This window comes from Rattus rattus, chromosome 1 (assembly GCF_011064425.1).
Source record: "Rattus rattus isolate New Zealand chromosome 1, Rrattus_CSIRO_v1, whole genome shotgun sequence".
NCBI classification, from domain to species: domain Eukaryota; kingdom Metazoa; phylum Chordata; class Mammalia; order Rodentia; family Muridae; genus Rattus; species Rattus rattus.
Window position 1 is genome coordinate 23818027 of NC_046154.1, and position 138215 is coordinate 23956241.

General features: G+C 49.9%; 4 protein-coding genes and 1 long non-coding RNA gene across 6 annotated transcripts; 1 reads left to right on the plus strand and 4 right to left on the minus strand.

Moving 5' to 3' along the window:
- Nucleotides 1-8669: 8669 nt before the first annotated feature.
- Nucleotides 8670-32874, minus strand: Pafah2 (platelet activating factor acetylhydrolase 2). The gene is made up of 10 exons (XM_032896428.1): nt 32471-32874; nt 31023-31173; nt 29791-29887; nt 25823-25891; nt 25226-25364; nt 24075-24188; nt 19238-19329; nt 17387-17557; nt 14587-14741; nt 8670-10832 (listed from the first exon to the last, which is right to left on the minus strand). The coding sequence occupies exons 1-10, from the start codon at nt 32558-32560 to the stop codon at nt 10738-10740; spliced, it is 1173 nt and encodes a 390-aa protein (XP_032752319.1). The 5' UTR covers nt 32561-32874; the 3' UTR covers nt 8670-10737.
- Nucleotides 32875-45497: 12623 nt separating this feature from the next.
- LOC116894791 lies at nt 45498-50247 on the minus strand. Its single transcript, XR_004387040.1, has 3 exons — nt 50111-50247; nt 46321-46472; nt 45498-45731 (listed from the first exon to the last, which is right to left on the minus strand). It is a non-coding gene; the product is annotated as an uncharacterized LOC116894791 (long non-coding RNA).
- A 6018-nt stretch (nt 50248-56265) lies between these two features.
- Nucleotides 56266-72544, plus strand: Extl1 (exostosin like glycosyltransferase 1). The gene is made up of 11 exons (XM_032896437.1): nt 56266-57992; nt 64017-64107; nt 64296-64403; nt 65673-65792; nt 66430-66562; nt 66743-66849; nt 68300-68389; nt 69059-69145; nt 69670-69830; nt 70751-70919; nt 71076-72544. Exons 1-11 carry the CDS (start codon nt 57229-57231, stop codon nt 71256-71258), a joined length of 2013 nt encoding a protein of 670 aa, XP_032752328.1. The 5' UTR covers nt 56266-57228; the 3' UTR covers nt 71259-72544.
- Nucleotides 72545-74338: 1794 nt separating this feature from the next.
- Nucleotides 74339-86586, minus strand: Slc30a2 (solute carrier family 30 member 2). Of its 2 annotated transcripts, XM_032888225.1 has the most exons (8): nt 86470-86586; nt 85592-85800; nt 83450-83596; nt 81560-81713; nt 80303-80474; nt 79488-79593; nt 76697-76831; nt 74339-76410 (listed from the first exon to the last, which is right to left on the minus strand). In XM_032888225.1, the coding sequence occupies exons 1-8, from the start codon at nt 86517-86519 to the stop codon at nt 76265-76267; spliced, it is 1119 nt and encodes a 372-aa protein (XP_032744116.1). In that variant the 5' UTR covers nt 86520-86586; the 3' UTR covers nt 74339-76264. The 2 variants fall into 2 exon arrangements, with proteins under 2 accessions (XP_032744116.1, XP_032744119.1); XM_032888228.1 differs by lacking the exons at nt 83450-83596; nt 86470-86586 and having other exon boundaries at nt 76265-76410; nt 85592-85625.
- A 12337-nt stretch (nt 86587-98923) lies between these two features.
- Trim63 (tripartite motif containing 63) lies at nt 98924-112975 on the minus strand. The gene is made up of 9 exons (XM_032888229.1): nt 112727-112975; nt 111533-111705; nt 107881-108049; nt 106851-106946; nt 105274-105507; nt 103398-103420; nt 102964-103088; nt 100632-100700; nt 98924-99642 (listed from the first exon to the last, which is right to left on the minus strand). Exons 1-9 carry the CDS (start codon nt 112883-112885, stop codon nt 99632-99634), a joined length of 1059 nt encoding a protein of 352 aa, XP_032744120.1. The 5' UTR covers nt 112886-112975; the 3' UTR covers nt 98924-99631.
- Nucleotides 112976-138215: the final 25240 nt, after the last annotated feature.

Genomic DNA, 138215 nt, shown 5'->3' on the forward strand with positions numbered 1-138215 from the left:
AGTTGTGGCAGCAGACTTTTAATCCCAGGGTTAAGGAGGTGGAGGCAGGCAGATCTGGGACTCACTGCCATCCAGCCTAGCCTACTCGGCCACTTCTAGGCCATTGGAGACCCCAGCTAAAACCAGAACTCAACATTGTCCTCTGGCCACGACACACACACACACACACACACACACACACCACATCTTTAAAATCCTTAAAAATATATGTATCTACATACACACAAAAACTTTTGTAAATAATACTAGAGAAATACCCAGGCATGGCGGTGCCCTGCTTAGCCACAGCACTGGGCTCAGAGCCTGTTGCACGTACCCTGTGGATGCGTGAGTCCTGAAGGAGCCAGGGCCCCACAGTAACCCCACGCTCCTTAGATACACTTCTGTTGTTGCTGTTACAAAGCACCATGGCCAGCTTAAGGAAAAAGCAGTTTGTGTTGGCGTAAGGTCCAGAGGGAGGAGTCCATCTTGGCCAGCAGCAGGTGCAGCAGCAGGGGCAAGAGGCTAAGAGGTCGCACCTCATAATCCTAGCTCTGGGGGTAGAGACCAGCAGATCCCTGGGCTCACTGGCCAGTCAGACTAGCCTACTTGTCAAGTCCCAGGCTGGCGAGGAACCGTGTTTCAAAGAGGAAGAGAAACAGAGGGGGAAGAAGGGAGAGAGTTAAGGAGGGACGGAGGCAGGGAGGAAGTAGGGGAGGGAAGGAAGAAGAAGGAAGGAGGGAGAGAAGGAAGGAAAGAGAGAGGGAGGGAGGAAGGAAGGAGGAAGGGTGGGTGTTTGGAAGGTACTTGTGGAAAGACATTTGATGCACTTTGTCTCCCTCTGACTCTCTATCTCTCTCTATGTCTGTGTGACTCTCTGGCTCTCTGTCCCTTTGTCTCTCTGTCTCGGTCTCTTTTTCTCTTTCTCCTCCTCCTCCTCTTTTTTTTCTCCTCCTCCTCTTTCTCCTCCTCCTCCTCCTTCTTCTTCCTCCTCTCTCTCTCTCTCTCTCTCTCTCTCTCTCTCTCTCTCTCTCTCTCTCTCTCTCTCTCTCTCTCTCTCTCCCCCACCTGGTGTCCAGATCCAGGTTCTGATTTGCAGTGAAGACACTGTCCTGTGGGTGAAGGCCATGGCTGCAGCAGCAGACTGACTCTGGCTCCTTAAGAACCCTCCTGCACGATTTACATCTGTTTTCTCCACACCAGCTATAAACGTCCTGAAGAGGTCACGCCTTTCTGAGAGACATTCGTGTACCTTTACATGTTATTTCTTCTGCCTCCTCTGCCAGAACACCCTGTTCATCCTCAATACTATGGCGGCCAGCCCCCAAGACGCTCCCACCAGAGCCTGCTCCTGTGGCCACGATCTTCTCCACCAGAACCATGTAGGGCCCATCTCTGCAAAGGAGAATGGAATGCCTCTAGGGGTGACAGTGGACGCCTCCTTGGTGCGCAATGAGTAAAGGCGTTTGCCACTGAGACTAGCGTCCTGAGTTTCCTCCCTGAAACCTGCATACTGAAGAGAGAACTGACTCTCGAGGAACTTGTCCTCTGACTTCCACCAGCCACCATCCCATGCAATAAATTATAAAAAATAAAGATGTCAAAGCAAGCTGGAGAGATGTCCCAAAAATTAGAGCACGTACTGTTATTCCAGAGGACGCCTGTCCCATTTCCCGGTACCCATGCTGGGTGACTCATTACCTCTTGAACCTCTAGTCCCAGAGAATCGGATGTCCGTTTCTGGTCTCTGTGGGCGTGTGCACACACACGTGGCATTCATACAAATTCGAATGGACACACAGACACATGCAGGACAGTAATAAAAAAGAATAACATTTGAACAAGAGTGTGGCTTGCATTTTACTCTCCTGGATCCCCGCTGTCTTATCACTTTCTCTTTTCCATCACTTGCTTTGGGAGAAGCCGGCAGCTAATGGACTCTCCCCATTGTAAGAACTGCAGGCCTTGAAACTATACTGACAGGGAAAACCATGAAGGCCCCTTGGCTCAGCCTCATGGGAGACGATCTGTCAGAACAATCCAGCTACCGTACGCCAGGGGCCCTGAGCCATTGAAAGGGTAAAAGAACACTCCTAAATTTTGGGATAATTGGTTATGTATTGATAGATAATAAACAAACCGAGTATACGCAAGTAGTTTGTTTTGGGGGACAGGGTTCCAGGTAGCACAGGCTGGTCTGGAACTTACTCCATAGCTCCCATAGTTTCTTTTCCTATTTCTGTGCTACAATAGAGAGAGCAACTTAAGGGAGGAGTTTGTTTTGGCCCAAGTACAGTCCATGGTGATGGACAGTTGGGGCCACAGGAGCTGGAAGCAGATGGTCACTTTGCATCCAGGGTTAGGAAGCAGGGAGGGACGGATGATACAATTTTGGTCAGCTTCCTTTCTAGACTCAGAGGATCCAGGATTCCAGCCAGGGAATGACGCTGCCCTCAGTGGGAGAGTCTTCCTATGCCAATCAGTGTGATCGTAATAACCCCCTCATAATAGCACCCAGAGGCTAACCTAACCTAGACAACTTCTCACAGGGGTGCAGAGAGGCTTGGCTCCCATGATTCTAGACCTGGTTAAGTGGACAGTGGACACTAACCATGACGTTGCCAAGAGTCATCTTGAACTGATCCTCCTGCCTCCGCCTTTGGCGTGCTGGGATTGCAGGTGTCTGTTACCAGGCTTGGCTCTCACGCTCAGATACCTGATGCTCTTTAAGCTCTCGTTCTTCTCCGCTAAGCTGAACCTGGTCCCCTGGGCCACTTCTGAGCAGTGTAGGTCCCCGATGAAAGCGCTCACCCCAGCAGACCTACCTGTTAACCTGCCCTCCTAAGCCTTTAGATTCAGTTCTGTGAGCACAAACCCAACCACAGTGCAGGGGTCAGTGTTAACTGTCCAGACTTCTAGGCCAGGCTTCTTCCTTACACAAAGGCTCCAAGGTACAATTATTGGAAATTATGGGTGTCACAGTGAATGAGGCGTGTGTGTGTGTGTGTGTGTGTGTGTGTGTGTGTGTGTGTGTTTGCCTGTCTGTCTGAGAACTAAACCCGGGCAGTTATGAATGTCTCTAAAGTACTTGTGTAGTCTGTAAGCTGGAAGATCTAGGGCCTGTTTGTTTTCACAGACCCTGAGGGAATGCTAGCCAAAGCACCCTACCAACCGGACCACATGCTCAACCCAAGATTTGAACCTGAGATTTTAACCCAAGTTTATATCTATGAACTCTGGTTTCTTCATGGACTAAATCAGCCAGTTCCCCTTCCAATTCCAAAATGTCATCGTTCCGAGTTCTAGGACTTCCTCTTATTCCCTAAAATGAGGTCAGCTTCTCGAAGTCACTGCAAGGGGTCTTGACCTCAGCTGAGTGTCTGCATACCCCGTTCATCCGGGCCCACCTCGGATCCTCCAGAACCCCAGGTGAATCCTGAGTATCTCTGCCCACATTTCCCAAGTGATGTGAATCTAGGGCAAACTAATCATAATCATGAGATCACTCATTTCCAAGCAAGTCTGAGTAGTGTTTCCCTCAGCTAATGGCTCCGTGGATTATGGAGACATTCCTATTATGTCAGGTGGATGGATGGGTGGGTGGGTGGGTGGGTGGATGGGTGGGTGGGTGGGTGGATGGGTGGGTGGAGATGGGTGGGTATGAATGGGTGGATGGATGGGGGGTGGATGGGTGGATGGGTGGATGGATGGGTGGATGAATGGGTGGAGGGATGGGTGGGTGGATGGATGGGTGGATGGGTGGATGGATGGGTGGATGGATGGGTGGATGGATGGATGGGTGGGTGGGTGGGTGGATGGGTGGATGGGTGGATGGGTGGATGGATGGGTGGATGGGGTGGATGGGTGGATGGATGGGTGGATGGGTGGGTGCATGGATGGGTGGATGGGTGGATGGGTGGATGGATGGGTGGGTGAGTAGATGAATGGGTGGGTGGGTGGGTCGATGGATGGATGAGAGATGGATGAAACCTGTCCTTTTTTTGTTGTTGTTGTTGTTCTTTTTTTCGGAGCTGGGGACCGAACCCAGGGCCTTGCGCTTCCTAGGCAAGCGCTCTACCACTGAGCTAAATCCCCAACCCCGAAACCTGTCTTTTACTGCTACTCAAAGTGCATGTTTTACTGCTTGGACCTAGTGGTGTTTTTACCAGAAGCAGCTCTTTGTATGAACAGACTGGGAAATGCATTTGACTGGAGGAGAGATTATAGGTAATTTCAGCTGATACAAGAATGTTTATTCTATTTCTTTATCTAACTACGTATTTATGTGTGTGGTGCATGTATGCCTGTGTGTGTAGGTGTACATGCATGTACTTATGTTATGAGCAGGCCAGAGGCTGATGCAGTGTCTTTTCCTCTCTCTATTGAGCTTCCTCTCATTTTTTTCTTTTTCTTTTCTTTTTCTTTTTTTTTTTTTTTTTTTGAGCTGGGAACCCAACCCAGGGCCTTGCGCTTGCTAGGCAAGCACTCTACCACTGAGCTAAATCCCCAACCCCTCCTCTCATTTTTTTTTTTTTTTTTGGTTCTTTTTTTTCGGAGCTGGGGACCGAACCCAGGGCCTTGCGCTTCCTAGGTAAGCGCTCTACCACTGAGCTAAATCCCCAGCCCCCCTCCTCTCATTTTTTAAGACAGCATCTCTCTGTGAACCCGTAAGCTCATACACTGGCTAGGCTGGCTGGCCCGGAAGCCTGGGATTCACCTTCTCTGCCTTGGCAACAGTGTTTCAGACGTGGACATCCCCAAACACACACATGTGGATTTTACATGGGTTCTGGGGATCCAACCTTGGGTCCTCATGCTTGACCCAGTCTGAGAGCCTCTTTCTTTTTGTGGAATGGGAATGGTTAGGAGCTAAAGTACTGGCGTTGGAGCCCACATTCTGGGTTCAAATCCTGGTCCCCTCCCCCTAGATGCTCGTGTCTTGGCTGGTCCAGTAAATCTCCAAGTCCCACCCTCTTGATCCAAACAATGGGAATAAATGTCGTGTCTTATGGGAATGAGGTTAGGCTTTAAATTGCAGTGTGCAAAAAGTACCTAGCATGGTACCTGGCACAGAAGCGAAGTATTTACTAAGTAGTGGCTCACCCCAGCAAATGCAAAATCCAGCGCACCTTACTGTGAACAGCAACATGTGTCTGTCTGTCTAGTGCTTTGCAGATAGCAAAGGCCATTGCATTTTACATTAGCTATCCAGTCCCAACAAAAACACCCCGAGGTGGGCAAGACCCGATCGAGTAACTTCACTTTACTGAAAAAGAAACAAAGGCTCAGGAGGGCCCACTGGCTCCAGATCAAACAGCAAAAGAAAGTGTCTGTGTCTGAAATCAGTCTTGGGCGTGATTCTGTGAAGATGAATAATTACGCATGCGCACCGGGCAAGCTGAATGTCTCGGGGCCATCTGGCTTCACAGCTCGAGGAGGTCCGTGTTTCTAAGCTGCTTTTTTTAGATGAGAGCAAGATGGGAAACAGAAGCTGGCAAACTGCTTTCCCTCGTTTTCGAGGATGGTGTGATTTGTGCTCAGCTCTGCCCTCCTTCTAATTCCCAAATGTTCCTTGTCTGTGGCCTCTCGCACGCCCGGAGTCTTGTGAAGCTTGGGTTGGCTCTGGCTCTGCCCTGGCCCCGCAGCTGGGATCTAGGGAGGATTGGAAGACAAGGAAGAGACGGGGGCAGCTGCTCGAGACATCAGAGAGCCGGGCCAGCACCAGCTGGTTGCACGGCTGGGTAGGGAACAGGAAGCTGATAGGGGGCAAAGGGCAGGATTCCTGCTCCACATGTCAGTCAACAGAAGGATGCTCTTTCCCGTCCAACAGATGGGCCCTGGAATCATGTAATAAAGTGTAACATTCAATACGGTCCAGACCACAGCTCTCCCGGGAGCAGGAGGCTGAGAGATCAAATGTTAACTGAACGCAATCAAGACACTTCATTGAAGAGGTAGACTGGCTGCGAGTGGAAGACCAGACTGACGCGTTAGTGATACTGAGATGCATAGAAACCGGGCTGGGAGGTCAGCAAAGCACCCCGAGGGAGGGCTAGGGAATGGAAAGAGGTTGGGGAGAGCAAACAGTGAAGAAATACAATGTGATTCTGTATACTGTCAGCTTGGAGTCAGAACTGAAGGGCCCGCAGACACCAGTCAACTCAACAAGTGCTTCCCTGCATCCTGGTACACAGAGAAGAAAGCTAGAGTCAACAGAGGAGCGCACACCCCAGGGCGCATAGTGAGAGAGGGTGACAAGGGACTGAACAAGAGAGAACCGAGGGATCTGGGAAGGGGCTGGTGAAACTCTGTGCCTCCACAAAAATTTAGGAGGACGTTTTCCTCAGTGGTGTGGCCACAGATAGCCTGTCCATGCTCTTGGAAATGACTCCTCCTCACCCGTGTCTCTGTAAAGGATCTGAGATGGAACACACACATGCACATGTGCATACAAACACACACAACATGCATGCATGCATGAACATATATACACAATACACATGCATGAACACCCATGCCCAAGCACACACAATGTGTATGCATATTCATACACACATTCACATGCACACATACAGACACATACATGTGTAGCATCAATACAGAAAGAGGGCTAGTTGGGAGGAGCAATGAGATCAAAGGGACGGGGAGAGCAGGGGTCAAAGTATATTTTATGTGTGTATGAAGATGTTATTATGAGGAAACTGGCACAATGGCTTAGCAGTTGAGAGCGTAGACTGCTCTTCTAGAGGACCCAGGTTCAGTTCCCAGCTCCTACGCGGTGGCTCACAGCCATCTGTAACCCCAGTTCTAGAGGATCAGATGCTCTCTTCTGGCCTCTGTGGAATTCTGTATGTATGTGGGATTTCAAAACATGCAAGACACATGCACACTAATAAATAATAATAATAATAATAATAATAATAATAATAATAATAAATCATAGAGAAAACATGTTTCAAAGGAAAAATTAAAAACAACAAAAGAAAATATTGTAACCTATTATTGTGTATAATTAACACATGCTAATAACATCTAAAAAAAAAAACTAACCAAAAACCCAGGGTTTCCAACAGACCGGTTTGTTCTCTCCACTAGAAGACCACCTTGTCAGGCTGGGATTTTGACAAAGACCATGTTTCTGACAGATGTGACAACAGAATGCAGCGGGCCGAGGGGCTACTCCAGGATCCTGTAAGCAAGAACCCTGGTCCTCTGTAAGAACAGAGGATTTTCTTAACCAAAGACCCATCTTCCCCCCCCACCATCTGATGTTTTAGAACCTGGGCCTGTGTTGGACGACTGGGTGTGAAATTAAAACCCAAGTCAGTCCATTAGTGTGGACCACTGGGTGGTCAGAGACCTGCAGTGTTCAGCTGCACTATGAATTTGGATTTCTGATACGAGAACCAAGAAGTCAGAGCAAAGTCAATGGGCGGGTGTCTCTCTTCTCCTAACTTCACTGTGGCAGAGGACACAATGGCTGAGGTAAGGGGAGGCTTCGTGTGAGGAGAGATTAGAGTGAGAAGGGACCTTTGGCTTCTCTTTGCTGTGCTGTGGACAGAACCCAGGGCCTCCTGCACTCTGGAAGGCACTCATTCCACTGGAATGAGAATTTTAACCAATAGCCCTGGTTATTTAGAGAAAGGGAAAATGACACCTAGCCTAGTAGCTATGAAAGGATAAATGGAGCATGGGTGATAGCTACTGTTTTCTGAGTCCTCAGTAGCCGCCAGGAAATAACGTACCATGTGAAGCTAGAATGATCTCAATAACCCTATGAGGAAAAAAATAATTAGAATTCTTGCCAGGCAGTGGTGGCACACGCCTTTAAGGCCTGCGCTTGGGAGGCCAAGGCAGGTGGATCTCTAAAATTTCAGGGCCAGCCTGGTCTACACAGAAAGTTCCAGGACCCAGAGAAACCCTGTCTCAAAAAAACAAACAAAAAAAACCAACCAACCAAACAAACAAACAAAAAAACAACAACCAAGGGGTTGGGGATTTAGCTCAGTGGTAGAGCACTTGCCTAGCAAGCGCAAGGCCCTGGGTTCGGTCCCCAGCTCCGAAAAAAAGAAAAGAAAAAAAAACTGCAAAAAAAACCAACAACCAAAAGAGAGAGAACTCATTTCACAAATGAAAAATAAAAAGCTATATGCTAAATTAACATAAAATGATAATTTTTTTTCCAAGACAAGGGTTTCTCTGTACAGTTCTGGCTGTCCCGAAACTCCCTCTGTAGACCAGGCTAGCCTCAGACTCATAGAGATCCACCTGCCTCTGCCTCCCGAGTGCTGGGATCAGAGGTGTGCACCACCACACCCAGCATGTGTGGGATTTTATGCAGACAACCATTTTAGAGGCAATGGTTTCTATGACTTATTGAATAATTCTGTTGGGGAGTAGATCCCCTGGTCCGGAGCTGCTGGACACACGGACCACTAGCAGAATGAGAGGGGTCCCGTCTCCCTCACAGCTTTGCACCTGTATTATTTTGGGGTCTCGGGTAAAGTTGAGGTCACAGGTGCTTGGGTTTCCAGGACCAGCCCAAGGTTGCATCTTCTTAGGGTATAGCCTGTGGGGACTTGGGGACTCTGGTCCCCATGTGGGGAGCTAGGGGATCCTATTTTAGACCAGTATATGGCCTCTTGGAAAGAAATTCCATGGGATATGAGAGAAGAAAGCCAGCCAGTGACTTCAGAAAAAAATACTTTTTAATCATACAGTGAGTGGGCGAACAATCACGTTTCAACAAATCTTAGAGTGTATCGATCATACAGATCTTTCTGACGGGAAACATTGAACATACAATTGGAAAGCACATGCGTGGGGCGTGGGAAACGCTCATTTAAGAACCCGGGGATTATCCATCTCTTCACTCGATCATTCCGACCATTCGTAATGGAGGTTGGGAAGACAACAGAATTTGCTCCGATCGATGCAGTGGTGAAGCCAGAACTCCACGCCCAGCCGTGCAGCTGCAGAACGGAGCCTGAGGAGCCTCCCGATGTGTGCGCGTCCCTCTGGATCGCTTTGCTGGCCCTGACCTTGGACTACTGTGCAGGGATACGTCTCCATTCTGTACTTGCCTCTCCGGGGTTCTTCCCTCCTTGTACTCAGGTGACTTCTCTTGTGTGGCAGAGGTACAGTCCTAGGTGAGCCTTCTCACTGGACTTGGAACTCTGGGAAGATTTCATTTTCCACGGGGCACACGATTAGCAAACAAAGAGAATCAGGAAAGTCACTTCCAGATGGTTCTCCAACTCGCTCTAATGTCAATTAAACAGATGAAATTACAGCGAGCCATAAGGCCAACATGAGCATCACTATTCAACGAAACAGGATGAAACAGGCTGGATCTGTTCCCTGACTTAAATTGGGGGATGGCCTCAAAAAAAAAAAAAAAAAAAAAAAGAAAGAAAGAAAGAAAAAAAAAAAGGAAAAACAAAAACAAAACAAAACCAGAAACAAAGCAAGACAGACAACTAAAGCACCCCGGTTTGGAATAAGAGGCAAGACCAAGCTGCCCTCAGACTTCTCTAGAACATTCCCGGAGTTGAGCTGGCCAACCCGGTGCCCTCTGAGGCCTGTGCAAATGGCAACTCCGCTCTGTTAATAGTTCAAGCCCATCTCAACTCACTCAGGATGTTTCCTGACAAGAAATACTTGGGAGATCTCTAAGACACTGAGCCTCTGAGGGGCTTCTTGGTGTCTGTGTTTTGAGGACAATACTGTCTGCCCCACATGGGCTTCTAAGCTTGACAGTAAAAAAAAGTGTCCACTACTGTATTTCACACAGTGGGAAGACTGCCCTGGAGAGAGAGAGAGAGAGGGCATGTGGAGAGCACCAGGCAGGGCTGGAAGCCCTAAGGTGTGTCTGTCAGGCCTTTGGCTTCATGAGGCAACAACTGCCCAAGGTGAGAGAGAGGGCTCGCCCAGCCAAGTGGTCATATTCAGGCTCCACGGGGCTCCGCCTGGGGCTCCGCCTGGGGCTCGGGGGGCTCAGCCAGTCTCAGCCTATGACTGAGTCTCTCAGTTCAGCCTAAGAAAGTTAGCTGGCCAAGAGTAGGGGATGTGGTCAGTTAGTACAGTGGTCTGCCCAGCCTTTATAGGCGAACCACTGTAAAGTCAGTCCAAAGTAGGTACCACAGATCCAGTGTGTTTTCCTTGAGATGTGCTCTGGGATGCCAAAAAGACTGGCCGTGGGGTTATGGTGGCACAGAGGGAATGGCACCTAGTGGTATGGGTTCCACATGATAAACTGCATAGCCGGAATATTAGAAATGGCCCAAGCCAAGAGAGAACTCGGCTGAGTAGGTAAACACTGTTCTTACTTAAGGCAAACCCGGGACAGAGGTGGGGACTACCGAGAACAGGGCCTCAGCACCTAAGCACTTCATAGTCTAACTCTAGTCAGGCACAGTGACTCGCATCAGCTCCAGTCCCCAGCACTGAATACAAGCCAGGCCTGGTGGTAACGTCTGTCATTCAGAAAGAAGGCCATCTTCGTTATGCAGTAAGTTCAGAGCCAGTCTGGGTCACGAGTCCTTGACTTTAAAAAAAAAATCAGCTTCCCAATCAGCCAGCGACCATCCACAATCTGTTCTGAGGTGCATTTAAGATCAACAATCCCAAGGGCAAAGTATTCGGTTGCCCAGTCAGCGCTCTGATTATATATATCTTCTCATTCTGGGGAGAAAGGTCCTGCCAATAGGTTGCAAGTATCCCTGGGCAGCTCCTAAGTGAAAACTCAGGTCAAGCAACCTAGAGGCTGGACAGATAGTGTGGGGCCCCTTGGATGAGCGACGGTCCAATGCCTTCGATGAAGCTGTTCCACTGATCATAGTCCTCCTTCAGGTCTAGGTGGGAACAAACAGGAAGGAGGGTTAGGAAAACCATTGTTAAGTCAAGGCCTGAGTAGCTCCCATGGGTCAGTGGGGCATCCCAGAGAGAGAGCATCTGGGAAATGAAAAGGAATGGCTATGGAGGCCTCCCGGGGAGCTGAGGAGGGAGATCCAGGAGTCAGGACAGCTGGGTCTACCCAGACAGGCCTGGAGAGGCCGTGGAAGCGCTGTGGCTTTCATGTGAGCAAAGTGGGAGGCAGAGTCATTCGGGGAGACAGCCGGAGGGACCAGGGACAGGAGGGACAGAGGTGCTGAGGGCGTGGGGGAGGTGTGAGCTCTTCCAGGGGAGCGGGTGAGGGACAGCGAGGTGGGTAGTTGACAGGAAGGAAGCTGCACCGTGCTCTGGAGGCGTTAGGCAGGAGCTGAGAGCTGTTGCTAAGCCACCTCTGGCCCGTTTTAGTTCTTCATGTGACAAGGCACCACGAAGTCGCCTAAAACCTTCCTTTTCCCCTATTTATTTATTTACCTATTTATTTATTTAATTTGCACTGTGTTCTGCCTGCATGTGTCAGATCCCCTGGAACTGGAGTTACAGACAGTTGTTAGACACTGCTGTGTATCACCACACCTCGGCACACCAATGACTGGCCGTGGGCCATGGAGCGAGAGAGCCAGGCTACGTGCTGGCACTGCATAACGCCATAACCAGATAACCTTGAAAAGATTAGCGGTTACAGAGATCTTCTAGGCTTTAGTATTCATCTTTAAAACAAACAGAGCTAATAGAAGAACTACAGGAAAAGGCTGTCTTCAGAATCAGACATGACAGACAGTGTATCCAGGGCCTGACAAGTCCTGGTGACTTCGGTGCTCCTGGGTGTAAGCATCCGAATCATCAGTAAATTCCCTACAGTCTCGACTGCTGCCTTCCACCTGCTCCTCTCTGGCCACTCCCCTTGGCTGTCTCTGCTACCAAAGGGTCATACTGTTTCGGGCTCCCCTGTCACCTCAACTTTTTTTTTCTTTTCTTTTCTTTTGGAGCTGGGGACCGAACCCAGGGCCTTGCCTAGCAAGCGCTCTACCACTGAGCCAAATCCCCAACCCCTCAAATTTTTTTTTTTTTTTTCATTTTGAGACAGTCTTGCTATGTGGCCCTGGCTGGCCTAGAATTCTATGTAGACCAGATTGGCCTCAAATCACCAAGACCCGCCTGTCTCTGCCTCCCAAGTGCTGGGATTAAAGGTGTGTGCCGCCATTCCTAGTATCTCCTAGTCATGGGCTCCCATGTGCCCAGAGGAACCAGGAGGAGTGGGCTGAAGAGCAGGGAGCAGGAACTACTCAAGTCTCCGTGGGCGGGCCCACCCCTTCTGGTCAGGAGAAAAGGCATGTCTCTGTGAGCCCCCTGCAAATCTCTGAACTTGGGTCAGAACAGCTCTTTGCTCAAGATTTGCAAGGTGAAATGAGGAGATATAAACAGGCCAATCCGGCTCAAAGCATCAGTGCACTCTTAATAGGACACGCGTGTCCTAAACATGAGCACAATCCAAACCAAACGGGTTGCACACCTTGTGGGAAACGGGAATGGACCAGGTTATTATCCAGGGGAAAAGCCATGTCCAGAGCACGGAGAGGGCAGTCCTGCTGGACCAGGAGCTTCCCAGACCATGTTCCAGCCAGGGCACCTCTCTTTAAAAGAGGCCCTGACAATTGCGCCCAAAGGAAGGTACTAATAAACTACATGGGGGATTGAAGAGGAGCCGCAGGTCCCTGGGAAGTTAGCTTAATGAACAGAGGACATTAGAGGTGACCACGGATACCTAACGAACTGCTCTCTGGTCAGCTCGAGTGTGTTGTGTGCATGCGTGCATGTGGGTAGTACATGGCGTGTGTGTGTGTGTGTGTGTGTGTGTGTGTGTGTGTGTGTATGCATTGTACTCTTGTGTGTGTAGGTCTGTGTATATGTTTTTATGTACATGGCATGTGTGTGTAGGGATGTGTACTCGTATGTGTTGTTTGTGTATATGTATGTGTGTGTGTACATATCCGTGTGTACTTTCATGTGTATGTGTGTATGTGTTTGTGTATGTGTATGCATTGTACTCGTGTGTGTGTTTTTGTGTTTATGTGTGTGTTGTGTGTGTATATATGCGTGTGTATTCTCACGTGTGTGTTTGTGTGTATGTGTTTACGTGTGTGCTCTCATGTTTGTGTGCTGATGAGGTATCTGATTTTGCTGTCAGGTCAGAGTTCAGACCTCAGCTGTCCAGGCAAGCATGGCTGCCTTGGATGAAAGTGACTTGTGAGAGGTCAGCTTCACGAGGGTCATGGTACTTCCTCCTTCCTGCTGACCTCGTTGAAAGGGACATGTGATCACGACAGTTCCAGGCTGGGGCTGGACAGTGACCAACAATGTGTTTTGGTAGGCAAAGAGAAGCTGGCACAAGCGTCTCTCTTGGGAATCTGGTGTGAAGAGATAATCATGTGGTGGTGGTGGTGCACACCTTTAATCCCAGCACTGGGGAGGCAGAGGCAAGTGGGTCTCTGTGAGTTCGAGGACAGCCAGGGCCACACAGAGAAACTCTGTCTTGAGAAAGAAAGAAGGAAAGAAAGAAAGAAAGAAAGGAGGGAGGGAGGGAGGGAGGGAGGAAGGAAGGAAGGAAGGAAGGAAGGAAGGAAGGAAGGAAATAACCTTAATAAACTTATAATAAACAGTCTGCTGTACTCAAGGCTTACCCCCTCAAATACATCGTGAAGGGAGGGCTCTGGAGAGGAAGACGTGAACCGTCAAGGAAAGAACCAGTCATCGGTGGCAGGAGCAAAGCCAAGTTCTGAGCAGTCAGAGAGTGAACAAACAGACGGTCGGGGGTAGAAAGAAAGAGCACAGAAAGAAAGAAGCCGAGGAAACAGGAAGTCACAGGAGGAAGACACAGAAAAAAAAAACCCATCCTGCACTGACCCCGGCCCCCTTGACAGTGCTGGGTGGGTACTCCTCATAAACACACTTTCACTTTTATTTTTCTTGAAGTAAACTAAAATTCTAGTCTTCGTGGCCAAAAACAGTTTAACTAGCCCATCAACTCCCTTTTGCAGTATTTGCGTGTGGGCACACGTGTGCACATGCCGCAGAGAGTGTGTGTGGGTCTGAGGACAGCTCTGTGGGCCCTGTTCTCTTCTCCGCCTGTATGTGGGTTCCAGGGATTGAACTTGGGTCATCAGGCATGCGCCACAAGCACCGTTTCCCCACGGGGCCATCTCACCAGCCCCTAGACGATCAGTTCTAGCATTCAAAATCCCAGTGGGGGAGCTGATTTTTGTGTCTCTGGGTAGAGGTGACATCAGAGACCTCAAAAGGCTTTGCATTTAGCTGTGACTTACGGTATTGGTCACAATCTTTTCACACTCGGTTTCTTTTAAAAACTCCCACACATTTTGGCCAATTATTTCCACAAACACCCCGCAGTGCACAAAGTGCTAAGTTTGGAGGCCGAGGTGGTAGAGGAAAGAGAGGTGAGTGTATTCCCACAGTGAGAAACCTCGGGCTCCGAAAGGTTGGATGATCAGAGGTCCTTTACCTAGTCAGTCAGGGCCTAGAGGGGCAAGCCTTCAGGAAAGGACTTTTCTGGGCTGTTGTGCTGCCCACTCACTCTTCCGGCCAGCCTTCCATTTGCCATGAGTCTCCTGGGTCCTGGTCATGTCAGGACAGGACAGGGTGCTGCAGGAGACCCAAGGGACCCCGCGTGTGCTCCATAAACCCCATTTGTCTCCTTACCGAGGTGCTTCTGCAGGAAGGCCAACATGGCCCGCACCATGACTTCCTGACCTTCATAAGGGTCCAAAGTCCCACGCGTGCCGCTGGAAAAGAGTTTACCAATCATGTTGCCCGTGACAAAGGCAAAGTCAGTTTGACTCCGATGAACAGCGCCTCTAGAGAGAAAGAGAAACCGCCCATAGGCGGGCGGAGGTTGAGCACGGGTGTCAAGCACCTACGGTGTGCAAAGGGCTTTCCGTGTGTCGGTGTGACTCTGCCAGTGACCTTGTCTGGGAAATATTTGCCCCTGTGGTAGAATCTGAGGAGGATCAAGAGACAGCAGACAGGGCTGGGGATTTAGCTCAGTGGTAGAGCGCTTACCTAGGAAGCGCAAGGCCCTGGGTTCGGTCCCCAGCTCCGGAAAAAAAAAAAAAAAAAAAAAAAAGAGACAGCAGACAGCACTACGGTTTGAACTGAGGTGGGCCTGGCTGTGAAGCTGGCTCAATGCCTAGATCGCCATGCCTGACAATACACAGAAGGAGGGTGAACTTGTTAGAGGGGAGCTGGGAGAGGGAGGTGAGCGTCCTGACACCTTCTGTTCCACTTATGCCACAGTTTTTATCCAGTGACCCCCAAGGCCCATGGAACCTTTAACCTCACTGCCAGAACTGTGCCCTGGAGTCACCAGGGACAGGAAACACTATAATCATAGCAGAGAAGCAATGCAAATGGGTTTTGACAAGTCCTTTGGCTGTAAATGCATCATTCATTCATTCATTCATTCACTCATCCATTCATTTGTGGTAGTGAAGACTGACCCAGGGCTTTGCACATGCTAGGCAGAGATCCTGCCATTACATCACAACCACAGCCCTCTAAATGCATATAATTCACACGTGAAATCCTTGCTGGGTTCCCATTGAGCCAAATCACTCATAACTCAGATGAATGTGGTATGGAAAAAATATAAATGCTAAAACACTTGTCTAGTAGAAAAACAGATGCTTAAAAATTAGATCTGTCCAGCTCCGAAAAAAAAAAAAAAATTAGATCTGTCCATGTACTGTGCCCAGGGACAGAGCTCCATATTCACGGAAGGTGTGTTTACCTGCTGCGTCGTCATTCTTCCCAGCCCCAAACCGATTTTCAAAATGTACTATTTAAGGCACATGAAAAAACGTGTGCACAGTAATAAATACATTGGCTTCTTGAGTATTCAGAACCTGATTTAAAAAATAATATACTGGGGCTAGAGAGATGGCTCAGCGCTTAAGTCCCTGGCTCTTGCGGAGGACGCGGGTTCTGTTAGTGAGTGGCTCACAAGTCTTCAGGTCTAAGGATTCAATACCCGCACTCAGGAGGCAGAGGCAGGCAGATCTCTGAGTTAGAGGCCAGCATGGTCTAGAAAGTGAGTTCCAGGTCAGTCAATACTGTTACACAGATACACGCTGTCTTGAAAATCAAACAAACAAACAAAAAGAATCCTACACCCTCTCCTGGCCTCCATGGACAGCAGATAGATACAGGCAGGAAGAACTCATATGCATAAAATAATAAAATTAATACATCTAAAAAATTTGGGGGGGGCTGGGGATTTAACTCAGTGGTAGAGCGCTTACCTAGGAAGCGCAAGGCCCTGGGTTCGGTCCCCAGCTCCGAAAAAAAGAACAAAAAAAAAAAAAAATTTGGGGGGAGGCTGAGACAGGGTCTCACTATGTAGCTCTGGCTGTCCTGAAACTCACTATGTAGACCAGGCTGGCCTTGAACTCATAGAGATCCAACAGCCTCTGAGTGCTGAGATTAAAGGTGTGTGGCACCATATCTATAGAATATATTACCTGTAGTTAAGTCCCCTTCGTGTGCCCTGTCCCTTCTGTACAGACTACAAGAGACTGAGACTGACTGGTCCAGCACTGCTGTCCTTCCAACACTATGAAGTCAAAATGAAGGAGGAGGGGCTGGGCCAGGGCAGGCAAGAGAGGAAGCCACTGAAGCCACTGCCTGCAGCCAACTGGCACTCAGAGGCCCTGCATGGCATATAGTTCGGCTGCCTAGCTGACTCGAAGGGTGCATGACCAGCAGCCAGTTGTGTCTTCCTGACCTAGGCACTGATGCACATGTGCTGTTTGGCTTGAGTGGGGCAGGCGCAGGTCAGGGAGGTTTCAGGCCTGGATTCAACACGCCTCCCACATGGCCAACAGTTTAAGATTCCAAAGCCTGTTGCTCTGGGAAAAATGGCTCGCAAAGAAAGCCAACCTCGGGGCAGTGACCAGGTAAAGAGAACGGGTCTTACTTGACCAGCACCAAAGAGGTTTCTTGGGTTCGGATCTCATGTTGATGCCCAGGCTGGCCTTGAACTTTCCATCCCCCTGCCTCAGCTGCCAGTGTGCTGGGATTACAAACATATCACCAGCCTCAGCTTGCACGAATGGCTTTCTTGACCTCTGTGAACTCAATAGCTATGGAAATTCTACAAATCCCCTCAAACCGTCAAATCATACAATAGTCATAGTTTTCAAAAACCAGTAAAATTCCCATAGGAGGTTAGAGATGTCTGGATTCCACCCAGAACCAGTGCACCCATTTCCCAAAACTAAGCAAATCATGTGACCACATAAATTGCTGAAGAAACCTCTGTAGGAGGAGCCAGGAGAAACGAGACGTGTGAAATGCTATAGGAATTACGATGTGGGGATTCTGGAATATCCAGGTGTTCTGTGGCTATATAAAGAGTTCTGGATAACCTAGAGGACGTGAAGGGAGTCCCAGCTGACTGAAAACTGGACAGGACACCGGGGAAGCGCCTTGGGGGGATACTCACAGGACAGTCACGATCCTGGATTGCTCATGCTGGGCACATATCTTCTTCATCAAGTTCACGCTCTCCACTGTCTGGAATTTCTCGACGTTTATAAAGAACACAGGGCCCCGGGCTTTGGGGTAGAAGTCGTGTTCCAGAGGGAACATCCAAGCGTCCAGGGCTATAGCACACCTAGGGTCAGACAGACATTGGGGAGCCGTCACTAAGAAACCCAGGCAAGACTAGTTACAGTGGAGCGGGCTGCAATGGGGCTCTCACCAATGCGCTGCTGATTCAGCAAACCAGGAGTTGGGTGCCAGGACCCACACCCTCCTACCATGATATTATATAGGAATCCCTTTTACCCATCCCCAAAGAGCCTTCTAGAATATATACTCCCTCACAGCAAGGGTCAGATTTCCTCCTCTGGATCTACCCTCAGGTGACGAGCTCTAGTTCTGCACAATGTCACCTCATTCATTTAATTACTCAATTCGGTCCCTACTGAGTGACCACTGTGGGCTTAATCCTCCTGATGCAGAGATCAGTGGGAAAGGCCATGCATCCCAGGACAGCAGGGTGAGGCCGAGGTGGAGGGAAACCGAGAGACTTTGAAAGTTATCAGAACCACAGCAGAGCTCTCACGCACAAGATGCTACAAGAGCTCACAGCCTTGGTGGCAGAGAATCCTGCAAACTTCCTTGGTACCAAGGACTCAGAGGCACGCCCACTCCGTCTTCTCCATTTTAACAGCAGGCACCTTCCACTGCAAGGACAGGTGCACCCATAAGGCCTCCACTTTCTGTTTTCCTACTTTTACACATCACTGCGGCCTTACAACTCAAATGCATCCGACTCTGTTCAAGATGCCCATCTTCTACCTCCACCTCGTGCAAATTCATCCTCTTAGCTTTGCTAACACGGCCTGTACCCACCCAGCCCTCAGGTGGACCAGCTATATCGCACAGTGGCGAGGAGGCTTTCTAAAATACAACATTCATTTTTCTCTGCCTAACATTCTTTTTTTTTTTTTCTTTTCTATTTTTCGGAGCTGGGGACCGAACCCAGGGCCTTGCTCTTGCTAGGCAAGCACCCTACCAATGAGCTAAATCCCCAACCCCTTCTGCCTAACATTCTTTAATGGTGTTAGGCATTTTATTTTTAAAATATGGTTACTTTTATTTATATGTGTACACTGTCGCTGTCCTCAGACACACCAGAAGAGGGCATCAGATCCCATTACAGATGGTTGTGAGCCACCATGTGGTTGCTGGGAATTGAACTCAGGACCTCTGGGAGAGCAGTCAGTGCTCTTAACCGCCGAGCCACCTCTCCAGCCCCTTTATTTTATTTTTTAAGATAGGGTCTTGCGTCCAGCAGTGGTGGCCTACACCTTTGGTCCCAGCACTCAGGAGGCAGAGGCAAGGAGATTTCTGAGTTTGAGGCCAGCCTGGTCTACAGAGTAAGTTTTAGGACAGCCAGGACTTGACAGAGAAACCCTGCCTTGGAAAACAAACAACAAACAAAAAACCAAAACAACAACAAAACAGGGGTTTGCTCGGGTTTGCCTTGAACTCTATGATCCTCCTGCCTCAGCCTCCAGAGAGTAGTGATATGGGTGTATACATCACGTCTCTAGGCCTGTTTATTTTCTTCATTGAGTTTAGGTGCTAGGTAAGGATTCTTAGCTCCGTTGCCAGCCGCTTTCCTCCCCCAGGACATAATCGCTCAAAGTCAGATCATTTTCGCTCATCGCCACTGAACTCACAGCCCATCAAACCGTGCCCAGGACTCAACCCTTGTGTGACACTTCCCTGCTGAATGAATGAATGGGGTGTGAAGCTTGACGACAACAGCGTCACTGGCACTCACCGAAACTGGGCCTCCTGGGTCAAAGCAAGAATAGCCGTAGCCCCTCCGAAGGAGTGTCCCATCACAGCCACGCGGCTCATGTCGATGCTGCCCTGAGAGGAGCAGAGAACTTAGCTGCACTGGACACTCACAGAGGAACACCCGTAAAGGAAGGAAGTGAGGAAGGATGCAAACCCACGCTGCCCATCTGAGCCTCTGATTCTGAGGCAGAATGATGGCAAGTTCAAGCCCAACCTGGGCCACACAGTGAGACACTGTCATAGTAAAGAAAAATCTCAGTGGCTGGGGGCATGGCTCAGCGGTTAAGAGCACTGACTGCTCTTCCAGAGGTCCTGAGTTCAAATCAACCCAGCAACCACATGGTGGCTCACAACCATCTGTAATGAGATCTGATGCCCTCTTCTGGTGTGTCTGAAGACAGCTACAGTGTCTTATTTAATAAATAAATAAATCTTATTTAAAAAAATGGGTGCAAATCAGTGGCAGAGAGCATATCTGGCACCAAAAGGCTCTGGATTTGACCCCCAGTATGGCAAATAGAAGGAAAGAAGAAAAGGCCTCTGTCCTAGAGAGCCAATCCTCAGTGTGAACAAACTGTGCTTTTCAACTGGACATGATTGGTTTTGCTTTGTTTGAGACAGCATCTCTCTATGCACTGCTGGCTGGCCTGGAACTCACTCTGTAGACCATGCTGGCCTCAAACTCATGGAAATCCTCCCTCCGCCAGAGTGCTGGGATTCAAAGCCTGTGACACCACCATGGCTTTGTATCTTCCTTGACTTCCTAATTCTCTTGTTACTGATGCTCACGGTATCATCATGGCTGTGAATACCCAGTCAGAAGCTGTCAGGCTTCACCAGCTCATCCGAAAGCTAGCTGAGAAGCAGTTCCTCAGAGCCTCTAGGACAGAGGTTGACAACCTGTGGGTGGTGACCCCTTAGGTAGCCCTCTGCTTCTCAAATTATTTACATTATGATTCCTAACAGTAGCAAAATTACAGTTCTGAAGTAGCAATGAAGTAATTTTATGGCTGGGTGTCAGCACAACATGAAGAACTGGGGGGTTGGGGATTTAGCTCAGTGGTAGAGCGCTTGCCTAGCAAACGCAAGGCCCTGGGTTCAGTCCCCAGCTCCGAAAAAAAGAAAGAAAAAAACAAAAACAAAAACAAAAACAAAAACATGAGGAACTGGATTAAAGGGTCGAAGCGTTAGGAAGTTTGAGAACCGCTGCTCCACAGATCCCGTCTCACAAGCTGGCCCTCAAGGATACCTCAGAGAACACAGACAAGAGAAGCGTGCTAACTGCTGGTTGCCTCCATTTTGCCTGAGAGCAACGGCTGCTTGTGCATAACGCGACTCAGGCTCTACCTCCTCTGTGGATCTGTCCTGATTTTTATCTACAGCTCAGGGGAGAGTGTGTGCGCTCAGTCTGCTCTCGGAGTGTCTATTTCTGGTTGTTCCCAGAAGCCTTCAGGGCATGGTTTTATAAAAAGCCACCACCGATGCCTGCTAAGGGGCTCGGGAGATCTCTCTGCAGACTTTGTGTGACCGCCTCTGTTCAGGAGCCTTGCTCTCCTCTCCTTCTAGCCTGGGGTGTGTACCCACTCTCCCCCCTTGGCTGAGAGAAGCACCCAAGACAGATGGCTCCTTAGCTCTTTAAACGTGAGTGGCTGTATCCGTCTGCCTCTGAAGTCAGCTCTGTGGAGAAGCCTCCCACCATGGTATCCTTTCCACCAGCTGCCTTCTTCCCACCCCTATCCAGCAACAGTGTCCTTCAGAGTTCGAGGCTGTACCTACAAATAAACATGACCGCGCACGCATGCGCACTTATCCCTGTCCTCAAAAGCATGCGCACTTATCCCTGTCCTCGCAGGCGCTCCTCCAGCCAGTGTCTCTGCATTGCAGTATTAGTCCAAAGAAGCTGATCCCTCGTCCTTCCCAACGGCTACACTAGACATCCCTCAGAAATAGAGAGCTGGCTGCTCACCAAATCTGTCCCCGGACACACAGATGGATCGTTTCTCTACGGTTCCAGGTGACTGGGTCCTAGCTAACAGCGTGAGCAAAAGTCTAACTTCCGGAGCTGGAGAGATGGTTGTATGGTTAAGAGCACTTTGCTGCTCCTGCAGAGGACCGGGATTTGACTTCCAGCATCCAAGTCAGGTGCCTCATAACTGCCTGTAACTCTAGCTCCAGGGGATTCCACACCGCTGGCCTCTGCATGCACGCACCTGTACTCATGTGCACATACACACATGCAGATACACACACTAACACATAATTCAAAATTATGTGATATATGTGTGGTATATATACATACATGTATATATGTACTATATTCCAAGTCCAGCGGCTCTCAGGTAGTTCCCTGCCCGTGCTTTTCTGCTGACCTATGGTATGTTGTGCACTTGAGTTCAAGAGTCCAGAGGGTAGAGCCCTCAGATAAAGGGAGCCTCGGGTAGCATGGCTTTCTAGCTTGTTCCAAGGCCTAAGTACCCAATTCCGAAAGGAGTCTGGATCCCCAGACTGTCTCTTACAGCACAGGACTCTGTGGACCATACAAGAGAGACACATTTCTATTGATGAAGTCATTGAGAGGGGTCTGTGTGCCCTAGAATTAGCATTCCCTATGGCTCTGAGAGGAACATGTTGGCTCCTCCCAGCGGTTAGCTTTTAGGAACAATGAAGCTCATGCAGGATACTGGATATAGACTGGAAACTGATGGATAAGAGAGAGAGAGAGAGAGAGAGAGAGAGAGAGAGAGAGAGAGAGAGAGAGAAGGCTGGAGAGATGGCTCAGTGGTTAAGAGCACTGACTGCTCTTCCAGAGGTCCTGAGTTCAATTCCCAGCAACCACATGGTGGCTTACAACCATCTGTAGTGGGATCTGATGCCCTCTTCTCGTGTGTCTGAAGACAGCTACAGTGTACTCACATATAATAAATAAATAAAAGTTTAAAAGAAAAAAGAAAGGAAGTGGCTCTGACACACTGCCTTCCTCAGGGCATCAGGGAAGAGGCTATCTTCTTCACCACAGCGGGATAATGAATGTTTAGATTAATTCAATCTCACTGGTGAGGCTTACTTCGCTAGTAAATTTTGCATTTCCTCTAGGATTCACCTGAAAGGTGGCTGCAGCTCCTCGGTGCCTAACTCGGGTAGGGATCTCAGGCAGTAGGGCCCTAGGGACCTACTTCTCCACTTAGCAAACAGTCACTAATGCCCAACAGAGTCCAGGTTCTATGCCACACCTGGGCATAAGCGTCTTCCTTTAAAACGGCTTTAAAAAAAAAAAAAGGTGTTGAGCCATAAACGTCTTTGGGAACAGAAATTCCAGATTAAAGCCGGCTCCACCGTTTTCCTTTCTTTTTTTAATTTTATGTTACATGCATGAGCACTTTGCCTGTATGCGTGTCTGTATACTACTTGTGTGCCTGACGATGCCCATGGAAACCAGAAGAAGCTACTGGATCCCCTGGAAGTAGAGTGTCAGATGGTTGTGAGCGGTTGTGTGGTTGCTGGGATTTGAACTCAGGACCTTTGGAAGAGCAGTCACTGCTCTTAGCCGCTGAGCCATCTCTCCTGCTCTTCCACCACTTCCTTAACGGACTGCGTTTTGTAGGTATTCAGTCTTTCGCATGCTTCTCTTGTTGGATGTACAGATGTACTGACGCCATGAGTTTATGTGGGGAGCCCTTACCACAGTAGAATTCCTATTTACCCAGTGGAATATTACATGAGTATTAAAAATAGCCCATAAGCAATATACCACTGTGCACACCTGAAATCTCAGTACTTCAGAGGACCGGGAGCTCAAGGCTAGCCTCAGCTACACAGGAAGTCTGAAGCCAGTCTTCTTGTAGAATGTACAAGACCCCATCTCAAAAAGACAAAACAAGAAGAGAAAAACAGGGAAAGCATTACCTAGCTAGGAGTGGTGGCTCACATCTGTAACTTGAGCACTCGGGAGACTGAGGCAGGAAGGCTGTCATGCGTTCAAGGTCAGTCTGGGCTACAGAGTGAGTTTTGAGCTAGCCTGGGCTACGAATCAAGACCCTGTCTCAAACAAATTAACTAGCATGAACCCACCCCCGTGTGTGTGTGTGTGTGTGTGTGTGTGTGTGTGTGTGTGTGTGTGTGTGTGTGTGTGGTGTTTGAACAAGAAAAGGCTACTACATTTTGTTTTAGCATTAGAGGATGAAGAAAAGAAAGATCAGGGGAGAAAAGAAGAAAGATCAGGCATTTGCAGGGTAGACACTGTACCTCCCTGTCTCCGAGTTTCCAGCCAGGACGGTGTCATGACTTCTCTAAGGGGTCTTGGGACTCCTTCAGAAGCCTTCTTGGTCTGGCCTGCAGTGGGTCACTTCTCCTTAACACCCTAATTTTGGGGAACCCATGTGGCACAGTGGGGCCCTCAGTTCTGGTGTTTCAGCTCCTTTGACCGGGAAGGTGGCACAGCCTATGCAGACGGACCCAAATACTCTCTCTCTCTGTCACAGTGAGCGGTCCACGTGGACTGTGTAAGCCACACAAGGAAGGCCGCAGCCTAGAAGCTAAGAGACTCTTCTCTGTTTGATTCTGGGACGGTCCAGGCACAGGCCTGGAGTTCTAGCAACTTTCTTGCCTGGAATCTGATGAGGATGAAGGCCACGTACGCACAAGGAAACTGAGCCCACAGCCAAAAGGTAAGAGGCAGAGCCCACAGGTCCGAGACCTTGGCTCTCACTATGCTGCCCCGAGGTCAGCCTGAGCTCCTGCTGGCTGTGCGAGCCAGGCTGTGCGAGCCAGCGAGGCTGTGAGGGATGTGTAGCTCTGGGTGGTTCCAACCGTTGTTTTACCTTCAAGGTCATCAGATCCAGTCCTCCTGGGAAGACATTGGTGACAGGCTTGCCAGCAGAGGCATCCTGAAGGATCTGTAGCACGCGCACACACTCTTTCGCCCGCTGGTGCACCTGCAACAGAAGCATCCCGCAACCGCACGGTGGTGAGGACTTCACCCACGAGCCCAGGCAGAATGCAATGGGAGAGGAGTCTGCCCGCTGCCATCTCAGCAAACACTGAGGCCTCTCGAAGCTCACACGGGTTCTCGGGACAGCATAGTGAGTGGACCTAAGAGTTCTTATTCTGCTTGCCTGCCCGCCAGGCCCTGAGGATGGGCAGATGAGAGAACTTTCCATCAGAAGGAATGGAGATTGTTCTGTTCTCAGGCTGGTTTGGTTCAGCTCGCCCATTTACAACACGGACTGTTGCCTTTGTCTGCCTCCCCTCCTCCATTGACCTCCACCCCGCCCGCCCTCCCCTAACAATCTGACAATGGATTTCTTGGTGGGAATTTTCGTTTTGCCTCTCTTCTCCAGGCTAGGAATCCTTTACTGGGAGTTTTCAAGGTGAGCTTTGCTCTGGGATGGAGGACTGGGGAACAACACCAGAGCTGGTGAGCAGAACATCTGCAAAGTCACAGCTGGCAGGGTCTGGGAAAGTAAGCCAACCCTCTGAGAGCAGTCCAAGGACTGACTGTGAGGCTGCCCCAGGGTCTCACGCTCCCTCCTCCTCCCCGCATGAGCCAATCAGCTCCCTTGCCACTTAAACTGGCTCAAGCTGGATTTCCCCAGCCACTGCAAGAGTCCTGTAATCCCAGATGTGGTGAGCTGAGACCTACTATGCTCAGTCTTTTGATAGAGAAAGTTAGTCAAAAGTCTTGCTTGTGGTGGACTGAAGGTTCATGTTAATGACCTGGCCTCCATGGGGATGCTGTTGGAAGATGGAGTCTTTAGAGGGTGGGACCCATGGGGGGTCTTTAAGTCATTGACGAGCTGCCCTGAAAAGGGATTGTGGGATGCTAACACCCTCCCCCCATAACCCATCCTCCGGGACTCTTACCAGAGGCCCAGAGCCATAGGTCCTCCTGACCTTGGGTTGTAATCCCGAGAATTAAGAGCTAAAATCTCTGCTCTGCAGTGTGTGATGATGCCACCTCACGCACGCCTACCTGGGGATTCCTAACATGGAATTCCTTCTCCCCTTCCTTGATCCGACGGAAGGGGATCCATTCCTCCTCCAGAGACTCAGCGGGCGAGCTCTCCTGGGAGGTCTGCTTGCAGAAGTAGGTGGCTGCAGCTGACTGGTCCCTGGACCACGCGTGTCATTGGAGAGAAGGAAAGGAGACAGTGGTGAAGTACTTCTCCCTGTACTCAGGCCTCCCTTCCAGCCATGACTTGGCTGGTAAGTAAGAAGGTCAGGGGCACAAAGGAGTGCAGAATAAACGTTAGGGACAGGGTTTGAGCCCAGAGTCAGCTGTGTTACTTTCAGGCAGCTAATGGACATCTTTGAGCCTTGTTGTTCTACCCTCTTAAATGGGAATAATAACCGTTTGCATGGTCATTAGTAATGATACGTTGTCTGGGGATGTATAATATGATATGATATGATACATCTGGGGATGTAGCTTAGTGACAGAGCGCTTGCCTACTGTGTGGGTCTGAAGCCCTGACGAGAGAAAGAAAGAACACATTGATAGGCAGCTAGCCTATACCTAGCTCCCCACAGGTATCCAACAGACCGCAGTTCGTCGGTTCTGCCTCCTCACCTGTGCTCTATGGCAGCAACCACAAAGCCACGGGAGGCCAGCTCCATGCAGAAGGCCGAGTATGACACCCTGGAGAGTCAAGAGGAGAGGAGGTCAAAAACACACGGCCCAGTGTCACCCACACTCCTGCTAGGTAGGTGTCGTGGGTGGCCCTCCCCAAGTACCTTCCCCAGATAGTACAGCAGGGCTCTGGTGTCCTCCACAGGGTGTTTGCAAGATAAGCTTCCAACTGAGGAGCCTCTCCACCCCACTGAGCCAGGCCACTCCAAGTGTGTGTGTGAGTGTGTGTGTGTGTGTGTGTGTGTGTGTGTGAGAGAGAGAGAGAGAGAGAGAGAGAAAGAGAGAGAGAGAGAGAGAGAAAGGAAGAGGAGGCCATGTTGTCAGGTGTCTTTTTCAATCATTTTCTGCTTTCTTCTTTTCATTGTTATTGTTGTCATTGCTTTGTCTTCTGAGAGAGGCTCTCTCTGTGTAGCCCTGGCTGTCCTGGACTCAGTCTGGAGACCAGGCTGGCTTTGAACTCACTTCTCTGCCTTCCAAGCACTGGGATTAAAGGCGTGCGTGACCACCACTACCTGGCCTCTCCTCGTCATTATTTCTGAGACAGAGTTTCTCACGGAACCGGGAACACATCAATTCTGTGAGACTAGCTGGCCAGGGAGATCCGGGGACCATTCTGACTCCTCCACTGCTGATCTGGGATTACAGGTGTGTATGGCCATGGCCAGATTTTACACAGGTTTTGCAGATCAAGCTTAAGTCTGTCTCAGTCGTGTACAGCAAGCCCTTAACACACTGAGCAGGCTCTCAGTGCATAACCCTGCTTGGCCTGGAACGCTGTGATTGTAGTCCAGGCTGGCCTTGAACTCACCATATGCTGAACGGTGCTCAGCGTAACATTTTTTAAAACAACACTGGGGCTGGCAAGATGGCTCATCTGTAAAGACGCTCGTCTCACCAGCCTAGCAACCAGAATTTGATCCCCAGAACACACATCACTGGGGGAGGGGGAGAATTTACTTCGAAAAGTTATTTTTGCCTTCCACAAATGAGTCCACATGTACCACATAATACATTTTAAACACACACATACATACCAATCAAAGTCATTTGAAGTTTTCAAGTTGTCATTTCTTTAAGTTAAAAGGGGACGTCGAGGGGTTGGGGATTTGGCTCAGTGGTAGAGCGCTTACCTAGGAAGCGCAAGGTCCTGGGTTTGGTCCCCCGGAAAAAGAAAAAAAAAGGGGGGGGGGACGTCGAGGTAGCTGGAGAGCTGGCTCAGCAGGTAAGAGCACTAGCTATTCTGGAGGCCCCAGGCTTGACTGCCAGCACCCACACAGTGGCTCACAACCACCTGTAACTGCAGTTACACGGGATCCAGTACCCTGTTCTGGCCTCCACAGGCATTGCATGCATATGATATACAGACATACATGCAAGAAAAACACCTATACACATGTAAAAAATAAACACACACATACACACAGGGGGCTGTGCTTCAGTGGTAGAACACCTACCTACAGCACGCACAAGGTGATGAGTTCGATCCCCACTGGGGCCAAAAACAAAGAAAAGGGTGGGTTTTTTTTTTAGCCAGTTGTGGTAGGGCATAATTATAATCCCAGAGCTTGGAAGCCAGAGGCAGGACTATCAGGAGTTCCAAGTTATTCTTAGTTACGTCGTAAGTATAAAGCTAGCTTGGGATATACAAAAAAGGAAGAAAGGGAGGGAGGGAGGGAGGGAGGGAGGGAGGGAGGGAGGGGAAGGCAGGCCAGGCATGCCAATGCACACATGTTATCCTAGCACTTGGAACATGAAGGTGGGATCAGGAGGTCAGGGCTAGCCTTGTCTGTGCATCAAGATCTTATCTCAAAACAGTAAGAAGCACAGAGCTGAAGAGATCACTGCACTACAAAAGCACTTGCTGCAGGCTAGAGAGATGGCTCAGTGGTTAAGAGCACTGACTGCTCTTCCAGAGGTCCTGAGTTCAATTCCCAGCAACCACATGGTGGCTCATAACCATCTGTAACGGGATCCGATGCCCTCTTCTGGTGCGTCTGAAGACAGCTATAGTGTACTCATATACATAAAATGAATAAAATCTTTTTAAAAGAGAGAGAGAGAGAGAGAGAGAGAGATCTCCTTGGCTATAGCGTGGCAAAAGTTGGAGGGTGGGCAGCTTCTGAGCGGTGTGGCACTCTGGGATATACACTAGACATATCTAATCACGGGTGCACAGAGAGAGCGCTGACAATCTCAAGTGATCATGTGCAGCTACTGTCATAAGCTAAATAACACCCCATGGTGTAGACAGAAAAGGTCCGGGGAGCGATCCTGCCTAGATACTGAATTATGAAGTTGAAACCAGTTGCCCAATGTCTGGTGAAAGAGATTATCGCATTGGTCATCACCATATCCCTCCGAGTAACCAGGAGGGCTGCCGTGGCAGGGCTGTGCATCTAGTAGGCACCGATCCAACTGGAACCTCAAAAACCACACGTGGAAGCCATATCCTCATCTGGCAGTGTTGAAATCTAGGCTCAGAGAGTAGCACAGTGTCCCTAGCCCACTCGGGATGCAAGGGCCCTGGGTAGGTCAGGCCACATGTGCAGGCTAGCACATACATCCCCAGCCAGCCAAAACCAGCTAACTGAAAGTCAAAGGTGAGGTAAAGCCAAAATAGTTCCGACAGTGCTGGCCCAAGCTGCATCTGCAAATGTCTCTGCAGCCTGAGCTCTGCACACACATGTGTACTGTGCACTGTGCACTCTGCATGCCTTTATGCCCTGCTGTGTCAAAGAGGCTACCCAAAACATCTGGACACAGCTGTGGCCTACTGCTCGCCACAAACTGCAGTGTTTTTATTGTACAGACAAAGATCTCCACGCTTACAAAAATACAATGGCCAACTCACAGAGAGCAAGAGGCTTCCCTTGTTTTCCTACCACATATCAAGTTAGTCTATTTTGGGATTGTATTGTGTTAGAATGTTGCATCTTTAAAGACTGGCACCTGAGGTGGCTGGAGAGACCATTCAGCCGTCAAGAGAGCACTGGCTGCTCTTACAGAAGTCTGGAGTTTGATTCCCAGCACCCACTTCAGGTGCCTCATACCTATCTGTAACTTCAGCCAGATCTGACACCTTTGGCCTCTGTGAGCACTTACACTCATGCGCACATGCCCACACGCAGACACTCGATCTACACACGTAATTAAAAAGATAGAATAAAAATAAATCTTAAAAAAAAACCAAAACCAACTGGTGTCTGGGTTGCTAAACTGAGTTTCACACACATATATTCGCACACACACACACACACACACACACACACACACACACACACACACACACACACACAGAGAGAGAGAGAGAGAGAGAGAGAGAGAGAGAGAGAGAGAGAGTTAAATGGATCCTGGCTTGAGCTTAAGACAGAATTTCCAGTTTCTGAAATGGCCCTAAACATGCGCCTGCCATTTTGTGCTACGTGTTTCTGAGAAACAGAATTCTCAGCATTGATGATTATAAGAACCAAAAATTAAAATCTATTGTGAAAAGATACTCTAGGTCTTACGGTATCAAACGTTCAGCTTAGAGTCGATTCTTTATACAAAAATAGCACACCCGGCTGGTTGGCATGCAAATTTCCTTTGGTTTTAATGAGTAGTAAGATAACACGCATTCCAAATCGCTGTCCTAAAATCTAGCTCATTGCCATTTCTTACCAATGAGCATCTGACCGTATTCTTATTTTATACACTTAGACAGTGGCAGTCATGTAAAAGTGTCAGGCAAAAGCGAGTCGCAAAGTGAGAAGCCTTCTGAAGCCCTGGACTCGGGAAGGAGGGCCCAATGCTCCTTCAAGGGGCACTGTGAGGGTAAGATGGCAGGCAGATAAACGTGTTATTTGAGACTATGCCAGGACATGGTCACAATGCAAGAGATATGAAAGGTGCAAGGACAAAGCTCTTACCTGAAGCCCCCTAGGCCATGGGACAAGATGATCAAAGGGTATCCAGATTCCTTTGTCTTAAAGGGGCCATTCCAGCTAACAGGCAAGCGACAGGATCCTGGCAGAGACACAGGCTGTATATAGACTCTCTGATTGCTCATAGAGAATCCCAGGGGCAGCCTGAGCACAGGCGGTGGTGGACATACGTGGTCCTCCCCTCTCCAGAATCACCAGGGGGACAAAAAGACCCAAGGGAGTAACACTGAAGAAATCTGGGGCAGATCTGTGAAAAGCCAAGGCCATGGGGGAACTCCTGGGTAGGGCCTTGAGAGCACGCCCACTACAGGAGAGCAGGAGCTCCTGGTGGGGCAGAGTGTATAGCTAGTGGGATGGGGTTCAGTGGTAAGTGGCAGAGTTCTGACCTGTTTATATGATGCCCTGGGTTTGCTCCCCAGTACTGAAAAGGGGGATCTATAGAGTGAATAAGAATGCATGCTGACGGGGCTGGAGAGATGGCTCAGCGGTTAAGAGCACCCGACTGCTCTTCCAGAGGTACTGAGTTCAATTCCCAGCACCCACATGGTGGCTCACAACCATCTGTAAAGAGATCCGATGCCCTCTTCTGGTGTATCTGAAGACAGCTATAGTGTACTTATATATAATAAATGAATAAATCTTTAAAAAAAAGAATGAAAAATGAACTATTTAAAAAAAAAAAAAAGAATGCATGCTGAGGGCTGGAGAGATGGCTCAGTGGTTAAGAGCACTGACTGCTCTTCCAGAGGTCCTGAGTTCAATTCCCAGCAACCACAAGGTGGCTCACGACCATCTGTAATGAGATCTAATACCCTCTTCTGGTGTGTCTGAAGACAGCTACAGTGTACTCATATAAATAAAAAAATTAATAAAAAAAGAAGAGTGCATGCTGGATTTAGGGACCACAGCCAGCACCATGTCCCATCTGATGTCCCAAACAATGCACGAGAGGTTCTAGGTGTACGTGTACCTGGCACCATAGCACTACAAAAGCTGGCAGGCAAGCGGGGTAAGTGATTTGCCCAAGTCCCACTGCCAGTAAATGACAGAGTCTGGATTAGAACCGATGACCCAGATTCTCACGCATTCCATTCTCTCCCATCTCTCCAAACCAAGGACTCGACTATGCAAGCTAAATAATTACTGTGTCTGCCTCGGTGTCTTCTCGGGACATAACCAGGCAACTGGGGAAGCGGCCAGGGCCAGGCCAGGCTTACCCATGCCCACGTTGAACAGCAGCCCCACCCAGCGCTTGTTATACTGCAGGTAGTCAGCCAGACCCACGCAGTACTCATAGCGGGGAATCCACAGGGGCTGCTCGCACGTCTCTGATGCTTCGCAGGGGTAGAAGAGTCGGAAGAGGCTCCCCTGGGGAAGAAGAAGGGAGCAACTGCTTGGGACCAAGAAGCTCAAGCATTTCGGGTCAGCAGGAGTCTGGGTACCAGCCAGGCTGGACACCAGCACAGAGAAACAGAGGCTTCCTCAGATCCAGAAACAATTTTGTGGCTAGCACATCAGAAGGTTTATGTTCCTCTGACCGTCAAGCTGCATTTCCGACTACATCCTGGAATGGCACCATACTGCGGACCTAGGCTTGTCGAGGGCTGGGGTGGAGTGGGGGATTAGATCTTTGCCCTTATCGCTTCTCGGCCTTTTGGCTAAGATCAAGTATAGATCTTTGCCCTTAGGATGAACTTGGTGGCGATGGCAGTATGCTTGGTCAGGAGAGGAAGCAGGAGGGGGGTTACCAGGAAGTGGGTGTCTCTCACAGAACAGAGGTGAGTCTAAGCACTGGGAACGAAAACTTAAGGAACTTGCTGGGTCATGGTGGCCTGGGAGAATTTGGGGTTATGGTCATTCTTGGCTACATTTCCTGAGCTACACGTGAAACCTCGAAAATGTTTAAAAAAGGAGGAAGAGGAGGAGGAGGAGAAGGAAGAGGAGGAGGAAGAAGAAGAGGAGGAGGAGGAGAAGGAAGAGGAGGAGGAAGAGGAAGAAGAGGAGGAGAAAAAGGAGGAGGAGGAAGAGGAGGAGGAGAAGGAAGAAGAGGAGGAAGAGGAAGAGGAGGAAGAAGAGGAGGAAACAAAGAAAAAGAAAAGCCTAGGGGTTGGGGATTTAGCTCAGTGGTAGAGCACTTGCCTAGCAAGAGCAAGGCCCTAGCAAGGCCCTGGGTTCGGTCCCCAGCTCCAAAAAAAAAAACCAAAAAAAAAAAAAAAAAAAAAAAAAAAAAAAAAGCCTAGATATTAGCAGGAGATCAGAAGCCAATGGGAGGTTGGAGACGAAGACCCCACCTTCCCACCGAAGCTGTAGACTCAAGACAGCAGCCTGTGGCCCACTGTGCTTCCTCCAATCCCCCCACATCAGGATGGCATCGAAAAACCTCTCCAGGATCACAGCCCGGACTCAAGAAAGGAGAAAGGGTCTGTGAGCTGCCTCTGAAGCCAGAGGCGCCTCTCCTCCTTGAGCAAGAACGCAAGTCTCTCTGTCATCTGGGGAGGTTCCAATAGTCTGAGTGAGGAATTTAAAAGAAGTGACAGGAAGACAGGCCTAAGGACCGATGACCAAACCCAGCCCAGCTGTGGCGCCCCAGAACTTACACACTTGGACTGGTGGTGGTGAAGTCCCCACAGTAGGGTGGAGCAGGGGCAGAACTTGGGACACTTACCTCAAGACTGTGACCCTCCATCACATCCGTGCAGCCAATGTGGTGGGGCCCGGAGATGGACGGGAAGCACATAGACTGACCGGCCCCCATCTCATCACCAGCTGAACCAAAGGCGGGTGCTCCGGGACTTGCTGGCTGGAAGGCAGAGCGCAGAACAGCCTCCTGCTGGTCTCTTCCTCGCTGTTGTTTCTCTAGGTCATGTGCCAACCCTGTCTACTTCCTGACATCCTTATCACCCCAACTGACCTTCCTGCCAGCTACTCACTGAAGCGCACGCATTATTTACGTTTGCTACTTTCCGTTTACAGGCTGGTCTTTCTGTTGTCTTTCTGCAGTGGTGGGAAGGAAGCTGGGGACCTTACATATGCTAGTGACCCACTCCATTCCCAGCCCCGAGGGCTGTAGTCTTCGTTTTCTTCTGGTGGGGTGAGGAGACGGTGGTGATGAGCTAATCCTCAGATCCCTCAAAACCTTCAAACCACAAGGGTGTGGTTCAGTTCCAGCATACAAGAAGTCCTGGGCTTGATTCCCAGAATTGCAGAGAACAACTGTGGCAATAAACACCTGCAATCCGGGTTGGGATTTAGCTCAGTGGTAGAGCGCTTGCCTAGGAAGCGCAAGGCCCTGGGTTCGGTCCCCAGCTCCGAAAAAAAAAAAAAAAAAAAAAAAAAAAAAAAAAAAAAAAACAAACACCTGCAATCCCAGCACTGAGGAGGTGGTGTCCGGAGGGTTAGGAGTTCAAGGCAAGCCTGGGATGCATGGGATCCTGTCTCAGGATTAACACATACTGACACTGCACTCACCATGTATCCATCCCATAGAAACTGCTGCAGTGACCACAGCCCAGACTTTGCCCTTTCCTGGCCAATAACGCCCACCGAGGTCTAGCTCATCCTCAGCTAGGACTGTACTAAGTCCCTAATAGACACTGCTTCATCTAACCCTCTCAACAGCTCTCTGAGAAGGGAGGTAGCTGGACCAATTTCCCCTGCTATGGAGGTCTAGCTCATAACCCACCCTGCATAAAGCAACATTTAGATTCCTATTCCTTACAGCCAAAACCACTTGCATGGGTGGGGCCCGGGACCCCGAGGTTTGTTTGGACATTCTGATTCTTCCTCTGGGAGGTGCAAGTCTGAGCACGCCTGGACAAAAAGACTTTGGAAATGGTTACTGCCAACTGCCATCACCCCTCTCCCTGCCTCGGCACAAACGTGTGCACTACTGAAGAAGTCACTGAAAGGCTCCGTGAGCTGCTCAAGATCACAGCTGTTCACACACACACACACACACACACACACACACACGCGCGCGCACACACACACACACACACACACACACACACACACACACACCCTTCTGCCTGCCAATCATCTGATCCACAGGAAAACCCCCAAGAGCCCCAAAGAGTCACTCTACTTCATGTTAGGAAGCAATCATTTTCTTTCTACTATTCTTTTTCCTCTTTTGTTCTTCCAGTGCAAATTTTAAGACATCCACTATAACAAAAAGGAGGAAGGGAGGAAACAGAGGAGGGGAAGAAGGGGAGGAGGGGAGGGAGGGGAGGAGGAGCTAAGTTCTGTTGCAGGCTGCAGACCCGCTCAGCCAGGGTGAAGGGGGAGGAGCCTTTGCCGGTTCCCCCTCGGGGGCCGAGGGCTCGCACTGGGGCGGAGGGCTCGCACTGGAGAACCTAGACTGCAGCTGCGGGACTCAAGTGGATCACAAGACGGCGAAGCAGCTGCAGCTCCCGTCATAAAAGAGAGATAAAATGCCACTGGAGTTCTGAGGAAAGAGAGTCCCCTGAGCGTGGGAGCAGAGAGCAGGGGAGGACAGGAAAGAAAAGAAAGTTAGGAAAGGGTGTGTGAGACACGGGGGCAGTTGGTGTTGACTGCAGAGGGAGAAAGGGGCGCGCGCGTGCAAGCTCCCACGCCTTCCCGTGGGTGGGTGAGCGGAATCACGTGCATGCGGAGGCCAGCCTCTCCTGTTGGTTCTCACGTGCTTCCCACCCTTTTGTTTGAGACAGGGTCTTCCATTAGCGTTAGCGGGGAGCTTGACCACATTGGTTTTCAGGGACTTACCGGTCAGACTCCCCTCGTCTGAGATTATAGCATGCCGTCAAGTCGGGCTCTTTTTAAATTAATTACATTTATTTATTTAATGCATGGAAATGCATGTGTGACAGTGCTTGTGGGTGTCAGAGGGTAACCTGAGGGAGTCTCTTCTCTCCTATCTTTTTTTTTTTTTTTTTTTTTTTTTTTTTTTTTTCCAGAGCTGGGGACCGAACCCAGGGCCTTTTGCTTGTTAGGCAAGCCCTCTACCACTGAGCTAAATCCCCAACCCCTCTTCTCTCCTATCTTGAGAGTCCCAGAGATCAAACTCAGTTATGTTTAGTAGCAAGTGTCTCTATCGGCTGAACCATCTTACTGGCCTGTGGCTTGCTTTTTTTTTTTTTTTTTTTTTTTTTGTACAGGGTCTCTTTAAGTAACCCAGGCAGCTGTCCTGGAACTTGCAATGTACACCAAGCTAACCTTGGACTCAGAGATCTACCTGCCTCTCTCTCCGGAGGTGGTTTAAAAGCCATGGGTGACCACACCCAGCTATCCTTTTTTCTTTTCTTTCTTTCTTCTTTTTTTTTTTTTTTAACGTGAGCCCTAAGGATCTGAACTTCTGGCCACTGTCTATAATAGCAACGAAGCTGTCCCACCATGAAAGAGCCAAGCCTGAGACCCAGGCGCTTTGCTACCCTAGCTTGGGCAAGTTAACCTGATCTCTCTGAGCCTAATTCTGCCTCTGCAAACCGGGATTTGTGTCAGCCTTGTGGTTGCTATGGAGATAAATGAAACCCTGCAATTAAAGCGCCTTGCATAGTACCTGGCTTGAACAAGTATCTAGATGCGTTTGGTGATCTTGAGAAAAGCAGAAACAAAGGGACGGGAAAGAAAGAGGGATAGGCAAGGGTGAGACAGGGCAGGAGATTTTGTGACCAGGATTTTGGGTCAGGCGTCATCGAAATTATTTCAAGAGTCGTGGAGGTGGGATGCACAGGATCCTGGTGGTCCTGGCAGGCTTCTGAGAGGGGCCAGTGGTTAAATTCTGCTTGGGAAAAAACCAAAAACCTGAAGAAGACGACTGGCCAGACTGAGGCTAACTTGAAAACAGCCAGAGTTCCCCAGGCTCGTGCTGACTGATGCCCAAGGAGGATGAACAGGGAGGTAAACGCCAATCTCACTTGCAAACTACAACGGAGAGACACCCAGCCTTGTTTCTCATAAAAGCCATGAGATTTCCCGGGGGAGTTGTTCACCTGTGTTCCATGCTCGCCCTGGCGCCACAGTTCACGGCAGTGCTCGCCCAGAACCTCTCTATCATCCAGGCCCAGTGAGACCTCCTGGTTCACTGGGACAAGTTCCTCAACCCCTACCTTCCCTCCTCTCAGGTCTAAGCATGGCGCCCTCCCTTACCTGGACTCCTGACACAGGCTGCTCAGATGGCTCAAGGTGTAAGACCTGGGCTGGCCGCCTCAGTGACTTGCGTCTCCCAGTGAGACCATGTGAAATCTATGTCAGAGGTTTCTGAACCCACAACCCAATTGTTCTGCAATCTCTAACAGTGTATTGCTTTCATTTGCAGAGAAACCAATGCTTGCTTGCTTTTCTTTCTTTCTTTCTTTCTTTCTTTCTTTCTTTCTTTCTTTCTTTAATTTTCGAGGGGCTTGGGCTAGAACCCAGGGCCTTTCACATGCAGGCAAGTGCCTTACAACTGAGCTCCACTCCCAACTCCAAGTTAATTTTTATCTTATTAAGTCCTAGGTGTTCCTGACCAGCAGGTTTTGAGAATCTCTTAAGAGTTCTTTCGCAGAGGGAGGGCCTTTTCTTTCACTCAAGCATGCACGTACACATGCACCAAACACTGAGTGTACCCTGTGGACTTCTCACTGGGAAAACAGACATGGCCGCCCAGAAACACACGGGTTAATGAAGGCAAGATGGCTCACCAGGCAAGCTTGCCTTCTAAGCCTGATGTTCTGTGTTCAATTCCAGGAAGCTACATTATGAAGAGAGGAAATCTGTCCCTAGGCCCTAAGTGGTCCTCTGACCTCTGAACATTTACCATGGACTGCAGGTACCCGCAGAATAAATACATGTTTTTAAAAAAGGACTTTCTTCAATGAGTGCTATTGAATGTTTCACACATGTGTGCTTTTCCTCTCCATGTGAACTCCAGCGGGTAAAGAGAGTGCCTTAACCAGCAGGACAAACTATCACGTGCTTTCCACAGGCAGCCGGAACTTACTTGTCTTCTTTTGGCTTTGGTTTTAAAAATCACCCAATTCTTCTCCTTGGCTGCTCTAAGATAGGATCTCTCTATGTAGCCCCAAGCAGGCCCCCAATTCAAGATCTCCTCGTCCACCCCAAAAGTGCTAGGTAAGCACCACAGTATCCAGATCAATTACTTTTAAGTGTGCACTAGTGTTCTGTCTGCATGTGTGTCTGTGAGGGCGCCAGAGCCTCTAGACTTTGAGTTGCAGACCGTTGTGAGCCGCCATGTGGGTGCTGGGAACTGAACCTGGGTCCTCTGGAAGAGCAGCCAGTGCTCTTAACTGCTGAGCCATCTCTCTAGGGCCCCAGCTCAATTATTTTTTAATCTGTCATATTTATCAAAAAAATCAGGCTCTACACTATAGAAAGAAAAGAGAAGTTTAGGTGACTTTGTATTCAATCTCTGCCATATATAATATATATTATCAATAATATTTATATATAATTTATATATAAATGGCACCCAGGTGGAGGTCAGAGAACAACTTGCAGGAGTTGGTTCTTTCCTTCCGCCATATGGGTTCCTGGCATGGAACTCAGGTCACCACCGTGACAGCACCTTTACACACCGAACAATCCAGCCAGCCACAGCAGTAAGACCTTCAACAAATGCCTTAATCCCTAAACTGGTCATTTACAGCTACCCATAAGGTTGAAGATTATGTGTGTAAAAGACCTGGCATATTGAAGGCCACTGTGACTCCCGAAGGCAGCTATTAACTAATTCCTTTAAAGAACTATAGGACAGCTCTGAGTCTGACTTTCACATATGTAAATTAGGGACATTCACAAATGAGGTTTAAAGGAGAAAACGGATACGGCCTAAGGCCTGATATATTGCAATTACTCATAAGAACGTCAGTAAACTATTCAGCAATCCTGTTGCTCTTTCAACAACTGAGGCCTCCTATTATTTCTGGCATAGATCCTTTGGCAAAATGAATTCTTCTCTCCCAGGCTCTTCAGGCCTGAGACACACCGACCAAAGTCCACTAAAGAGGCCCAGAAGAGCCCAAAGGGAAAGCGCAGGGCTAGCCTGCTGCATTCCTGCCTCTGGGGAGCAGCTCTGTCCCTCTGCCAGCCCCGTGGACTTCCCATCAGAGTTTAGGAGGGGCACCCCTCTTGGGATTCCTTTCCGACAGAACTCTCTGGAGGTATGGGCTCGGGGCCTATCTGATCTTTGGACTCTGAGGAAGTGAAGAAATAACCTGGTTTTAGATGAAGACATCAAGAACTCCAGGGACAGGATTGAGCAACGAGGCGGTAAAACCAGCAAAGCCGCCTGATAGGAACGGTCTAGGGAAGCAACAAACGGCAGGGAGAACCTCTGTTGCCTGTGGAGGCCTTGCAGTTTACAAAGCACTTTCATACTCTGTAATATAAATGAGGAGGGGGGGAGGAGAGGGAGGAGGAAAAGAGAAAAGGAGGCGAGGAGGATGAGGAAGAAGAGGAAAAGGAGGAGGAGGAAAAGGAGAAAAATGTGGAGGAGAAGGAGGGGAGGAGGAAAAGGAGGAGGAGGTGGTGGTGGTAGTGGTGGTGGTGGAGGAGGAGGAGGAGGAGGGGAGGAGGAGGAGGAAGAGGAGGAGGAGGAGGAAGAGGAGTAAGTTCCAGAGAGCCTATGTATGTGATTCGCCCAGGTCAGGGGAGTGAGGCAGAGCTGTTTGCTGCATTTCAAGTTCATAGAGCACTGTGAGGAAGAACTGTGTCTCTTCTTCCACCAGTATGGAAAACAGGACAGCACATAGTGGAACGCAGCGTCAAGGACACAAAACTGCCCGCTCTCAGGGACGGACGGATGGACGTGAGGCAGAGTCAGGGCAGGAATCTCAAAATGAGGGAGTGACAATCCCCAATGACCCCGGGAGGGCATAGGTGCAGGGTGGATTCTGTCAGGATTTATCTGAATAGGAAACAGAGACGATGAAGAGCAAGGATTAGCGCGCAGATTCTGGGATTGAGAGACAAAGAGGCCCCACGCTGGAATATGAAAGGTCTTTGGAGAGCTCAGTTACGAACTGGAGCTTTGGTCAATCAAACTTACCCAGTCACGCTGATCATTCAAAGGCAACCTCAGAAGGGTCACTCCACAGAAACCCGGCACCGCCCAGGAGCCCGTGGGCCTCTGGGAATACTAGTTCTTTCACTTAACCTGCGAATTTAAACTCGTTCCCTGTCTCTAAATTTACACTACAAGTCCCGGGACACAACGCGGCGCCTTATCATTTCCAGGACTACAATTCCCAGGTTTCCTGACTACACCCTGGGGCGGCGTGAAATCAGCCAAGACCAGGTGAGATTGCGCCCCCTGGTGTCTGAGGGAGCAGTAGCCATGGTGACACGCCTCGAGCGGAGGGTTATAGTACTGGAAAGTAACCCTCCGCCTCACCGGTCCTCAGATAGTTCCCAGGCGTGCCTGGAAACACACCCGGTTTCACTTTGTTCTCAGGGAGATTGGAGATGAGAGGTTGTTTTCCGTTTCTGTAGACATTATTCCCTGTGAAAATATGAGACTGATTGTCAAGGACACATCAAGCCGCTCCCGGTGACACCTTGGAAGGTGTCCATTGTTCTCAGGAAGATTCAGCTGAGAACAGGGAGGAACCTAAGGGATCTTGGGATCCATGCACAACTCAACCCACCTTCTCCTATTCACCTCCATTTAAGTGTCCGGTGCTGGGTTTTTGGAGACACACTGGTGAACAAGATATTGTCTCTAGGGTTAACAGAATTCACAATCTAGCAGAATTCAGAAAAGAGGGGGTGAACAACAGCAAGTGCAGAAGGCTTGAAAAGCACCCGCCCAAACTAAGGAAAGGGAACCAGATCTCAAGATGCTCAAAGGAAAAAAAAAATGCTAACATTAGGTCGGAAGGAAAAGTACAGGGAATGTGGAAATATCAGATAAGAGTGAATTCACTCTTACACAGGAGTTGAGAGCTGGGCTGGAGAGTCCTATAAATGTCAACAAAGACTGGATCCTAAACATTTGAGCTGGATGGTGGTAGCGCATGCCTTTAAACCCTAGCACTTGGGAGTCAGAGGCAGGCAGATCTCTGTGAGTTCGAGGTCAGCCTCGTCTACAGAGTGAGTTCCAGGGCTACACAGAGAAACCCTCTTTGTAAAAAACTAACAGAAGGGGCTGGGGATTTAGCTCAGCGGGAGAGCGCTTACCTAGGAAGCGCAAGGCCCTGGGTTCGGTCCCCAGCTCCGGAAAAAAAAAAAAAGAAAAAAAAAAAAAACAAAAAAACAAAAAACTAACAGAAGAACATGAAAAAAAGGAAGGGGAGAAAGACAGACCGACAGACAGTAAGGTCAATCAATAGGTTGTTATCTTACACACTATGGACTTTGTGATCAGAGCTGCGACAATATAAAATGGCTAAGAATAAAGAAGCCGCTCTCGGCTTCCCGTTACGCTGAGTCCTTTGCTGTCGTTCACCTTGGTGTTCATGATCGATCTTGTCAACACAGGGTCTCATGCCTATATGTCGAGTGGGCTTCCCTTCTGAGCCCGCTGTCCAGTTTCCCTTCCTTGATTTGTAAAAAGATTTATATTATTTTATGTGCATGGCTGTTTTGGTCAGTGCACCACGTACGTGTCTTGTGCCAAAAGAGGCCAGAAGAGGGCGTCAGTTCCCCTGAAACGGCAGTTTCATACCCAGTGATCCAATAGGTAGGTTCTGGGAGCTGAACGTGGAACAGTGAGTGCTCTTAATTGCTGAGCCTTCTTTCCAAAGCACCCACTGTGCCCCTACACCACGGCCTTTAAAGGCTCTATTGTAACTTCTGCCCGCCTCGAAATATAGAACAATCCCCATACCCTGAAAGGTTGCCACAGCAATTTAAAACTAGCCCCCTCCTTGATATGTTCTGTAATGCAGAATGCTGATGCAGTGGGGAGAGGGAGAGAGAGGAGAGAGAGAGGAGAGAGAGAGGAGAGGAGAGGAGAGGAGAGGAGAGAGAGAGGAGAGAGAGAGAGAGAGAGAGAGAGAGAGAGAGAGAGAGAGAGAGAGAGAGAGAGAGAGAGAGAGAGAGAGAGAGATCTAGCCCAGTCCTTTTATTCTCCAGCCTGACTCCTACCTGGCTGTTGCTAGGTAACTGTTGGGCGGAGCCAAGAAGAAACGCTAACATTCCTGGCCCCTAGAGAGGAAACCTCTGCTCCTTCTCTTGTTAGTGGGGCAAGCAATAGTTTGTCAATTTTCACAATGGTGTTTTATGCTCCTTGAATGATACTCACGTCAGTGCCATTCTAGTCCAAGGCCAGAGAAGCGCAGTTGCCAGTGAACAAGCTACATTTCCCCTTGTTGCAGGGAAGGTCAGGGGAGTTCAGTAAGAAGGTGTTGCAAAGGACTCATCGAGAAGTCTAGACTTCTGCTTCCTTATCTGGGGGACAGCTAAAAGAAACATGACTTTGCTTTGAGATGGAGGATTTCAAGAAGTGCCAGGGCCAGTTAGCTGGCTCAGTAGGTAAAGGCAATTGCCCCCAAGCCTGACCACTTGAGTTTAATCCACAGAACCTCACTGATAAGAGAAGATAATCAACACGGGCGCACACACACACACACACACACACACACACACACACACACACACCTCTAAATAAAGAAAAAAAAATAAACTTTAAAAATTTAAAGAAGTCAGGGGCTGGAGAGATGGCTCAGTGGTTAAGATCACTGACTGATCTTCCAGAAGTCCTGAGTTCAAATCCCAACAACCACATGGTGGCTCACAACCATCTATAATGGGATCTGATGCCCTCTTCTGGTGTGTCTGAAGACAGCGGCAGTGCACTCATACACATGAAATTAATAACTCTTTAAAAAATTTTTCAAGAAGTGTTCGGTTTCAGTCCGGCACAAGGACCTGAGGTGTGTATTTTACATATCAAAGCAGACCTGACCTCCAGGTTCTCCTAGCATCCCTCAGTCCCTACCTGGCGTAACCTGCCCTCAACCCTGAATTTTCTCATGGGCTGAGCTGCCCTTCCCCCAGAGGCTCTTCCTTCTATAATCCAGACATTTTGGTCTCCTTAGCCACCCCCCTCCTCCTCCTCTTTCCCCTCCCCTTTCTCTCCCTTTCTATGGCGACTCCTCTGGCCTCAGTCCTCGGGGACTGCTTCCCAATAATCCCGTGTTTAATATAATCTAATCTAGCTTTAATTGGCTCATTTCACCACTGGAGAAATAACTTATCAGTGAGTTGATGAAAAGCTATCCCAATAAGATTTGTCTGGAAGGAGGGAGGGAGGTCTGGGCTCAGCTAAAGCTATCAGAGAAAAGAAACGGGAGTCTTGGCAGCAAGAATGGAGGTGCTTGGTTCTTCTCCTGGTTTGGACAATATTCGTGTCTTTCCCATGCCCAGGTACTTTTATTTGTGTGGTTACTTCACAGCCCCGGAGTGAGCTTGTCTGTTGTTGCTGTTTGTGGAGTTTACGGGTCAACAAGGGCGTTCCCTGAGCTCAGCCAGGGGCCTTTCTCTCTTATCTGATGTGTTGCTGTCTCACCCCGGGTTGTAGCTGGGATGTGTAGAAATGACTGGACTTTGTGTCCCGGGGATCTGTAGAGACAATAGGTGACTGGGGACTTTGGATCATTCTCAGAACTTCGTACATGCAAAGCTTTTGCTCTGCCACAAGCTTCTACCTGCAGGCCTGCAGCCTGCGTTTAAGCAGCCTGAGTTGCAGTGGCACCGCTGTGAGTTGTACGAGATGACCACTCGCTAAGCCTCCTTTCCCGCCTCCATAGGTCGAAGCTTGCATAACACAAACAGGACCCTTGTTTGGAAAAAGGAGCACACTGGGCCCAGATGGCATGGCGACCTACACTTACAATGCGTTCAGGATGGCTGAAGCAGACAGATCAATACAAGTTTGAGGACAGCCTGGGCTACGTAGTTCCAGAGTGAGTTTCAGGCTAGCCTAATCTACACAGCAAGAAAAGCATTATAAAATATCTTCCTTGTTGTAAACTTCATACCATATGATCATGTGAGTACAAGGCGAGGTCCCTCCCCAGGGCCACAGGAAGGTGAAACTTCCCCAGTTCTTCTGTGACTGTTATGAAATATAATACAGTGGTGGCAGGAGTAAGGGTGTATGTGGTGGGCCCATGCCAAGGGAAATCACAGCCATGTGATAGACCCAACTCAAGGGAAGTTTACTGAGGGGGAAGGGAGTGGGGACCTGGAAAAGGGGTAGCAACAGAGAAAAGGGTTGAGGGAGGTGGAGGACAAAAAGAGAAAGAGAAGCCGGCTGGGAACACGTGAGAACAGAGAGATAGATAGATTGAGAAGGGAGAGAGAGAGGAGGGGACAGAGGGGAGAGAAGGAAGGGGGGGCTGGGGTGGAGAGCCAGGCCACGCCCATCTTATGACACGTGACGAAGCTATTGCTTCATGGCACTGGTGGGAGGAGCCTAGAGGAATCGTCCATCTGTAACCCTACAGCAACTCTGACAATGAAAGGGGACAAAAGGACAGGATGACCTCATGCTTTTTAAGTCACAGAGTCAACTTGTTCCCCTAAAACTCAGCAACACCTGCTCAAGCCTCTTGGCCATTTCTCATGCAGAAGTCTGGAAGGACTGGGTCAAGGCGCTCTGAGTGCTGCTGCACCGTGTCCAGCCGAGTCAGACAAACCCTTTTGACATCATTTTATTCTGTGGGTTTCTTTTCTTCCTTCCTTCCTTCCTTCCTTCCTTCCTTCCTTCCTTCCTTCCTTTCTTAAGAAATAAACCCGTCTAGTTATATAAGGTGGGGTTTTGTTTTGTTTTAAGAATTATTTATTTTATCTATATGGGTACACTGTAGCTGTCTTCATGAGCACCAGAAGAGGGCATTGGATCCCATTACAGGTGGTTGTGAGCCACCATGTGGTTGCTGGAATTTGAACTCAGGACCTCTGGAAGAGTAGACAGTGCTCTTAACCACTGAGCCATCTCTCCAGCCCAACATCATATTTTTTTTTTCTTTTCTTTTTTTCGGAGCTGGGGACCAAACCCATTATTATTATTTTTTAAACATTTATTTATTATGTATACATCATACAGCTTTCTACCTGCATGTATGCCTGCAGGCCAGAAGAGGGCACCAGACCTGATTACAGATGGTTATGAGCCACCATGTGGTTGCTGGGAATTGAACTCAGGACCTCTGGAAGAGCAGACAGTGCTCTTAACCTCTGAGCCATCGCTCCAGCCCCAAACCCATTATTTTTAATTTCTCATTTTTTTCTGTGATGCTGAGGATTTAGCCCATGTTAAAAATTTTTTTTTAAATAAATTCAGTTTAGCTAGGGTCAGAAACTAGCTTTCTCTGTGTTTATATACTAATTCTTTTTTTTTTTTTTTTCGGAGCTGGGGACCGAACCCAGGGCCTTGCGCTTACTAGGCAAGCACTCTACCACTGAGCTAAATCCCCAACCCCCTAATTCTTTTTTTTTTATATAAATTTATTTTTTTAAGATTTTTATTTTATTGTATGAGTACACTGTAGCTGCCTTCAGACACACCAGAAGAGGGCATCAGATCTCATTACAGATGGTTGTGAGCCACCATGTGGTTGCTGGGATTTGAACTCAGGACCTCAGGAAGATCAGTCGGTGCTCTTAACCACTGAGCCATCTCTCCAGCCCCCTAATTCTTTTATTTAAAAAATTATGTCCTGAGTTCAATTCCCAGCAACCACATGGTGGCTCACAACCATCTTTAATGAGATCTGGTGCCCTCTTCTATTATGTCTGAAGACAGTGACAGTGTACTTATATATAATAAATAAATAAATCTTTTAAAAAATTATTAACCTTTATTTTTATTTTATGGGTATTTCATCTGCAGGTATGTCTGTATATTGTACACATGCAGTAGCAGCAGAGGGCGAAAGAGAGTGTTAGAACCCCTGGAATTCCAGATGTTGGTGAACCTTCATGTGGGTGCTGCACGCCCAAGTTCTCCGGAAGAGCAGCCATCTCTCCAGCCTCTGCCCAGACTCCTGACCCAGGAATGATCTTCTATAGGGGATGTGATCCTCTCTGGTGGAGCTTGCATCGGGAGGGACACACATGGAGCAGTGACGGAGGAAAGCAGCACCAGCTAGATTAGCCGACTCAAGCTTGGTGGTCAATGGAGGGACAGATGCCCCAGCAGCCTGGCCCTCACGTTAGAGGAGTCAGTGTCTGAACTGAGTCCCGAGTCCAACCACACCGGTGAGTCACCCTGTGACCGGTGAGTCACCCTGTGACCGGTGAGTCACCCTCTGTGGTGGTTTGAATACACTTGGCCCAGGGAGTGGCACCGTTAGGAGGTGTGGCCTTGTTGGAGTAGGTGTGTCACTGTGAGGGTGGGCTTTGAGACCCTCCACCTAGTTACCTGAGGAGTCAGTCTTCTCCTAGCAGCCTTCAGATGAAGATCTCTGCTCCTCTCAGCTCCTCCGGCGCCATGCCTGCCTGGATGCTGCCATGCTCCCGCCTTGATGCTAATGGACTGAACCTCTGAACCTGTGAGCCAGCCCCAATTCAATGTTGTCCTTGTGAGAGTTGCCTTGGTCATGGTGTCTGTTCCCAGCAGTAAACCCTAACTAAGGCACTGTGTGTCACATGTGCTGTCAAGTCATTTAATCCTCCAGTGGAACATACCTTTTTATTTCCAGAACAGAAACAGCTTTCCTATTTTTCAAACAAGGGAACACAGGGGTGAAAAGGTCCCAACAGACGCTGTCAACTGCCCACTATATATGCTTCATTCCCCCACCACCACCCCGCACCCCTGCCTCCCTGAGTCATCTCGTGGGGAGGTTACCCCAGCTCCTGAGAGCTCCTTCACTCAAGATCTGACTTCTGTCCAGTTGCTTCCTTGCCTGCGGTAAGGCCAACCATCATGGTAGCAAGTTCAGAATGGTGCAAAGTGGCTCATCTCATAGTGGAGCGAAGGCAGAGACAGCAGGAAGGGGCTGCGGACAAGACATCTGCTGTAAATTAGATGCTCCCCAACCTGCCTTTCAGCAATTCATTTGCAGCTGCTTAGGTGAAATACATAAAAGACCCTGGCCACCCCACTCTCTCTCCCCATCCCCATCTTCTCCTTCCCCTCCTTCCTGATCCCTTTCACCTCCCCTCCCTCCCTCCCTCTCTCTACTTCCGTCCCTCCCCCTCCCTCCCTCTCTCCCCCTCTCTCCCTCTCTTGCTCTTCATTCCTCTCTCCCATTCTCTCATTCCCTTTGTCTTGTTCATTCTGTCTGTCTGTTCTCTCTCTCTCTCTCTCTCTCTCTCTCTCTCTCTCTCTCTCTCTCTCTGTCCTTCCCTCTCTCCCCCTCTTCCAGACAGCCTTTAAATCTCCCCCTTCCTCCAATAAACCCCTTGCCCTCGATCTGTTTCATGGTGTGACTTTGTGGTGTTCCTTGACTCTAACCAGAACAAGGTTCCTTTTCACTGCTTTATCCTAACCACACCCCCTAGGGCAAACTCCCAGTAACCTACTTGCTCCAACCAACGCATCCGCCCCCACCCCGGCTCCTAATAGTCCATGAGCCCTGTACTCACTGGTAAAGTCAGCACTTTGATGAGCAGAAGTCCCTTCTCGATGGTGCCTTTAGCTGGAGATGTGGCTCAGCTGGTAGAGTGCTTGCCTAGCGTGCACAAAGCCCTGGGTTCCATTCCCAGCATCAGTATAAAGTTGGGTGTGGACGTATTGCCTGTAGTCCCAGGTATAGACAAAGGATCAGACATTCAAAGTCGTTCTTGGCTGCATAATGAATTTGAGGCTGGCCTGGAATATATATGTACACACACACACACACACACACACACACACACACACACACACACACACACATATATATATATATATATATATATATATATATATCCCTGCAACCACATGGTGGCTCACAACCAATCTGTAATGGGATCTGATGCCCTCTTCTGGTGTGTCTGAAGATAGCAACAGTGTACTCACATACATAAAATAAATAATTTTTTTAAAAAAAGCCCTATCTTTTAAAAACCAATGTGCCACCTGCTGGGGACTAAGTCTTTGTTTGACATAAGCCCAGTTTAGGCATATACAGTGGTTTGAATAGGTATGGCCCCCAGAGACTCACATATTTGAATGCTTGGCTCGTAGGGAATGGCACTATTGGGAGGTGTGGCCTTGTTGGGGTGGGTGTGGCCTCTTGAAGGATTCAGTCACTGTGGAGAAGGAGCGTTGAGGTCTCCTATACTCAAGCTATGCTGAGTATGACGTAGTCTCTCTGCTGCTTTCAGATCAAGATGTGGAACTCTCAGCTCCTTATCCAGCACCATGTCTGCCTGGATGCTTCCCGCCATGATGATAATGGACTGAACCTCTGAAACTGTAAGCCAGCCCCAATTAAACTCTTTTATAAGAGTGGCCTTGGTCGTGGTGTCTTTTCACAGCAGTAAAAACCAAACTCGTACAGCATTTCATATCCAAACCACAACATTCGTCCTCATTCCTTCCCTGTCTTCTAACAAATCCCAAATGTCATTCCATCATCAGGAAAGACCCGTGCTTAGACACTCACCCAGTTAGCATGATAGATTTAAAATGTCAGTCATACCATGCCCAGTTCATAGGCAGCAAACAGAAGGAGACAGGGCCGGGATGATTGTCAGGGTCCCCGCAGACCCAGGATCAAAACTACCATTGACCTAGTCTGTTGTGACATCTTGATTCCTGGCTACAGAAAGAACCAGAAGTGGAGTTTCTGGGGTCCCCTTATTTTTCCTCTCTCCTGACTCCAGGCCTGGGTGTGACCTCAGGATCACCAGAGACCAGGGTGGGAGGAGCGGGGACGACCCAGCCCAGAGAAGAGCGGGCAGGGGGAAGATGGGCAGGGCGTCCACATTCTGCTTTCTGGCTCCCTTCAGGCCTTTGAGAGTTTCTTGGCTCCAGGAACATCCTGCTTCCCAGAATCTCTCCTCAGAAATGACTGGTGGAGACAGAGCCAGCTCAGAGATGCCAGAGGCCAAGGCAGGGCCTGATTCCCACTCCTACTCTTCTCTCTCTGGCTCCCAGCCCTGCTGTCACAGACCCCATCAAAAGCCCGGTAGAGGCTTGACCTCCTGCCAAGCGTAAGGCAGCCTGAGGATACGAAGCTCTCAAGAGTTTAGGGATGGGGGTTGGTGCCGGAACAGGTTGGAAGTAGAAAGGTTACTATCAGCCCTTACTTACCATTCTGGGGACAGTCACAAGCTTGACACACGGTAGCAGTCCTTTGTCAAAAGCCCTGAACGCTTCAGACTAGTGTCTTCCTGCAAACCAGATTCCACTCCTCTTCCTCAGGCAGAGTGACTAAGGGTCCCTGCCGCCACACACCTGACCACCTCTCTCCTCTCAAGTCTCCAGATGCTCTCATCACTTCAGTACCTTCTCTCAAGCCCAGGTAGGTGTCTCTCCTGGACATCTCCCCTCCCCCTTCCCATGCTCCTCTTCGGTCCTCTAACAGCCACCCTGCCCCCAACCCTTGTACACACAACATTGAAGTGACCTTCTCCCTACCTGGTGTTTCGTCACTGGGATGAGAAGAATAATTTAAGACAGTCTTGCTAGAAGCCCAGACTTGGATTGAACTCACAGCAATCCTCCTGCCTCAGCAAGCTTCCTGTTGCCCACAGGCATGTGTCATCATACACAGCACATGTGTATCTTATTCTAAGTCTGGGATTGGCTTTAAAACATTGGCTGCCGGGACTGGGGAGATGGCCCCGCTGATAAAGAGATTGCTCCACTCGTACGTAAATACTAGCTGGGTGTGTCAGCCCACCTGTAATTCCAGGAAGAGAGAGGGGAAACCCAGAGCAAGCTGGATGGCTGAACTAGCCTTATAGGTGAGCTCTGCATTTGATTGAGAGGCCTGGCCTCAATGAATAAAGCGGAGAGTGATTGAACGTGACTCCCAATGTCAGCCTCGGGGCCCTGCAGACATGTAGACACAGGAACACCGACACACACGGCCCTATGCTTTACACCACATACACACAAAAGAATATAAGTAAACATTGGCTGTACTATCACTTAAATATGACAAGGGCCACAAATCACAGCATCTTCCATTAGAAGACTTCTCATAGATCTCAAGAGGAGGGTTGACATCATGCCCTGGGAGACATCCAAAGAACTACCTGAACAGCCGGGAGGCAGGATTCTCTAGTGTGGTCTCCTTGGGAATGGGAGGGAGGTGCAACAGGAAGGTTAGGCCTGGCCAATCTATCTGTACCATTTCAGGGGTTTAGGGACTGTCCCTGGGTCTTTGGTACCCGGTCCTGGTGGTCAAAGCATAACAGTGGCCCTGTGAGTGGGCCAGCTGAGGAGGTGACAGGGATGAGCTCTGAGCTCAGTGGAAAGCCTCCGAAAAGTCCAGGTCACTCCAGGGCCCGCTGCTGACTCTCACTTCACAAAGAGAGCCTTGGTAAGGATCCAGGCCAAGCTGGGGTGGGGCCTGCTTAGGAGACAGGGAGAACAGAGGCCAGTGCTGTGATCTTGCTGCCAAGTGGTAGGTAGGGGTGGGAACAAGGTCAGGGAGTAGGGGTGAAGAGATGGGGACTAGGCTTCAGGGCTTGTTTGAAAGTGGCATGGGGGGGGATTTATGGACAACCAGAGAAGGTGCCATGTTCATTCTAAGAGGCCCATCCTGTTCCTAGTCTGGAATTCACGTGTGTGTCCCACCACAGCCCCTGTTGTGTCCTGAACTACCACAATGACCTTGGTGGCTTAATAAAGGGATTTTTAGGCCGTGATACCCCCAGGGTTCAAGATGTACAGGAAGTGAATGCGATGTCTGACCCATAGTGGACTCAGTACACAGCTGCTGCCCCATCCTCGGAGAAAGTAAAGAGTTCGTCAGAGCTGATGTCAGATCTGGGTACCAGCCCTATTCTCCACTAGCTAGGCCACCCTGAAGAGCCATCTTCCCTCCCCTTATCCGGAAGCCAAGGTAGAAGGCCTAGTTCTTCTCGAAGTTAGGAGAATTAAATGGGGCTCTGTCTGTCTGGGCCCAGCTCTTGCACAGGCTCGGTCAGCTACCACAGCAATGACCTCATGTAACACAGCCAGGCTGCAGAGGTAAGCCAAGACTCCGAGAGAAATGGGACTGTGGAACTGAGGCCTCTCTGTCTCCTCCTCAGAGCTCACCTCTGGGCCTGCTCCCTACCCCACCCCAGCCCCCAGCCCTCTGCAGGCTCTCTCCTCAAGACACTCACAGAGAGCTGACATCACTCAAGATGCCGGGCAGACATCCCTGGGGACGGGGAGGGAGAGGAGGAGAAATGAATCCTCTTGCCTCTGCTTGGAAGGCAGCCTCTTAATTACCTGGGGTTGAGGCAGCCGGCTTGCTAGGTAACAGCCTGGCTCTTCTGGTTAATCCCCAGGTGGTCAGGGCTGACAGGAAGGCGTCTGGGTGTGGACAGCTCTGAGAAGGTCCAGGAACTCCCTTGAGGGATCCACGACTTCAGATATCGTCAGAGTCTACTTCAGTGCAACGCAGTGGAGGGGAGAATAAAATTATTTCAGGATCAAGCTTTGAAATTTACTTACTTGGTTTGTCCAATCCTGCATTTCAAAGAACTCTGTCCCTTGGGAATGGCCATGCCTCAGAACTCAGCCTGCAGCCTGAGGTATTGACTGTGTACAGTGGCTGCTCACCTCCATGGCCTCCAGCTTTATTTATTTAGTTTAGTTTCTCGTGTAGCCCTGGATATCCTGGAACTTGCTCTGTAGACCAGACTGGCCTCGAACTCACAAGAGCTCGGCCAGCTTCTGCCTCCTGAGTGCTGGGATTAAAGGCATGGACCACACTGCCCAACTTTAAATTTTTTAATTAATTAATTTAGAGACAGGGTCTAGGAAAGCCAGGCTGGCTTAGAACTGTGTATGTGGGCTGGAGAGATGGCTCAGCAGTTAAGAGCACCAGCTGCTCTTCCCGAGGTCCTGAGTTCAAAACCCAGTATCCACATGGTGGCTCACAACCATCTGTAATGAGATCTGATGTGTCTGAAGACAGCTACAGTATATTCATATAAATAAAAATTAATAAAAAATTAAAAAAAAAAACAGAAAAAGAGCTATGTATATATAGCTCAGGCTAGCTTTGAACTCATAGCAATCTCCCTGTCTCCTCACTCCTGACTGCTGGTATTACATGTAGGCTCTACCACATCCAGCTTTCTCTGAATAACAGAAGTTCATCCTACAGGAAGCAGAGACCCACACAGGGATGAGGAGAAGCTCAGACCTTGGGCAGTGTCCAGGTCTGGCCACTTAGAAGGTAGACTTGAGTGGAATAAAATTATTTTATTTTTATTATTATTATTATTATTATTATTATTATTATTATTATTATTAGTAGTAGTAGTAGTAGTAGTAGTTGTTGTTGTTTTGTTGTTTTGAGACAGGGTCTCATGTAGCCCAGGCTAGCCCAAACCTACCTGTGAATGACCTTGAATTTATGATCCTATTGTGTTTACCTCCTATGGTGTTCACCACCGTGCTACCAGGGAGAGAACCAAGTACTTTATGTACTGTACACAAGTATTCTACCAACTGAGCTACATCCATCCCTAACTCACCTCAAACTGTCAATCCTCCTGCCTCTACCTCAGTGACGTAAGAAGAAATAAGCCCTTTCCTCCCCACGTTGCCTTTTGGTCATGGTCCATCCCAGCAATAGAAAGCAATCTTAGCGACTGGGAGTCGGAGAGTCCAGCTGCCGGTTTGCTCTGCTGGGGGCTGAGGGGTGGGGCGTCTTCGGCGAGGTATCTCTGTGAGCCGATGTCTTAGCTGGTTTTCTGTTGCTGTGGTGAACATTATGATCAAAGGCAGTTTGGGGAAGACAGGGTTGACTTCACCCTCCTGTTGGTAGTCCACCGTTCAGGGAAGTCAGGGCAGGAACTCAAGGGAAGAGCCTGGAGGCACGGACTGAAACAGAGACCAGGGAGGAAGGCTGCGCCCTGGTTTGTTCTTCAAGAGTTGCTCAGCCTGTTTGGTTTTTACGCAGTTCAGGACCACACAATTCACTCGCCAAGGACGAGCACCCACAGACTTGCCTGCAGCCAGTCAGAGATACCTTTTCAAGTGAGGTCCTTTTTATGCCAGAAGACTCTCTCTGTGGTTCTCAAACTGTGGGTCCCGACCCCTCTGGGGACAAAGGACCCTTTCACAGGGGTTGTGTATCAGATATCCTGCGTGCCAGATATGGACAATTCATTACAGTCGCACAGTTACAGCTATGAAGCAGCAACAGAAATAATCTTAGGGTTGGGATCACCACAACATGAGGACGTGTATTAGAGGGTTGCAGTGTTAGGAAGGGTGAGACCCACTAGAGTCTGGAGCTCGTGCTGAGTGTGTGGGGGAGGGTGGTAACAACACGATGTGGGATGACAGGCCGAGGTACATGCCAGCATGGTCTGAGACTGAACCTGTGTCCTTGCACAAAGGACAAAAGTGCTCTATCACTGAGTCAAACCCCAGCCCCTGGGAATCCATCTATTTGAGGCCCACCAGGCACTGTTTGCAGACTATTGAGAAACAGCTATTCTGAGCATCCCCATTATACAGGTGAGAGAACAGAAGCACAGAGAGGGACAGTCACCTGCCCAGGAAGGCACAGCTTATTGGGAACATTTGGCCTGTACTGTTGTCAGCTGCCGTGCCTGTTCACATTTGGGCCCTTCCTCACAGAAGGTTATAGAAGTCTTTCTGAGGGTCGTCAGCTCAGCCTGAGAAAAACTGAAGGAGGGAGGTGACTGGAGTGCTTCAGAGCAAACTCCACAGAGTTGACCTAAGCTCCCGTTCCCTGAGTCCCTGTGCCTCAGGCAGGAAGCAACACTTGTCCCCAGGCTAGGAGGTGAAGCTACCTTAGCTGTGAGGCAAACACCACTGAGCTTAGAGATCCTAGAGCACTGGTTAGTTCTCAAGATCATACACACACACACACACACACACACACACACACACAGAGAGAGAGAGAGAGAGAGAGAGAGAGAGAGAGAGAGAGAGAGAGAAAGGGGCCTCGCCTCCTCCCCACTTGCACTCTGCCTCCCTCTGTCCTCATCTTTCTGCCCTGCCCACTCCCTGCTCCACAGGATGATAGTTTCCATCCCATAAATCAGCAGCCAGCAACAGGGCATGGGCCTCCAAGTGGCTTTGATGACTGTGCCCGGGGAGTCCTTCACACACCCCAGCCAAGTCTGTTTTTAGGATGAGCTGAGGACACCCCTCTTCTCTGCCTCCACCCAAGCCTGCAAGCTCGGGACTGGGTTTAGACAAGCCCAGGCCCAGTAGACCTGAGACTCTCCCCTGCGGGAATGAAGGTGAAGAGGGTGTGTGTGTGTGTGTGCTGGGTGTGTGAATGTATGTGGTATGTGTGTGTGTGTGTGTGTGTGTGAATGTATGTGGTATGTATGTGTGTGTGCGTGCTGGGTATGTGCTGGATGTGTGAATGTATGTGGTGTGTGTGTGTGTGTGTGCTGGGTGTGTGCTGGATGTGTGAGTGTATGTGGTGTGTGTGTGTGCTGTGTGTGTGCTGGGTGTGTGAAAGTATGTGCTATGTTTGTGTGTGTGTATGCTGGGTGTGTGTGTATGTGTGTATGTGCTGGGTATGTGTATATGTGTGTGCTGGAAGGATGTGTGTGTATATGTGTGATGTGTGTATGTGTGTGCTGCTGTGTGTGTGGTGTGTGTGTTCTGGGTGTGTGTATGTGTGTGTGCTGGGAGGACGTGTGTGCTTGTATGTATGTGGTGTGTGTATGAGTGTGCTGCTGTGTGTATGTGTGGTAAGGGGGAGGGTGTGTGTGTGTATGTGTGTATGTGTGTGTGCTGGTGTATATGTGTGTGTATGTTGCAATGCAAAGGAAGCATGCTTCCAGCATGAACCATCCATGAACCCAGGGTTGGGGGTAGGGTGGCAGTCAGATGGGATATCCCTCTGGTGTGAGGAATCTTTTCTTGAAAAGACACTACACATACATCTATGCACCCTAGATAGGGAGCCTGGAGTCTGTTTATTGCTGGGGAACCAGGTCACATATGCACTCTCCTGCCCCTGAACCTGTCCCCTTGTTGTCTCTGTGTGGAGCAGTTTTCTCTGAAGCTCCAAGGAGAGCTTCACAGTGAGGCCTACCGCATGCCCCTTGACGCCGCTGCCTTTCTTACCCTTTCCCGACACTATGAAAGATTTGCATTGTTTCCTTCTGGGAAAGAATCCTCCATGAAGTCAAGATGCTATCAGCTACCTGCTCCCCACAAGGCCAGCCCGACCCACAGGACGATGCTCACTAAATAACTGTGGAATGAAAGGAGGTGACCATTTCTTCCTACTCCCTCACAGTGATGGTGATTTTTCTCAAAAGCGTATTTTGAAGCTGGGAGTAGCTCCGTTGGTAGGGTGTAGCATGTAGGGGGCTCCGGGTTAGGTGTGACACCACATAAACCCAGTCCTGGTGGTGCCAGCCCACAATCACAGCACCCAGGAGGTCAAGGCAAGGGGAGCAGAAGTTCAAGGGCATTCTTGACTACAGAGCTCGTTCAAGGCCAGCCTCCGAAGCAAGCCAAACAGAAATGTAGCCGGGAGTACAGCTTTAGTACTGTAGTAGTTTAGTGGGAGAGCAGCTACTCAGCCGGGAAGTCCCAAGGTTCCATTCCAGTGAGGGCAAAATACAACGCAAAACTGCGCTGCTTCCTTTCCTGTCCTAAGAGCAAGGTCACGCCTCAGAGGCCTTCTCTGCCCCTGGGTTCAGCAGCCCCGTATGCTATCAGGCCCCCCCAGCCACACACTCTAACAACAGGGGTGGAGGAGGGTCCATCTCACCGGGCAGATTGCCTGTTTGGTGGTTAAAGGAATGGATGGTGAGCTGGAAGAACGGCTTAGCGCTTGCTCTCACAGTGGACCCAGCTTTGATTCGCAGAAGCCACATGGCAGCTTGCAATTATCTGCAACTTCAGTTCCAGTGCATTCGACACCTCTTCTGGCCCCCACAGGAACAAGGTGGCATGCATGCTGTACACACACACACACACACACACACACACACACACACAGGCAAACACTCATACACACCAAATAAAAATAAATACTTTTTAAAAAGGGATGGCTGGGTATGGTGGCATATACTTTTAATCCTAACACTTTCGGACACAGAGACAGACAGAGCTTTGCAAGTTCAAGCCTAGCCTGGTTTACATAGTATATTCTCGGACAGCCAGGGTTACATAGAGAAACACTACCTCCGAATAAAAGGGAAGACATATAGATGGCTTATGACCCGGCTAAGCCATGGGAATACAGGCAAAGTTACTCAAGTTCCCTGAGCCTCAACTTTCTCTTCTGTAAAATGGGAATGATAACAGTATCTCCTTTATAGTCGTTTCCAGCATGCTCAGGACATGGTCACCTGCACGGTTTCTCTTAGTCCCCATAGCACTTCCAGTGCCTCCCCGGGAACCGGATCCGAGTTAGGATGCTAAGGATCTCTTAGATGAATGAACGTGGATGAGGGGAGGGCAGGCATGAGAACCTGGAGGAGGGTCCTGCTCTGACTCAGGAGAGTCATGGCAGTTCCCTACAGGAAAGGAACCTTCTGCCAATTCCAAGCCTGGTGGGATGGCAACAGCGCATGCCCACACCTGTCCTCCGAGTGAGAAAGCCTGCGGTTTGCCTGAGCAGCTGTCTATCACGGAGCGACCAACCTCTTAATGTCACATTCCTTCTTGATCCCATTTTGAGAATGCTGCTGGGCACATGTGCCCTGTCCTGGGGCTGCTCACTGAGGAGACAATGTTTACCTCACAAATCAGCAGACCTCCCTGGTCAGCGGAAGGATACTTCCTTGTGGAAGGACAGCCCACCAAGGGCTCTTCTAGGACCTACCTTAGCAACCCTCCAAGGGGGAATGCTGTTAATCCATTTTATAGTTGCAGGACCCGTGCCCAGCTCCATTCAGTGGCCAGGGGACAAGCAGAGGCCCCATCAGGCCAGGCCCTGAGTTCAAATCTTCACCTGGACACATCTAAACTGGGTCGCCTTCGTGAGAGTCAATCCCCTCTCTGAGTCTCACTTTTCTTATTGGTAAAAAGAAAAAAAAAAGCTAGTGATGTAATTCAGCGATAGAACACGTTTCTAATGTGCACAAAGCCCTGGGTTCTACTCCAAGTACCACAAAATCAATTAAAAAAAAATAATAATAATAGGAAAAAAGACAGATAAATGTCTACTTTGAACCATTGATAAAGACCTTGGAGAGAAACAAGCTGTCAATCCATGGGGCACCAGTGAGGTGTGGTGCCCTCCTGACCATTATTAATCTTCCAGAGTCAGGCGAGATGGAACATAGCTGGAAACCGAGCACCCGGAGGTGAAGACAGATTGATCAGAAACACAAGGTTCTTTGGTTGCAAGGTGGGTTTGACACCAATTCCCCACACCCTTACCTCACACAGGTCTCAAAACGAAAACGAAACGAAACGAAACGGTTCCCGCAGCGAGAGAGATTACAAGGGGTTAATTGGAGACCCTGCCTCCTAGCCAGGAGCCAATCAGAACTGGCGGGGGCGGGGCCAGGCTGCCTCTGAGAAAGAGATCTGGACCGACCAGATTGCTACCCTCTGGAGTGGAACCTGGAGCTGCCGGCTGGACTTGTGGGGCAGGAGCCGGAGCGTAGGTCTTGCCCTCTGCCCTGTGACAGCTCCCAGCCGGAGGGTGCAGGACAGCTGCCTGGGTTAGGGGCCATCGCTGAGGGAAAGAAGACCAGCACTCCGAATCTTTCATTCCCCAACCAGCAGGATGGGATGCACTCAGGCTCTAACTTCAGCTGGCTCTGGTGGCCCACATGGACACAAGGTCTATTTATAGTTCTGTCACAGAAGGCCAGCCACCAAGCACAGAGGTAGCCAGGGTTTTTCAAGGGCTATCGGGACAGAGGGAAGAGTGAGAGAGGCCAGTCCTGCCTTCTTCCACATCCTCCTTGGCCACCCCCAGACCCCCATGAACCCAGAGAGTTCTCTATAGTCTGATAGATAGATAGCCTGCCTGTGGGTCAAGGGCAAGGTCAGGGTTGCAGTCCCCAGCGCAGATGGACACGGTCTTGTGGTCTGGACAAGGGTTGCAGTTGCATCAGCCCCAGCAGTGACCCAGGGCAGAGGCCCCGAAGAGAGGGCAAAGGCTGGCTAGGTTTCAGGAAGGCAAAGAAAGCAGTCGGAGAGTGGGAAGGCAAATTTAGGAAGCCAGAGCCTCCCTAGACCTCCCACCAGGGGTCAATCCTACAGGTGGCCAATGGTTGGTCGAACTTAGGCAGGGAGCCTGCCTTCAATGGTGGTGAGAGCTGGACCCAGAAGGCTGATTGCCAGATCTTCCCTCCGGCCTGGGGTCGTCTCCTTCCCTACTTGCTACAGAAATTCCTAACTTCCTTCTAGCCCTAGCTGTGGGTGGCCACATGCTGTGGAGAAGAAAGTCCTTCTGGCTGGCATTGTCAGCCTTCTGGCTCCTCCTCATCCTCCTAGGAGTCTTCCCCCTTCGCCTGGCAGTGTCGCCCCGTCCTCTTCCAGGGCGCTCCCAAGGCTGGCCCCGCTGGCTGGATGCTACCTTCCTACAGAGTTTCTCCCAGCCTGAGACGAACCCCGAAGAAGATGTCCAACAGCTCCCTCGAGTCTCCCGGGGGAGCAGCTGCACCTGGGGAGCCTGCTTTGACACCTCCAAATGTAGGGGGAAAGTCCTCAAGATCTTTGTACACTCCGCGGCTGGTCCGACCACTGAGGCTCAGCGCAGGATCCTGGACTCCTTGGAGGGCTCCCGCTACTATGCACTCAGCCCAGCGGAGGCTTGCCTTCTCCTCTTTCTCCCCAGCCAGGACCGTAGAGGCGCATGCGGGCCCCTGCCTCCGAACTGGAACGGAGGCCGGAACCATCTGGTGCTCAGTCTCTACCCAGCCCCTTGCACCAGGCTGGGACAGGCGATGGTAGCTGAGGCTAGCCCCTCCTTGGACATCTTCCGACCAGGCTTCGATGTAGCGCTCCCGTATCTCCCTGAAGCTCACCCATTGAAAGGCGGGGCCCCTGGCAGCCTGCAGCGGCACGCTCCCCAGCCTGGGGCCACCTTAGTGGCGGTAGCAGAGGAGAGGGGCAGGTGGCGTATTACAACCACCCACGCCTCAGCCTGCCCCTGGGACAGGAACTGTGAACAAGATCCTGGACCCCAACAGTAAGTAAGCCTACCCTTGGGGAGCTGCTGAGTGGGAGGGAACTCCTGAGTGGGAGGCGGCTGCTGGACCGGAGAGGTCCAGCAGATGTAGTAAGGGGTTAAGACTGTCAGATTGTCATCCTGTCGGGACAAACCAGTCTCAGCCTCATAGGAGAGATAGGGTTAAGACGGTAGAACGGACCTCCACCAAGACGGAATGATGACGTCTCCAAGGGTGTGAAAGAAAGATTTTTGGGAATTCTCCCTTGGGGATCTTAGAAACATAAGAAGGCTGCCTCCCACTCCCACCTCCTCCATGCCTGGTGTGCTGGTCCCTCCTACTCTATCTAACATTTATGTAACAGACATTTGTATACCGCTCACTCGGTGTTAGCACCCACCTAAGCAAGGGTGTGGATGGGGGGAGGTAGATCAGCCATAGGTGTTTGTTTACCTTACAAATGTAGAGACAGGAGTTCAGCCCCCCCCCCACGAGACACCCCCACCCCACGAGTCAGTCCAGTGTTGAGGAGGTCGAGACAGGAGGATCCCTAGAGCACTTGGCCAACCAGCTTAGCTGACTGGGTGAGTTTCAGGACCAGTGAGAGACCCTGGAGGCAGAGAGATGGCTGAATGGGCAAAGGACGCCACCAAGCCTGAGGACTGGAGGGTCTATCCCCTGAGCCCACAAGTTAGAAAGAGAAGAGATTGCTAGAAATTGTCCTCTGACATCCATACATGGTCCAAGACACGTAGGTACCCTACTCACAGAACTGAACAAGACACCCACCTTCAATCTCCACACCCCCCCACAATTATGTATAATAAAGTCATTCTAACTGCTGTCGCTAAGGTGTCTGTATTCTAAAGTTACATTAGGTAACTTACCCATGGCCACCCAGCCAGAGTGAACACGGAACTGTCTTCGAAGGCGTCTGAGTTTTAAGCAAGAGTTGGGAGCAGTCCTGTCCCAGGCCTCAGGGGAGCCATGGAGACTGGTAGCTGGTCCCAGCTGGAACCTGCTTCTGTGTCTAATTTTGGAGATTAATCTCTCAAGGAAATAACGGCCTCTGGTCTTAGAGATCTAAAGAACTTCCTACCTCTGAGGATACTTGCGTAGACATAAGGAGACCTTGCGTGGTAGAGTTCCCTCCGCCCATGCTGGGGCACACTTCAGGTGATGAACCTGGTCACTCAGCTGTCTCCTCCCAAGGTTGTGCAGGCTGTGGGTTCCAAGGCTCCCTTTCCAAATCCCCAGAGTTTATGGTCCCCGTGGTGTCTCCTCTTTTTCATCTTCCTGTGGTTTCCGTCCCGGTCCTCCAACGTGGCTATTCTGAGCTCAGCTTCCCTCAGGACTCCCTCCCCTGGCCAAGATCCAGTTCTGCCTCTGCTTGAAGCTCTGGGGAATCTGTAGGGAACAGAATCCTTGCCTTCCTCAAGGCACTTGGGAGACCTGGGAGCCTGCTCTGTCATTCCCATGGCAGCCCTTCTGTGAGACTAGAGAACTCCCAGCTCTTCAGACCCAGAGCCTGACAGGAACTCTCCGGTGACTAGAAACAGTAGTCTTAAAAACTTACTATTGCTGGGGGTGGCCATCTTTTGTGTGTGTGTGTGTGTGTGTGTGTGTGTGTGTGTGTGTCTGTCTGTCTGTCTGTCTGTCTGTCTCTGTGTGTGTGTGTCCCCAGGGCTAGGCAAGTACTGTACCACTGAGCTGTGCACTCACTGACTCTGGAAGTCCCTCTTTGGGCTAACCGTGGTTATTGCTCTGTGCTGATACTTTGTGATTACTTCCTGTAGTTTTCTTTTCTTCTGTTTTTCCCTGGCCCACCTGGAAGGCTCCAGGTAGACAGGGCTGGCCCGAACTTGCAGTAATCCTGCTACCTTTGCCTCCTGAGTACGGGGTGGGGGTGGGGTGGGGGCTCTTTACAGGTGTGTGCCCCTCCCTTCTGCTCTGGGAGCATTTCCCATGATACCTCTCTTTCCAAGATATGCTGCATGGTATTGCCTTTAGTTTCTCAGAGGTATTTGGCAGCTGCCCGAGCCAGACAGCATAGGGACAGGGTGATAGAGAGAGGCCAGCCCCAGAAGTCAGTCTGAATAAACAGGTACTGGCTAGAGAAAGAGGTATTTCAGCCCCAGCCACTGTCCCACATTCTGACTGGCAGGCAGGTGGTGGTGGAGGAGGCTCTCCAGGGGAAGGAGCTGTGCCTACCCTTCCCTCAACTGTTGCTGCTTCTCCCAGCATCCTCCACAGGAGTTCTCAGTCCCCATCCCAGAGCACAGAGCCTTGTGTGTGGAGGAATATCAGAGGCCCTCACTTTTCTGATCCAGGAAGCACTCAGAAGCTGGAGTGGGGTTGGGAGTCTACACTGTACTGTGGCTCCGAGGTGCCGGTGTTTTTCCACATTGGTTGAATTGAATCCACATCCTGTTGCACTTTGGAATCAGCGCCCACCCACTTAAATCACAATTTCTTTATTTTTATGAATAGGCGATTCATTCACAGGATGAAGAATTCCAAATGGTACAAAGGGGTACACAGTCAAAAGTCCCCCTCCCACCTGGCCCGGCCACCCAGGTTTCCTTCCTTCCTTTGAGCACTGGTTGCAGCGTCTTGGGTGTCTTTCTTTTCTGGGCAGCTCTGTATAGCCAGGGTGTATGTACTTCTACTCCCCTCTTCGTTTGTCTGGAATGTTCTAGACAGGGTCTCTTATAGCCCAGGCTGCACGAAAATGGCTTTGAACTCCCGATCTTCCCGCCTCCACTGAGACTTCAGGTATCTGGCCACCACGCCTGGCTCCTTCTCCATTTTTAAATTTCCATACCTGCCTGTGGTGTGCAGACAGACGTGCATGCTAGTTTACATTTATGCAGCCACACGTGTTGGGGGTACATGTGCACATGCATGTACATGTATGTACATGCATGTACGTGCATGGGGAAGCCCAAAGTTGACTGCTGTTTCCTCTCTCACTCTCTATCTGATACATTGAGGCAGGGTCCCTCACCTGAACCCAGAGCTTGCCTGCTCTAACCGGTCAGCTTACCCAAGAGATCCCATCTGCATATACCTCATGTTGAGATGGGTTTAGCCGGGGGCTGGGGAACCCAGAGTCTAGACTCTTAAAAATTATGGTTTTAGAACTGGGCAGTGGTGGCAACACCTTTAATCTGAGTCAGGTGGATCTCGGAGTTTTAAGGTCAGCTCCGTTTACAGAGGGAGTTCCAGGACAGCCAGGTAAGTTATGTAGAGAAACCCTGTCTTAAAGAACAACCCCCAAACCATTTATTGTTTCGTGTGTGTGTGTGTGTGTGTGTGTGTGTGTGTGCGCGCGCGCGTGTGCTTTCATGTGTTTATGTGTATGGTGTGCATGCAAGATGCCTTCAGAGACCAGAAGAGGGCATTGAATCCCCTGGAACTGGAGTTCCAGTGAGCTACTGTGTGAGTGCTGGGAACCAAACCTGGGTCCTTTGCAAGAGCAGGAAGTGTCCTTAACTGCTGGGCCAGCTCTTCAGCCCCGAAACCAAGGTCTCTTGTGCTGCAAACGTTTGAATTGCTGAACCACATTCCCATCTCCCCTTCACGTTAGAAAGTTTAGTTTTGTCTTCGTGTGTGTGGGGGGGGAGACAGAGACAGAGGGGAGAGAGAGAGAGAGAGAGAGAGAGAGAGAGAGAGAGAGAGAGAGAGAGAGAGAGAGAAAAAAATTGTGAAGTTGGTTTTGCCTCTCCATCTTTATATGGGTCCACGAATCAAACTTCTATAGACCAGGCTGGCCTTGAACTCCCAGAGATCCACCTGCCTCTGCCTCCTGAGTGCTGGAATTAGAGGTGTGTGCCACCACTCCTGGTGATCTCTCCCATTTTTAGTGTAAATCCAGTTTCCATATCCCTGCTCGAACCCTTGGATGATCTGTGGAGTCCAGGGACACTTTGAGGCCACAGGAAAGTAGCTTCGAAAGAAAATGTCTGAATGCTTAGATGAAAGAAAACGTTCCAATATATGACAGTATTTGCTTTTATTTCAACACAGTAGTTAAATGTATTTTTTATTTTTTTATTTTATTTATTTTTTTTTCCGGAGCTGGGGACCGAACCCAGGGCCTTGCGCTTGCTAGGCAAGCGCTCTACCACTGAGCTAAATCCCCAACCTAAATGTATTTTTTAAATATAAACTTTTCCCCCAGGGTAGGAGTAACAGCAAAAGTTAAAGTGCCCAGGACCCATGGAAATCACAGTGTGGCTCTGCCAAGGTCAGGCCCTGGTGAATTCCACGACCGTGGGCAAAGCCATTACTTTAACCCTGGGCTTCCAAAACCCTAGGCCTATGGTGTATACCTTAAACAGCAGAACATTGGGGTTGGGGATTTAGCTCAGCGGTAGAGCGCTTGCCTAGGAAGCGCAAGGCCCTGGATTCGGTCCCCAGCTCCGAAAAAAAGAACCAAAAAAAAAAAATTTAGAAAAAATAAAAGATTTTATTTATTTATTCATTATATATAACTACACTGTAGCTGTTTTCAGACACACCAGAAGAGGGCATCAGATCCCATTACAGATGGTTGTGAGCCACCATGTGGTTGCTGGAATTTGAACTCAGGACCTCTGGAAGAGCAGTCAGTGCTCTTAACCGCTGAGCCATCTCTCCAGCCTGGAGTCTGATCTATTTCAAAGCTAAGCATGACTTCAGGCCTCTGTTCCCTCACTGTCAGATAGGATGATACAGCAGTGGTTTCCATCTCAGGGGCTGCTGTGAGAATGACCTTCCTACGAGCAAAGCACTTAGAACTGTGCCAGGAGTGGTGGTTGGCTCGGGTATCAAGGAGGGCTTCCCGGAGAAGGTGACATGAAGCCAAAGGAATTCCCCCAAGTAGATGAGGCAGAGGGTGAGGGGAGAGGACATCCAAAGGAGAGATTAAAGGGGACCTGGAGGCCAAGGGGTACAGTCTGATGAGTCTGTTTCTCTCTGTGGGCTCACTGGAGTCTTCAGCTAGGGCTTTTTAGTTCCTTATAGCTTACTGGGGGGAGCTGGGGCTGCCTGATCAGTACTGTAGCTTTTGATGTGATAAGCGTGGGGGTCAAGTTTGCTTTGTGGTTCCTTCCAGAGGCTCCTGATGCACCCCTGGACATATCCCTCATGATAGCTGAAAAAACCTGGGGTTGGAATTGGCCGGCTTAGTTCTAACCACAGTCAGGGTCCCTCTCCTTGAGGCTCGGGTTCCCCAACTGTCCAGAGGCACCGCCGGATACTCCCAGATCTGTCTGCTGGAGGTCAGAGCAGAGAGCCACTGGGGTGGGTCTTGAGTGGTCCTCTTCATGCACCTTACTGAGGATTGCGCACCCATGGGTCCCTCTGGTCCTTCCTTCCCCAGCAGGATGCTAGCCATCGGTTCCCTGGACTGGCAGTACCAGAGAGGTGGCTCTGAGGGGGGCTGTGGCTCTGGGACCTCCCTCACAGAATCCCTGGCACAACCTGATCACGGTCCTGGGGCTGGGGGAGGAGCGGGGGAACAGAGGAGGCCTGTCCTAGAGCTTCCTGTGCGGTTCCAGGCTGGAGGCCCAGCCCACCTCAGTACAGAGAAGCCTTTCATGGCTGAGCTACCAATGTGGGGAGAGCTGAGGGTGGGGGTCACTCAGGTGAGGAGGAGGGCTGGATGTGGGGGCTACTCAGGTGAGGATGCCTAGGCCAGAGCAGAAGTGAAAGGAAGGACCGGAGATCCAGGCACCCCCATTTTGCAGACGAGAGAACTGAGGTACAAGGAAGAAAAGGGAGATGCCTCAGGCCACCGGGGGCAGACACAGAACTAGCAGGCAGGGTCTCTGAATCCCCATGGAGCAGGGAGCAGAGAGACCAGGTCGCTGCTCTTGGTTATGTCTGTTATAACCAAGTTATATCTCCTGTGTATGGCTGTGTGTCTGAGGACACAGTGGGGTCTACGTCTTGTGACTGAGGGGATGCCATGGTAAGGTGCCAGGGGCCACTGGAGCTGCCAGGGTGAGGGGCGGGTGTCTCAGGCTCCTGTGTCCAGGGACCTTCCTGTACCTTCTCAGGACCTACCCAGGAGAGATACTTCCCAATGCCACCTTCTGCCTCATTCCTGGCCACCGATCTGCTACCTCCTGCTTTCTCCAAGCCCTTCAGGTACACCCCAATCTGAGCACTCCCCAGCCTCTCCTTGAGCTAGCAGGAAATGCTGGGCACCTACACGTAGGAAGGAGGGTCCCTGCCCCCCCCTACTCTCCTCTTTGTCCTTTCCCTCACGGGGGCGGGGCTGCTGGTGACCTGGGGTAGTGGGCTAGGTTCCCCAATGACTGCCCTGCCCCCCCCAGGCTGGCTGCATCCCTGTGCTCCTCAGCCCCCGCTGGGAGCTGCCTTTCTCTGAAGTCATCGACTGGACCAAAGCAGCCATCATTGCTGATGAGAGGCTCCCGCTGCAGGTAGCTCAGGGTTGTTCTCATGGTGGGGGACATGTCAGGGGAGGGACTCCAGGATCCCGGCCCCCTTCTAGCAGTCATATCTATACCTATTGCCCCCCTCCTTCTGGGGCTCTCAGAGATGTAGATGAAGGTGGGGGCCTCTGGATGTGCTGAGAGCAGTTGTGAACCGCTTTCTGCCTCAGTTTCCCCATCTGTACAATGGGGTAGGTTAGATCTCTGGGGGCTCAGCTGATAGGAAATAAATAGGTAAGAAGCCATGGCTCTTCCAGCTGATGAAAGGAAAGTTGCCCAGGCCTGAAGAATCTGTGTGAGCTGCCATGAGAAGTCTGGGGATCTGGGTGGAGGCAGGCAGGCAGGTGAGCAGTGGCTGTCTGTTAGCTGGGGTTCCACACCTACAATCCCAACAAACGGGTCCGTGAGGCAGGAGATCAGGAATTCAAAGTCATTTTCAACTACATAGCAAGTTTGAGGCCAACCTGCAACCTGGGATCCTCTCTCTCTCTCTCTCTCTCTCTCTCTCTCTCTCTCACACACACACACACACACACACACACACACACACACACACACACACACACACCACACCACACACAGTGCTACCATCATTCATTCATTCAGACAGTCGTCTGGGCACTAAATGAACACTTTCTAGTTGAGTCTTTACAACCTCATGCGAGGGAGGGAGATGGTTTAATGCACCCATTCCACAGATGGGGAAACTGGGGCTGGGGACTTTGTATCAGTTACTGTTGCCCCCTCTTCGCCTTGGTATTTTGGATAGGGTCTCATGTAGCCCATGCTGACCTCAAACTCCCTTTACAGCCTAGAGTATCTTGAACTTCTAATCCTCCTGCCTCCAGCTCCTGGATGCTGTGATTGCAGGCTTGTGTCAATGGTGACAGTTTATGTGGTGCTGGGGAGCAAGCCCAGGGCTTGGTCCATGCTGTGCTGTGTTGGCTCTTTCTCTACCGAGCCACGTCCCCAGCCACTCCTTCCTTTCTTTTGTTTGTTTTTAAAACAAGGTCTCTTCCCTATGTAGCCCAGGCTGGTCTTGAACTCAAGATCCCCCTGTCTCAGTCACCAGGGTGCCAGGATTTCCAGGTATGTGTCACCTCACAGTGTCACTTAAAACCTGTGCGACCCTGAACACAGGGTGCACATCGTTAGAAGTGTCCAGATCCCCAAGCTCTAAGATGAGTCTTCTCCTAAGCGGGGTCAGTAAGGAGGCTGGACCCCAAGCCTCCTTTCTCCCTCCCTCTGTGCCTCCAGGTTCTGGCCGCGCTCCGTGAAATCCTCCCTTCGCGGGTTCTCGCCCTGCGCCAGCAGACCCAGTTTCTGTGGACCGCTTACTTCTCCTCAGTGGAAAAAGTCATTCATACCACCCTAGAGGTAAGGGGGGTTCACCCGCAGGGGCCCGGGTTCCCCTTCAGCCCTCCTCCTCTCCATCTTTCTAGATGTCTCCCGTCTCCCTCCTCTGTCGTGCTTCCTCCCTGGATGCAACAGTGAAGGAACAGTCGTGACAGCGTGATCTTGGGCAAACGTCTTTCACCAATCTTGAGCTTTCCTTTGTCTCTGGGGACCACTGTAGCCAATGGATTCCAAGTATATGCTCACTGGCAGAAGCAGTCTGGGGTGCCGATTTCCAAAAGAGTCTGGCTTTTTCTGACTTTTGGGTCCCGAGAGAATGGCATGACCCCACAGTTGTGTCTGTGGGAATGAAGAAAGGAAGAAAAGCCATGAGTCTCTCACTTGATTCCCACTACAGAAGTCGCCTCTTCTGGCCTCTAGCTACTCAGCTAGCTGCTCTGTGCCCAAGCCTCTCCCCTAGAAGAAGCCTGAAGGAAAAGGTCTGAGCTAAAAGCTCCTGGTAGTTATCTTCGCCCACAACCCGCCCGCCTCTCCTCAGGCCCCGCCTCTCGTTAGGCCCCGCCTCTCCTCGGGCCCCGCCTCTCAGGGTCTGCTCTTTCATAGGTCCCACCCACATTCTGCTGTCTGTGCCCCTGCAAGCCACTTTGTCTTTCCACAGATCATTCAGGACCGGATCTGGGGTGCATCAGCTCACCCCTCACTGATGTGGAATAACCCCCCGGGGGCACTCCTGGCTCTGCCCACTTTTTCCACGAGCCTTCAAGACTTCCCCTTTTATCATCTGCAACTGGGTATGTTCTGGGAGTCTGACAACTTGAGGTCCTCTCAGCTTTCCCCAGATTTACTCCAGCTTCATCTGCAGACACTCTCTCAAACTCCATCGCTTCTGGTTCTTTGGGATTCCCCAACAAAGGTCACTCTCCAAGGGGCTCCACTTTCTCCCTCCTAACACCAGTGTCTCCTTTCTCCAGGCTCCAGCCCTGGGAGCAGTTTCAGCGCCGTGATCTGGGTGGGCGTCTCCGAAGAGTCCCCGCCGAAGCTCATCCAGGAAGTGGCAGGTTCCCGGCACTGTGCCCAGGTCTGCCTCCCCCCCCCCCCGGAAAGCTGGGGTTCTAGGATCCAGGGTGAATGCAAACAGAGCAAGGCCCTAGATGACCACACATCTTGGGGGAGGCACAGGGACTATTTCCAAAGATTCTTGCTGACTTCAAGTCAGGTTTCTTGTTCTTTCTCCAAACACCATCAGAATTGGTGAAGCCCTTGGAAAGCTGGTGCTTCTTGGTGAGGCTGGAGAAAAAAGCATTCATTCGTTTGTTCTTTCGTTTGAACGTTCTCTCACTCAACGGTCACTTTGGGACCAGGCCTGGGGCTTCAAGTGCTAAGGATCAAGGGATAGGCAGGAGAGGACTCCTCTCCATGATTCATAACGCCAGCAGCCCCTAGTACCAACACTGTCCAATCTCACTTCCAGAGGACACAGGTTGCTAGGTATGGTCGCACATGTTTAGAATTCCAGCCCTTGAGCTGAGGCAGGAGGAATCCAGAGAGTTGGAGGCAGGATAGCCTCCGGCCACCCAGTGAGATAAGGCTAGCCAAGATTACATACCAAGATCCTGTCTCAAAAGCAATAAAACAAAAGAAAATAAAACAATAAACAAACAAACAAAAACAGAGGTGGAGAAATGGCTCTTTGGTTAAGACTACTTGTTGTCTCAGGGAACCTAGGTTCAGCTCCCAGCACCCACACGATAGCTCGAAACCATCAGTGACTCCAGTTCCAGGGGATCTGGTGCCCCTCCTTACCTCTGTGGGAGCCAGACAGGCATGAGGCTCACAGACATGCAGGCAAACACAGTCACGCACATAAAATAATAAATCAGTCAAAGTAACAACACAAAGCCACAGAGAATCCAGGTTGACTCTCAGAGGAAGTTGCTAGGCTAAGGTGCAGAGGGAGCCTCTGCACATGAGGTGTGGGCTGGGCAGAGCAGGAAATGACAAGGAGAGAATATAGGCCTCAGACGGTAATGGGGACTGAGTCTAAAGTCAGAGCCCAGTGTAGTGACACACGACTTTAATCACTGCACTCTGGAGGCAGAGGACTGTGAATTCAAGGCCAGTCAGAACCACATGATGGCTTCTAAGACAGCCAGAGCTACACAGAGAGATCCTGTCTCAATCAATCACTCACTCACTCACTCACTCACTCACTCAATCAATCAGAACCCAGTCTAGGGCACCCACACTAAAAAGATTTTTTGGAGACAGTTTTACTATTTAATCCTGGTTAGCCCTGAACTCAGAGATCTGCTTCCCTCTGCCTCCCAAATGCTAGAATTACAGGCATGCACTACCATCCCGGTCTTAGCCAGGACTCTTGCCCATCATAAGGCCAATCCCACGGCCCCCACCTGTCATGTGCTCATAAGTAGCTGTTCCCTGTGCTCCATCCACCCTAAGAAAGAGCACCCTGGGGACTCCCATTCTAACCCAATCCCAGACTGCAGACAAGTCCCCTTTCTTCCCAGATCCTAATCCTCTGGAACAGTGAGAAGCCACCCCCTGACAGGTGGCCCAAGACAGCAGTGCCCCTAACAGTCATTGAGGGACACAGGAAGGTAAGCGGGAGGACTCCCACTGGGGACCAGGGAGGACAGCCACAGGACGTTTTGAGCCAAGCTGGAGTTCTATAGGGGTCTGAAGGAATCAGGCCCTGGGTTCTAGCTACAGGTCTGATTGGAATGATCTTACACTAGAGTGAGGCTCAGCGGTACAGATTTGCCTGCTATTGTACAGGGTCCTGGGGTCCCCATTTCCAGCAGCGTAAAACGTCCTTCCCTCCCTGGCCCTGGGGAATACACTTCCACAGCACTGGGGTTCCTGAGATGTAGGAGACAGGAGACTGTGTGGATGTCCCAGAAAGGGTGTGGGGAGGAACGTAGGCTCATGGAGAAATACCAGAGAGGGTAGCATACTGCACTCGGAGGGGGCGGGAGCTGGGAACCTGGGCAATGGCATCACAGGGGCCCCATGCACCACATGCTGGCACCAAGTCTGATTCTTTCAAATAATTGGTCTGAGCTTAATACGAGTGGAATACCAGCAGAGGGAACTTGGCTTTTAGAGCCAAAGTGGGAAACCGTAAACTAGGCTTGCAGGCAGGCTTCCATAATCCTGGCTCCCTCTTCTATACCCTATCTGAAGGGTTCATACTTGGTGGGGGTGGGGAGTGTTGAGGGGTGGTTCTCATGGCTGAGTCGCCCTAAACTCCCTCTGCCCCACCACAGGTCAGCGACCGATTCTTCCCGTACAGCAACATCAGCACCAATGTCATCCTCAGCCTTGATGCTCAGAGCACTCTTTCTACCAGTGAGGTGAGGGGCTGGGCCCAGGAGATGTCCAGTATGGTGTGAATGGAGCCCGAGGGCACTTCAGCCCCCTCAGGTTCCCACAGGCTGAGCTCTCATGCCTCTTGCTGTGGTGGCCTCCAAATAGAAGTCTAACACAGAGCTCCTGGTTGGGAAAGCTCCCTCCAAGTCTCCTCAGAGATACTCACGTTAAACGTCTAGTAAACCTTCAAGTAATTAATAGCCGGGCAATGGCGCATGCCTTTAATCCTAGAACTCGAGAGGCAAAGGCAGGTGGACCTCTGTGAGCTCGAGGCCAGCCTGGTCTACGGATTGATTTCCAGGTCAGCCAGAGCTGCACAAAGAAACCCCATCTCAAAAAACCAAAAACCAAACCAAAAGACCAAAAAAATATGGACTTCACGCAATGCTCTGGTCCCCTGTGCGCTAAGCCCTGCGCCAACCGTAGTCAGCCAGGCTGGTCTCGCCACCTTAGGCTCTAAGGGTTCTGGTCAGGAAACCCCTCCTCACAACTCACCTTCCCTCTGCAGGTGGACTTTGCCTTTGTGGTGTGGCAGAGTTTTCCTGAGCGGATGGTGGGCTTTGTGACGGGGAGCCACTTCTGGGATGAGGCCCGGAGGGGCTGGGGCTACAGTGCTGAGATGGCCAATGAATTCTCCATGGTCCTGACCACCGCGGCTTTCTACCACAGGTGCAAAGCTTGGCCCCAGAGCAGGGAGAAAGGGCTGGACGCCACGGTCCTGACCCGGAGTGGGTGGGATCCTCATCCCCACAGCCCCGATTGGTTTTTGCTCTTTGATCTGGGCTGGGGATATGGCCCAGTTGTTTGTTTGTTTGTTTCGAGTCCCTAGCTCTCGAAAGTCCTGGCTTCTAACCTTAACACTGAATCTGCCAAACCTGGGCATGAGAGCGCACATCTGTAATCCTAGTGCTGGTCCTGTGGAAACTGGGATATGGAGTTCAAGGTCACAGTCAGCTGGGTAGTGAGTTTGAGGTCAGCCCCAGGAACATGGAACCCTGGCTCAGAGACAGGGCCTCCCTATGTAGCCCAAGCTGACCTCAGGTGTGTGATCTTCTGCTACCGTGCTGAGCTTGCAGGTACCGTTCCCCACCAGGCCTGGCTTCTGGGGCCTCTGGAAAGTGATTCTTTAATCTGTTTAGACCTCATGCATGTATCGTGAAACTTTTTGTAGATTTTTCCCCCAGAGGCTCTGCATGGCCTTCTCAGAATAGAGGATAACCTCCATGGGTGCAGAGTGGGTCCAGCTTGTACACAGCCTCCCTGAAGCTGGTCTTTGGGTAGCCATGTTTGGTGGCTTTGGAACCGCCTAGCACTCCCCCTGCCACCAAGTCTGTCAGAGTTCAGACTTGGGAACACAGAAAGAGGTCCCCAAGGAGGGACTGGGGCAAATATAGAATCATTGCCCACCTCCTAAATCACAGGGCACCCGGAAAGTGGGTTATGCCCGGGATGGGAGCGCCCTGTGAGAGGAGCTAGGGGATGGGGTACAGGTCTTGGAACTTGGGATCTGGGGTCAAAGGAAGGGAAATGGATCCTGCCTGCAGCCTCTTCCCGTCCCCCTCCCCCAAGGCTTACTCTGTATCTTACAGATACTACCACACCCTCTTCACTCACTCCCTGCCTAAGGCCCTGAGGGGCATAGCCGATGAGACTCCCACCTGTGTTGACATCCTGATGAACTTCCTGGTAGCAACCGTCACCAAACTGCCCCCTATCAAGGTGCCTTACAGCAGGCAGCACCAGGAGGCTGCACCAATGGTGAGGCGACTCCACGGACTGGTCCCCACTCGGAAAGCGCCCGTTGGGTACCGAAAAGAGGGCGGAGTCTCCTCACACTCTAATTCAAATCTTGTTGCAACAGGGTGAGGGTTCAGAAAACAAACCTCACGGACACGTTTCCCTCTCACCTCTTAGGCTTCTGAGGGTCCAAGACCCGTGCCGGAGCCTCAGGCCCTGGATCAGGACTGCATCAACCGTTTAGCAGCAGGGCTGGGCCACATGCCTCTGGTTTCCTCTCGAGTGCGTCTGGATCCGGTGCTGTTCAAGGACCCGGTATCAGTGCAACGCAAGAAGTATCGCAGTTTAGAGAAACCCTAGGCGAGGCGCTCTAACTGCCTGCTGGACACGAGACGGATCAAAGTCCTGTCCTGGTTGGCCAATCACAATAGGGATTGCTGAGGGCCGGGAACCCGGACCTTCCCTGGCTGCGGTGGGGTTGCGTTTGGCACGTTTGGCACAGGCCGGTGTACAGGATGGTGCACAGGCTCATCTCGTTCCCCGAAATGGCTTTCTCTGCATCTCTGCCTGGTCCACATCTGACCCGCACTCACCTCCTTGGTGGTCTCGAAGTTCTCGCACGATTCCTGCCGAGTGGCCTTGAGCACACCACCCGGCCCCAGGACCCGCCTGGGAGCTCGGGAGAACGGGTCCTGCCCTTTTCTCTGTGGTCTGGCAGGTGCACTGTGCATATTTGAGCAATGGCTGCGAGAGTATTAACTGGTTGCCAGCGTGGGGGAACACGGGCAGAATGTGCACTAGACAAAACGCTGTCCCTTACCCTGGAGTCGACGTAGAATGCAGTCACCAGGATTCCCAGGATCAATCAAGAGTAAACAGAGGCCAGGAGTCCGGGATAACCAGAGGATTGGGTGTAGCGTGCCAGCTTCACGGCAGACGCCGAATCTTGGGTGACCAGAAGCATTGCACTACCAATATTGACCACTAGAGATCAGCTGCTGCACTTCTCTCCCCCCAAAGAAATGGAATTTGGTTTTGCTTTCTTTATAGTTTGTTATTGTTTTTGTTTGTTTGTTTGTTTTTGTTTTTCAAGTAAGGGTTTCTCTGGGTAGTCTTGGCTGTCCTGGAACTCACTCTGTATGCCAGGTTGGCCTCAAATTCACAGAGATCCACCTGCCATTCGCTTCCTGAGTGCTGAGATTAAATTCATGCACTACACTCCCCGACTGCTTCTTGAATTTAGAGGGTCGGGAGGCGGGGAGGAGGCGAGACAAGGTCCGAGTCTGTAACCCACTCTGGCCTGGAACTCACAGCAGTCTTATTGCCTCAGTTTTCCAAGTGTTAGAGTTACAGGGGTGAGCCACAGTGCCAGACTGAAATGGAGTTAAAGACTACGGATAAAATGGGGCACTGGTGTGTGCAGACCCCAGTATGAGAACCTGGGAGGAATATGACAGAACTCCACTTTGACCCAAACACTTGGAGCTCGGGTTGTTGGCAGATGGGCTGGTCCTGAGGAAGAGAGCTGTCCTCAGCGTCCTGTAGGTGAGAGTGGAGTGGGGGAGGGGAGGCTGCTTTTCCTGGGTTCATCCACCTGGAACTGGAATTATCGCTTCCGAAATAAAGCACGTGTCCTTGCCCACTCACGCTCCGGCTATAAATACCCTTCCAGCAGCTTAGCTGTGTGGCGGGCGCTCAGGGTCAACGAGGGGCGTGGTGTGGAACTGGTGTGATTCCAGACAGGGAGAGGGGGGCGGTCTAACCCAGTCCAAGGTATCGGGTGTTTTCCTTCTTTGATGGCTTCAGCCGCTGTGGAAACTCCCGTGACTAGGTTGCTGGCTGGAACAGGCTGTCCCCTGAGGCCTCCCACCCCCTTTCTCCAATTCACTCCTGGCCCCTGTATGACTCAGGTCTTTCCTGGAGTCTGTCACAGCTGGGTGTGGAAAGCCAGTTGTCTAATGGAAGCCGGGAGCTGTCAGATGCTTTGAGGTGCAAGGTGGGGGGAGGGGGCGGACTGGAGATTAAAGTGGGGGAGGTGGCCTGGCCCAGGGTCAAGAACAGTTGAGGGTGAGAGGACACACAGCTGCGATCTAGGCAGCCTGCCAAGGATAGAAAGGGCACCCCGTGCCAGGGCCAGCCGGGGGACAGAAGGCACCTTTGCAGTGGTGGCTCAAACACCCAGGACGATGGACCAACTGCCTTGGGATGGTTATGCCTTTGTGGAAGGCATTGTTGAATTCAGGGCTCGCACTGTGCTAAATGTTCAACTCAGGGCAAGTCTCAACTTCTACTGCCCAGGAATGAGGGACATCTGTCCCACATCAGCTGTAGGACTTAGTCCCTCTGAACCTTCATTTTCTATAAAAATGGAAGTTGGGGGGTGGGGACCTTGAGAGATGGCTCAGTGGTTAAGAACACTTACTCTTGCAAAGGACCCCTTCCTGGGTTCCTAGGTCCCACATTGGATGGATCACAAACACCTATAACTCCTGTTCCCGGGGATCCAACACCCTCTTCTGGCCTCCGAAGGCACCCACACTTGTGGTTCACATACAGATAAGTATGTGTGTGTGCACGCACAATTTAAAAAGAAAGAAAGAAGAGACTCTGGTGGCTGGCGTCTATAGTCTCCACCACTCAGGAGGCAGGGGCAGGGGCAGGAGACCCCTCTGAAAGGGGTCCCGGGTGACCTTCTCTTGAGAGGTATAAGGATGTGACACACTGTGACGCCTGAATCCTCCAGAATCCTAGGGTTAATGGAGGCTGAGGGGTGGGCATTTGATTACTTGAGACTGGAGGAGTCTATCTTCCCCATCCCAGGTCCACACTGATTTCACACAGACCTGACCCTCAATCAGCAGGACAGTGCCGGAAGGCATAGTTTTTCTTCACAGTTGGAGGGAAGTTCAAAGGCATGGGGGCCAGGTACAGGCTGGGATTCAGCTACTCAAGAGGCTGAGGCAGGAGGATGGGAAGGTCAGGCTAGCGCAGGCTATCTAAAACTAAGAATCGAAAAAGCCAGATGTCTGCTGTATACCTCTAATGACAGCTTAGGAGGCAGAGACAAGAGGGCCAGTGAGATGGCTCTGTGGGGGAAAAGGGCAGGCCTGGTGACCTGGATTCCATCCCCAGAGCCCACAGTGTTAGGAGAGAACCAACTCCCTGAGGTTGTCCTCTGACCTTAGCTCACTATAGAACACACATGCCCACGCCCGTACACAGACACACAATAATCAATTTTTTAAAAAATTTAAGATGACCGGGAGTTCAAGGCTATCTCGAGGGCTAGGGTTAGAGACGGCTGGCTTCAGTTCCCACAGCCACAGGGTGGCTCGCGACCATCTTCGAGTTCCAGGGGATCTGATGCCTTCTCGTCTCCAATGGTACCAAGTATGCATGTGGTGCACATAGACACCTGCAAGGCAAAATACTCACACACATAAAACAAATGCTAGCCATTTATTTTTTAAAATTGGGTGGTGTTGGTGGAGGCCAACACCTAGCCTTTCCTCTTATGTGCTAGGGCAGCCAATGCAGGAACGTGGGAGGCCTGTCTGGCCCTTCACAAGAGCCTTTCCAGGACACTGATCAAAGAAACCAATACACAACCACCAGGCTAGGCTGTCTGCACAGTCCTGTGGGGGAGATGTCAGGATGTCCCTGGTCTTCGTGTGAGTCACGGGTACTAAGAAGTGACAACCAGTTGGCCTGCATTAACATGTGCACATTGGCGCAGGACTTCCTACGAAGGCAGGCCTGTCACCTGTATAAGATTGGGGACATCTCTCACCTGTTGTGCCTGTAACCTCAAGCCAGCTCTAAGGATTTTTCACACAGACTCTAAGACCACCCCTCCTGTCAGCCCCTGGACTCGTCCTCACCCCTAATGAGGTCACGGTCGCTTAGGCAACAGAGCAGGATCTCCTATCTCTTGAGACAGGTCAAGGGAAGTGGCCTGGCCCTGGGGCTATGAGAACAAGCGCTAACCGGAATCTGTCCTGCCACCTGTCAAGGCCACTGACATGGCTTCCTGGGCTGGGGTACCAGGAAGGAACCAGCCAGGTTTTTCCCTATGAAGAGGCCTCTCTTCCTCCTTCTCTTCCAGGAAGTCACTTGGGGCCCACAGCCAAAGTGAGCAAGGCAGAGGGAAGCCTCCGGTGCCCCTTGGCCTCATGTCTCAGGGGCAGTTGTATGAATGCTGTCCCCAAGGCCTTGGCAAGCCATGTTATATAGCCAAGACAAAGGCTCTTCTCCCAGGTCAGTAAAGCTAATCAGGGACGGATCCTTAAGATCCGTCTCCCCTCCCCTAGGAGCAAATTCCTCCTGGACAAAAGAATGGGATCTAGGTTCTTTCTACCCCTGGTGAGGATGGAGTTAACCTGTCCCAAAGATTAGAACAGTTACCTCCCATAGCCCTCCCTCGAGGGTGGCTCAGACCTGATTACCTGACACTGATCACAGAAATTCACCTAAAGACGGAGAGGAACAACTCCACCAAGTTACGGCCCGACCTCTACGCAGTCTTTCAGAGTTCGTTCAGTTGGGCCGGTCAGTCACCCGAAGACATGCCAAGGAACAGTTCGTTCTTTGATTAGGTCACTCATGGCTCTCTGGGGTCCCACATACAGGCACTTGCTTATAGACCTTAACCGCTAAGTTAGCTTGCTTTCCCAAACTAACTCAGAAGCCGGTTTCTCCTCCCCCTTTTCCTCTCTTCATTTTTGTCTTTAAATCGTGTGTGCACGCACACCCGCTTGCGGGTGCGTGACGCTCTCACTTTCCTTTAACCCGCTCCCCATTATAACCATCCAGCTGTTTACAGAACTCCACTGCTGACCCTAACTCAGAAGCCCTGGCTCTCTCTTCAACCTCCCTCTCCTTCAGCAGCTGCTGAGATGTCCGGCTTGGCTTGCCTGGACTGTGATTGGCTTTTTGTTTTTTTTTTTTCCTTCTCCCAAATTCTAATAAAACATCCTCAGATCTTCCCCCTGACTCCAGTTCAAAAACTTTTATCAATGTGACCGATTCTTTTAAAGGGAGCTCCAACTATCCAGTCACGTGACACGTGGATCTTGTTCAACTTTTGGTTCAGACAGAGACCCTGGCTCATACAAGGACACCCCAAAATCCCTTTCTGCGCCTCAGTGTTTCTCCAGCTGTGGTGTGAGCATGATACTAGTCCAGGATCCAGCCTAAACACAGTCCTGGAAGAGAAGTGGGGCCTCGTCTGCTGTGTCCCCATCCTAGGAGAGTCCCATAGTGTAGTGGACCAGGCCGTGTCTTGATCCTGGGGTCCCGGCTGCACACGGACTATTCTACCCACAGGTCTTGGCCATGCTTCCAGTGAGACGGTGTCTGGCCAGGAGTTATTCCGAGGGGCCCTGGCACTCCTGGCAGCTCTTCATGTCCTCAGAGTAACTCTCAATTTGGATGGTCATGGTGTGGAAATTGAACTTCCCCTGGAGGCGGTCCCTAGCCACCTTCAGCACAGCCTGGGCATCAACATTCTGGGCTAGGAAGAGAGAAACATGGGGTGTTTGCATTCACGTCTACCCCTGGGGCACAGACTAGGGGACAAGAGACACTAGGGGGTGTCCTGCATCAGGTAAGCCAGAGAGCTTGAGCCTGTCTCTCCCACCCACTCACCCCTCTCGACTCTCCCCTGTACAAGGGAGTTATCTCTCTCGAGAAACACAGTGGCGAGGGTCAAAGGGCAAGCTTAGCATGTGGCCAGACCTTGGCAAACCCTCCTGAAGGGCCCCAGGCCCTTGGACGCTTCTCCCTCGACCTGTACTCACCAATGGCTATGTGGACAGACAGCACGGGCTGGGCCACTGTCAGCGCCCAGATATGTAGGCTGTGTAAGGCTTCCACACCATCCACGGACAGCAGAAGATTTTTCACAGTTGTGAAGTCCACACCTTTGGGAGTCCCTGGGGACATCGAACACAATGCTAACGGTCTCGCCCCTCCCGCCCCATTCCTCCAGGGCTACCTATGCAGAAGGCCTCCATGACCAGCGGCTCCACGAGGCTCCCATCCCTCACAGGGAACATCAACCCCCCCACAACACCCCAATGATTTAACTTATCTGTGTCTGGAAACTCTAAGAACATGAGACGGTTCTGCTCACAGCTATAACGTCAGTGCCCAGAGCAGAACCCTACTTAAATTTTCATTCTAAACTGCTTTTTAGACAGAGTCTTGTTGCTATGCGCCCCCACACCGGTCTGGGAAAATTCTACTTCAGCTTGCTGGGTGCTGGGATTACAGATGTGGGCCCATGAGGAGCGGCAAGGTCAGTCACATAGGATGGATGCCTTAACTGCCTTGCCTTGGAACCCCTGCCAACCCCAGGCCTGAGCTCTACTCTTCCAACTGTCCCTGAACCCCATGAATCGAGGTGGCTCCAGGGAGATCATTTTATAGACCGCTTTGCCGCTGGGGCATGTACAGGATGAGTGCCCTGAGAGCTGTGGGAAAGGGCTGAGCTGAGGTAGATTCACCCAGCATGTATGGCCACAGGTGTCTCTATTTCCAACACTTGGGAGGCTGGGGCGGTCCAGTCTGAGATGGACATGGAGACCCCGTCTCAAAAACAAGGAATTAGAGACTGGAACCACTTGCTGCTCTTCTGGAGGATCAAGGTTCAATTCCCAGCACCCTTTAAAGGTCCTAGAAGTCAGAAAGCTGAGGTAGGTGGATCTCTGTAAATTTGAGGCCCAGTCTGGGCTACATAGTGAATTCTGGAACAGCTAGGGCTATAAATTGAGACTCTGTCTCGAAAATGAAATAGAATCTTCATTTTTAAGAGTTGCTGGGGGCTGGAGAGATGGCTCAGTGGTTTAGAGCACCCGACTGCTCTTCCAGAGGTCCTGAGTTCAATTCCCAGCAACCACATGGTGGCTCACAACCATCTATAATCAGGTCTGGTGCCCTCTTCTGGCCTGCAGGTGCATACATGCAGGCAGAAAGCTGTATGATATATACATAATAAATAAATAAATGAAAAAAAATTAAAAAAAAAAAAAAGAGTTGCTGGGTTTGGAGGTACATGCTTTTAAACCTGGCGCTTGGAAGGCAGAGTTTGTGGCCAACCTGGTGTTGAGTTCCAGGGCCAGGATGATGCTGAAAGATGCTATTTCAAACTCGGCCCCTCATACAAAACCATAGAACCCAGAACACACCCGAATCCCAGTCTTCCTGCTCAAAGGCACCTGACTGTTGGGGGAGGGACACCAGGTGTTACCAAGGCCACTCAGCCACGTGACCAGCCAAGGAAGACACATTCCATGCTGGGGAGGGTGAGCACTGGCTGAGACCCAGCTGGGAACTTGGTCAGCTCAGAGCCCTGAGGACCGGTGTTAGGTCCCAGAGCCCGGCTCCCACTCCAGTGTGGTGGAGTGGTTCTCCAAACATCCACACCATCCTTGAGGCTGTTTAGACACAGGCTGAAAGAGAACCCCAATGGCAGGCTGGGGAGAGAATTCAGCTGGTAACCACAGAGCTAGATGCCTGTTAGATCCCTCAGAACTCGCACTAGACACATGTGCACGCACACACATGCACTCGGTGTGCACATTGTAATCCCAGACAGGCAGATTCCTTGGGACTTATTGGCCAGTCAGCTTAGTCTAATTAGAGAGCCTCAGATGTGGGGAGATGGGTGAGGGAGTAAAGTTAGGATCTGACTGACTTCAGGTGCCCAGCACCCAAAAACAAACAAACAAACAAACAAACAAACAACAAAACAAAACAAAAAATCTCTTCAGGAACCCTAGAGCTGGATGGGAGATGAATAACAAGGACACCATGGCTTGCTGGCCAGCCCAGCTTTGAGAAAGCTCTGGGTTCAGTGAGAGACCCTAATACGTAATTAAAAAAACATGGTGAGGTGAGTATGGCAGCAGCCTTAGTCCTAGCACTCCAGAGGCAAAGGCAGACAACCTGTGCGTTCAAGACCAGCTTGGTCTACGTGAGACCCTGTCTGTGATGGCTTGAATATGCTCAGCCCAGGGAGTGGCACTATTTAGAGATGTGGCCTTGTTGGAGCAGGTGAAGTCACTGTGGGTGTGGGTTCTAAGACCCTCATTGTAGCTGCCCGGAAGTGAGTCTTCCTCTAGCAGCCTTCAGGTGAAGATGTAGAACTCTCAGCTCCTCCTGCACCATGCCTGCCTGGATGCTGCCATGCTCCTGCCTTGATGCTAATGGACTGAACCTCTGAACCTGTGAGCCAGCCCCGACTAAATGTTGTCCTTAGAAGAGCTGCTTTGGTCATGGTGTCTGTTCACAGCAGTGAACCCTAACTAAGACACTGTCTTAAAAGTCTGGGAGAGAGCTCAGCACAGCGACTCAGCTTTAATGCCAGCACTTGGGAGGCAGGGGCAGAGGCAGGTGGATGTCTGTGAGTTTGAGGCCAACCTGGTCTATGTGGTGAGTTGCAGGACAACAACCAGAGCTACACAGTGGGACCCTGGTTCAATGACAACAAAATCCGGCTGAAGAAGACACCCGGGTGGCAAGCTCTGGTTTCCACGCACAACCTAAGGTTGTGTGCCACCCACCCCAGAGTCCTAAGGTCCAAGTTACCTTCCATGAGAACCAAGATCACATCTCTCAGGATGGTTAACGTTGTCCCCAAGACCAGGATGGAGAAGAGGAAGGTGCAGATGGGGTCCACGTACTTGTACTCGGGCTGCAGAAGGAAAACAAACCTGGGCCTCATCAGCATCAGCCTGGGTCTTCCTCCTTCCCTCCAGCAGCACTCTATCAGGGGAGGTCGCTCTTCAGGGTGAGAAGAGGCCTCACTCTGGCCCTTGTCCATCAGTTTTCTATTCTATTCTCCACCAAGAGCTCAGAACGCACCTTCCTAAAAAGCTGAGATCTAGGCGGAGCTAAAAAGAGGTCCCAGCCGTTGATTCACCATTCCCATTTTACAGGTGGAAAAACTGAGGTTGAATGAGACCCAAGCAATTCATTCATCATACAGCTTTGGACACACAAGTGGCTCTTTCTACCTCCCACTGCCTGTGTGTGTGATGTGCAATGCCCGGGCTTCAGCAACACAGTCTTGGGCTTAGATCCAGCTTCACAGCCTATGTGAAACTGGACAAGTTACAGGACTTTCCGGAACCACATACAAAACAACTGCCGGGGTTGGGGATTTAGCTCAGTGGCAGAGCGCTCGCCTAGCAAGCGCAAGGCCCTGGGTTCGGTCCCCAGCTCCGAAAAATAAATAAATAAATAAATAAAAAGGTGCCAAGACTTGCTAAGTATTACATAAATATTCCTTCCCTTTCTCTACCCTCTCATCCCAAACTGGAGGGAACCCAGCCTGGAAAAAGCCCTGTGCAGGGCAGCCCCAAGTACTAGCCCATCCCTCTCCACCTGTGCCCCGTTCTGACCTTGAAGTATATAATATAGGCTGCCACCAGGACGCCCACACTCTGCAGAAGGTCCCCAACCACATGAATGAAGGCAGCTCGGACACTGGGGTTCTGCTGATGCTGGCTGCTGTCCTCATGGCTGTGCCCATGGCTGTGTCCATGTCCAGACTGATGGAGGGCCAGCCCCATTCTGTGAAGACAAACAAAGCCCAGGGGCTGGATGAAGTTTCAAATCAGCCAGGCACAGTCTACCCATTAGGGCTTGCCTCCCCGCCAGTGAAATCCTGAGGCCTCAGTACTCGGTGAGCCTCTCAGGCTTAGCAATCTACAGCCTTGGCTCAGAGCCACAGGGCCAAGAGCTCTGCCCATAATGGGAGGTTGTCTGAGCTCAATCTCCAGAGCTGAATTTCGGAGCAAGCGGGCAATGAAGTCAGCAGGTTCACCCCATCACATTAAAAGTGGGGAGACCGAGATTGTGAGCACAGGAGACAGAAGGCCCACAAACCCATGCTGTGCCCACCGGCCCTTCCTAGTGAGAGCAGTTTTAGCCATGTCAACCTCACTTAGCCTCTGTTCCAGCATGGACCAGATATACCCGATTGCTGTGTTTGGCCTTGGAGGTTATTCTCAGACACAAAATGTGGGGGTGCATGTTCATAACCTCTGGTTGTTAGCTTACAGGCGGTTGCATTAGGCTCCTCTTGGGGACCTAGCAATGGTTCACATCATGATCCGCCAGGTGGTCAGGTGTGGGCTACATATAAAAGGACTGCCTGCCATTCCAGCACTTGTGCAACCCCTCCATCCCTCTCCCCACCTCCCTTCTGTCATTCTCTGTACCCCTCCCCTCTTCTCTGCCCTCTTGGCTCTGTTCCCCTCTGTCTGTCTATAGTCCACTCCTCTGCCTCTGCCCCTTCCCAGGTCCTCACTCCTCTCCCTTCCCCCGCTAAACCTCCTTTATCTAAACCTCCAGATCTGTTGCGCGTTGGAATTACTCAGGGGCACGCCTTGCCATGGGCCTGCCAGGTACCCACTTGCTCCATAACATTCCATAACACCCATGTCCTTGCCCTCGGGTCTAAATGAGACGATGTGAAGCAAGTGCCAGAACTCAAAACCATGGGGGAAACTCTGTCCTACTGGAATGCCTTAAACTCTGAACTCATTTACAGCTCCTGGAAGGGGAGCGCAGACTCCTTCCCTTGGGAGCTGATGGAGGCTTGCAATGGTGGTGGGGATAGTGTGTGTGTGGGGGGGAACTGGGGCCACACTCACATGATGTTCACAGCCACAGCGCAGCCCGAAGTGATCAACATGGTGTCCCCTTTGATCTCATAATCTCCAGAAATCAACCGCTGCACAGCCAGGTACACGAGCACCCCGGTCACCACCCAGATAGACAGTACAGACAGCAAGGCTCCAAGGATCTCTGGAAAGGAGCCCAACCACAACAGCAACCTGAGCCCGGGTTGTGGGTGGAGTAAGAGTGGGAGGGCCTACCCACTCCATGCTAGGCCCTCCTACTGAACCGTCAAGGCCTGGGTCTCCTTGTCAGCTCCCCCATCTCATCCCACCAGCGATGTCTGTGAACATCGGAGCTACAGAGTCATCGAGGCCATCCCTGTTTGTTCTATATGGGAAGAAACTGACACTAATATATATTGTAGCTAGCATGCTGGTGATGCTGTAAGAGGTCTACCATCATTCCAGCACTTGCGCACCCCGTCCCTCTCCCTCGCACAATATGGGCTTAAGGCAGGGTGCCTGCCTGACTTTGAGATCCTCCCTTTCTTGTTTCTTTGGGGCCACATTACGTAGACCAGGCTACCTTTGAACTTAAGAGAGTCACCTGCCTCTGCCTCCCCTGTGCTAAGATTAAGGGTGTATGCCTAGTTTTTTTTTTCCACCCTCAAATAAAGGTAGTATTACTGCCTACTTTAATTAAGGTAGCAGGTCAGAAGGGGGCCCAGATCAAGCTGTCGCCACCACCACCCCTGCCCTCCCCCCTCCCCAGGCTGGAGCCACAGTTGTGAACCAAGAGTAGCAGGTGCTAAGGGCTGGGCCATCCCAAGTTCCTTGTTTTGCTCAATTGATAAATGGAGGCTGAAGACAGCAGGCCATCTCTCCCTCAGGGGAAGTGTCTGTGCCAACCCAGAAGTGAACGAACCACTCAAGGCAGTGCCTTTACTGACTTTTTCTTCTCTCAGAGCTGAGCCCTAGCAATGGGCAATGCTGATGCCATTTGTTTCTGAGCCACTACTCTCTAAGCAAGGTAAACTTTGCTTCTCCATTAACCAGTAGCTCCCAGATGCTCGGGAGTTCCGGGAGGACAGAAGCCAAGGTAGACATTCTCTTGTTCCACAGAAGCTACGTTCTTGGCCTTATACTTAGGGATCCCCCTAAGAGACCTTGTCCTAGCGTGGCATTCCTGGGGTGGTGCATGCCTAATTCCACTTCTTGGCTCTGACATGGAGTTACTGGGAGTTTAAAGCCAGCCTGGGCTATAGAGTGAGTTAGAGGCTAGCCTGGACTACCTCTCAATATCCTGTAAACTGATACTGCACAGCCAGAAACGGGAGCACCCCGATGGACAATACAGACAGCAAGGCTCCAAGAAAACTAGCTGGGTGGGGCACAAGCCTGGAATTTTAGGACTCAGGAGGTGGAGGCACGAGGAAGAGGAAGGGTAGCCTCAGCTACTTAAAAGCTCAAGGCCAGCCTGCACTACAGAGACGCTGACTCAAAACATTTAAAATGGGCTGGAGAGATGGCTCAGCAGTTAAGAGCACTGTCTGTTCTTCCAGAGGTCCTGAGTTCAATTCCCAGCAACCACGTGGTGGCTCACAACCATCTGTAATAGGATCCGGTGCCCTCTTCTGGTGTGTCTGAAGACAGCAACAGTGTGGTCATATAAAATAAATAAATAAATCAATCTTTTTTAAAAAAAAACATTTAAAATTCTAAACAAAGAACCATACCAGGGGGGTTGGGGATTTAGCTCAGTGGTAGAGTGCTTGCCTAGGAAGCGCAAGGCCCTGGGTTCGGTCCCCAGCACCGAAAAAAAAAAAAAAAACAAAAAAAAAAAAAAAAAAAAAAAGAACCATACCAGGCCCCACATGTTTTCTCTTGATCAACCCCCATCTCTGGTCCACTGAGGATCCTTACCAGCTCGCTGCCAGCCGAAGTTCATGGTCTTGGTGGCTGGCCGGGAGGACACCCAGAGGGAGAAGAGGCTAATGAGCATGCTGGCGAAATCAGTGAGCAGGTGGGCCGCGTCAGTCATGATGGCTAAGCTCTGTGCCAGGTAACCACCTGCGGAATTGAGAGCCAGGGCGGTGAGGTTCCCCCAGAGGGCCAGCTCCCCCAGTAGTGCACAGCAGACAGCCCATCAGCCCTGGAAGATGAGGCCCATTGGGTTCAGGGTCTCTGCACCTCTCAGTTGTACAACATGAGCACCTGACCTCTTCTCTTGAGTCACAACTACTCCTGTGGAATTCATTCACGTCCACTCCCAGGCTCAGGCCATGGTGGAGCACACCTTTAATCCCAGCAGAGACAGACAGGTCACTGAGTTGAGGCAAAGCCAAGTTCCAAGCCACCTCAGGGCTACACAGAGGAAGAACCGTGTGTGTGTGTGTGTGTGTGTGTGTGTGTGTGTGTGTGTGTGTGTGTGGTGTGGGGGCAAAAACCGTTAAACCCAGCGCTCAGGAGGCAGAGGTAGGTGGAGCTCTATGAGTTTGAGGCCAGCCTTAAGTCTAAAGAATGACTTCCAGGACAGCCAGGGCTACAGAGAAAAATTCCATCTAAGTTAAAAAAAAAAAAAAAAAAAAAAGAACAAAAAAAAGAAGACCAGCTGGAGAGATGGCTCAGCGGTTAAGAGCACTGACTGCCCTTCCAGAGGTCCTGAGTTCAAATCCCAACAACCAAATAGGGGCTCACAACCAACTGTAATGGGATCCGATGCCCTCTTCTGGTGTGTCTGCAGACAGAGAAAGTATACTACTCACATATAATAAATAAATAAATCTTCTTAAAAAAAAAAAAAAAGAAAGGGGTTGGGGATTTGGCTCAGTGGTAGAGCACTTGCCTAGCAAGCGCAAGGCCCTGGGTTTGGTCCCCAAATCAAAAAAAAAAAAAAAAAAGAAAGGAAGAAAAAAAATTAAAAAAAAAAAAGGAAGAAAAGAAAGTGGTAAGTCATTTCTCCACTGGCAAAGTTAGCTAATTCAAGCAGATTAAAAGTATATATGAAGGCAGGTTTATTGGGAAACCACTCAGGTGAGTTCACTGGTCCCTGTGAGGGTCAGGGAAGTTGTCATGGGGAGGGAGACGGGAGGGGGAAGAAAAAGCAGGTGGCACTCTAGTGTGCAGACACACACACAGAGAGAGAGAGAGAGAGAGAGAGAGAGAGAGAGAGAGAGAGAGAGAACAAACAAGAACGGACAAGGCAGGAAGGCAGGGTACCGAAATGTCTGGATTAAACCAGACCGAGCTTCTGGGGTCAGAAGTTCAACCCCCTGGGCTAGAAAGTTCAGGTTGAAGGCAGAGTTTGCCATGTAGAGACTGAAGGATGCTGGGAGAACCTGGAGGCCACGTTCACTTTAAGTTCAATATGCACCTCAGCAGATGTTAATCCCAACTGACAGAAAATCCAGTTCAGGCCTCAGTAGGGGTGCTTCTTAATTCTTTTATTATTAACTTAGTGTATGTGTTTTGCCTACTTGTATGTATGTATGTATGTATGTATGTATGTATGTATGTATACCACATGCCTGGTGCCCACTGAAGCCACAAGAGGGCATCTGATTCCCTGATTCCCTGGGACTAGAATAACAGATGACCATGAGCCACCAGGTAGATGCTGGGAAGCAGGTCCCCTGGAACAGCAGCCAGTGCTCTTAACTACAGAGCCATGGCTCTAGTCAAGAGATTACCTTAAAAAAAAAAAAAAAAAGTTAGCCCAGTGGTAGTGGCCCATGAAAGGCAGAGACAGGCAGATCTCTGAGTTCGAAGCCAGTCTGGTATAAGAGGGAGTTACAACAGCCAGGGCTACACAGAGAAACCCTGTCTCGAAAAAAACAATAAACAAATAAATACTGGTGGTTGTGGTGTCACACACCATGAATCCCAGCACTCGAGGAGCAGACAGAGACATGAGCTCAAGGCCAGCCAAGGCTACTTAAGAGAGAGAGAGAGAGAGAGAGAGAATTAAGCGATTAAACTGGGGTGGCTATTAGTGCCATTAGCATTGATGTGAGCATTTGGCCTATCCGTGCAGCAACTTCGCTTGATTCCCACACACGGCCTTACCAATAATCTCTCCAATCATGAACACCAGGCAGATGGCAGAGGCCACATAGAGTTTGCGTCGGGCCCTCTGCTTCTCGGAGTTGGGGTGACTTCCAGAATCCTTCTGCGCATGACAGTAATGGTTGCTCTGGACAGCCAGTTCAACAGAGGGCAGGTTCACAGGCGGGATTCGGCTAGCTTCACTCTTCCACAGAGCTCCAAAGAAAGACCTGGAGGCCAGAGTTAGGGCAGAAAAAATTGCTTGGCCGGAGGCAGGGAGGGAGCGCTGAGCCAGTCTCTGGTGTTATGGCTGGTGCGAAGTTTCTAGAACAAGTAAAAACACTCCAAACGCCGCAGTGGCTGGCGGGTAAGCAGAGGTAAGCAGCCAATGTTACGAGGAGGGTGGGGGTGGTACTGGGGAGGTGAGTCTTGGGACCTTGTTCTAGGATGGTCCCCTCCTCCTCCACCCATCCCCAGGCTGAGGAGAGTCTTTGCGAACTAGCCAAAGGGCAGTCCGTCCGGTCGAGCTCAGAGAAAGAACACAGTTCTGGCTCAGACAGCAGCTAAAGACCATAGCTCGGCGTACCCGAGGGCACAGGGCCTCCCCACCTCAGGGCTACCCGGGATCAAAGTGCTGGAGTGAAGGCGGGGTTCCAGGCACCCTAGGTCCTACTCGGGCGCACGGGCTGGCAGCGTTCAGGATCTGTGTGCTTGGCCAGGTGAGACAGGTGATCCCTGAGGCTACGAGGCTCCTGCCAATTTCCTTTTTCTTGCCTCACCCCATCCCTCCGATCGGGTCCCAGTTCAAGCCCCCGCCCAGACCAACCACAGCCAAGATGGTCAAAGAGGAGGTGCGTGTGATGCCGCCCAGATTCCCGCCCCTTGGGGCTTGAACTTACCGGGCTCCGCGCGTGCTCTCCAGCAGGTTCTGCTTGTCCATGGTCTGCATGCCACCTCTCCCAGTGCGCCCTCGAAGTTGCGCGCGGGACGATGGCAGCTCGCAGTCACCTTCTACTTTCCGCTCTGGTCCTGCCTCTGCGCCCCGCGCCCTCTCGCTTTATCCCAGGCCCTCGCCACCTCGTGTGAAGCCGCCCGCAGCGCGTCGTGTGCAAAAGCCCGCGGGGAGGGGGAAGGGCGGCCGGCTGCAAAGGGAATCGCTGCTCTGCCCCCAGGACCCGTCTCCTGCGTCCGGAGCCTGAAGGAGCCGAGAGGCCTGCGACCTAAAGTTTTTGCCCGGAGCAAAGAGGAAAGCACTTGCTAAGAGTTGCCCAGAGTTGCTAAGATAGGACTAGGTGACCAAAGCACCCGCTCTTCCCAGAATCCCATAGGGAAAAAAAAAAAAAAAAAGCCTTGGAATCTGGGTTTCTAGAAAATCAGCCCCGTGTGGTAGCACACACATTTAGTGCCAGCAATGCGGAGGCTGAGTCAGGCAGATTTATGGGTTCGAGGCCAGCCTGGTCTACAGAGTGAGTTACAAGGCTACACAGTGTCTCAAAAAACAAAACCAACCAACCAACCAAACAACAACCGGCAGAACGAAAGGAAAGAAAATTCTTTGATTGCCCTTAGGGCAGGGATGTGACTACTAGCAGCTTTGATGGGGGCTGCCAAGGGGAAGAGAGACTTCCTGGAGTTTGATTCTTGATTCAAGGGAATGACATTCCCACAGTGGGCTGGTGCTCTTGCCCTGTGGCTGTAGCCCCTTGCTGGGGCCGTGCCCAACGGACTGCAGTAGTTGGAGTTACAGATCCACTTTGAAAGTTCCTCCTGCCTTGCACTCTCTGATTGCGATCTGGAGTAGCTGCTTTATCTCTACCTCTACAAAGAACAGTGTCCTGTCTTTTTAATCGATGCTATCTGGGCAGAACAGACTTACTGCAGCAGCCTGTATACCCCAGAAGCCCCGAAAATTCCTGAGAGGGCGTGGTACCTTCAACCGAGAAGACCACGCCCCACACGTCCGTCCGTCCTTTTGTCCTTCTGTCCACCCCCCCACCCCCCACTCTCCTTGAGACAAGGTTTCTGTGTAACCCTGGCTGTCCTGGAACTCTCCTTGCTCTGTAGACCAGGCTGGCCTCGAACTTGCTTCTGCCTCTCCAGTGTTGAAATTAAAGGCATGTGCCCACTGTACTCCGCTTGCCCCATGTTTTCTAAACAGTCTATCTCTTGGGGATTGGGCCCTATGGCTCGCCCTCCCCCACACCCCAGTACTGACTGCTGATGGGTATCTCCTTCCGGTTGATGACTTCCCTGCTCAGTCACTCCTTCTCCTAGAGTCTTCATGACCACAGCTTGTTAAGCATAACGGGGGGTGGGGGGGGATGGGAGGGGGTGGGGTGGGGGGTGGGGGAGTGGGGGGTGTAGTTCATTGGTCGACTGGTAATGCATAAAGCCTTGGAGGCTATCTCCAGGGCCCAGAGTGGGAGAAGGAAGGACGGGTATCACTATGGCCATGTGTAGCCCAGGCTAGAATGAGACCTTGCCTCGAGGGGATGGAGGAAGGACTGGATTAGAGTAGCTCAGCTGGTAGCGTGGAGCCTTGAGTTGCAGCCACAGCACCACATTCACCGGGTGATGGTATAGGCTCGTCGTCCCACCTCTGCAGAGGTGGAGAGGGAAGGGATCGGAAGTTGAAGGTTCTCTTTAGCTATATAGCTACCTTGAGGCCAGCCTGGGGCACTTAAGACTTGAAGGCCCTCTCTCAATAAACAAGAATAATGAAAAGAAGCCCATACCAAACCCTCTCAGTTCAAAGAGTGGGGAGCAGAAGAAACAGAATTTCTGGGTGTAGTGCATAGGCCTGGAAATCAGTGCTTGGGAGCAGGGACAGACACTCCTCCCCTGGTGTGCTTGGCCCAGGGAGTGGCACTCTTGGAGTGGGTGTGGCCTTGTTGGAGTGGGTGTGTCACTGTGGGTGTGGCTTTAAGACCCTCATCTTAGCTGCCTGGGAGCGAGCATTCTGCTAGCAGCCTTCAGATGAAGATGTAGACCTCTCAGCTCCTCCTGCACCATGCCTGCCTGGATGCTGCCATGCTACCGCCTTGATGATGATGGGCTGAACCTCTGACCTGTAAGATAGCTTCAATTAAATGTTGTCCTTATAAGAGTTGCCTTGGGGGGTTGGGGGTTTAGCTCAGTGGTAGAGCGCTTGCCTAGGAAGGGCAAGGCCCTGGGTTCGGTCCCCAGCTCTGAAAAAAAAAAACAAAAAAAAAAAAAAAAAAGAGTTGCCTTGGTCATGGTGTCTGTTCACAGCAGTAAAACCCTAACGAAGACCCCTGGTCTTCCTGTTTTAGGGCTGAGCACCTTGGTGGGCACCTAACATCTGTGAAATCAAATTGAAATAAATAGGAGAACTCGACAAGGTCACACCGGCCTGCGTTCCAGGAATTCAGGATCCTTGGGCAGAAGGCTAGCCTGGGCAACTTTCTGGGACCTGTCCCAAAGTGAAAAAGTCCTGAAGTGTGAGCTTGGTGGCAGAGGACCCCTACTAGGCACAAAGCCCTTAGTTCAGTCCCTGTCCTATAAACATGAATCAGGTGAGAGGCAGAAAGTGCTGTTCAAGTTTCTATAGGATCTCTGCCCTATCTTACCTAAGGTAGAGAGATGGCGACAGTGTGTTAGAGCACCCTTTTCCTCCTTGGTGCCAAACATATACATTCTCAAGGTTTTGGTGTTGGTTTTTTGAGACAAGAGTTTCTCTGTGTAACAGACCTGGCTGTCCTAGAACTTGATTTGTAGACCAGGCTGGCCTTGAACTCACAGAGATCTGCCTGCTTCTGCCTCCCAAGCACTCGAATCAAGGTGCGAACCACCATGCCCAGTTCAGCAGATTTGTTTTAAATCCATATTCCAATATGCACGTTATATGTTTGTTTATGTGAACACACGCAAACACACACACACACACACACACACACACACACACAATTTAGTTTGGCATGGCTTGTTTGACTTGAGACAGTCTCCCTATGTAATCAAGGCTGGCTTGGAATGTAAGATCCCCCTGCCTCAGCATCCTGAGTGGTGGGATTGCAAGGTGGTAACCCAACTAAATTCCTTTTGATTTTACTTTTTGTTTTTCTGAGACTGGATTGAGCCAGCCTAGGCTGACCATGAATTTTCTTGAGCTACTGATCCTCGCGCCTTGCTCTCCCACCTGAACCACAGAAATTCCAATCTTAGGAGCTGGTCATAAAAGAATTCTCTGGCCTGACCAACCGGAGAGGCCCTGCCCAGTATCTGGGGCGAGGAAAGTCAACAGACAGGCTCTGCTTGGTTTTGTCACCTAGCTATTGGCATTGGGTCTCACTTTTCTCATCTTATCAAATGGCTCAGGGTTGCAATTTAATTGTGTTTACACGAGGACATCTCCAGTACACGCATGCCACCCCCTGCATCCCCTCCCCCATCCGCACAGGGACAGAGAGAGTTCCAGAAGCTTCAGAGAGCAAGCACAGGAAGGTTCCTGGAAGCTGGTGTTGTCTAGAGAGGGCATGGAGCGACTCCGCCCCTTCCCGTTCGCCCTGCCCTCCGTCCTTTATCTGGTTCTGTCATGATATCTTTTCTAATGAACTAATACATGTCGAGTTATCATTTCCCAGGGTTCTCAGCAAATTGATGGTACCCTAGGAGGGAAGCCACGAGAAGATAAAACAAACGACCTGGAGTTTGTGCTTGGCGTCAGAAGAGAAGGGGGACTGTCCTGAGGGCCTAGCACTGCAGGCAGAGAGTAGCAGAGCTGAACTCAATTTGTGGACAACCCGCTTTTGTGGAAATCAGTTGCTTGCCTAGTGTGTGCATCTGGTGTCCGAAGCTCGGCCTTGAGAGTTTAGCAGGGGGGAAACTGCATTTGAATCGGCCTTTCCCTGTAACCTCAGAAAGAATTTGAATTGATTTGGAGGAGTTTGTGCTGAGGCTGTAGTTCAGTAATAGGGTGCTTCTTTGGGCCTTGGGTTCAACACACACACACACACACACACACACACACACACACACACACTTAACCTAATCCATGGTTAAAAGCACCCACTGGTCTTCAAGAGGACTTCAAGCCAGGAGGTGGTGCGGTTCATGCTTTTAATCCCAGCGCATGGGAGACAGAAACAGGCAGATCTATAGCTCAAGTTCCAGGACAGCCAGGGCTACACAGAGAAACCCCATCTCAAACAAACAAACAAACAAACAAACAAGGAGGAGGCCTTCATTTCTCAGCATCTACCAGGAGCATAAACCCCTCCTGTCTGTACAGCAGTTCCAGGGTTCTCTTCTGAAGTCACTGGTGCCTGACACACATGCAGTGCACTTACATGTAGGCAGTACAACCCATCTATACACATAAAATAAGACAAGTAAGCCAGCACTTAGAAGACAGAAGCAGGAGGATATTTCTGAGTTAGAGGTCAGCCTGGTCCACATAGACACTCCCTTGAAAATAAATAATAGATAGAAATAAGAGTTCACAAGATGGGCAGCGTCTGGCAAGTAAGGGCAGGAGAATTAGGAGATCAGGATTATCAACTAGATAGTGAAATCAAGGCTAGACCCCGGGTACAAGGAACAAAAGAGAGCTGAGAATGCGCTGTGTAGCGTTTTCCTTCTAGATTAAAGCCTTGTATCTTGGAAGGACGCTAATTCAGATGCATTATGTTAAAAGGGTGATAAAATAACAGGATATTTTAAGAGTGGGGGCTTATGGAGAGGTGAAACAAAAAGTTGTTACTGTGGGGAAAGCTCCTTAAGTCAGGAAGTAAACAACTCAGTATCTTCAGGAAGTCCCTGAAACTGACTAGATTCTCTAGGCCCCTCCTTCTCCAAGCATATATAAGCAGTGACTGAGTTCAGGGAGACACTCTCAGATAAGCTGATCTGCCCAGGCAAGTCATAGTAGAGCTGGGAGTGGTGGTGCATGCTTTTATTCCTGGTACATGGGAGGTAGAAGCAGGCAGGTTTCTGTAGTTGGAGGATATCCTGATCTACAGAACAAGTGACAGGACAGATAAGGCTGCATGGAAAAAAAAAGTCATAGTAGAAGCAGAAGCCAGGAAGAAGCTTTTCCAACTTAACTGCCTGGAAAGGACCCTCTCTAACCTGCTGAGCTGACCACATGTTAGGTTGAGTGTTCCAGGTTTCCAACTTTTGACCTGTGGCCTGTGCTGAAGTAGGGTTTTCCTGATACCGCTATCTGAGTGATTGCTGTACCTGGAGGAAACCTCTGACCCACATTCCTGTATGTAACCCAGATAAAGCCCATTGGTTCATCTGTACTTTGCTGGTTCCCTATCTGGAGCGAGTAAATGCTGCTTCCTGTCTCCTCTTGATGATGGGGGCGGGGTGGGGATGATGCTTGCTGCTCTAGTCAGTAACATGGACAGATGACTTGGAAGCAGGATGTTGCATACCCGTTATGGTGCCATTTCAAGGAAGCCTCAGTCTTCATTTCTAAATTATCCGCTCTTCTTTCCTTTTTTCTTAAAAAAAAAAAAAAGATTTTATTTTATTTACATGAGTACACTGTAGCTGTCTTCAAACAGAAGAGAGCATCAGATCCCATTACTGATGGCTGTGAGCCACCATGTGGTTGCTGGGAATTGAACTCAGGACCTCTGGAAGAGCAGTTAGTGCTCTTTTTTTTTTTTTTTTGGTTCTTTTTTTTTTTGGACTGGGGACCGAACCCAGGGCCTTGCACTTCCTAGGCAAGCGCTCTACCACTGAGCTAAATCCCCAACCCCCAGTTAGTGCTCTTAACCTGAGCCACCTCTCCAGCCCTAAATTATCCACTCTTGAGACATACTCTACCTATATATTTCAGACTAGATTGAACTCTTCTTAATCCTCCTGCCTCAATCTCCAGAGTGCTAGAATCCAAGGTCACCATGCCCCGTTTCTCTTTCTGGCTTCTAAAGCTAGACTTTTAAAAGAAGAAAGACTTTTAAAGTCTTCTGTGGGAAAATACTTGAGAATAAGACTCTGAGAGGGTTCAGCGGACGAAGCTGGTCTCACCAAGCCAGGTGACCTGATACCCGTGTGGTGGGAGGAGAAAACAGACTCCATGTAAGTTTCCGTTCTGACCTCCACAGATGGGCTGTGGTATGGGTCTCCCCTCCCCCACATTAATAAAGGTAAATAAAATATCAAAAAAAAAAAAAAAAAAGACTGTAAAGGAGCTAAGTGCTTTCATCCAGCGGTAATTCTACAAGATGTCTCGTCACAGTGGGAGAGAGGGCGGGCACCCAACAGCTGCTCACTGGGCTCAGGCAACACGGACTAACTCCCTTGGCCACATATGTATGAGTTTACAAAAACAGCCCTATTGCAGACATCAAAGAAACAATTATGGATCAAAGTGAAACACACCATAAGTGTCGCCATGGCGAAGCTGGCACAGTGTGCCGCGTCAGCCAGTGCTACTGGCACTGTAAACAAACAGGTCAAGGGCAAGATTCCGAGAGAGCTAACTTGTATGCTGAGTATGGTCTGAAGCGACTCCCGCAAACGGGAAGGAAAGCAGAAGCCAAAGAAAAAGGTACCTGGGTTCCGCTGAAGCACCAGCCACCATCCCACCCCAGAAGCATGCGCACTGAGAGACCTAGCAGACAGGAGCCTGTTTCCTGTGAATTCACGGCTTGAGACGGGAATTAAATAAAAGACCTCAGTTGTAAAAGTTTGTTTCTTATCTGTGCTCTACCTGCATGTATATCTGTGCACTGGTGGCCTTGGAGTCAGAGGGGGGCTTTGAGTCCCCCGGAACTGGAGTTACAGACAGTTGCAAGCCACGGTGTGGGGGCTTGGAACCAAAGCCAGGTCCCCTGCAATAGCAGAGAATGCTTTTAGTCACAGAGCCATCTTTCCAGCCCCCAAATTGTTTTGTTCTTAGTTAGGTTGAACTGTGGTGTCTTCTCCCTCCCCTCCGCCCCCCAAAAAGAAAGAAAATTAAAAGAAAAAAAAAAAAAGAAGAAAAGCAGGTGTGTGAGAGTAAAAACAGCAGGGTAACAGCCCCTGCAGCCAGGAGCTGGGCTAGCTCGAGCATAGGAAGGTTCCAAGGCTAGCTTGTATTCTTTTTCTTAGCTTGACTTTAGTGAAGGAGTTATATGTTCCAATAATTCACTGAATTTTACAACTGTGTACATATCCCTAACTAAAAAAGAAATTACATAACAAAACCAAAGGCATGGTGGCCCTCATTGGTAATTCTGGCGGTCAAGAGGCAGAGATAGCTGAAGACGAGCCTGGGCACTTTCTTCTTTTTTTCAATGCCTTTAATCCAATACTGACAAGAGGACCTCTGTGAGTTCAAAGCCAACCTGGTCTACATAGAGAGGGCAAGGCCAGTCAAGGCTACATAGTGAGACCCTGTCTCACAAAGCGGGAGGAGGTGGTGAGAGCAAGGGCAGCTCCCCATATCAATCTCTGGTCTCTGCAGGCCCATTGCATACGTACCATACTCACATGTGCACTCTGTGGGCACACGACACACACGCATGAACACAGAAAAGCTTGAAGCACAGTGTGAGGACTAGCAATGAGCCCCAACCTGGCACAGGGAAACACTCTGAAGTGAACATAGGTGGGACAGCTTGACTAACCTGAGTTCCTTGGTAGGTGAAGTCTAAACGGTGTCATGTGTCACCTGAACAGGGAAATTGGAAATTGCAGAGTTGCTGGGTTAAGTGTTTGACCTGTAGAAATATCTATGGCAGCTCTAAGGTTTGTTTTTTGTTTTGTTTTGTTTTTGAGCATCTCACGAATCCCAGGCTTGTCCTCAAATTCAGTATGTTCTGAGTGTGATGGCATACACCCCAGCACTGAGGAGGCAGGAGCAAGCCGATCTCTGAGTTCAAGGCAAGCCTGGTCTACATAGTGAGTTCCAGGATAGCCAGAGATCATAAGACCCTGTCTCAAATAGGGATCTGTTGAAAGTCCTGCCTTACATACATACATACATACACACATACACACATACATACATACATACTACACACATACACATACATACATAATACATACATAATACAGACAGACAGACAGACATAATACATACATACCTCCTCCTAGTTGCCTGAGGAGTCAGTCTTCTCCTAGCAGCCTTCACATGAAGATGTAGAGCTCTCAGCTCCTCCTGCACCATGCCTGCCTGGACACTGCCATGTTCCTGCATTGATGATAATGGACTGAACCTCTGACTGAACCTGTAAGCAGCCCCAATTAAATGTCTTTTTAAGAGTTGCCTTGGGGGAAAAAAAAGAGTTGCCTTGGTCATGGTGTCCTTTCCCAGCAGTAAAACCCTAACTAAGACAGGAGTTGGTACTGGGAGGAGGGTATTGCTGTGATAGGCCTGACCTTTTTTTTTTTTTTTTTTTTTTTTTTTTTTTTTTTTGGTTTGGAAGAATGCGAATTTGGCTGCTTTTTGCCCTTGTCTGAAGAGTCTATCTGAGGCTAAGGTAAAGAGATTTATATTGGTTCCACTGACCAAGTAAGTTTCCAAAAAGTCCAGCAGAAACTTGGCTCTCTGTTTTAGTCGTATGAAGAGTATTTTAGTGAAAGGAACAAGCCGAGAAAGGAAAAATATGAAATGTATGGTTCAAGTAATAAAGGGGCACCAGGAGGTGGAATGGAACTGAATCCTGTGATCAAGGAGATAAATGGATGAAGGGAGCAGTGACTTTGTGGCAAGATCCTACCCAGCTATGTGTAGGCCCAATCATGGTGGCACACCCCTTTAATCCTAGGAGACAGAGGCAAACAGATCTCTGAGTTCAAGGCCAACCTTGTATAGAGTGAGTCCCAAATAGAGAAAAACTTAAATCCAGTCATGGTGTTATATGCCTTTAATCCCAATATTTAGGAGACAGGGCCACGTGAGTTCAAGGCCAATTTACAGAGCAAGATCCAGGACAACCGAGTTTAGGCAGTGAAGGAGTTGGAAAACAGAAAGCTGGTGATAATGTCATAGAACAGGGGGCCATGTTCCAGCCCCAGCAAGCAGCAGAACTCAGAAACTTCAGCCACGTGGCTCTGTCTTTAGAGTCAAAATCAGAAGAGACAACTGGGACAACTGATGCTGGTCGGCTGGAGCTAAGGAGCAGTGACTAAGAAGAGACCAACATTATGGAGGTGAAATTTTCTGGGAGGTGTTTTCTGAGAGTACAGAGAAGCTGTGTTTCAGAGATAGACAAGGTTGTACCTTGTGCTGCAGCATAAGGACTTCAGCTGTTCTTGGCAATGTGTAAGAGTCACCCAGGTGGTACTGGTTTTGAAGGCATGAAGGGGTCATGAAGAGCAGCCAAGGCTGGGCACTGTGAGAGGCCAGGGGAGACCATTGGTGAAGATGCAGCCTCAGCTGCAGTTGATGGCCCAGGACTGAAGGGGTCATGCAAAGTTGTTGAGGCCTGGCACCATGAAGAGAGCCTGTGAGAGGCTATTGGTGAAGCCTAGCTGGAGCAGAAGACCATTGGAGATGTCAGTATCATGGGAACAGCAGCAGAAGTGGAGTAAAGGGGTTGGGGATTTAGCTCAGTGGTAGAGCGCTTGCCTAGCAAACGGAAGGCCCTGGGTTCGGTCCCCAGCTCCGAAAAAAAGAAAAAGAAAAAAAAAAAAAGAGAGAAGTGGAGTAAAGTCAACCTGAGCTTAGAGTGCTACAGAGGGCAGAGCTGAAGAAGTGACTCAGACCCTTTGGAGGAGCCCAGAAGATCTTGTGTGGATCCCAGACATTGGAACAAGAAGCCGTATGTTGAAGTTGCCTTAGAGACCCCAAGATGTTTGAGATGCCAGTGCCATGGGCTTTCTGCCGAGGAAAGCTGCTAACAGGGAGTGGAACCAGCCCAGGAGAAAGAAGTTTGTTGCAGTCAACAAAGATGAAAAGGGAGTTGGAGATCTGAAGACCACTTTGACGTCAGACATGGAGATGCAGAGTTTGGAGTTTGCCCGGCTGGTTTCCTGTCTTGCTTTGGGAATTAACAGTTAAGTGATTGGATGGATCTCAGAAAGGACTTTGAATTTTTAACATTGTTGAGACTGCTATAGACTATGAGAACTTTGGAAGTTGGACTAAATGTAATTTTTATTATGTTATGGCAAGGTGTGATTCTCATAGACTCATGATTTTGAACAAGTGTATGGGGGCCAGGGAGTAGAATGTGATGGTTTGAATATGCCTAGCCCAGGAAGTGGCACTATTAGGAGATTCGGCCTTGTTGGAGGAAGTCTGTCACTGTGGGTGTGGGCTTTTAAGACCCTCATCCTATCTGCTTGGAAATCAGTCTTCTCCTAGCAGCCTTCAGATGAAGATGTAGAACTCTCAGCTCCTTTTGCACCTTGCCTGCCTGGATTCTGCCATGTTTCTGCCTTGATGATAATAGACTGAACCTCTGAACCTGTAAGCCAGCCCCAGTTATATGTTGTCCTTATAGAGTTGCTTTGGTCATGGTGTCTGTTCACAACAATAAAACAGTAAAACCCTAACTAAGACACATACATACATACATACATACATACATACATACATACAATACATACATAGGAAAACAAACTGATTCTGTAGTCCAGACTGGCCTTGAACTCCTGATGCTCCCTGCTCCTAGTCCAAAAGTGTTGGGATAATAAACTTTGTCACCTCACTCAGTTTGCGCAGTGCTGGGATCAAACCTCCGACCTCATGAATCTTACACAGTCACTCCATTAATCGAGCCACATTCCCTAGCCTTGCTATTGTCAAAGCCACATTTTGTCACACAACCCTGTTTGGCCTGCTGCTTACAATGAGCCCTGTGTGGTCTCAGACCCATGGCCATCTTGTTGCAAAGCCTCCTGGGGGCTGAGAGGACAGGTGTGCACCCCATCCAGCTTTGTCAGTTTTTTGTTTTATAAGACAGGTTCTCAGGCTGTCCTCAGACTTGCCGTGTAGCTGAGGGTGGCCTCGAACTTCGGATCTTCCTGCCTCCGTCTTAGAAATGAGCCGGATATGGGTGAGTACCACCAAGCCAGCTTCACCAGCTCTCTGGCTTTTTAGCGTTTTGTTTTGCTTTGTTTTGTTTTGTTTTGTTTTGTTTTGTTTTGAGACAGGGTCTGCCTGCCTAAGTCAGGCTGTCCTTGAACTTGGAATCAAGCTGGCCTTGAATTTACAGACATCATCCTGCCTCTGCCTCCAGATGCGGGGATTCAAGGTATGGGCTACCATGCCAAGCTCTGGCTCACCAGCTCTCTTTTGGTAGGCTGCTTCCGGTATTTGTGTTGCTCCTGTGCTATGCCTGCCTATAGGTGAGCAGACTCTCCCCTGCTCTCTGAGATTAGACAAGGTGTATTGGTTCATTGCCTCCCCCGCCCTGAGCCTCCCCTGCCCTGAGTTTCTTCCTCACCCCCACCCCACCCCCCTGAGCCTCTCCCGCCCCTGAGCCTCTCCTTTTGCCCCTTTGAGAGCTGGGCTTTGTAACATTGTATCATTCCTCAGAGCTGGTGGTTATTCTGGTCTTCCGTGGAAGACGGCTAGGCTCCACTGTGACCTTCATTCAGTCTGTCGCCCATAGACAGCAGCAGTTCCAGACCCAACTCCTCCGGACCATGAAACTCTGGCCCCTCCCATCATTACCAGACTAAACCAGAGCATCGCCAAGTACAACTACAACGGAGAGCCTGCTCGCCGCTCCGAAGACTCCAGGGACCAAGGGATCCCACCTGGAATTGCTCAAGGAGGCAAACTGGAGCTCTGAGAAGTGGGAGATATGGAGAAGCTGGCAGATAAGCTCTCGCTTCTCCCCCATGAACTATTTCAGTCAAGCTGTGCCTTTCCCACTCACTAGAAACATTGCACACCACTGAGCCAGGCTGGAGTGCTGAAGCAGTGGCCAGCTCAGTCACGGAACACCGTACACATTTGCTCCCTCCTCTGCTGCCCGGAGTCCATCCTCCTTTGCTGTCTGCTGTGGGATAGGACCTCCAGATAAAACCCCTTAACAGTCGGCCAGGAGCGGGTCTTTGGGAGAACTAGAACCTGCTTCGTGAGGCTCGTGGTAGAGCCGGTTCTCCACGGAGCTCACGTTGGGAAGTGTGGGGGACTGTAGGGTATGTTAGCCTAGCCTTAGCCGTGCCATCAATCAGGCTTTCTGCTTATTGACACTGGCTGTGTCTGTCTCTACCTACCAAGTGCTGGGGTGAAAGGTTGGCTGATGCTGGGACCCCCTGTAAATCAGGGGGGAACTTTCATCTAGTGCTTTCAGGAACCCCAGTTTCACTGCTAGCAACACACACATACACACACACACACACACACACACACACACACACACTTATACACATACACTCACACTCAAGCTGAATGAAATCACACCTTTTTTTGTAATTACAGGAAAAGAGCGCTGTGAGTTTATTTTTTATTCTTTTTCATTTTTTTATTTTTGAGACAGAGAGTCTCTCTATGTAGCCCTGGCTGGTCTGGAACTCTCCATGTAGACCAGGCTAGCCTCGAACTCATAGAGATCCAACTGCCTCTGCCTCCAGAGTGCTGGGATCAAAGGGCATGCACCCCCAATACCCAGCCCCTTGTGCATTTATTAAAACAACATATAACACAAATTCAGTCCTCTCCCCGTGTTTGGGGATGGGTGCTGAAGTACAGTACATTGCCCCTTTCTAGGCCTTTGAGTGAGACCCAACCCTCCCACCAAGGAAAGGAAGTGGGCAGCTCAATGAACTTGGCTTCCTTCCCCCTTTGTGACAATCGCCGGTCACACAATGACCAGGCATGATCATACAAAAGTTCTTGTACAAAAAGCACCAAATTGGCATACATATACAAGTATATACAAAAATCACATTTTAAAAACATACAAAATATTTCATTTTGCACCAACGTAAAAAAGTGTCCTGGGACATTTTTGGATACATTTCCAATCGTGTTTCAGCAGCTGCTGGACACAGTGGTGGGGCTTCTATGCTAGTCCCTGCTCTCTGAGCAGAGAGAAGACACACTTCCCTATGGTGCCCCCAAGGAGCCCTAACCCCTCCGGAGATGGGCCTGCCCCGCCCCTCCCCCATCTCTGCATCCAGAGGGCGTCTCACTCATCCAGTTCTTCATTGGTGTCCTGAAAGAAAACCAGACGCAGGCTCATGGTGAGACACAGACTCGAGAGGACTCAGGGCCTTTTGAGCTGTGGCGACTAGTCAAATAAAACCAAATCTCCAATCTCCAGCCTGGGTAGAATTAGCAGTCAGAATCCAGTGGGTTACAGGTGCCCTATGGCAGTGGTCCCCAACCTTTCTAGTGCTTCGACATGTGGTGACCCCAACCATAAAATTATTTCCATTACAACTTCGTAACTGTGATTTTGCTACTGTTATGAATTGTGATGTAAATCTCTGTGTTTTCCAATGGCCTTAGGTGACCCCTGTGAAAAGGTCATTCCACCCCCAACCCCACTCAAATGGGTTGCAAGGCACAGGTTGAGAACCTCTGCCTTAGACTCTTCGAAGTTACTTTAGCTGGATTGGAATTTGGCTTTAGTAACTAGGGTTACTAAATTGGCATGCCTTTGATCCCAGCTAAGAGGCCAACCTGGTCCCCATAGTAAGTTCCTGGCAAACCATGGGTATAAGAAAAGAGAAAGAAAAGGGGAGGGGGCAGTAGCAGCAACTGGGCAGCAAAATGGTTTGGTGGGCGGGTCCCTGCATAATAAATTCAAGGGCCAGAATTCAGATCCCCAGCACTCAAAAAAGTGCTAGGTTACTATGGTAGGTCCTGTGATTCCAGAGCTCAGAAGGTAGGAAAAGGGATCCCTAAGCAACCTGGCTAGCTAGACTAGCAAATCCATGAGCTCTGGGTTCTATTAAGAGACCCTGCCTCAGTGAATGCGGTGGAGAGTGATTCAAAAGATGCTTGATGTCAGCCTTGGGCCTCTGCATGGGCACCCCTGAGCATATAAGTGTGCAAACATGCATCTGTGCATGCATAGCCCTCCCCCCTGCAACAAAAGAGGTGAGCCAAGATAATAATAATAATAATAATAGACACTAAGCACACACCCTGGCAAAGTTTAGCCTCGCATTCCAAGGGCAGAGCTCCTACCTTCTTTACCCTCTGTGGACACGCCCTCTTCCTGATCCTCCTCCTCCTCCTCCTCTTCAGTAAACTCCTCCTCCTCATCTGTGAGGAGACCGACTGTGTTAAGATGGGACTGGCTTCTCACAAAGCTGTGAGAAGATTGGCCTACAGAGGACATCTGTCCCTATTGGGATCAAATGGGCGCTTAAAGGCAGCAGGGACCTGGGAGTGGCCTGTAGGACTCAAGCTCACAGAGTCCAGCCCCCACATGCCCTGCCTCCCTCCCCCTTCCAGGTCATAGTCCTTTCTCTCCAAGACACCAGCGTCCTTCACCACTGGCCTGTCTGGGGCCTCAGGGAGGCAGGAGTTACACTAACGGTTCTGTGCTTCTCAGAGGAACAGACACATCACAAAGGGGAGGCAGGGCAGACAGGGCCTACTCTTAGGGATCAGAGTCCTTGGCTTAAAGGAGTTTGCTCAGCCTTTGAAATCTGCTGGCTCAGCGTCTCCTTGTTTGCCTGATTCCTCAGTCCTCGGAGAGGCAGTCTTGGGAGGGGTGGAGGCTGGGGGTAGGGGGATGTTTCTGTTCAGGAGAGTGGGACAGTTTCATGTCCCCATCCCATCCCCCTACCTCCCACCCTCACCCCACCCCCACAGCTTGGATTCTCACTTTCTCATCCTGGGGTGTGACCTTCAAACCTTCCTAACAGGACCCTGCCCCTTCCCCACTCCTTTCCAGAGAATTGCAGAGTCAACGTTTCTCAAGCCCATCTACAAACCAGTGAGCCCACCCTGTGAACCCAGCACTCAGGAAACTGAGGTGGGAGATTAGCCACAAATTTAAGGACAGCCTGGGCTACATAGTAACACCCGCTCTCAAACAAACAAACAAAAAAGCAAGACAACAAAATTGTCAACTAAAACCTCCAGCCAAACACCCAGGACCCACGCATAACCGCGATAATCCAGAAGGCCAGTGGTTGAATCTAAATCGTAATTACTGCTCAAAATAGTTCTCCCCAGAGAATGACTACAGGCAGGTCCCATGGTGTCTTCCCGTTGTCTCCTATGTCCTCAGACGGTCTTGTGAGCCAAGTGGCCCAAGGTGAAGTCTGCACCAGCTACTTACAAGCTGTGCGGCCTTGAACAAGGGATTGCTCTGTCTAAACTCAGTTTCCTACAAACTGAAGCTAACAGAGCCGCATCCTAGATGGGATTTACGTCTTTACGACAGCACCTCAGTGCTCAGAGCATAGATAGTCCAACAAAAAAATGGGCTCGGGGCTGGACATAGTGGCTCATGACTTTAATGCCCGAACTCAGGCAATAAATAGAGGCCATCAGATCTCTGTGAGTTTGAGGCCACCTCGATCTTCACAAATGGGCTCAAGGAACGCTGTTGGTATGCTCTCCCTGCTGGGGGTGGAGGTGGATCGCTCAAACCTTCAACATGTTATGTTAACACAGTACAACCTGTCTTGAATTATCCTTTTGACTATGTAGCCTAGGCTGGCCATACTCCAACTCACTATGCTCCTGCCTAAACTTTTCAGGTAAGACTCCAAGACCTGGGTTCGATCACTAGTAATAGTTCCTCTCAAAAATCCAATGAGGGCTGGAGAGATGGCTTAGTGGTTAAGAGCACTGACTGCTCTTCCAGAGGTCCTGAGTTCAAATCCCAGCAACCACGTGGTGGCTCACAACCATCTATAATGAGATCTGATGCCCTCTTCTGATGTGTCTGAAGACGGCTACAGTGTACTTATATATAATAAATAAATAAATCTTTTAAAAAAATCCAACGATATGGGAGAGCACAAAGGAGGGGGGTGGAGGGGTGCCAAAGGTCACACAGATAACAGGAAAATGGCAGAATAGGGATTTGAAGTCAGATCTGTGTAATGCCAGATGTCATGAACTTTGGATCATAATTTACTTAGTAACAATTATGAACTGAGCACTGTGCTAGGCCCTGGATTCATCACTAAGTTGACTGTGGAGCCAGGCATGGAGGGCACACGCCTTTAATCTCGGCACTCAGAAAGCAGAGACAGGGGGATCTCTGAGAGTTCCAGACCATCTTGGTCCACTTAGAAAATTCTAGGGGTTGGGGATTTGGCTCAATGGTAGAGGGCTTGCCTAGGAAGCGCAAGGTCCTGGGTTCGGTCCCCAGCCCCGGAAAAAAAAGAAAAGAAAAAAAAAAAATTCTAAAACCTCCAGGGCTCCTTAGAGAGGCCCTGTCAACACTGACTGCCTAAATCTGGCTTTTTAAAATATGAATCTGCTTCCGATCAGTGCTCAAGAGGAGCGCTGCCTTTCCAAGGTCAAACATGCACAAAGCAAGTAGCACTATCATGTCCCTTACCTGTCCCAAAGTCGATGGCCCTCAAGGCCTCTGCTATGTGTTCTAAATTCAGAGTAAAGTAGTCCATGTTCTCAAAGCCTTGCTCTGTCTTCCCCAACTGGCAGCCCTTGGAAGCTTCTACAATGCTGTGGGGGGGAGAGGTAGGGTGAGGTCTCGGGCTCCATGCAGGAAGGGAGCTTAGCCTTGGCTCTATGTGGGTCCATCCCAGCCCCACAATCCATCCCTGAAGTGAGGGGATGAAGGGGCAGAGGACATTTCTTCTTTAGGGTCAAGCAGAGTGGATGATCTAACAGAGTATGGCACATGGTCTGGGGTGAGTCCCGATCCCCCCCCCCCCCGATCCTGGCAGAACTAATGCACAGGGATCCATTGGGCAGGTGTCAGAAGCCCTGAGGGGAACTAGGGACACGGGCTGTGGTCCTGGGAACACTGACCTCTTGATGAGCGGCTTGGCACTCTGTGGAGAAAAAACAGAGGTTAACATTGAAATTCCAAAGGATAGACTCGAGGTACCATTGCATGGTACAGGCGTAACTCGATTCCTGCCCTGTTAAATAGAACTCGGACATTTTCTCTCTGTCCCTGGTTCTCACAGATCTTGGCCAGCATGAACCCCAGTCTGTTTCTACTGTGTGGGCAGGAAGCCAGGGTTCTCTGACCAAAGACTTGCAATGTCTGAAGTCTCCTGGACGAGAGTCAACCAAACTTTCTTCCATGGGTTGGACAAAGCTAGACCATAAAAACTTGAAGGCATATATTCTGGGTATTGTAGTTTTTTTTTTTTTTTTTTTTTGGAGCTGGGGACCGAACCCAGGGCCTTGCGCTTCCTAGGCAAGCGCTCTACCACTGAGCTAAATCCCCAACCCCGGTATTGTAGTTTTTTTATATGTTTTTAAATTTTTCTTGGGGGCTGGAGAGACGGCTCAACAGTTAAGAGCACTGACTGCTCTTCCAGAGGTCCTGAGTTCAAATCCCAGCAACCATATGGTGGCTCACAACCATCTGTAATGGGATTCGATGTCCCCTTCTGGTGTGTCTGAAGACAGCTACAGTGTACTCACATTAAAATTGTCTTTGTATCCATGTATGTACTTATGTAATGTATGTATGTGTGTATATGTGTATATATGTGTGTATATATGTGTATGTATGTATGTGTATGTATGTGTATGTAATGTATGTATGTGTATGTATGTGTGTGCATATGTATGCATATATGTATGTATGTAGTATGTAATGTATGTATGTATGTATGTGTATATATGTATATATGTGTATGTATGTGTGTGTGTATGTATGTATGTATGTATCTATGTATGTATCTATGTATGTGTATGTATGTATGTTGCAGCCCCTGGAGGCCAGAAGAGGGTGTCAAGTTCCACTGCTCTTGGGATTATGGGTATTTGTGAGCTGCCAGATGAGAGTTCTGGGAACCTAACTCAAGTCCTTTGAAAGAATAGTAAGCACTCTTGACCCCTGAGCCATCTCTCCAGCCCCTCTGGGTTTTGCTGATATTGTTTAAAAGATCTATTTTTGTTTCAAGTGTATGTATGAGTGCCTGCATGTGTGTATGTGGACCACATATGTGCCTGGTGCCCTTGGAAGTGAGAAATGGGCATTGGGTACCCTGGCACTGGAGCTATGGGTAGTTGTAAGCCACGATGTGGGTGCTGAGAACTGGACCCAGGTCCTTTGTAAGAACAAAACCAAAGTGATATTTTTCTTCGTTTTGTTTTGAGACAAGTTCTCTCTATTATGTAGCTCTGGTTGTCCTGGAATTTACTCTGTAGACCAGGCTGGCCTCAAAGTCACAGAGATCTGCCTGCCTCTGTCTCCCCAGTGCTGGGATTAAAAGTGTTTGACACAAGACATGTTCTTATCCACCGAATCATCTCTCCATCCCCAATATTTCTTATGTTTGTTTGTTTGTTTGTTTATTGACAAGGTCTGACTATGCAGTCTTGGCTGCCTGGAGCTTGCTAATATAGACCAGGTTAGCCTCAAACTCACAGAGATCCTCTTGCCTCTGCCTGTGTCTTCCAAGTACTGGAATAGCAAAGTCGTGTGTCACCAAGCCTAGCCTGGTATGTTTTATTTTGAGATAATATTCCACCAAAGTGTCCTGCTTTCCCCTGAACTTGGAATCCTCCTGTCTCAGCTGCCCAAGAACTGGGATTATTTATGGACAGGAGGCTGTAGTGACCCGAGATGGCTGACATTTCACCAAGATTTAAACGGCCCGGGCCCATTCGAAGGTCAGGAAAGAGTATAGTTCAAATCTACCCAAACCCTTCAGATTCCACTCACCAAGAGGAAGGTGGCCCCTCCGGGCTCATCCAGGGACTGGATGGCGGTTTCCACAAGCTTGGTCGACTTTTCCAACTGCTCTCGGTACTGGAGGATCAGGGCCTCGATGAAGTCCAGCTTCTCCTCCTGCTCCTGTGTGATCCGCTGCAGCAGCTCACTCTTCTTCTCGTCCAGGATGGCGTAGAGGGCGTCAAACTTGTGGCTCAGTTCCTCCTTCACCTGGTGGCTGTTTTCCTGAGGACGGAAATCCTACAGTCACATCCCATGACGTGCCAACCCACTTTCTGAGTCAGAAGGGTCCCAGGGACTCTCTGCAGCAAGGCGAGACTCGATCGCACACGGAGCAAAGCTAGTGGTGAGGAAAATGCCCGCACTCACAGAAGGCTGAACTGGTGCAACCTAGTGAGACCTGGTCTTAAAACGTCGAATGGGGGGTTGGGGATTTAGCTCAATGGTAGAGCGCTTGCCTAGCAAGCGCAAGGCCCTGGGTTCGGTCCCCAGCTCCAGAAAAAAAAGAAAAAAAAAAAAAGTCGAATGGGCTCTACAGTAGCGCCTTTCAGCATGAGATACCTCTCAGGGTTACAATGGTCCTCTCCACTCCACAGAGCAGCCCACTTGTGGTGATGATGGCCCTCCCCCAACCCTCCTCAAGAAGGGACCAGGTTATTTTCCTTTCTTTTTCTTTTTTCTTCCTCCCTCCTCCCTCCCTCTGTTTTTCCTTCCTTCCTTCCTTCCTTCCTTCCTCCCTCCTCCCTCCTCCCTCCCTCCCTCCCTCCCTCCCTCTCCTCTCTCTCTCTCTCTCTCTCTCTCTCTCTCTCTCTCTCTCTCTCTCTCTCTCTCTTTCTTTCTTTCTTTGAGACAGGGTCTAATTCTATAGCCCTGGCTGGCCTGGAGCTCTGAGTTCAAACTACAGAGTGAGTTCCAGAACAACCAGGGCTACACAGAGAAACGCTGTCCAGAAAAACAAACAAACATCAAATCAAAGGCAGAAAGACAGAAAGAAGACTGGAGAGATGGCTTGGTGGTTAAGAGCACTGGCTGCTCTTCCAGAAGACCCTGGTTCAGTTCCTAGCACCTTTGTGTTGGCTCACAACCATCTTGAACTCCATTTCCAGGGGATCTGGCTCCCTCTTCTGGCCTGCTCTGGCACTGCACACACACGAGGCACAGATATGTGCAGGCAAAACACCCGTAAACATGGAAAATAAAATTCAAGCAAGGAAGAAGTGCAGAATGTTGAATTGTTCCAGAGCCCCTGAGATTCCACAGCCCTGAGTCAGGTGTGAGATTTACAGGTCAGGACTCTTGCTCTACCGCTAAATGATTAATGCTGGAACAATTCAGGGAGTTATTGGTGAATCTCTGCAGTCAGGGACCAGTTGGGTCTGTCTTGTCCTTCTACAGCTGCTGTGTTCGCCGAGGGGATGGAGAAATGACTGTGTCCCTTCCTGCCATCTCTGTTGGGTACCCAAGACTCCAAACCCCAATCTGCACCTATAGCTCAGGGCTTCCCCGGAGACCGACTGCACCGGAAGCTTGAACTCCTCACCGCTGACAGGGCAGCTCTACACTCTCACCTTGGTCACTCGGCAGGAGTCCTCCAGCTGCGAGATGATAGTCTGAACTCGGTCGTTCCCTGCCACCAGCATGGAGATGCAATTGCTCAGTTCAGTCTGGACAGCAGGGGCGTGAGAGAGGAGAGACAGAAATAGACTCAAGGCCCGCTGCTTCTCCAGAATTATAGCAACATGGTGTTCATACCCCTGTCTCTGACAGAGTCACCAATAGGGTTGCTATCCCTCCTTCTGAGGTGCAGCTCAGGTCTAAAGCAGAGACTACCACAGATGTATCTTTTATGGACAGATGAGGCCCAGAGAGGGAAACTGAGCAACCCAAAACACACAGCAAAGCACTGACAAAGAAACAAACAAACAAAAAAAAACAAGTTTCCCTCTCTCCCTCCCTTCCTCTCTCCCCCCTTCCTTCCTTCCCTCTTTCCTTTCTTTTGTTCTTTCTTTCTTGCCCCCCCCCCAGTTTTGTTTTGTTTTGTTTTTAAAGACAGGGCCTTACTGTGCTGCCTTGGCTGGCCCAGAACTCAATATAGACCAGGCTGGCCTCAAATTCATAGCGATCCTGCCTCTGCCTCCTGAGTGCTAGGCTTAAAGGCCTGTGCTACCATCCCCAGCCTGCTACTTTCTGAGAGAAGGAATGGATTGGAAAGTTCTAGAAGAGAGAGAAGAGTGAAGTGTGGCAGACAGTAGGGCTACAGCTTACTCCGTGGCAGGATGCTGGGTTGCCAGGGCCCAGGGAAGAGCCCCAAATCTGCCTTATGCTTCATGTGAGGCTCAGGTGGAGAGGTCTGGGACTACAGAGTGGACAGGACAGGGAAGCCATGGCCTCTTCCCCATGGCCACACCCAGGGGCTCTCAAGTGGCTCTAAGTATAACCCATGAGCTCAGTCACCTCCCCCAGGGAGGCAGCGGCTGCTGTCCCTGTGACCTGGGAAGTCCCTCCCGAGAGACTATTCCTGAAAGGCCGGCTCAGCACATCCACAAGGGTCAAATCCACCCCCCAGAATCCTCTGGGCACAGGAGCCGTAGCCAGTACCTTCTGTCCTTGGAAGATGCTTTGTAAGGGGGCAACTTCACAGGCCTGGTGAGCCCCGAACACCTTGCACAAGGAGCAAGTAGGCACCTCACACGTGAGACAGTAGATGTTGATTTTCTCGTCTTCATGTTCCTTGCACATCGGGTGGCTGCCTTTCTGCAGGGGCCGACTGAGGTGGAGAAGAATCACAGGTCAGGGTGTCCCATCTCCCTGTCCTGTCCTAGCTCCAAGCACAGGAAGCCACCCATCCGTATGCGAGCTCCCAGTGGATTGAGCTGCTCCAAGCAGTCTCCTTTTTAACTTCTGGGAGCCCAAGGTCAGGGAAGCTAATGATATCCAACAAACCTGTTCCCAGCCCTAAAACTCAGGACCCCAGCATTGGACCTGGCCTGAGTTGGTGCAGAGGGTATGGGGACGGCCCCAGAATCCCAGCTAGACCAGAAGGTGCTAACCATATGGGAGACACAACAGTCTTGGGAAATAAATGGACTTGCCCAAGGTGGCCCAGCAGCACAGACAGAAGAGACCAGAACTCTCCTGCTCTAATTTTAGCCCCCACAGATTTGGTTGCTGGGGCCTGGGCAATTTATTCTGATGTCAGCTTTCACATCTATATTTAACCCATGAGACTGTACCCTCAAGCTAGGCAGGAAGCCTGCTTGTTTTCCTTGCCTGAGTCTATAACATACAGTACCTTGTGTGGAGACTGTGGAAACGAAATACATCAGTAAACACATCCTGAGGGTGTCCTAGAAGGGGGCAGTCTCTGCACCCTAAGCCATACATGCGCACTTGGTTGGAGGTCAAGGGCAAGGCTACATAGAAGCCCAGAGCAAACCTCCGCTATACAAAGGCTCTCCAAGACCCCGAATCTCTTCTTTTTTAATATTAAAAATGGCATTTATGGGGTTGGGGATTTAGCTCAGTGGTAGAGCGCTTGCCTAGCAAGCGCAAGGCCCTGGGTTCAGCCCCCAGCTCCGAAAAAAAAGAAAAGAAAAAAAATGGCATTTATTTATATGTGTATTTGGAGGGGGAGGCAATTTGTGCCACACCACATTCATGGAGGTCAGAAAACAGCTCGAAGGAGTTGGTTCTTTCCTTTTACCATGTTTGTCCAGGGAGAGAACTCTGGTATCAGGCTTGGCCGCAAGCACCTGTACTCACTGAACCATCTAGTCAGCCCCAGAGCTTCTGCTTTCTGTCTCATCCCTTTTTCCTCAACTAGGGCACCTGGCATGCTCCTCTCCCACATCAGTGATTTCCCAGCCTGGGCTGGGGTTTTAGAGTTGAGGCTTGATAGACCTTACATTCAGTTGGATAAGCTGCCATTTCTACACTCCTCCAGCTCCTTAGACCAATCCATCTTCAACAGTGATTATCCCCCACTTTGGTGTCCCTGTCATACCTCCCCACAGCTCTGCATGACTGGTCACATCCAGGCTTACTGGGCCCCCTCCAGGAGCCACTTTCCAAACACTCACTTTTGATCTTTTTGTTTTTGTTTTCAATCTTTGAGCCCAGGAGCCCCATACTGTGGCCACAGTGGTGAGGATTTCCCTAGTGCCACTGCCACCTGTTGTGATGCCCTGGGAATGTGGTACAGGATGTGTAGCCGGGTGGAGAGGGCCTGCAGGCTGCCTGAGAACACCTCCCTCTCTGTGGCCAGGCCTCAGGGTCAAACACTCACTTGTTTTCTGTGATCTCAGTCTTTCATACCTCAGTGTCTCTCAGAGCTGTGCCAACCATGCCGGGGATGTAGCCTGCGGAGCTCTGAGCAGACCCTGCTTAAGGGCAGCTATTGTCTTTCCTGATTAGGGAAAAACTTCCAAGGCACAGCATAATTTTCAAAACTCGACAGCATTAGGCTGACGCAAGTATACTATAAATTATGTCGTCGTCATCATCATCATCATTACCACCATCATCACCACCACCACCACCACAATCCAAAATAGGCATCTGTGGCTGACAAGATTGCTCAGGGGAGAGGGGTGCTTGCAGCACAAGGCTAACGACCTGAGTTCAATCCCTGGAATTCATGTAAAGGCAGGAGAGAACTGATTCCACAAAGTTGCTCCCTGACCTCCACACATGGTCTGCGGAAGACACTGGGGACCGGACAGAGCCTTGTGTCAGATAGGAGTTCTATCACCAACCTACATCCCAGCCCCTCATTGTCATTAGTACGGTTTGACTAGAATCAGCATCTTTCCGAGTTGTCCAGGCAGGCCCTGCATTTGCAACGCAGCCTGGATGAACCTTGAAACTGAGATCCTCCTGCCTCAGACTCCCTAGTAGCTGGGACCACAGGGCCTACACCACTGTGCCTGGGGCTCAACAATGTCCATTTGGAGTGCTGTGTTCTAGCAACAAGAGACACGATGTAACAAAGAGGTATAGGGTAGTCACTGGGAAAGCAGTTGAGAGCTTACTATTCCTGCAAAGGACCTGGGTTTGGTTCCCAGCACCCACATGGCAACTCGTAGCTGTCTGTAACCCCAGTTCTGGTTCCAGGGCGATTGGGAGAGCTGAATCTTGTCCCCTTGACTACATCTGTAATGAACTAAAGTCCAAATGGCTGGGTTGCTTGTTGGTTTGTTTGTTTGTTGAGACAGGGTTTTTTCTCTTTGTAGCCCTGGCTGTCCTAGAACTCGCTCTGTAGACCAGGCTGGCTTCAAATTCACTGAGATCCACCTGCTTCTGTCTCCTGAGTGCTGGGATTAAAGGCATGCACCACCACTGCTTAGCCAGGGAGTTTTTCCTAATTAAGGAAATCATTTGAAGTGGGAAGCCCCACTTTTAATCTAGATCCACTTCTAATCTGGGCCACACCTTGTCCCGGCAGCCCATGGAGAGGACATGGAGGAAGGGGGCTGTCTATTGGCCTGCCCCTCTCCCTCTCACTAGCAAGTCTGTTCCTTCACTGGCGTTAGAGCCTACTCTCTGGGGACTCTGGCACATAATGAAGACCAGCTGAGACATCCAACCTTGTGGATTGCACAGCCACTGCATTCTTGGACCTTCTGTTGGTAGACAGCCATTATGGACTAGCTGGACCACACACAGCCTGTAAGCCATTCCAATCGATCGTATATATTAATATATTATATGTTATTTTTCTATAGTGAACCCTGACTAATACAGGGAGCCAGTATCCTCTTCTGGTATTCACACACACACACACACACACACACACACACCCTTCTTTGTAAGCAAAATAAAATAAATAAAATTTTAAAGGTGAGATTGAAAAACAATAGGATCTCAAGTTGATACCAGCCTTCACTCTATGTCAAGGCTCCATCTTAAAAATGTGAGCTCTGGGGATGTAGTTCAGTGGAAGAGCCCTAGCCTAATGAGGTCCAATCTCTACCATGAGTGCAAACATACACACACACACACACACACACACACACACACACACACACACACACACACACACACACACACACACACGCCCCTGCACCCTAGTCTCAGGACTCTTTGTCTAGCCCCCAGTATACGCAGAACTCAAGAGCTGAGGTTTGGTCTGAGGAAGAGGCTGTTGGCTCTGCCCGCTGATGAATGTGGCTCGCTGAGGTGGGAGGGGCCTGGGGAGAGGCGTGGTCAGGGGGCGTGGTCAGGAGGCGGGGCTGTTCAGCTGCACACTGACCTGGAGCATTCCTGCTTGTAGATGTCGATGATGTTCTCCACCAGCAGGTTCCTCTGCAGACCGTACACCCCATGCCGGTCCATGATCACTTCATGGCGGCACGAGGGGCAGCGGAAACGACCTCCAGACATGGACACCGAGCCACCGCGGTTGGTCCAGTAGGGATTGGCAGCCTGCAGACAGCCAAGGCAAAGATGAGGCGGGTGTTCCCACCCTCTCCAGTCTCAGTTCTCCTTGCCCCAGTTGCCCCAAACACACTTGCCAAACCAAAGGGCACCCACGGGCTCCTGGCCTTGGCCCAGGACAACCATGTGCTGAAGCATCGTGGTTGAAGCACTCAAACAGGCAAGAGGTTCAGTACCAGCCAACATGAGTTCAAGTCGTGTGACTTCAGACGCGTAACTATAATCTGTCTATGACTCAGTTTACCACGGAGACCACAGGTCTTTCTTAGAATTAGAGCCAGCTCCTAGGATATTACCTTAAAGATACCTGTGGGGAAATTTTTTTTGTTTTGTTTTGTTTTGTTTTTGAGGCAGGATCTTGTTATCTCAAACTAATTAGGTAGCACAGACTGACCCTAAGCTCTTAGCAATCCTCCTGCCTCAGGTTCCTGAACGTGAGATTATTGGAATAGGCAACTAGACCTGAGTTTGGAAGAGCATTTCCTGTCGTCCTTCTGGACGCTCTCCCCAGTGCGTTGCCTCAACTGTGCCCTTTCCCTCCTCAGAAGATGGGACCCCTTCGCCCGCTGTTGGAGGACGGAGCCTCTGAGATGCTGCTGTGGTTATGTTCCTCTTGCCACCCGCCTCCCAAAGTCTGGGCCCCCTGCCACCCTGGAGCTGGCTCCGGCCCCAGGGCCTGGTTTCTCTCTCCTCTCTACCCACCTCCTCCTCTTATCACTTGAGGTATTTGACTCTTGACTGGGGAATCAACAGCAAGCCCTCCCGGCAGAGGAGAGAGCTGTGGGCAGGGTGGGGACTAGGTGAGTACACCGCGGAAGGACTGGAGTAGCTCCCCCTTTCCCCTTAGCCCCTTCTCTACCTCCAGCCCTAGTCCTTCCCAGGGGCCTCTGAATGGCTTCTCAATGCAGCAAGTGTTCTAGGCTGAGAGGGGAGGGGCCTCTGAGAAGCCGCGGGAGGTCTGGGGGGGCGGGGGGGGGGATTCCAGGTCCCGGCCCTGCCTAGCGCTGACCTGGAAGATGTCGTTGGCACATTTCCGGCAGAGGTTGTGCTGGCAGGGCAGGATGACCACAGGCTTGGTAAACATCTCAAGGCAGATGGGGCAGATAAGCTGCTTCTCCAGGTTCTCCATAGCATTTCCGTCCGGAATCAGGCCAGATTTATAATCCATATTGCTTCGAAACTGCGATTGTCTCTTCCACCTGCGTCACACCGAGTGGAAGGGATCCCACTCGGATCCTCTTTGTCTTCCTCCCCGAACACCCGGCTTCTGTCTTGGTCTGAGGCCCTTCTGATATTTATAGCTGCCCCTCAGTCACATGAGCCCCAGGAGGGGACCAGCTGAGCATTCCGAAGCCAAGCGGCTGGCACGGCTTGAGTTTCCTCCAGGCCTCAAAGATTTGGCCCTCTCAGATCACATGCAGGGGTGAGCAATCGCTGTTGCCCTGCAATGGGGGTCGTAAACAAGAACAGATTGTTCGGAGCCAGGTTCAGGGGAGGGCCAGGTACCCTAGTTTCATGAAGAAGTTGGTCTCCACCCTCCTGCCCCTCCAGTGAATTGGGAGTAAGGGAGTGGAACTTGGGGGGGGGGGGTTGGCATACACAAGATTAACAGCCAGCGCCCCTGTACCAACCTAAGTCTGTTCCCCTTCTGGATTCTGAACAGTTCTAAGGCCTTGGGATAGCCCTTCTGTGAGCCCTTTCTCCTGCCCCAGACCCCAGTCAAGCATTTCACTAGAGTCTTTTGAGACTCCCATGTTGGGCAGCCCACCCTGACAGCCCTCAGCCAATCATCACACTACATGCTGACAAGGCTTTCATGAGGGCCAGCTCGATGGCTCAGGGGGTAAAGGTGCTTGCCGCCAAGGCTGACAACTTGCCTTCCCAGGTTCCTGTGTCTTCCCTGAACTGCCATGCTCACAGCCCAGAGACAAACAGGAAGTTCCTGTGCTACCTCAGAACCTGCCCTGACACCTGTGGATGCAGGAGGCTGGGCTGGACTCTCTACATATGTGTTCATTCTCGGGTCCCAGGAAGAACTTCCGGGGCATTGGAATATGGGGTTCTCTGGAGACAAGAGTGAACAGAGCTCTAAGAGCCGGTGATCTGCAGCCTATATTCCCAGCTCCTCAGGAGGCTGAGGCAGGAGGATCCGAAGTTTAAGGCCATGAGCTACATAGTGATATCATGTCTCAGAATAAAAGGTAAAGCAGGGCATGATGGGTAAATGCCAATAACCCCAGTACTTAGAAAGCAGAGGCAGGAGTTTAAAGCAAGCCTGGGCTATATGAGACCCTATCACAAAATAACAAAATAATGTCACTACACACCCCCAGTCACCACCACGACCCCTCACCACAAATCCCAAAAGAACAGGGATTAAAATACGGGGTTTTTTATTTTGTTTTGTTTTTTAGGTTTTAAGAGACAGAGTTGCTCATATGGTCCTGGCTATCATGGAACGTGCTTTGTAAACATCTGCCCCCCCCTCCGCCCCCAAGAGCTAGGATTAAAGGTGTGTGTCACCATCTCCTTGTTTAAAAATGAGTTTTTAAAAGTAAAAAGACAGAGCATAAGACCAGGGTTCGGTTCCTGGCATCCAGGTGGCAGGTCACAAGTTATTCCCTTCCAGGAGGTCTGGCTCCCTCTTCTGGTCAGCATGAGAACTGCATGCTTGTGAGGCACACGCAGGTCAAACACTCACACGTCAAACACTCACACACATAAAAATAAAAAAAATTAAAATTTTAAAATAGTAGGGGCTAGAGAGATAGCTCAGCGGTTAAGAATCCCAGCTACTGGGCTGGAGAGATGGCTCAGCGGTTAAGAGCACCCGACTGGGGTTGGGGATTTAGCTCAGTGGTAGAGCACTTGCCTAGCAAGTACAAGGCCCTGGGTTCAGTCCTCAGCACCAAAAAAAAAAAAAAAAAAAAAACTGCTCTTCCAGAGGTCATGAGTTCAATTCCCAGCAACCACATGGTGGCTCACAACCATCTGAAATGAGATCTGATGCCCTCTTCTGGTGTGTATGAAAAAAGTTAAAGTGAACTCAAAAAAAAAAAAAAAAAAAAAAAAAAAAAAAAAAAAAAAAGACCAGGGTAAAGATTCATTAAAAAAAAAAAAAAAAAAGAATCCCAGCTACCCTTTCGGGGGACCGGGGTTCAAATCCCAGCACCCACGTGTTAGTTCACAATTGTCTGAAACTCTAGTTCCAAGGGATCTGATACCTTTTCTGGCTGAACATGGTGTACGGAGATGCATTTGTGCAAAACATGCACATGAAGAATAAAAATAAATTCTTTTTAAAAAGGGTTTTAAAAAAAGAAAGTTAGCGATATGGCTTAATGATAGAGCACTTGCCTAGCATATGGGATTAGGGCTTAGGTTCAAGTCTTCACCCACCCCCAGGGACAAAAAACCTTAGCGGGAGACCCAAAAGCAGAGGGGCCAGTCTCAGGGAAAGGGAGATGAGGCGGAACCCGTTAAGATTATAGGAGGAGACCTTTGAAACAAAGGGCGTGGTGATTTAGGCAGGAGGACTGCCCTGAGTTCAAGGTCAACCTCGCCTGTAGCAGGAAGGCCTGTCAAACTTTGAGCTTCTGGTAGTTCCTCTCACTCCCAAACCTGTTTGCCAAGCAGTTGCTACCTGCCAGGCACTGTGCTGAGCACTGGCTTGTCTTGTTTTATTTCCCCACCTGAACAGACTACAGTGGGAGAACCCTTGCACCCCCATTCATGGACAGACAGGTTAGGCACAGAGAGGCAAAGCAACCCCCGAAAAGTCACACAGCCAGCAGCGGTGGCTCTGAGACACAGCCCCTAACGAGCTTGTGTCTCTGTGGAGGTGTGTTTGGGAACAGGTCGATACATTCAGACCACCTGAGGGGGAGGGGAAGAGAGAGACGGAAACCAAGGACTACACAGAGAAATCCTGTCCTGAAGAACAGCTCGAGCGGAAGGCCGCAAGAGCAGCCCAGGCAGTGGGAGAGTGGGTTTGGATCAGCGGTGTCTAAAGGGGAGGGGCCTTGCTGCTGTCTGTGTCCTGGACATGCTTGTCATCTGGGAGGAGCAATTCCTGTTGACGTTCTCAGCCACCCTGGGCAGGCCAGGTGCAGAGACCCAGCAAATTGGACAGTGGGACAGCCTCCAGCCTGGACGCTGGTAAGGCCATCGCCTTTGAAAGTCAAGGGGTGAGATGGGGAAATTCCCACGTGGGCCGCACCGGGCAGCCAAACACGTCTGGTCATTCGAGCCTCACACCGGTCCTTCAGGGAGAGCTGTGTTTTCTCTCCCCCAACAGAAAATGAGGTCCAGAGAGATAGCTGACTTGGCCCAGGTCACACAGCCACCAACAGCAGAGCAACTCTCAAACCCATGCTCCTGAATTAGAGCAGTTGCTGAGTTATTATTATTGGCTGGGCATTGTTTCGAGAATTTTCCACACTTCCGGTCATTAGGTCTTCTAAGTGACTCCACGGGGCAGAGAGTAGCACCTGCTTCTAGCTGATGTGCAGAGGTTAGAGAGGTGCAGTCGCTTGGTCAAGCTCCACCAGAAGTAAGTGACAGCCAATGGCATCACCAGGAAGTTATAAACCAAATCACTACCAGTCCTTAGAACAAACTAAAACGCCGTGGGACAGGCAGCAGAAGAGATCAGTACAAACCATCAGTGGGTAGTCAGGCCCAGGACTGTTTTGAGGGGAGACAGAGTCTCACAGTGTAGCCCAGGCTGGCATAGAACTCACTGTGTAGACCAGGCTGGCTGTGAATTCACAGAGATCCACCTGCCTCTGCCTCCCGGGTGCTGGGATTAAAGGTGTGCCTTGCAAGCTTCATTCATTCATTTACTAATTATTTATTTATTATTTTAATACAGGGTCTTGTGTAAAGCCTGGAACTTGGCAAAGACTGGCCTCGAAGGCTTGATGCTTCTGCCTCTGCCTCCCGAGTGCTGGGATTACAAGTACAGGATGCCATGATACCCGGCTTATTTTTACTTTAATTAAGATTTCAAACATATGAAAGTAGGGAGAACAGTCTAACGAGCTCCTATAATCAAGCCCAGCTTGGTTTGGTGTGTGTGTGTGTGTGTGTGTGTCTGTCTGTCTGTCTGTCTGTTTGTGACTGTGTATGTGTGTCTGTCAATGTATGTGTATGCCTATGTGTGTATGTATGTCTGTGTGTGTGTGACTGTGTTTGTTTGTGTATGTCTGTGTGTGTATGTGACTGTGTATGTATATCTGTGTGTGTGTGACTGTGTGTGTGTCTATGTGTGTGTGTCTGTCTGTGTCTCTGTGTGTGTGTATGTGAATGTTTCTGTGTGTGTGTGACTGTGTTTGTTTGTGTGTGTCTATGTGTGTGTGTGTGTCTGTCTCTGTGTGTGTATATGTGTGTCTGTGCGAGTCTATGCCTGTGTGTATGTATGTCTGTGTGTCTTTCTGTGTGTGTCTGTCTTATGTATGTGTCTTTGTCTTTCTGTGTGTGTCTGTATGTTTCTGTCTGTACTGTCTGTGTGTCTGTCCTGTCTGTGTGTCTGTCCTGTCTCTGTGTGTCTATGTGTGCATTTGTGTGTCTGTGTCTGTGTCTGTGTGTATATGTATGTATGTTTCTGTCTGTCCTGTCTGTCTGTGTATGTATATGTGTGTCTCTGTGTGTGTGTGTGTGTGTGTACATGTGTGTATTGTTGGAGAAGGAACCTAAGAACCTAAGATCTCCTGCAAGCTAGTTACCCTCACCTCCCCTTCCCCCACTCAGCCCCTTCCCTCTCCCACCGGAACCCCTTCTCAACAGGTCTCCCTCCTACAAGCATGAGTTGTAAGCAACAATGAATGCTGGGAAGTGTGGCGCCTCTCAGGCCCCTCTTCCACCCACGATGAAATGTTGATGCACTCAATTTTGTGCAGCTCTAGTCAGATAACCACAGCTGCAGTGAGTTTATGAATGGAATGACCACGTCACATCCAGAAGACATCTTACTCTGGTGCATCCAAACCACACAGGCTCTTTCCATCGTCCCTGGTGGCCCACCAAAACTTGCTGATAAGACCCTCTTGCTGAAGATACCCACCCTTCGGTCCCGGGTTATAGAGGTTAAGATGGAGCTGAGCTCCAAGCTGCCTCCGCTCTGACTGCCCCTCAGAATCCCAGAAGGTGCTGTGCAGGCCGCTGGGGGAGAGAAGTTATCAACTGTCTTACTTAGCTGTGACCCCTGCGAGCGACATCAGTGACTGCCGGACAGTGCGTGTGCCCGCTGGTGTAATAGTAGTATAGTATGGGTGTTGTGGAAGTAACCAAGTACTTTCCTGTTCAACTTGAGGCCTGCTCCGCCCACAGTGCTGAACTTATGGCTGGTTCTGTAAACCTGGTCAAAGTGCTTGGTGGGGAGACAGACCACGGACTCCGCTAAAAAACCTACTACCGGGGTTGGGGATTTGGCTCAGTGGTACAGCGCTTGCCTAGGAAGCGCAAGGCCCTGGGTTCGGTCCCCAGCTCCGAAAAAAAGAACCAAAACAAAAAACAAAAAACAAAAAACAAAACAAAAAAAAAAAACCTACTACCTCTTTTTTTTTTCTTCTTCTTCTTTTAAAATGGGGAATCACCGAGATGAGAGGGCTGATCTCAACTCACTGTAGCCTTGCTTGCTTTCGGATTCTCATTCTCCTGACTTAGTCTCCAAGCAGCTGGGCTATAGAAATGCACTAACAGGCTTGGCTGGAATGTTCAACTGTCCGGGTCCTGATCGTTGCCTCCATTTTAGATGGGGAACAGATTGCTATATGGAGTTGCCACGACTGGTACTGGTAGGGCTGGAACTCAGTCCCTAAGTCTGTGCTCTTTGGGATTGTCACTAGAAAAGGGACTTTTCAGAAACCTGAGAGTTTGAGGCCTCTTGGATCGTAGGAGAGAACCCTGGCCAAGGGCTGGAACCTAGGCTGTGACTCCCTCTGAGCAAAACTTGCAATGCGATACCCAGCAGGCCACACCCACCACCAGTGGCTTCATCTGCCAAGAGGAAGAACTGCTGGAGTCGATCCCCAAGGGTCTTTCATGTTTGTTTGTCCCCAGTGGAATGGCCTGTTCTTGGGGGAGTTGGCCCAAGATGATGAAATTGCAGGGGTAGTGATGCCAGGGTGGGAAGGAATCACTCCACCTTCCTCTCACACCCTCCTGTTTCCAGCCCCATTGAAATGCTTCCCGGGTTACTCACCCAGTACACCACGAAGCAGATCTGTCTCAAGTGTCTTCCTGCTCCCACCTGCCCCTTCCCTCCCCCGAACCTCAGGGTGTGGGGTTCATTCTGCCCCTGCTCTGGACTTTCCCTCAGGAACCTGAGGTCTCAGTCATAGGCTTTGATGTCACCCTCGGTGAAGAATCAGCCCAAATCACAGGACCAAACTAACGGTCATTCGATCTGGAGGCAAAAGTTAGAGCAGTTGGCAGAGTTGGGGCCATGGGTTCTGGGGCATGATGCACTGTCCCAGAGGCCAGGACAATATCTGCTGTGCCTGACCCACGTGCCGCAGAGAGGAGCAGAGTGTCCCAGGAACTCAGCACATGAAGCCTGGGCCAGGAGCCCCATGGCCCTTCTTCTATTGTCCCCAGGTCTAGACAACACTTGTTGACAGCTTGAGGGCTCTGGGGAGTGGATGGTCTTCAAAGAAAGGGACTTTAGGCTAAGCTTAGTGGCACGTGCCTTAATCCCAGCACTCAAGAGACAGAGGCAGGAGGATCTCTGTGAGTTGGAGGCCAGCCTGGACTATATAGTTCCAAGACAGTCAGGGATACATAGAGAAACCCTGTCTTGAAAAATCAAAGAAATAAAGGGGATTGCCTCAGGAGACATGGACGCCAAGCATGTGAGGCAGCTGTGCGGATCGATGGGTTTGAAGAAGGGCGTGAAATGGCTTTGTCAGGTGTGAGGTGTGGCGCAGCCACAGCCCGAGTCCCTGAGAGCCGTGAAGAGGCCACCGAGGACCAAGGCAACTGAGGTCAAGTCCTTCAGGACAACAGTTCTGTCACCTCGGGCAGGGTAGCCATCATCTCCGTGTGTCAGGTTGCTGACCTGTGAAATAGCAGTTGTGTAGAGCAGAGATCTCTCTGGGCCAAGAGTCTAGGCTTCATGGTGACTAGCCTTCTACAGCACAGAGAGGGAGCCTGTGTCTGATCCATGGCAGTTCCTCACAAAACGTATCGTCCTGTGGGCAGGGCTGGCTAGCCTCTGCTCCGCGGAGCTCGCTGGTCTGAAAGTACATTTGTGTGTTTGTTTGCTGAGAAAGAGTCTCATCCCAGGCTGGCTTTGAGCTCGGTGAGTGGCTGAACTCCTGATCCTCCTGCCTTCACCCCTGCGTGTTGAGACCACAGGTGTGTACCACCACATCTGGCCTGCTGTGGTCCTGGGGGTGGAGCCCAGGGCTCACCAATTGAGCTACACCCGGTCTCAATATGTGAGCATGACTGGTTAGGAATTTGCAATACCGATCTCCAATTCACGCTGCTTCTTCTGCGCAGCCTCTGGAGATCTGAGTTTCCCTGTGTGAGCTGCCACACCTGCTGGCTATGCCTCCTTTCGGGGTGAGGTCTCCATGTACACCCCAGGCTGGCACTTGTGCTCACCCACCTCAGCCTCAGCTCCTCACCCCAACCTCCATCTATAGATTGTCTTTTGCCGCCTAACAAATTATCCCCAAGTTTAGCTTTCAACTCAATAAAACACCAATTATCATAGTTTCGGTGGATCACGTAGCCTGGAGTCGCTACGTCAGTGTTCCTGGCTCAGGGCCTCTAAGAGTCTGTGGTATAAAGACATTGACTGGATTATAGGCCAGTTTACCGGAGCTAGGGGAGTCACTTTCAAGAAAGGTCCCTCGGTGTTTACAAGGTGCATCCTTAGCTCATGGGCACAGGTCCCCAGTGCATTCCTAAACCGTGTCTCAAAGCGAGTGACTCAGAAAAGCGAGACAACGGTGGTGCCTTTTGTGAGGTGGCCTGGAAGTCACCTCACAATAAACTTTTGAATTTATTTTTTATTTATTTGTTTTGCGTGTATATGTGTGAGTGTGTGAAGGTCAGAGGTCAACCTGCAAGGAATCTGTTCTCTCCCTCCACCATGTGGGGCCCAGGACTAGAACTCAGGTCAGACTTAGTTCTACTGGACTCACTGCCCAATCCTGATGCTCCGTGAAAGGGGCTCATACAAGGGCACCACACAAGGCAGGAAGACGCCTGGGGAGCTGCTGAGGGCTTTCCAGGAAGCTGTCCTAAGCATTTTATAGGTACTGATTTATTAGTTCCTGAGGTCCAGTCCAGATCCATCGCCATTAAACAGATAAGGAAACTGTGTCCTATGCTCACACACTGGGTAGTAGGTCTCAATATTAGATTCCCAGGAAATTGCTGGCAGCCAGAAGCTTGCATGGCCCTCAGATTCACAACCAGAACTGGGAGTGAGGATGCATGGAGGTGAGGCCTCCCTTCCACATGAAATTCAAGGCCCTGCTCAAAAAATTAAATAATAAGAACGGTGGTGGGGACCACAAGAGAAGGCTCCCTTCCTCCCCTCATACTCCCAGCAAGGGACTCCCCAGGCTCCAGAACTGTGAGCAATCCACTTCTAGAGTTGAATTCTGCTAGTCTGTGGAAGTGTTGCTATGGGAGCCCAAGTAGATAATTGCATTTTGAACTAACTCACTCTCTCTCTCTCTCTCTCTCTCTCTCTCTCTGTGTGTGTGTGTGTGTGTGTGTGTGTGTGTGTGTGTGTGACAGAGAAACAGAGACATAGAGAATTGTTCACACAAGCTTGAGTTGAAGGGACACTCACTTCTTCCTTTTCTGCCCTGGGCATCCTGGCTGGCTCCCATGCTTCCAGAGAAGAGGGTGCCCTCCCCAGCAAGCACCCTGAACTCCCCAGAAGAACCCGGAAAGGACTGGAGGAAGTGTGCCAGGCGCACTGCCAGCCAGTGGCTCTCTGCTGCCCCTGCTGCCCCTTTCTTTGCTTGTACCTCAGAGATCCAGTCTTGGGAGGCCAGCTGTTGCTGCTCCCCACCCCCACCAGCTGGAAGCCAGAGTTTGCCACACAAGCTTCCGAGACGACCCAAATCACAAACAACATGAACAACTATATTTAAACCCGCAGTTGCTCCATAAACAAAACTAAAAGGCAAGTAACAGGCTAAGGGGCAAAAACACCGAAGACATGTGTCCAGACCAAGCGTCAGCGATGTGAGGAGGTCAAAGGGTAAGAGGGCAAAGGGCACACAAAGGTGGTTCACAGCGCATGTGCACGGGGGCACTGAGCCCCCGACAGAGACAGAGGCCATATGATTATCTGCGTTTGCTTATGAATTTCACATCAAAGGTACAATAAAGTCAGATTTTCCCCTATAAAACTGGCAAAATAAATATTGGCTCCCCTTGAGACGCTGGGGAATGTAATTTGATAAAATCACAATGTAAACTATTCACACAGGGGGTTGGAGAGGTGGCTCAGTGGTTAAGAGCCCTGGCTGCTTTCGCAGAGGACACAGATTTGATTCCCAGCAGCCAGCTGGGAGCTCACAAATGTCTGCAACGCCGGATGGGGTGTGTGTGGGGGGATTCAACATCATCTCTGGCCTCCTTTGGGCACTGTATGTGCATGGTACACAGACATACATGTAGGAAAAGCACTCATACACATAAGATAACAAAAATGTAAATATATTCATACATGAAACTCAGCAATTGTGCTCTGAGGAACCAGATTTATGAAACCTTCAAGAGACATATAATAGGGGTTGGGGATTTAGCTCAGTGGTAGAGCGCCACCTAGGAAGCGCAAGGCCCTGTTCGGTCCCCAGCTCCAAAAAAAAAAAAAAAAAAAAAAAAAAAAAAAAAAAAAGAGACATATAATAAAGTATGTTTTAACTGTACGCGTATAAAGATTCTTTCTAAAGACAGGTAATTGAATATATAACCGAGTTGTGATGGTTTGTATATGCTTGGCTCTCAGGGAATGACAGTATTAGGAGGTGTGGCCCTGTTGGAGTTGGTGATGTTACTGTGGGCGTGGGCTTTAAGACCCTCATCCTAGTTGCCTGGAAGCCAGTCTTCTCCTAGCAGCCTTCAGTTGAAGATGTAGAACTCTCAACTACTCCTGCACCATGCCTGCCTGGATGCTGCTATGCTCCTGCCTTGATGATAATGGAATGGACTTCTGAGCCTGTAAGCCAGCCCCAATTAAATCTTGTCCTTTCTAAGACTTGCCGTGGTCATAATGTCTGTTCACAGCACTGAAACCCTAACTAAGATACCAGGCTAGCCCCACACTTGAAGCAATCTTCCAGCCTTAGCCTTCCAGAGTGCTAATTACAGACTTGAGCTAAAACACGTGGATTGCAAGATGAGAGAGAGAGATATTGGCTCTTCCAAACCTTGGACCAGATGATCACCACTAGGAGAAATACATAAGCAGTGGTCGAAGGGGAGAGACCACAGGAGATCAGAACAAAGGAACATTGCTGCTTATAGTGTAGATGAATCTGTTCAATGGTGCTGAGCCAAAGGGTGGAGCTCATAGTCCTGTTTCTATAACACTCGGAGCAGGCAGACTAACCTAAGCGGCTCCAAGCCAGGACAGCTGGGTCTTGGGATGGGGCTCCGTTTGTAGAGTGCTGGTCCAGCATGCACCGGGCCCTGGTGTTTGGAGAATCTTCTCACAGAAGGAGTAACTGTAACTAGAGGACATCAGGTAATGCTTGCCCTGTTCCTTCTAAATGTCCCAATGATAAATCAGAGTGCAGTTCCACCAAAGTGTCTCTCTCTCTCTCTCTCTCTCTCTCTCTCTCTCTCTCTCTCTCTCTCTCTCTCACACACACACACACACACACACACACACACACACACACACACACACATACATTGCTCCCCAGGGAAACAATGAGTTTATTGAACTTCTTTGCACAGCATATGTCTTCACGAAGTTGCCACACTGAGACGTCTTCCCCTAGACTAGATGATGGCTTCCTCACAGATGGAGCCCCCTTCCCGAGACCCAGAGGTTACGTGTACTCAGGGCTAAATCAGAGGATGTCCGGGTATTGAGGTGACGGTCCCCGCATGCTCCTTCTAAGAGCAAACCTCAACAGACGACCAGCCTAGTTTGCAAACAGATGCAGATGGCGGTGTTTGGCTGATAAGACAGTGCTGTCCAAATGCCTGGCTTTGGCCCCCAGCACTAGATAAAACTGAGAGCGCTGGTGCACATCAGTAATCCAAGTTCTAGGGAGGTAGAGGCAGGAGGATCAGAAGTTCAAGACCAGCTTCAGCTACAAAGCAAATCTGAGGCAAGACTCCTGGGCTATGAGACCCTGTCTCAAAAACAAAACAAGAGTCAGGCAGGGCATGCTGGCTCAGGCATGTAATCTCGGCACTGGGGAGGCAGAGGCAGGAGGATCTCTGTGAGTTTAAGGCCAGCCTTGTCTGCATAGCAAGCTCAGGTCAACTCAGGGCAACAAAGTCCCAAACAAGTAAAAGTCAGAATAGCAATGGTGGTGACCCTTGGAGGGGCCCTGAAGGATAGGGGTTGGGGTCCTTGACCCAGATGTGGTTGAGCCAGGTCTGCTCACACTGTGAGAGCGCCTTGATGGTGTGCTAAGGAATTACATCTAAAACTTTTTTTTTCCCCAAAACAAACTAGCAAACAAACCACCCGGACTAAACATAAAATCCTGTCTCAAAACCAAATGTAAATAAAACAAAAGAGCACCCCAAAATGTATCCCCAATGTCACACACACACAAGCAAATCCATAGGCAAATCTACACAGAAACTCGTCCAATTAAAAAACAAAACAGAACTCGGTAGCCAGATGTGTTGGTTCACATCTGTCCCGCCAGTACTTAGGAGGTTGAAGCAAGAAGGTGGCCTCCAGTTGGAGGCCAGCCTGGGCTACATGGAGAGACTTTGTCTTGAAACTCACACCAGGAATGGAGGAAGGGTGGAAAAGAGAAAAAAAGAAACAAACAGAGCAAGAGAGGGAGAGGGAGGGGGAGGGGGGAGAGAGGAAAAGGGAGAGGGAGAGGGAGGAGGAAGGAAGGAAGGAAGGAAGGAAGGAAGGAAGGAAGGAAGGAAAGAGAGAAGAGAGTGAAGGATAAATTAGAACGGGAGAGAGAGAAAAGGAAAAGGCACAGAGTTTTCCACGTTTTTTGAAATTTATTTTTTGTGCATGGGTATTTCCTGTGTGCACCACGTGTGTGCCTGGTGCCTGTGGAGACCAGGAGAAGCCTTCCAATCCTCTGGGACAGGAGTTACAGACGCCCGAGCTGCTGTGTTGGTGCTGGGGATTGAACTCCAGTCTCCTAGAAGAGCAGCAGGCAGTGCTCTGATTGCCGAGCCACGTCTCTAGGCCCTGGCTTTCCATTCTGAACATCAATACGGAAAAAAAGTCAGTAGCACATTGATTGCTAGGTGCGAAGAGAAAAATACTGTCAAAAAGAAAAGAGAAAGGTTGTGTCAATTGGATGCAATCTAATCTGTTACTAAAAAATAAGGAAGTCTAAAGAGGCAGAGAGGGTTCTGCATGCAACGAGCTTGCTGTCAGGTCTGACGACAGGAGAACCGTCCCTGGGACTCACATCGGGGAGGAGAGAACCAGCTCCTCCACTCTGTCCTCTGGCTTCACCAGCCCTTGCCTGAGTGCACCCGTGAACAAAAGAAAATACTAAATATGTGTGGATATGTAAGGAAGCATATGGGTGAAAAATGTAATCCAGGCATTAAAAAACAAAACGAGACAGCGACAAAATGCTAGAACAAGATTTCCACACAGCAGGGTCAGTTCACACTTATAACACCAGCCTAGCCCACCTGTTGTTATTGTTTTGGTTTTTTTGTTTGTTTTGTTTGTTTGTTTTTTAGTTTTTGAGACAGAGTTTCTCTCTGTAGCTCCTGCTGTCCTGGAATGCATTTTGTAGACCAGGCTGGCCTCGAACTCAGAGATCCACCTGCTTCTGCCTCCCAAGTGCTGGAATTGAAGCCACCACCCAACACCCCTCTTGTTTGTTTCTGAGACAGGATTTCACGTTGACTTCAAGCCTGCTGTGTAGCCGAGGATGACTTTAAACTTCTCCTCTCCCCGAGTCCATCTCCCCGGGGCTGGGATCACTGGTGTTCTGTCCACACCATGCCCTGCTCAGCGGTGTGGACTCAGCAGGTTGCTTACCCTACGTTTCGATTTCTTCACCTATAAAGATCATAGTAAATTAACATAGAGCGTAGAGATTTACTTAGAGGATTACATAACGGAAGACAAAGCAATGGGGCAGGTCTGTGATCTCAGCTCCTCCCGAGTCTGATGCGGGAGGATCCCAAGTTCGAAGCCAGCCTGAGCGGAATAGAGAAACCCTGTGGGTAAAGGTGGCTGCCGACAAGCTAGAAGACACAAATTCCACCCCAGAACCCAGAATCTTTTTTTTTTTTTTTTATCTCATCTGTATTTACCTTTTTAAAGCAGAATGTGATTGGGCACTGTTATTTTCACATTCACAAGCCTTGCTGAGTTACAAGACCTAGGGGAACTTAGGGTTTTGTTCTCGGTACTTTGGAAAACAAGCCACTTGGGGAATTCCTCTGTCAAGTTGTTTTAGCTTGTGTTTACTTCTAAGACTAGTACATGCAGAATTAACTACAGGGAATGAAAAAAATTTAAGATGAAACTTAAGTCATCTTAATTTGGTCTACTAAGGAATCCAGCTCAACAGCTAAACACTTCAGACCACATAGTTAACAGTAACAGTAGGTTACATTACGTCTTACAACAAACGCAGAACCCAGAATCTTAAGAGGATAGAACTGACTCCTGCAAGCTGTCCTGTGATCTTCCCAGGAGTTTGAGCAAACCTTCACACATGCAAGGTTAACAAGAGCAAAAACAAACAAACAAACAAACAAACAAACAAGGAAAAACCGTGAAATGCTTTCTAGAGAGCAGTTGATTAACTTGACATGCTCAAGGTTTGATCTCTAGTACTACTGGAAAAAGTAATCTCAGTGGGGAATCGAGGAGCAAGCCTATAACCCCAGCCCTGGAGAGGCTGAGGCAGGAGGATTATGAATTTGAGGTTATAGAATCTTATTCTGTCTCAGAAAAACAGTTCACAGCCGGCTATGATGGCACATACCTTCACTCCCAATGCACGGGTTGGGGGTGTGCAGAGATCTCTGTGATCACAGAGGCCATCCTGGTCTACATAGTGAGTTCCAGGCTAGCCAGAGCCATAGAGACTCTGTCTTTTATTATAAAAAGAACAGTGCATAAAATACAAAAAGACGATGTGAAAAGCCTTTGTGTTGGGTATGTAGATGGTCCTGGTACATATTATGGTTGACTTAACCACCTGACTCGTGGCAGCGGGGCCAGCAAAGACTCAAGATCCTCAGATGGACCCAGGCTGACTTCCTGGAAGAAGCGACATTTCTGTCCTATTTTAATACAAGTCTGAGTTCCCCGGTGTGCGATTGCCTCAGGTACCCTGGGGGATGCTGGGACAAGAGCAGGGCAATAGGAGTAAGTAAGAGTTGCCTGTGTCTGGGCGTCGTGAGGGTCAGGTCAGGTCAGGTCTAAGCCTGGGCCGGCATCCAGACCTCGTTCTCAGAGGGTGTCTCAATAGCTTGCTTGGGCACCTTGGATGATAAACAGGTTGTCACCCTCCGCTTGCGCCCCAAATGAACCTGGTACACCCTGGCGAAGGAGGGGAGGCAGGAGGCCCGTCTATAAATACACCGTGACTCAGCTCATCCTCCTTGGGAGAGAGCTTGCTGTTCATGTTTAAAACCTCATTGCTGGGGGCAGGGAGGGGAGCAGACTCTGGCCTGAACTTTTAGATGCAGGCCACCCTCAAGTCTTAGACTGCCCGTTTTCTCGGGTGGGGCTGGAGATCAGGGGTTACACCCTTCTAACTTTGTGACCTTGGCACCCTAAGAAGCCCAATCCCCTCTCTTCTCTGCTTCTGCAGGAAATGGAGCTTGTTGACCCCTGACCTGTGTGCTAGGGAGGCTGTGTAAAGCCAAGTGGCCTGGTGACAAGGTGCCTGGGTTTATGGTGGCAGAAAAACATGATCCCGGTCTCCATTTCACTTCTGGATGGTGTGATTTAATGATTCTACTTCTCTGAACCTTGGTTTCTGAACTGCGCAATGGGGCTAAGGACAGACTTCCACTTAGCTAAGGATGGACCCCCTTTGGAATAGCAGACCAGCTAGTTTCAGCACGGCTCAGCACGTGACAGGTGTGCCTCAAGCCTGAGTCCCTGATATAATCTTGAGCTACTGCTCCAGGTTCCTCCCAGGAGCAGCTAGCTCCTTCGGAGAGATATTTAGGGGGCCAGTGGGCACCCCAAATCTAAAACGCCCCTCTGCCTCCCAGATAGAAAGAAGCAAGCTGTGAAGAAAATAAGACTGGCAGGAAAGGGCACGGCACTGCCATTTATCAAATATCCACTGGGTGCCAGTTGCTGTCACAGACGTCACCATCCCATTTGAGGCTCCAGCCACCAGTGAAGTTCTCCCCAGTGACAGGCGCTGAATGTCAGAATTAGAATATGGACCCGAGTCCCAGAGCCTCCGAAGTCCTATTACAGGTAACACAGCACCCAGCAGCTCAGCCTACGAAAGGGGGGAGGGAAAGGGACAGGGAAGAAGAGTGGAGGTGGGGCAGGGAGGCTCCATTACAGCCAAGAAGTAAGTGGTTGAGAGGTGGGTGCTGCTTGGAAGAGACACAGGCCTTCCTTTCTTTCTTTCTCTCTTTCTTTTGTTCTTTCTTTCTTTCTTCCTTTCTTTCGTTCGTTCTTTCTTTTCTTTTCTTTTTTCTTTTTTTCGGAGCTGGGGACCGAACCCAGGGCCTTGCGCTTGCTAGGCAAGCGCTCTACCGCTGAGCTAAATCCCCAGCCCTCTTTCTTTCTTTCTCTCTTTCTCTCTTTCTCTCTTTCTTTCTTTCTTTCTTTCTTTCTTTCTTCCTTTCTTCCTTTCATTCATTCATTCTTTCTTTCTTTCTTTTTTTTTTTTTTCGGAGCTGGGGATCGAACCCAGGGCCTTGTGCATGCTAGGCAAGCGCTCTACCGCTAAGCTAAATCCCCAACCCCTCTTTCTTTCTTTCTTAAGATTTATTTATCTATTCTATATAAGTACATTGTAACTGTCTTCAGACAGACCAGAAGAGGGCATCAGATCTCATTACAGATGGTTCTGAGCCACCATGTGGTTGCTGGGAATTGAACTCAGGACCTCTGGAAGAGCAGTCAGTGCTCCTAACCATTGAGCTACCTCTCCAGCCCTACATGTGCCTTTCAAGTGACTTCTCTCTGTAATCCACCAACAGGCAGTGGAAAAAGTACAGCTAAACTCAGAAGAAGGATGAGGCTAGGATGGAGAGAAGCCCTTTGCTCAAGACTGCAGTGTGATTCTGACCTTCCAACCCCTCAGGGCCATCTGTCTTCTCCCCGTGACTAAGCGCTGTGCCTTTAATCCTAGAACTTAGAAGGCAGAGGTAGGTGGATCTCTTCAAGGTCTGCTTAGTGAGTCCCAGGACAGCAAGAGCTATAGAGAGAGACCCTGTCTCCAAACATAAAAAGTCCACCTCTAGCTGAATGTGGTGGCTCTTGCTGTAATCTCAGTGTTTCAGGGGCTGAGGCAGGAGGATCATGGCTAGCTGGGGTCAGCCTGGGCTATAGAGTAAGACCTGGTCACAAAACAAATAAAATCATACAAAGTAGAATTTAGCTAAGGGAGCCCTGCCCCAAATCACCCCAAAGATAGGTAGTCTGTTAATCAGGCCTGTTAGACATAAAATTTATGATGTAAGATGCAAATGTTTGTTCACCAGGCTGGACCAGCTCCCAGGTCCCTCCTCCAAAAAGCAAGACTCTAACAGGCAGCTCATGAGGACACTACAAGGTCACAACCAATGCTCAGTCCTGGCCTGTCATAAAAACCCCAGTTCTCTTCTCAAGAAAAAAACATACTTCTGCCAGGTGGGCAAGGTGACCCGGGGAACAAGTATCCAAAAAGAACAACGCTGGAGGACTTAAGAAATGGTTCTGGCAATCTTCGCTGTGTAAATCTCCCATCTGCCCCAGCGGCCAGACTTGCAGTCTCCTGTCTCTGTTTAAAGTGTTCAAAGTGTAACCTGGAACCAGGACCTGAGAGAGATTTAAGGAGGACAACACAGTGAACTGCATCAGCCTAAGGTGTAGCTAAGATAGTGAAGACGTCTGCTCAGGGCCAATTCTTAGTTGAATGAGCTGCAACAGAAAGACTTTTTCTTGTCTCTAAGTGTGCGGACTGATTTCCCATTGGGAAGGTTTCTTAGTTAGGGTTTCTACTGCTGCGGATGAAACAGATAGAAACTGCAAGTTAAGGAGGAAGGGCAGGAACTCAAGCCGGCCAGGGACCTGGAGGCAGGAGCCATGGAAGGGTGCTGCTTCCTGGCTCGATTCCCTTGGCTTGCCCAGCCAAGGTAGTCCTTATAGAATCCAGGACCACCAGCCCATGACCCTACTCCTAATGGGCTGGGCCCTCCCCTCTTGATCACTAATTGAGAAGATGCCCTAAAGCTGGATCTCACTGAGATTCCATAACAACCTTAGTCCTGGAACTTGAAACACAATGGGTCATGGGCCCTGGGAGAAAACCTGTGACCGTTATTCAGCTTAAATGACACAGATAAAAGTGACTCTTAGTGACTGAGAACTATACCCACAGAGCGGTACATTGCTTGGCCCTCATCAGATAAACACAGAAACCCACAAACTTGTCATTACACAAAGTATAAGAGGAGCTAGAGAGGGGCCGGACCTCTGTCTCAGTGGTTAAGAGCACTGACTGCTCTTCCAGAGGTCCTGAGTTCAATTCCCAGCAGCCACATGGCCCTCTTCTGGCATGAAGACAGCTACAGTGTATATATATAACATATATACAGTGTAATATTTGAGACATTGGTGTTCTCAGCCCTAAATGGGGGGCCTATATCACATTTCTCCCAGGATCTCTATGTAAGAGACAGAGGTGGTGGGGACTTAAAGAAAATTGTTTCCTTACAGATGGCTGTGAACATTTGCTGGTCATTATGAGAGCTGGAGTTACAGACGGTTGTGCACCATTGTGGGGAGCTGGGAATGGAACCCGGAGTCTCTGAAAGAGCATTCACTCACCACTTCTGATGCTGGACCCTATGACCTCTGTTGGCCTCCGTGGGCACTACATTCTTATGGTATGTGTGCACGGACATACACAATGCACCTAAATAAAGATAAAAGAAGTCGGGGTTGGGGATTTAGCTCAGTGGTAGAGCGCTTGCCTAGGAAGCGCAAGGCCCTGGGTTCGGTCCCCAGCTCCGGAAGAAAAAAAAAAAAAAGATAAAAGAAGTCTAAAAATGATGGGGAAAAAAAGTAAGTCGGGTGTAGAGGCACACGCCTTTAATACCAGAACTCAGGAGGCAGAGGCAGGTGGGTCTCTGTGAGTTCAAGTCCAGTCTAGTCCCAAGGCGGCCAGAGCTACATAATAGAGAGACCCTGTCTTGAAAAAAACAAACAAACGAATGAAAAGACAGGAGGCTAGAGAGATGGGCTAGAGGCTAAGATAAATTTTTAATCCATTTTAATCCTCCAGAGGACCGGAGTCCAGTTCCCAGCCCTCACACTGGGTGACTTACAAACAAAACAAGTGTAACTACAGCTCTGCAGGAACTGGCGCCCTCTACTGGCCTCTATGGGCTTCTGCATGCACATGCACATACACATAACTGTTTTTTACGATAAAATGTATGGGCTTGTCTCAAGATAAACTCATTAGTGAGTATATGCCTAGGCACGTATAAAGCTCTGCTTTGGTCCCCACTGCAAATAGCTTACAAACAAAACAAACGAAACAACAAACCAGTAAACTGCCACAACCCCTCCCCCTTCTGTAGACTCCACCACAGGACAACGCAGCAGTGGGGGGCCCCTCACCAGGTACGAGACATTGGACTTCCCAGCCTCTAGAACTGTCCTTGGCATAGCCCCTTGTCACTAAGAAGCTCACCACCTAATGGGAAGAATAATTATCTCGGTACGGTCTCCTAGTTACCTAGTGTGTGAGGTGGAACAGGTACAGTAAGACACCCTGGATATTGTCCATAAAGTTTTACTTGTAAAACCACAGACATGGAGGAGCATGTCTGTAATTCCAGCACTCGGAAGTGACAGTGGGACGATCAGGAGTTAAGGGTCATCCTTGACTACCTAGCAAGTTACGGGCCAGCCTGGGCTAAGTGAGCCCTGTCTCAAAAACAGAACAGAACATTTATACCTAAGACCAAGGGAAAAGACAGAAAGCATCTCAGACTCTTGAACTTGAGGACTTCGTGGGGAGCAGGTGGAGGGCCCCATGCAGGTGCTCCAGCTGCCAGCACCAGCAGTGTCCAGGCTCCAGCCTGCTTGGACCGCCAGTCATGTGACAACATGGCACCCTCCTCTGTCAGCGGATGCCAAGAGGAGCAAGAGGGGCAGAGATGAACTGCTCTGGGAGGAGCGTTGGGGCAACGGCTGATTTAGCTCTCCTGGGTTTGGTTTCCTCCTCTGTGAAATGGAAAAGTGTAAACTATGGTTTTCTGTTTTGTTTTAATACAAGGTCTCAGTAAGTTTTACATCATAATACAAATACATAAATAAATGTTATTAATCAAAATTTTTTATTATAACGCACTTATTTTTCATTTCTTTATGTTTCTTTGTTATTGTATTTATATTTTTTACTTTATTCTATTTCTTTTGTGTGCATGCTATCAGTCCATGCTTACCGTGGCAGGGGTTTGAAGGTGGGTGGAGTATTTGAGGGAGTTGGATCTCTTTCCACCAGCTGGGTCCCAAGGATCAAACCCAGATTGTCAGGCGGGCAGGCGCCTTTACCCACTGAGCCAGCTCACCACCTGCTGTTGATTTGTATATAAGGAGACAAAGAAGCATTGTCCGGCATAACTAACATCAGGGAATTCCGGTAAGCTCTTTGTTCCTTGGGATTTACCACCAAGTATGTGGGGATGGCCTTGGCTCAGGGGACATACTAATTCCCATGCTTTGGGTTGATTGTCTCATTCAGGTTTTCAAAAGCCAAATTCAAGTTTCGTGTAGCCCAGGCTAGCCTAAAATATGAATGGGTGTGGGATAAACACCACATGCAGTTCTGGGGGTGGAACCCATGTTTTCTGCATTGAAGGTAAGCCCTGCACCAAAGGAACTACATCCTTGCCCCGTATATAGGTTTTTCTGAAGGCAAACAAACTCTCGATATGGACTGCAGTCTAGCCTGGGACTCTGCCTCGGCCTCTGAGTGCTGCGATTACGGGTGAGTGGCAGCACGGCAGACTAACAAAGATTTACAGGAAACAGAAGGGTTCAAATCCCTCGTGTTCTCAGGCCTGATGGGACTGAAGCTGAAGGAACCTTTCCCTGTCATTGGGCAAAACCTGGAGGGAGCCCTGTGATCCGGCGAAGTCTGCATGCCTTCTCGCTTTGACAGCCCACAGTTCCAGGCGTGGGCTTACTCCTGGCACCCATCAGGGCCGTACTTTTCTGGGCAGCTGAATCCCTGGAAGGACAGCCCAATACTCCTAAGGGACTAGGGAGATGCCTGCCCCAGGCTTGACTTCATTCAGGAATTTCACACTTGCCTAGACCCTAGTGTGCAGGTGGAGGGTGTCTGGCAGAAGGGCCCAAGTGTCGCCCGCTGAGATCGGGCAGGATCGCTCCCACCCAGGCCACCTGTTCCGCATCCCCACCCTCCCACCTCTGCACCTCGCGGCTAGAATGCTTGCTACCAGGCTGTGGGGCACCATGAGTATTAATAGCCTAGCTCTGAGGTTGTACTGATAAGAAAGGCATCCCCTGGCCGCCGGGTCAGGCAATGTCTCCAAACAGGCTCTCCTCCCTCTCTACTCTGCGGAGAAATAGTAAGTCACCATGGCGACCCGGGTTTGAGGGCCTGCTGAACAGAAGAATGCATTACCTGCCTTGCTACGTGCATTCCCGTGGTTGCCTTTTCAGATACTTCTGGTATCTTCATTGTTAAAAGAGGAAAACGGGGAAACTGAGACTCCTGAGAGGTGCGTTCACTTGCCTAGGTCACGCAACAAGCGGTAGAGCTGATTTTAACTGTCAGCATTTCCCGATCCATCGATGCGATGTGCTCCGCGTCACCTCACCCACGGTTTGGGACAGGCCCCTTGGTTGATTTAAGTCAAAGGAATTGAGCCCTGCCCCAGAAGGAGCCTAGCTGAGCAGTGGACTTGCTGGTCCAGTTCCTTGAACTTTAGGAAACCCAGAGACCGGGATGGGGCGGGGCCAGTGGACAGGAACTTCCAAGAAGCATCCTTTCAGTGGATACAAACACTGTAGGGTTGACCTGTTGGCCTGGGCCTCCTGACAGCCAGCCCCAGGGGGTAAGGATAGAGCCAGCCCCTGCCCAGGCTTCTAGGTTGGAGAATCAGATGACAGGGGCAGCTGTCCCCACCCAGGGACAGCAGCACAGCTCTGCCTGGAGCAGGCCAGGTTTCATTCAGGCTTCGGCCCTCTTCCCTTGTGGGCCCCTGTCTCTGTTCCTTGCTGTCCTACTTTGAGGTGCTTCCCTGTCTGGAGCCACCGGGGTAGCAGGAAGAGAAGAAAAACAGCTCATATGCCCCCAGTCTCACAGTCATAAGGGCCTGAGTTTACTCTTCTAACATTCCCTTTCCAGGGGCATGGTTGGCACAGCTAGCCTTTGAGACCCTCCAGCTCTGCCAATTTGCTTGTTTTCTTTTACGTGGGGACAGACTCTCTTATACCCTAGAGCCTGAGCTGACTTGAAACTCCTCAAGCAGCAGAGAATGGTCTTGAGTTTCTGATCCTCCTGCCTCCACCTCACAACTGTTGGGATCACGGGTGTGTATCACCACCCACAGCTGAGATTTGTCAATCCGTTGTGTGTGACCCGGGGCAGGTATTTCGTCTCTATATGCCTCAGTTTCTCAATCTGCAAAATGGGTCTATGAAACTATGAAAATTATCAATGTGATGTGAGCATGTATGTGTGTGTATGTAAAGTCTGGCTCAGAACAGGCTCTGTTCAGCACTGGCTATTCCCAGGGAAGTTGCACACACAACCATTATCATCGATCAGGGTCAGGTGCTTGGCCTCATAGACAAAGTCTTGAAAAATAAGACAGATTTGCAAAAGGAGTTTGTCAACCCTTGACTCTTTACCTATTTCAACTGGGAGAAAAGTACCTAAGTCACTGAATGTCGGGGAGGGTAGGGGGGAGGTTTGTTTTGTTTTAGGTGTAAAATGGTCTGCTAAGATGTCTGCTTCATGAGGCTCCTGTGGGCTAAAGGACGTCACTCCAGCCCAGAGATGTGATGACTGGCAAGTCTGAATTCAGAATTCGGACCTGCTGTAGCGGTAGGGTAGGATGTGGGGTGCAGCAGAGACAGGACTCGCTACAACTGACAGCTGCACTCACAGAACCTACCACCAGGGGGCAGGTTTGTCCCGTCCAAATTCCCACTTCTCCAACCATGCATTTGGTTTGAGTGTGATTAAAAAGAACAGTGCAGGGCTGGGGATACAGCTCAGCTGGTAGAGGGCTTGGGCAGCATTGATGAGGCTTGAGGTTAAATCCATGACACCATGAACCCCCGTGTGGTATCTGTGCCTATAAACCCACTATTATGGAGGAATGAGAATCTGAATTCAACGCCAGCACAGAGTTTGAAACAAACTCAAACTCAGCCTGGACTAAATCAAATGCTATCTTCAAAAATTAACTACCCATATCTTACCACAGACATCAATGGGGGAGGGAGTGGTCTTCTGAGACAGGGCTTCCTGGAGCCCAGGCTGGTACACATTAACTTTCTATGGCCCCCTTTTTTGCTGTTGAGATCTCATCCCACTGTCATCTCAAGCTGACCTTGGATTATGTTCCGCCTCCTGCCTCACCCTCCTTAGTCCAGGATCCTCTTCCTTTTGCTTCCATATAGGAAAGCCCTGGAAGACCAGGGAGCTTGTCCAGTAGGACGGTCCATATTTTGAGTGACGACAGTGGTCTTTGTTTACCTGCTGTAGTTGTGCTGAACTGACAGGCGCCATCTGAATAGGCCCAGACTCCTTTTCTTGACAGAAATGTTTCCTGGAGATGCTGTGTCACCCTCTTGGTGTAAGTTCAGTCAATTGGCACAGGTCGTTTGCTTAAACTTCATCTTCACGGCAACCGTCCACACTGCTGGGTTGTTTTTTTTGTTTTTGTTTTTTTTTTTTCTTTTTTCTTTTTTTTGGAGCTGGGGACCAAACCCAGGGCCTTGCACTTGCTAGGCAAGCGCTCTACCACTGAGCTAAATCCCCAACCCCACACTGCTGGTTCTTAATCAGTTTTATTACCGTTCTCTGGGTGTTCCCCTTCCCTAGGCCTTGAAAAACTCTACTTTTCTAATCTTAATATTTCTTGTCCATCTACTGGTTGGAATTCTATAGAAAGTAACCTTATAAAGTCTACTATTTTGTTATCTGAGATTGAAATATAAAAGACCAGAAAACTGTTATGATGGTTCAAATAGGATTAGCCTTTGAGAAGTGGCACTATTAGGAGATGTGGCCTTGTTGGAAGAATTGTGTCACCGCATAGGTGGGCTTTAGGTCTCCTGGTCCTCAAGCTCTGCCCAGTGCAGAAGCGTCTCCTCTTGGCTGCTTGTGGAGCAGCACCATGTCTGCCTGTACACTGCCGTGCTTCCTGCCATAACGATAATAGGCCTCCGAAACTGTAAACCAGCCCCAACTACATGTCTCCCTTTATAAGAGTTGCCTCGGTCATGGTGTTCTTCACAGAGATGACCCCAAATGTTTTTCTTCTCCTCTTTGTCCTTCTCCCTTTTTTCTTCTTTTTGAATCAAAGTCTCGCTATGTAGCCCTGGCTATCCCGGAATTCACTATGTAGACTAGGCTGGCCTCAAACTCAAGAGATTCACCTATCTCTGCCTCCTGAATGCTGGGATTAAACATATACCACCATCTTTAGCAAGGTTAATTTCTTTATGCTAGAGGTAACAGGTATGTTTTCCTTAGATATAATATGTTATAAATTAATAGAATTTTATATACTGTTAAAATAATCCGGGGTTGGGGATTTGGCTCAGTGGTAGAGCGCTTGCCTAGCAAGTGCAAGGCCCTGGGTTCGGTCCCCAGCTCCGAAAAAAAGAAAAAGAAAAAAAAATAATCCTACAATGTGTTCATGTGTGTTTGTGTGTGTGTATGTACACTCCCATGATAGGCCTCAGGCCTCTAGACAGACTGCCTCACTGAAATGGAACTCCACCAACTCAGCCATGCACCATTTCATCCGTGTCTTTCCCTCTCCTATGAGCACAGACAACACTTTCATTCTTCCAGTGTCTATCTTTTATTTTGTGCTCACTCTGTAGCTCTGGTTGGCCTTGAACTCGCAGAGCTCTAACCTGCTGATTCCCAAGTGCTTGGGTTAAGGGTGTACGCCACCATGCCAGCCCCACTGTTTTTCTTTTAAATATACACAATTGGGTCAGGCATGATGCCATGGTCCTGTAAACCACTCCCATCTCCCGAGTGTGGGGACTCAGAAGCGAGAGGATCTGAACAGTTCTAGGTCAGGCTGGTGTGATGGCTCAGCAAAGTAGAGGCCTGGGAACCAGAGTTCAGTCCCTGGAATCCGTCTTAGTTAGGGTTTCCATTGCTGTGAAGAGACACCCTGACCAAGGCAACTGTTGGCAAACATTGAACTGGGGATGCTTTACAGATTAAGAGGTTTAGCCCACTGTCATAACTGGAAGCATGACAGTGTGTAGACAGACATGGAGCTGGAGAAGCTGAGAGGCCTGCATTTTGATCTGAAGGCAACCAGGAGAGACTGGAATCCTCAGGCAGCTGGGAGGAAGATCTCTCCACATTGAGTAGAGGCTGAGCATAAGAGGCCTCCAAAGCCCACCCCCACAGTGATGCACTTCCTCCAACAAGGCCACACCTCCTAACAGTACCACTCCCCATGGGTCAAGGATATTCAAACCACCACAACCCATCCCCCAAAGGTGAAAGGAGAACGAATTCCACAAAGTTGCCCTCAGATTTCCATATATACATCAAACAAACACCGATCCATGCTTGGTTGTTCAGGTGTGGTAGTATATACATTTAATCCCAGCAGCACTCAGGAGGGTGAGGCAGGTGGATGTCTGTGAGTTCAAGGCCAGCTTGGTCTACAGGGCTATGAAGTGAGATCCTGCCTCAAAGGCAAAAGAGCTGTAGAGTGTACAGTAATTCCTCCTGTGTTGGATCGATAGGCTTTTAAAAAGTTTGAAATATAAACAAACAATTTTGTGAGTCACATGAAAGATGGCACACTATATAAAACACTAGTCTCATCGTTAGCCTCAGCTGTCGGCTTGAAGGCTCAGCTACTGAGGAAGCTCCAGCACCCTCTAATAGGGTGGCCTG

Bases quoted from the DNA above. Each gene is read 5' to 3' on its own strand.
- Extl1 (XM_032896437.1), top strand. From the start codon at position 57,229: ATGCTGTGGAGAAGAAAGTCCTTCTGGCTGGCATTGTCAGCCTTCTGG. The intron at 66,563-66,742 runs GTATGTTCTGGG...TCCTTTCTCCAG, and splicing joins CTTTTATCATCTGCAACTGG to GCTCCAGCCCTGGGAGCAGT. The intron at 68,390-69,058 runs GTAAGCGGGAGG...GCCCCACCACAG, and splicing joins TCATTGAGGGACACAGGAAG to GTCAGCGACCGATTCTTCCC.
- Pafah2 (XM_032896428.1), bottom strand. From the start codon at position 32,560: ATGGGGGCCGGTCAGTCTATGTGCTTCCCGTCCATCTCCGGGCCCCAC. The intron at 17,558-19,237 runs GTGAGTGCCAGT...GTCTGACCCTAG, and splicing joins ACCCAGGAGGCCCAGTTTCG to GTGTGCTATAGCCCTGGACG. The intron at 14,742-17,386 runs GTGAGTATCCCC...CTTTCTCTCTAG, and splicing joins TCCAGGATCGTGACTGTCCT to AGGCGCTGTTCATCGGAGTC.
- Slc30a2 (XM_032888225.1), bottom strand. From the start codon at position 86,519: ATGCAGACCATGGACAAGCAGAACCTGCTGGAGAGCACGCGCGGAGCC. The intron at 85,801-86,469 runs GTAAGTTCAAGC...TCTGGCCTCCAG, and splicing joins GAGAGCACGCGCGGAGCCCG to GTCTTTCTTTGGAGCTCTGT. The intron at 76,411-76,696 runs GTGAGTACAGGT...CTCTCTTCCTAG, and splicing joins GTCTGTCCACATAGCCATTG to CCCAGAATGTTGATGCCCAG.
- Trim63 (XM_032888229.1), bottom strand. From the start codon at position 112,885: ATGGATTATAAATCTGGCCTGATTCCGGACGGAAATGCTATGGAGAAC. The intron at 103,421-105,273 runs GTGAGTGGAATC...TTTTCTCCACAG, and splicing joins GAGGGGCCACCTTCCTCTTG to AGTGCCAAGCCGCTCATCAA. The intron at 100,701-102,963 runs GTAAGGGACATG...GTCTCCTCACAG, and splicing joins GGCCATCGACTTTGGGACAG to ATGAGGAGGAGGAGTTTACT.